General features: G+C 43.4%; 3 protein-coding genes and 1 long non-coding RNA gene across 4 annotated transcripts; 2 read left to right on the top strand and 2 right to left on the bottom strand.

The window, feature by feature from the left end:
- Positions 1-13,975: 13,975 nt before the first annotated feature.
- Positions 13,976-22,041, top strand: LOC115153778 (rhodopsin kinase). Its single transcript, XM_075074241.1, is given in 10 exon segments — positions 13,976-14,652; positions 14,654-14,666; positions 16,378-16,505; positions 17,362-17,519; positions 17,713-17,796; positions 17,902-18,017; positions 18,368-18,451; positions 18,454-18,577; positions 21,700-21,737; positions 21,739-22,041. Coding segments are annotated over 10 exon segments (1,725 nt in total).
- Positions 22,042-31,784: 9,743 nt separating this feature from the next.
- On the bottom strand, positions 31,785-107,272 carry LOC115154921 (transcription elongation factor SPT6). The gene is made up of 38 exons (XM_029701637.1): positions 107,138-107,272; positions 106,077-106,184; positions 105,715-105,885; positions 104,296-104,369; positions 103,810-104,011; positions 103,564-103,645; positions 101,366-101,624; positions 101,131-101,232; positions 98,371-98,484; positions 97,994-98,083; positions 97,655-97,797; positions 94,190-94,341; positions 93,841-93,948; positions 92,076-92,205; positions 91,807-91,957; positions 85,842-85,996; positions 85,439-85,634; positions 84,943-85,085; positions 84,676-84,793; positions 84,273-84,349; positions 83,991-84,126; positions 83,656-83,793; positions 83,229-83,396; positions 82,867-82,994; positions 82,123-82,330; positions 77,402-77,549; positions 75,697-75,839; positions 75,250-75,390; positions 74,842-75,037; positions 74,120-74,265; positions 73,888-73,980; positions 70,886-70,999; positions 70,492-70,616; positions 54,718-54,830; positions 42,594-42,674; positions 40,790-40,977; positions 40,259-40,512; positions 31,785-34,223 (listed from the first exon to the last, which is right to left on the bottom strand). Exons 2-38 carry the CDS (start codon positions 106,171-106,173, stop codon positions 34,034-34,036), a joined length of 5,274 nt encoding a protein of 1,757 aa, XP_029557497.1. The 5' UTR covers positions 106,174-106,184; positions 107,138-107,272; the 3' UTR covers positions 31,785-34,033.
- Positions 107,273-107,571: 299 nt separating this feature from the next.
- sdf2 (stromal cell-derived factor 2) lies at positions 107,572-116,517 on the top strand. Its single transcript, XM_029701636.1, has 3 exons — positions 107,572-107,798; positions 108,068-108,264; positions 112,809-116,517. Exons 1-3 carry the CDS (start codon positions 107,624-107,626, stop codon positions 113,109-113,111), a joined length of 675 nt encoding a protein of 224 aa, XP_029557496.1. The 5' UTR covers positions 107,572-107,623; the 3' UTR covers positions 113,112-116,517.
- LOC115154920 (uncharacterized) lies at positions 109,759-110,333 on the bottom strand. The gene is made up of 2 exons (XR_003867967.1): positions 110,096-110,333; positions 109,759-109,892 (listed from the first exon to the last, which is right to left on the bottom strand). It is a non-coding gene; the product is annotated as an uncharacterized LOC115154920 (long non-coding RNA).
- Positions 116,518-122,340: the final 5,823 nt, after the last annotated feature.

The raw sequence follows: 122,340 nt of genomic DNA, 5'->3' as shown, positions 1-122,340 counted from the left end.
ATAGACAGTACCACCTGCTGTGGTTAGCTTAGGCATGTGTGTTCAGGCAGGGAAGCTACAGACAATGAGGAGGAACCCCCCCAAACTTATATGGAGAGCTCAACAACCTCAATTTAAAGCTGCAATATGTAACTTTTCGGGTGACCTGATCAAATTCACATAGAAATGAGAGTTATAGATCTGTCATTCTCATTGAAGCAAGTCTAAGAAACGGTAAATCTGTTCTATGTACACTATTTCTATGCTTTCGGTTCTTAAATTTTGTTTTTGCGTCTTTAACTTTCGGTTTTGTACACCAGCTAAAAATACAATATTTTTGGTTATGGAAAATATATTTTACAGCGGTTTAGATGGTACAATAATTCTCGTTACACAATGACCTCTTATTTTCTCACCTAAACTGAAATTAGGCAAACTATTAGAATTTTAGCAACCAGGAAAAGGCGGAGGGGTTTCTGCATATTGCACCTTTTAAAAGGAGTATTAGTCATTACAACTTCCAAAAAAAAGAGGAGTTACTGTTTAAAACACCTTATTGCACGTACAGTGCATTCAGAAAGTATTCAGACCCCTTGAATTATTCCAAAAAGTTATTCTAAAATTGATTACATTGGTTATTTTTTTCTCATCAATCTACACACAATACCCCATAACGACAAAGCAAAAACAGGTAAAACATTTATAAAAAAGACAAAATTGAAATATCACATTTACATAAGTATTCAGGCACTTTACTCAGTACTTTGTTGAAGGACTTTTGGCAGCAATTATAGCCTCGAGTCTTCTTCGGTATGACGCTACAAGCTTGGAACACCTGTATAGTTTCTCCTATTCTTCTCTGCAGATCCTCTCAAGCTCTGTGAGATTGGATGGGGTGCGTCACTGCACAGCTATTTTCAGGTCTCTCCAGAGATGTTAGATTGGGTTCATGTCCGGGCTCTGGCTGGGCCACTCAAGGACATTCAGAGACTTGTCCCGAAGCCACTTCTGCGTTATCTTGGCTGTGTGCTTAGGGTCGTTGTCCTGTCGGAAGGTAAACCTTCGCCCCAATCTGAGGTCCTGAGTGCTCTGGAGCAGGTTTTCATCAAGGATCTCTCTGTACTTTGTTCCGTTCATCTTTACCTCGATCCGGACTAGTCTTCCAGTCCCTGCTGCTGAAAAACACCCCAACAGCATGATGCTGCCACCACCATGCTTCATAGGGATAGTACCAGGTTTCCTCCAGACGTGATGCTTGACATTCAGGCCAAAGAGTCCAGTCTTGGTTTCATCAGACCAGAGAATCTTGTTTCTCATGGTCTGAGATTCCTTTAGGTGTCTTTTGACAAACTCCAAGTGGGCTGTCATGTGCCTTTTACTGAGTAGTGGCTTCTGTCTGGCCACTCTACCATAAAGGCCTGATTGGTGGAGTGCTGCAGAGATGGTTGTCCTTCTGGAAGGTTCTCCCATCTCCACAGCAGAACTCTGGAGCTCTGTCAGAGTGACCATCGGGTTCTTGTTCACCTCCCTGATTGGCCGGGCTGCCAGCTCTAGGAATAGTCTTGATGATTCCAAATGTGTTCCATTTAAGAATGATGCAGGCCACTGTGTTCTTGGGGACCTAAGTGCTGCAGACATTTTTTGGTACCCTTCCCCAGATCTGTGCCTCGACACAATCCTGTCTCGGAGCCCTTCGGAGCTCTTTGGACAAGAGGAGTGGAAGCCTGACGAGCCGGCTAAGGCTTGGGAGCCCGACGAGCCGACTGAGGCGTGGAAGCCTGTCGAACTGGCTGAGGCACCCCCAGTTCCATTGACAGCGGCACCCGGACCAGATGTCACCAACCAAAACATAAAACAAAACTACCTGATGCTTCCAATATTGGTGTCAGCATTTTCTAAGGACAGATGCTGGGAGACAAGAAGCAAGTACAGGGAGTGAACATTTAATAAATAACGGACCAGCAACAAAACACGGACAGCGTCTGGACAGGGGAACCAAAATGGCATTAATGCTGACACGGGGATCAAACTGAGGATCAGACAGATTTAGAGGGGGCAATCGAGGGGGCAAAGTGAAGGAGTCCAGGTGAGTCCAATGAAGCGCTGATGCGGGGCAGCATCTTTGTTATTGTCCTGTTGGAATGTAAATCTTCGCCCCAGTCTAAGGTCGTTTGCACTCTGAAGCAAATTTCTCATCAAGGATTTTCCTGTATTTGGCTCCATTCCTTGTTCCCTCTATCCTTACCAGTTTCCCAGTCCCTGCCACTGAAAATCATCATCATAGCATGGTGCTGACACCACCACACTTCACGGTAGGGAGGGTGTTAGATGGGTGATGAGCTGTGCCTGGTTTTCTCCAGACATAGAGCTTTGCATTCAGGCCAAAGAGTTCAATATTTGTCTCATCAGACCACAGAATCTTTTGCCTTATGATCTCAGAGTCTTTTACGTGCCTTTTTGCAAACTCCAGTGGTGCTGTCATGTGCCTTTTTCTCAGGACTGCCTTCCGTCTGGCCACTCTCCCATAAATCCCAGATTGGTAAGTGCTGTAGAAACTTTTGTTCTTCTGGCAAGGTCTGCCATTTCAGCTAAGGAACTCTGTAGTTCTGTCAGAGTGGTCATTGGGTTCTTGGTCACCTCCCTGACCATGATCCTTCTTGCCAAGTTGCTCAACTTGGTCAGAATGCCAGCTCTAGGCAGAGTCTGGGTAGTTCTATATTTTTATAAATTTCCCAACGATGGAGACAACTGTGCTCTTGGAAACTTTCAACACTCTACAAATAGTTTTATACCCTTCCCCAGATACATGCCTCATCACAGTTTTATCTCGTAGATCTATGGACAGTAAATCTTTCTGCTCTGTTAACTGTGGGACTAGTGAATTTAAAATTGATGAAATAAAAATAAATAGATTACATTTAGATTTTTTGTCACTGGCCAACACACAATACCCCAAGTAGAATTCTGTTTTTCGAAATTTGTACAAATGAATTAAAAATAAAAAGCCGAAATGTCTTGAGTCAATAAGTATTCAACCCCTTTATTATGGCAAGCATAAATAAGTTCAGGAGTAAAAATTAGCATAATAAGTCACAAACATTGCATGGACTCACTCTGGGTTCAACAATAGTGTTTAACATGATTTTTGAATGACTACCTCATTTACGTACCCCACACTGTAAGGTCCCCCAGTCAAGCAGTGCATTTCAAACACAGATTCACCCACAAAGACCAGGGAAAAGCAGACATTGAATTTCCCTTTAAGCAAATCCCACTCAGGGATTTCACCGTGAGACCAATGGTGACTTTAAAACAGTTACATAGTTAAATGGCTGTAATAGGAGAGAACTGAGGATGGATCAACAACATTGTAGTTACTCCACAATACTAACCTAATTGACAGAGTGCAAATGTTGCACAATCCAGGTGTGGAAAGTGCTTCAAGACTCACAGCTGTAATCGCTGCCAAAGGTGCTTCTACAAAGTATTGACTCAGAAGTGTAAATGAGATATTTCTGCATTTCATTTTCAATAAATTAGCAAAAATGTCTAAAACAGGTTTTCACTTTTTCATTATGAGGTGTTGTGTGTAGATGGTTGAGATTAAAATATATATATAATGAATCAATTTAGAATTCCAGCTGTAACACAGCAAAATATGGAATAAATAAAGGATTATGAATAATTATGCATAGACAAGTGTGTTTCTTTCTAAATCATATCAACAAACAATTGAATTGGGCACAGGTGGACTCCGATCAAGTTGTAGTGACATTTCAAGGATGTTCAAAGGAAATTGGATGCCCCTTAACTCAATTTGGACTGTCATAGCAAAGGGGTGTGAATACTTATGTAAATGAGATATTTCTACATTTAATTTTCAATAAATTAGCAAAATCTTCTCAAAACATGTTTTCACTTTTTCATTATGGGGTATTGTGTGTAGATGGGGGAATTCAAGCTGTAACACAAGAAAATTTGGAATAAGTCAGTATGAATACTTTCTGAAGGCACTGTAGATCCACTCTATTAAATCTGTTTCATAGAAGTTTAGCATTACAATGTGATCGAAACGTAAATGTCACGGATCCCTCCGGAACTTTCATCACGCACACCTGTCTCCTATTCCCACTGATTAGGATTTATATATATGTGCCCTTTGGTTTCCATGGTCTTGTCGATTATTGTTACAATGTCCGTTGGTGCGTGTGAGTACCTGTGCTGTGTGTTTTGGCTTTCATGCCATTGTGGATTGCGCAGATGATTACGGGTCTCGTCCCGTGTGATAATCATTGTGCGCTTGTGTTATTTATTCGAGGTACTCCTCATTCTTTTGTTTGGGTTTCAACCCTGTGTTTTGCATAGTGTTTGTTCGGTCTTCGTCCCTGTGCCTTTACACGGCATGCCATAATTTGGGTATAATAAAAAAAATATGACGCATTCCTGCGCCTGTCTCCCGAATCATTCATACCAGCAGGAAAAGGCATAGTTTCCGCCTTAGCAGAAACTGCATTCACGGTAAACACTGCATATGTTGTCTCAAATGGAAATTACATTTACATTTCTCACACAATCTGTAACGCTTGTGTTATTTGAACTCACATTTCACAATCTGATATAATGGTAGGCAACTTTTTTGGGCTGTTTTCTTAAAAAATGTAGCACTACTAAACGAATAGCCCATTGGGAGCCAAATGAACGGTTCTTTAAGGTGAACAGAGGCAAAAGATCCAGCTCACCGGAAATTCCGAATGCCCATCACTACTGGTGTGGCTGGGCCTGGGTCACTGAGCTGGATGACAAGTTTAGTCAAATGTTTACCACCCCTCTTTTTCTCTCTCTGCCTTTCTCTGTGTCTCTCTTTCTCTCTAAGCTCTCTTTCTCTTCCTCCTTCTCCTCTCTTAGCTAAAGGTTCTCAATCCCTTGTCTCTGTTCCCTTAACAACATGATCTGAATTTTCTCTCTCTCTCTCTCTCTCTCTCTCTCTCTCTCTCTCAGAATTTCACATGACAAGAGAATGATGAATGAATCACGTGAAGATTGAAATCATAAAATTAGAATGTTCACCCCTACCCCCACCCCTACCTTCATCCCCCTTCTCTTTCCTTCCTTCCATCCCCTCTCTCTCCCCCCTTCTCCCCTCTGGCCTGGTTCTGTGGTTGTGTCACACCCAGCTAATCCACCTTGTTCTTTTGATCTGCTTCCTGCCTGACTCCTTAGCCCCTACCCTCACAACTGTCACTCTGAGCTTCTGGCATTGTCCACAGCCGTTCACATTTGCGCCAATCGATATCTACAGTGTTTACAATCTGTCCTACTTATGTCCACCTCAAGTCAATGCACTAAATTGTACAGAGGAGTTAACTCTTTATTCTATTAAAATATACGCACTACAGTTCTCTCTTGATATGATCAAGGGTAGATGAATCTAGGTTGAAGTAATGGGTATGTGTAAATCTCAATTTTAAAACAAAACAAAATTACTTCATAGACAACGGAAGCAAGAGACACGAGTGAGAAGATGAGAGGAGAGGAGAGGAGAGAGGGCTGAGGAAAGGAGTCAACAACGCAGCCACTGCTAGCTAGCCAACTCTACCAGCGAGCAGTACTGTATCATTTTAGTCAACAAGATTTTTGCAACGTAAGCTTAACTTTCTGAACATTCGAGATGTGTAGTCCACTTGTGTAGCTAGCAGGACTGACTTTGTGTTAGCTAGCCAACGTTTAATCACTTCTGCATTATGAAAGGTACCAGACACGGACACGAATGATCCATTGGTAGTTTGTTGTAACCAAGTTTTGGTGCTAACCGTGTGTTATTGGATGCTAGCATGCAAGTTAGCTACGGCGTCATAGGACACGGTGCACTGGAAGAAGCTGGAAGAATACTGTACCAAGTTATCTAGCTGAATAAACTAAGTTTGAGCCTATTCCTGGTAACATTGAACCACTGTAGTTTACATCAATTATAATTTCTAAAGTGGAAGTTGGAAAGTTATATTTGAGAGTCATTGAGTGTCATTGAGTGTTCATTCCAATCTCTTTTGCATTAGATAAGCCTCTCCTGTAGCCTGTCAACCATGTGTCTGCCTATCCCTGTTCTCTCCTCTCTGCACAGGCCACACAAACGCTTCACACCGCGTGGCCGCTGCCACTCTAACCTGGTGGTCCCAGCGCGCACGACCCACGTGGAGTTCCAGGTCTCCGGCAGCCTCTGGAACTGCCAGTCTGCGGCCAACAAGGCAGAGTTCATCTCAGCCTATGCTACCCTCCAGTCCCTCGACTTCTTGGCGCTGACGGAAACATGGATTACCACAGAAAACACTGCTACTCCTACAGCTCTCTCCTCGTCTGACCATGTGTTCTCGCATACCCCGAGAGCATCTGGTCAGCGGGGTGGTGGCACTGGAATCCTCATCTCTCCCAAGTGGACATTCTCTCTTTCTCCCCTGACCCATCTGTCTATCTCCTCATTTGAATTCCATGCTGTCACAGTCACTAGCCCATTCAAGCTTAACATCCTTATCATTTATTGCCCTCCAGGTTCCCTTGGAGAGTTCATCAATGAGCTTGACGCCTTGATAAGTTCCTTTACTGAGGATGGCTCACCCCTCACAGTTCTGGGTGACTTTAACCTCCCTACGTCTACCTTTGACTCATTTCTCTCTGCCTCCTTCTTTCCATTCCTCTCCTCTTTTGACCTCACCCTCTCACCGTCCCCCCCTACTCACAAGGCAGGCAATACGCTTGACCTCATCTTTACTAGATGCTGTTCTTCTACTAATCTCACTGCAACTCCCCTCCAAGTCTCCAACCACTACCTTGTATCCTTTTCCCTCTCGCTCTCCTCCAACACTACTCACTCTGCCCCTACTCAGATGGTATTGCGCTGTCGCAACCTTCGCTCTCTCTCTCCTGCTACTCTCTCCTCTTCCATCCTATCATCTCTTCCCTCTGCTCAATCCTTCTCCAACCAATCTCCTGATTCTGCTTCCTCAACCCTCCTCTCCTCCCTTTCTGCATCCTTTGACACTCTATGTCCCCTATCCTCCCGTCCGGCTCGGTCCTCCCCTCCTGCTCCGTTGCTTGACGACTCATTGCGAGCTCACAGAACAGGGCTCTGGGAAGCCGAGCGGAAATGGAGGAAAACTAGCCTCCCTGCGGACCTGGCATCTTTTCACTCCCTCCTCTCTACAGTTTCTTCCTCTGTTTCTGCTGCTAAAGCCACTTTCTACCACTCTAAATTCCAAGCATCTGCCTCTAACCCTAGGAAGCTCTTTGCCACCTTCTCCTCCCTCCTGAATCCCCCCCCCTCCCTCTCTGCGGATGACTTCGTCAACCATTTTGAAAAGAAGGTTGACGGCATTCGATCCTCGTTTGTTAACCTGTTAGGGCTAGGGGGCAGTATTTACACGGCCGGATAAAAATTGTACCCGATTTAATCTGGTTACTACTCCTACCCAGTAACTAGAATATGCATATAATTATTGTCTTTGAATAGAAAACACCCTAAAGTTTCTAAAACTGTTTGAATGGTGTCTGTGAGTATAACAGAACTCATATGGCAGGCAAAAACCTGAGAAGATTCCTTAAAGGAAGTGCCCTCTCTGACAAGATCTTGTTCTTCTTGTCTCTGTTTATTGAAGACTGAGGATCTTTGCTGTAACGTGACACTTCCTATGGCTCCCATAGGCTCTCAGAGCCCGGGTAAAAGCTGAATGATGTCATTCCAGCCCCAGGCTGAAACACATTTGCGCTTTTGGCAAGTGGCCGATAAAAGGATAATGGGCTTAGGCGCGTGCACCAGTCGATCCCGTGCTTTATTTTCTTTCGTCTATTTACCTAAACGCAGATTCCCGGTCGGAATATTATCGCTTTTTTACGAGAAAAATGGCATAAAAATTGATTTTAAACAGCGGTTGACATGCTTCGAAGTACGGTAATGGAATATTTAGAATTTTTTTGTCACGAAATGCGCCGTGCTCGTAACCCTTATTTACCATTCGGATAGTGTCTTGAACGCACGAACAAAACGCCGCTGTTTGAACATAACTATGGATTATTTGGGACCAAACCAACATTTGTTATTGAAGTAGCAGTCCTGGGAGTGCATTCTGACGAAGAACACCAAAGGTAATCAAACTTTTCTAATAGTAAATCGGAGTTTGGTGAAGGCTAAACTTGCTGGGTGTCTAAATAGCTAGCCCTGTGATGCCGGGCTATCTACTTAGAATATTGCAAAATGTGCTTTCACCAAAAAGCTATTTTAAAATCGGACATATCGAGTGCATAGAGGAGTTCTGTATCTATAATTCTTAAAATAATTGTTATGCTTTTTGTGAACGTTTATCGTGAGTAATTTAGTAAATTGTTAGTAAATTCGCCGGAAGTTTGCGGGGGGTATGCTAGTTCTGAACGTCACATGCTAATGTAAAAAGCTGGTTTTTGATATAAATATGAACTTGATTGAACAAAACATGCATGTATTGTATAACATAATGTCCTAGGTGTGTCATCTGATGAAGATCATCAAAGGTTAGTGCTGCATTTAGCTGTCTTCTGGGTTTTTGTGACATTATATGCTAGCTTGAAAAATGGGTGTCTGATTATTTCTGGCTGGGTACTCTGCTGACATAATCTAATGTTTTGCTTTCGTTGTAAAGCCTTTTTGAAATTGGACAGTGTGGTTAGATTAACGAGAGTCTTGTCTTTAAAATGCTGTAAAATAGTCATATGTTTGAGAAATTGAAGTAATAGCATTTCTAAGGTATTTGAATAACGCGCCACAGGATTCCACTGGCTGTTACGTAGGTGGGACCATTTGGTGCCACCTACCCTAGAGAGGTTAAGTCAAACGACACCGCTGGTCCTGCTCACGTTGCCCTACCCTATGCTTTGCCCTCTTTTTCCCCTCTCTCTCCAGATGAAATCTTGCGACTTGTGATGGCCGGCCGCCCAACAACCTGCCCGCTTGGCCCTATCCCCTCCTCTCTTCTCCAGACCATTTCCGGAGACCTTCTCCCCTACCTCACCTCGCTCATCAACTCATCCTTGACCGCTGGCTACGTCCCTTCCGTCTTCAAGAGAGCGAGAGTTGCACCCCTTCTGAAAAAATCTACACTCGATCCCTTCGATGTCAACAACTACAGACCAGTATCCCTTCTTTCTTTTCTCTCCAAAACTCTTGAGCGTGCCGTCCTTGGCCAGCTCTCTTGCTATCTCTCTCAGAATTACCTTCTTGATCCAAATCAGTCAGGTTTCAAGACTGGCCATTCAACTGAGACCGCTCTTCTCTGCGTCACGGAGGCTCTCCGCACTGCTAAAGCTAACTCTCTCTCCTCTGCTCTCATCCTTCTAGACCTATCTGCTGCCTTTGATACTGTGAACCATCAGATCCTCTTCTCCACCCTCTCCGAGTTGGGCATCTCCGGCGCGGCTCACTCTTGGATTGCGTCCTACCTGACAGGTCGCTCCTACCAGGTGGCGTGGCGAGAATCCGTCTCCGCACCACGTGCTCTCACCACTGGTGTCCCCCAGGGCTCAGTTCTAGGCCCTCTCCTATTCTCGCTATACACCAAGTCACTTGGCTCTGTCATATCCTCACATGGTCTCTCCTATCATTGCTACGCAGACGACACACAATTAATCTTCTCCATTCCCCCTTCTGATAACCAGGTGGCGAATCGCATCTCTGCATGTCTGGCAGACATATCAGTGTGGATGACGGATCACCACCTCAAGCTGAACCTCGGCAAGACGGAGCTGATTTTCCTCCCGGGGAAGGACTGCCCGTTCCATGATCTCGCCATCACGGTTGACAACTCCATTGTGTCCTCCTCCCAGAGTGCTAAGAGCCTTGGCGTGACCCTGGACAACACCCTGTCGTTCTCAGCTAACATCAAGGCGGTGACCCGATCCTGTAGGTGCATGCTCTACAACATTCGCAGAGTACGACCCTGCCTTACACAGGAAGCGGCGCAGGTCCTAATCCAGGCACTTGTCATCTCCCGTCTGGATTACTGCAACTCGCTGCTGGCGGGGCTCCCTGCCTGTGCCATTGAACCCTTACAACTCATCCAGAACGCCGCAGCCCGTCTGGTGTTCAACCTTCCCAAGTTCTCGCACGTCACCCCGCTCCTCTGCACACTCCACTGGCTTCCAGTTGAAGCTCGCATCTGCTACAAGACCATGGTGCTTGCCTACGGAGCTGTGAGGGGAACGGCACCTCCTTACCTTCAGGCTCTGATCAGTCCCTACACCCAAAGAAGGGCACTGCGTTCATCCACCTCTGGCCTGCTCGCCTCCTTACCTGTGCGGAAGCACAGTTCCCGCTCAGCCCAGTCAAAACTGTTCGCTGCTCTGGCACCCCAATGGTGGAACAAGCTCCCTCACGATGCCAGGACAGCGGAGTCAACACCTGAAACCCCACCTCTTTAAGGAATACCTGGGATAGGATAAAGTAATCCTTCTACCCCCCCCCCCCCCCGCAGACATTGAATATCCCTTTGAGCATGCATGGTGAATATATTAATTTCAATTTGGATGGTGTATCAATACACCCAAGCACTACAAAGATACAGGCGTCCTTATTAACTCAATTGCCGGAGAAGGAAATGCTCAGGGATTTCACCATGAGGCCAATTGCGACTTTAGAACAGTTGCAGAGTTTAATGGCTTTGATGGAGAAAATTGAGGATGGATCAACAGCGTTGTATTTACTCCACAATACGAACCTAATTGACAGAGTGAAAAGAAAGAAGCCTGGAGAATAAAAATATTGCAAAACATGCATCCTGTTTGCAACAAGGCACCAAAGTAATACTGCAAAAAATGTGGCAAAGCAATTCACTTTTTGTCCTAATACAAAGTTACAGTGTATTCGGAAAGTATTCAGACCCCTTGACTTTTTCCACATTTTGTTACATTACAGCCTTATTCTAAAATGCATTAAAAAAAAAATTCCACATCAATCTACACACGCAAAAACAGGTTTTTAGAATTTTTTGCAAATGTATATAAAAAAACCCTGAAATATCACATTTAGATAAGTATTCAGACCCTTTACTCAGTACTTTGTTGAAGCAGCGATATCAGCTTTGAGTCTTCTTGGGTATGACGCTACAAGCTTGGCACACCTTTATTTGGGGAGTTTCTCCCTTTTTCTCTGCAGATCCTCTCAAGCTCTGTCAGGTTGGCTGGGGAGCGTCGCTGCACAGCTATTTTCAGGTCTCTCCAGAGATGTTCAATCGGATTCAGGTCCGGAGTCTGGCTGGGCCACTCAAGGACATTCAGAGACTTGTCCCGAAGCCACTTCTGCGTTATCCTGACTGTGTGCTTAGGGTCGTTGTCCTATTGGAAGGTGAACCTTCACCCCAGTCTGAGGTCCTGAGCGCTCTGGAACAGGTTTTCATCAAGGATCTCTCTGTATTTTGCTCCGTTCATCTTTCCCTCAATCTTGACTAGTCTTCCAGTCCCTGCCGCTGAAAAACATCCCCACAGCACGATGCTGCATACACCATGCTTCACCGTAGGGATGGTGCCAGGTTTCCTCCAGACGTGACACTTCACATTTAGGCCAAAGAGTTCATTCTCTTGGTTTCATCAGACCAGAGAATCTTGTTTCTCATGGTCTGAGAGTCCTTTAGGTGCCTTTTGGCAAGCTCCAAGCGGCTGCCATGTGCCTTTTACTGAGGAGTGGCTTCCGTCTGGCCACTATCATAAAGGCCTGATTGGTGGTGTTGCAGAGATGGGATAACCTTCCAGAAGGACAACCATCTCCACAGAGGAACTCTGGAGCTCTGTCAGAGTGATCATCGGGTTCTTGGTCACCTCCCTGAATAAGGCCCTTCTCCCCCGATTGCTCAATTTGGCTGAGCGTCCAACTCTAGGAAGAGTCTTGGTGGTTCCAAACTTCTTCCATTTAACAATGATGGAGGCCACTGTGTTCCTGGGGACCTTCAATGCTGCAGAAATGTTTTGGTACCCTTCCCCAGATCTGTGCCTGAACACAATCTTGTCTCGGAGCTCTACGGACAATTCCTTTAACCTCATTGTTTGGTTTTTGCTCTGACATGCACTGTCAACTGTGGGACCTTAAATTGACAAGTGTGTGCCTTTCCAAATCATGTCCAATCAATTGAATTTACCACAGGTGGACTCCAATCAAATTGCAGAAACATCTCAAGAATGATCAATAGAAACAGGATGCACCTGAGCTCATTTTTGAGTCACATAGCAAAGGGTCTGAAAACGTATGTAAATAAGGTATTTCTGTTTCTTATTAATTTGCTAAAATTAATAAAAAGTTGCTTTCGCTTTGTCATTCTGAGTTATTTTGTGTAGATTGATGAGAAAAAAATAATTGAATCAATTTTAGAATAAGGCTGTAATGTAACAAAATGTGGAAAAAGTCAAGGGGTCTGAATACTTTCCGAAGGCACTGTATGTTTGGGGCAAATCCAATACACCACATTACCGAGTTCCACTCTCCATATTTTCAAGTGTTGTGGTGGCTGCATCATGTTTAGGGTATGCTTGTAATCGTTAAGGACTGGGGAGTTTCTCAGGATTATGAAAGATATGGAATGGAGCTAAGCACAGGCAAAATCCTGGAGGAAAACCTGGATCTCAGTCTGCTTTCCACCAGACACTGTGAGATGAATTCACCTTTCAGCAGGACAATAATCTAAAACACAAGGCCAAATCTACACTGGAGTTGCTTACCAAAAAGACAGTGAATGTTCTTGACTGGCCGAGTTACAGTTTTGAAAAGCTATGGTAAGACCTGAAAATGGTTGTCTAATTAACTATCAACAACCAATTTGACAGAGCTTGAAGAATTTTGAAAATAATAATGTGCAAATGTTGCACAATCCAGTTGTGGAAAGCTCTCAGAGACTCACAGCTGTAATCGCTGCCAAAGGTTCTTCTACAAAGTGTTGACTCAGAGATGTGAATACTTATGTAAATGAGATATTACTGTTTTTCATTGTCAATTAATTTGCAAACATTTCTAAAAACATGTTTTCACTTTGTCATTATGGAGTATTGTGTAGATGGTTGAGAAAAAAAACATTTAATACATTTTGAATTCTGGCTGTAACAAAACAAAATGTTGAATAAGTCAAGGGGTATGAATACTGAAGGCACTGTTTGTCTAATCAACTGTTAGACGATTTAACAAAAACCTGTTTATGATAACATAGCATTAAAATACTTCCTGACCAACACTGCATACATATTGAAGGTATCAAATAATTTGGTTAAATAAGATTAATTGCATAACAACTGTGTAACAGAATAGTGAATGATGTTGAAATAGAGTAGTTTGGGTAACACATATTCTTCTTGCTTAAAACCTATCCCACTCCACTGCACCTTTAAACATGATTGAGTTTGCCATCTAACCACATGTCAGTGGCAGCAGATCAAAACTGAGTTATTAACAGAGATAGTCTTAATTGGCTTTGGGAGATTCAGAAGCCAGGAGTTATCCAGTTAACTTGAACAGTATCACTTTCAATACTTGTATCCGGTCCAGGGCACAGGATTAAGGTAAATCTCAACTCAAGAGACCTCTGTTACAAAGACATAATTAAAGATCTACAATTCTCCACTGGCATGGTTCAAGACAAGGTAATAAATGGCAGAATGAAATTTGTCTTGTTCTGAGGGAAGCTACATTTAGGCAAGCAATGTGATTGGTTAAGTTTAGGGAAGTAATCCCAATTGGTTAAGGTTAGGGTCGGGTTACATTTAGGCAAGCAATGTGAGTGGTTATGGTCAGGGATTGGGTTAAATTTAGGCAGAAATCCCAATTGGTTAACTTGAGGGTTAAGAGTTGGGATAAGTTTAGAAAACAAATACCACATCGGAAATTGAACCAGCGACCTTGTGGATGGCACCAGTGTGTTCTTCATAACCTTTAGATCAATAAATAAATGCAAAATATTTAACTCCTTTCTTCCTCTACCATGTACTAGGTGGAGGTCCAGCCATGGATATGGGTGTTCTGCAAAACATTGTGGCCAACTCGGCCTATGTGTCAGCCCGTGGTAGTGTCGATGGCACGGCGGCGTCGACCATGCGTGACAAGAAGTTTCGTGCCAAGCTCAAGCTCCCGCACATCAAGAAGAGCGAGCACATGAAGACCACGGTGGACTCCGGCTTCGACAGCATGTGTGTCAAGCAGCCCATTGGCAAACGGCTCTTCCAGCAGTACCTGGAGAGTGATGCAACCCACAAGAACGCCTGCGAACTCTGGAAGGACATGGAGGATTACAACATCACCCAGGAGAAGTACCGGGTGCAGAAGGCCCAGAAGATAGTCAACAAGTTCTACGAATCCAAGATCTTCTGCAGCTTCCTGGAGGAGAAGGCTGTGACACGCATCAAGGAAGACCACAACAACATCCGCGGAGACCTGTTCAAAAAGAGTGAGCAGCAGCTTTTAAAGCACCTCGAGACCAAGGCTATGTCCGGCTTCAAGAACAGCATGTACTTCCTGCGTTACATCCAGTTCAAGTGGTTGGAAACCCAGCCCATTGATGAGGACTGGTTCATGGATTTCAGAGTGCTGGGGAAGGGAGGGTTTGGGGAGGTACACGCCTGCCAGATGAAGGCCACAGGCAAGATGTACGCCAACAAAAAGCTGGACAAAAAAAGGCTGAAGAAACAAAGGCTACGAGGTAAAAAAATATTCACTCCCTTGTAGTGGCAGTTACTTGAATGAAGTGAATGAAACTTAAACTTGAAACCTCCTCTCACCACTGTAGCCCTAAACTCTGTGTCCAACAAACAAACAATCAATCAAATCAGTCAAACACACAGCTTTTTCACACTTTTTCTTAAACATCAACACAGCAAAATCCACATGTTAAACACAGTCAGGTTGAAAAGCTGAAAGAGAGTTCTAGTTATTGAGTCAAGACGGCCCAAGCTATGTGACGTGAGGGTCCTTTTCTTAAACATCAACAGAACACCTACTTAATAAAGCACATGGACACAGCCAGCTACAGGTATAAAAGGGGCACAGGAGTAATTTTTCTATTTATTTACCCTTTATTTAACCAGAGGTCACATTGACCTCATTGACACTCTTTTACAAGTGAGGCCTGGTCAAGAAAGCAGCGTACAGTACATTGTAAACACAACATAAATCAACAATGAATGGAAGTTAAAATGGTGCACAGTGCATAAGAAAGCTTAAAAGAGCAGGTGTATAAAACATGTGCAATTCGTGGTCAGTAGCCATCCAAACTGTGATTTATAAGCATCTATTGGAATAAAATGATCTAGTTTCAGGTCCTTATGCAAAGTGTTCCAAGATGTACTAGCTAGTGAGACAAGATTACACCAGGCAGCTATGTGAGCGCAGCAGAGAGAGATTTAGTTCACCCTAATCAAGGGCAAGAGGCTTGTGTCTCTGTGAGAGACCCCAGGTGTAAAGCAGCTCAGAGCAGCCAGACATAGAGAGCTAGTGTCTACGCATTAGTGGGTAGTATTAACCTTTTGCTCAAACCAGGCTGACTCGGGCCTGAAAAGTGGAAACCGTATACCTCACACAGTACAGTAGGATATAGCAGGTGTGTGTGTGTGTGTGTGTGCATGCGTGTGTGGGTACAGGATATAAATGAGTCTGTTGTTGAGGCTACTGCCTGAGGACTCTGGTGTTCTTCTACTAGATTCCGAGCTTTGGGTTGTGGGTGTGTTTGTGTGGCCTGGAAACAGTGTACAGTACTGAACAGCACAGCACAGCAGGTTGGGCCAGAAGCCAGAACCAACACTTGTTGTAAACCTTTCTCTCTCTGCCAAGTAGTAGCCATGACATCCTCTGTTCTCAATGAAGGATTACAGTCATGATACAGTATAGTCAGTTTGCTGATAACCAAATGGACCCAGCATAAAGTAGCCTCAAGCATCATATCAAAAGTTATTAGCACGCACATGGCAACTGAACAGCAAAATCTCCTATTGCAAAATGATTCCAGCTAACCAACAAGGTGTGGTGTAACAGCAAAATATAATTTGCTATGTCTGCTACTGTATGGCTTAGTTAGTACGACAGCTTATTTTTAATGCTTGTGTTAGTATGGCAGTATGACTGTGTGATGGAGGTTTCAAGGATCCTATCAAGCTATCATCACATCCGTGTTTTTTTCTTAAACACTCCATGGTACTTTGCCTCTGTCTAGGTTTATGTGTTTCTACTGAGCTTTGGCTGCAATAACCATTCATAATCTACCTTTATTTCTTAGTTTGTAGAACATGGCTATGTTCATATAGGGCTGTGAAAGGTTCAAGGTATCTTTATTATCCCATAGGGGATTTGTTTTTAGCAAGATTAGGCCTTTTACATTTACAGTTGGCTGATTTGTTTCCATGAAGGATTTGTATTAGGGAGCGATCGTGGAGAAACGGACTCTGGCGAAGGTGCACAGTCGCTTTATCGTATCGTTGGCGTATGCCTTCCAGACCAAGACTAACCTCTGTCTAGTTATGACCATCATGAACGGAGGAGATCTCAGGTACTGTTACACACACGCAGGCCTGATACACACACACACACACACACACACAAGATAATAGTTTACTTTCATTGCCAATGCCACTGGCCTGACAGTGTGGGCACAGTGCTCCCTGTAATCCCTGTTAAGCAGCCTAAACCAATCAACCTCAGGGCTAATATACAGGCTGGTCTTGAGGTGCGTAGGCCACTACATCAGAGGATGTACTCAGCTCCGGAGAGGGAGACCACTTTAAGCACAGCTTCTCTCCTGCATGGGATTGCCCTCAGTCTTAGGCCTTGTATTATTACGACAAGTGTTCACATTATAAACAAAGCACAAATTGTTAAGACTTTACAGGGCATTCGTAAAGTCTTCATAAGCACTACATAAATGTGTTGTACGTAAAGGGTGATATAGAAGGTCATTACATCTGATGCATTCCCAAATGTGGCATAGCTATTATGTCACTATGATATCATGACTTTTGCTTATGACGCATCTACATTAGATAGGCCTTATAAAACATTTATGAATGCTCTATGAAGCCTTTATAAAGCCTCTATTAAATTGTAGTCCGTTTAAAGTGGGACCCTCATTGGTCTACGATCACATATGTATTTTTTATTTTATTTGTGGGAATATTTAGGAACAGATTTCCCGAATTAGCTGCATTCTGGGCAAATTTACAGTATTTTCTTTACCAAGAATGATGTGTTAAGTTTTTTACTAAAAACTTGGGGGGGGCGGGGGGGGCGGGGGGGGCCCACGGGCCGCCTGTTGCCGAACCCTTGCACTACAGTATCATATCAGTATCATGTCTCTTGCTACTCTGTTCAACTCTCCCCCTGTCCCTGATGACACCCTGTCACCACAGGTTTCACATATACAACGTGGATGAGAAGAACCCTGGTTTCGATGAGACGAGAGCTTGTTTTTACTCAGCCCAGATCATCATGGGTATCGAGCATCTTCACCAGCACAGGATCATCTACAGGGATCTGAAACCAGAGAATGTGCTGCTGGATGATGCAGGTGGGCACACGCTGTGCCCCCATAAGCATTATAAGTGTGCCCATGGAACCATAGTGGGTGCCACTTTTCACCACATTTCTCCCTGGGCCTAGGGATCAATAAAGTTAGATTCTATTATTCTACTCTATTCTCGTTGGAGAAGACATTTTTGCAGTCTATAACTCTTTTCATCCTCACTTGCTCTTCTGCTCAGGACATGTGCGTCTGTCTGATTTGGGTCTTGCTGTTGAGCTTCCACCAGGAAAAGACAAAACGAAAGGATATGTAGGCACACCAGGTACCTGGCAAACACAGGCCCTGGTCAAAAGGAGTGTCCTATATAAGGAATAGGGTTCAATTTCAGACGCAGCCTATATTCACACTACTGTGTGGTTCTCCTCAGGCTTCGTGGCTCCGGAGCCGATTGAGCATAAAGAGTATGACTACACTGTGGACTACTTTACCCTGGGGGTCACCCTGTATGAGATGATCCAGGCCAAGGGCCCCTTCAGAACCAGAAGGAGAAGGTAATAATGGAACTGTTGGGATGTGAGCCCCAGTCTTCTGCTTGGGAACATAATGGCTTAACCAATAGACCACCAGAGGAGCTGTCAGTCAGTCAGGCCCCATTCAGAAAACAAATGTCCAACACCAATATCTAAAGGATGTGCATTGGTGCTCAAAACCTAAAAGTAGCTTAGATATACTATATGAAGAAATTAGGTTATAATTTCATTATTACATTATCAAGCATTGCATTATCAAGCATTACATTGTCAAGCATTACATTACATTATCAAGCATTACATTATCAAACGTGTTATCAAATACTTTTTAGCTGATGGAAATGGTTTGTTCATTCCTCTGACTCCACCCAGGTTGAAAACACTGAGGTGCAGCGGTGAATCTTAAATGATGCAGTGGTGTTCACAGACAAGTTCCGCAAAAAGACGGCAAGGCTATCTGTGAAGGCCTGATGGAAAAAGATCCAGTAAAGCGTCTCGGCTTTAAGAACAATGAGTGTGCAGCGCTCAAGGCCCAGCCCTTCTTCAAATAACTCAACTGGGGACATTTGGAAGCAGGTAAGAAATATACACTGCTCAAAAAAATAAAGGAAACACTTAAACAACACAATGTAACTCGAAGTCAATCACACTTCTGTGAAATCAAACTGTCCACTTAGGAAGCAACACTGATTGACAATAAATTTCACATGCTGTTGTGCAAATGGAATAGACAACAGGTGGAAATTATAGGCAATTAGCAAGACACCCCCAATAAAGGAGTGGTTCTGCAGGTGGGGACCACAGACCACTTCTCAGTTCCTATGCTTCCTGGCTGATGTTTTGGTCACTTTTGAATGCTGGCGGTGCCTTCACTCTAGTGGTAGCATGAGACGGAGTCTACAACCCACACAAGTTGCTCAGGTAGTGCAGCTCATCCAGGATGGCACATCAATGCGAGCTGTGGAAAGAAGGTTTGCTGTCTGTCAGCGTAGTGTCCAGAGCATGGAGGCGCTACCAGGAGACAGGCCAGTACATCAGGAGACGTAGAGGAGGCCGTAGGAGGGCAACAACCCAGCAGCAGGACCGCTACCTCCGTCTTTGTGCAAGGAGGAGCAGGAGAAGCACTGCCAGAGCCCTGCAAAATGACCTCCAGCAGGCCACAAATGTGCATGTGTCTGCTCAAACGGTCAGAAACAGACTCCATGAGGGTGGTATGAGGGCCCGACGTCCACAGGTGGGGGTTGTGCTTACAGCCCAACACCGTGCAGGACGTTTGGCATTTGCTAGAGAACACCAAGATTGGCAAATTCACCACTGGCGCCCTGTGCTCTTCACAGATGAAAGCAGGTTCACACTGAGCACGTGACAGACGTGACAGAGTCTGGAGACGCCGTGGAGAACGTTCTGCTGCTTGCAACATCCTCCAGCATGACCGGTTTGGCGGTGGGTCAGTCATGGTGTGGGGTGGCATTTCTTTGGGGGGCCACACAGCCCTCCATGTGCTCGCCAGAGGTAGCCTGACTGCCATTAGGTACCGAGATGAGATCCTCAGACCCCTTGTGAGACCATATGCTGGTGCGGTTGGCCCTGGGTTCCTCCTAATGCAAGGCAATGCTAGACCTCATGTGGCTGGAGTGTGTCAGCAGTTCCTGCAAGAGGAAGGCATTGATGCTATGGACTGGCCCGCCCGTTCCCCAGACCTGAATCCAATTGAGCACATCTGGGACATCATGTCTCGCTCCATCCACCAACGCCACGTTGCACCACAGACTGTCCAGGAGTTGGTGGATGCTTTAGTCCAGGTCTGGGAGGAGATCCCTCAGGAGACCATCCGCCACCTCATCAGGAGCATGCCCAGGCGTTGTAGGGAGGTCATACAGGCACGTGGAGGCCACACACACTACTGAGCCTCATTTTGACTTGTTTTAAGGACATTACATCAAAGTTGCATCAGCCTGTAGTGTGGTTTTCCACTTTAATTTTGAGTGTGACTCCAAATCCAGACCTCCATGGGTTGATAAATTGGATTTCCATTGATTATTTTTGTGTGATTTTGTTGTCAGCACATTCAACTATGTAAAGAAAAAAGTTTTTAATAAGATTATTTCTTTCATTCAGATCTAGGATGTGTTGTTTAAGTGTTCCCTTTATTTTTTTGAGCAGTATATAATCCCATTTACACTGAGTAAACCAAACATTAGGAAAACCTTCCTAAAGTTGAACATTCTAAATTTGTCGAGGCATGGAATCTACAAGGTGTCGAAAGCGTTCAGGGATGCTGGCCCATGTTGACTCCAATGCCTCCCACATTTATGTCAAGTTGGCTGGATGTCTTTTGGGTGATGGACCATTTTTGATACACACAGGAAACTGTTGAGTGTGAAAAACCCAGCAGCGTTGCAGTTCTTGACACAAACCGGTGTGCCTGGCACCTACTACCATACCCTGTTAAAAGCACTTCAATCTTTTGTCTTGCCCATTCACCCTCGGAATGGCACACATACACAAGCAATGTCTCAATGGTCTCAAGGCTTAAAAATCCTTCTTTAACCTGTATCCTCCCTTTCATCTACACTGATTGAAGCGGATTTAACAAGTGACATCAGTAAGGGATCATATCTTTCACCTGGATTCACTTGGTCAGTCTATGTCATGGAAAGAGCAGGTTTCCTTAATGTTTTGTACACTCAGTGTACAGTATATAGGTATAAGGAATACAAATGGCACCAAACTCGGAACCACTGGCCAGCTACTCCATTTATGTTAACAAGAGACTACAGTACTACAGTACAAACATACCAAAATCCACAAAGATATGCATTGAATATTGAGTAAACGACTACATATTTGGTCAATTCAATCCAACTGTGTTTGTTTTGTTTTTATACAGTTTAAGGTGGGGATTCAATTCAACCGCACTTCGTTGGCAATGCACCTTTTAAAAGCAATGTTTCTGTAATGAACATGAGGGAGACAGAGAGTTGGTTTTAAACGCAGGACACAGCAGGTGTTTAATGTAAAGGACCACAGGAGGAGGCAGGTAGCTTGGTCCAGGGGCAGGCAGAAGGTCATACACAGGGGGTCCAAAAGGCAACAGTACAGGCAGGGAAAAGGCTAGTAACATCGTCCGGGAGATCAGGCAATAGGTAAATAACAGGAAATCCGATTGGCTAAAGTACAGGCAGGGAATAGGCGTCATAAGTGAGGCAGGCCAAAACTATCATACACGGGAGGATTAAATTACAGGGAAAAACAGAGCTCTGAAGAGAATTGTGTCAAAAACAAACAATACCTCACAATGACAGGGTGCAAAGAACTGAACTAAATAGTGTGTGATAATGACATACAGGTGTATGAACAGGTGATCAGAATTCGGGTGATTGGGATCTGGAGAGTGAGCTGCGTTCAGGGGATCTATGTGTGTGAGAGTGTGAGGTGAAAAGTGGGCTGGAAAGTGAGCTGCATTCAGGGGATCTACGTGTATGAGAGTGTGAGTTGGAAGCTGACGTTACAGTTTCCATGTTCGTGGAGACCGCATTCACGGTTAACGCTGCATATGTCAGCTCAATTTCAAGCACGCTATATTGCGGATCTACCGCTGATCAGAATGAATCCAGGCCCAAACCTGATAACTGTAACATGATGAACTACAATATCCATAATGCATCTACTCTCTCCTCCTCCTCCCCTCTCCTCTGGCATGCTGCCCGCACCGTTCGTCCCGAACCCCAAGGCTTAAAAATGCCAAAGACATCCACGAAGTGGGAGCCTTTAGCTTCATCAAGGGGGTGGTCATCGACGCCAAGGACAATGAGTTCTATGACGACTTCTCTTCTGGCAACGTGCCCATCCCCTGGCAGGAGGAGATGATGGAGACAGGGGTGTTCGGAGAGCTCAAACTCTGGACGCCAGGGGGCAATCTGCCTGACGACCTTGACCCCAACAAAATCCCTATAGAGTCCAAGGGAGGGGCCTGTGCTGCTCTGAGCTCTGAGCCAGTCAAAGTAGGCAGGTATTTATCAAGTGTCTCAGAGTAGGAGTGCTGATCTAGGATCAGGTTCCCCCTCTCTTATTCATTATGATCTAAAATGCTAAACTGATCCTAGATGAGCACTTATACTCAGAGTTATGACTATGGTTCCCAGATCTCTCTCACTTAAGATATTTTTGATGACGACGTGCAGTCTTGAGATGACTATTGTATGTTTCATGAAATTACGTAGAACTAGACCTAATCTGTTTGAAATGTTACGTTAAAGCGCAATTCAGAGTCCACAGACGTAGAGACGCGATAGTCCGTCGTCCCATTGTGACATAGCTACGCAGCTCTGAGAACACTGTCCACGGGGGCGCACCTCCCCAAAATTCCCAAACAACGCGACTGCGCGTACCCGTCCTCTATTCCCGTCTCAGCGTCTGTGGACTATGATTTACAATTTAGCCTCAAAGAATAAAACCCCGCAATGCACTAATGTACTGCCCAGGTATTTGCTCTACATCAGTTAGTAGCCTTGTAACAGCCCATAGAACAGCTCATAGGGCAGTAGCCTATCCCCTGATTTTGTAGTGTGATGCAACTTGATGTACAAGAACATCCCCTGGAGAGGATGTGATAGGATGCGGTCACAGGATACTAGTCGCAGGACCATCAGGTAAAGGATTGGGGTATACTGTAACACTTCTCTGGAAAAATGCACAAAACTTTTTCCTTGCAATATCCCTGTAGCTCAGTTGGGAGAGCATGGTGTTTGCAACGCATGGTGTTTGCAACGCCAGGGTTGTGGGCTCGATTCCCACGGGGGGGCAGTACGAAGAAAAAAAAAAGAAAAAAAATATGAAATGAAAATGAAATGAAATGTATGCATTCACTACTGTAAGTCGCTCTGGATAAGAGCGTCTGCTAAATGACTAAAATGTAAATGTAAAATAATGTAACAAACTAATTTAGCCACATCTTTGAACAACTTCATAAACATACTGGACCTAAAGCACAAGTTAAGGACTTCTCCTATGACTTAGATAGTACAGGGTAAATCCACAGACAAAATGGGAGAGAGAGTGAATATTTTTAATAAGGAAACAAGAACAAAGAGAGAATACGGCAGACAGAGTGGGAGGGTCACAGTGCACTAGAGAGGTTCCAACCAACTCAATACACCAAGTATACACGTCGATCAGGAGCTCTACCTGGGGCAGTCATGTTAGTTCTCTTATATACAGACAAGTTATATTTGCATTATTTTGCTTATTCATCATGCGTAATTCATTCATCATTAACGTTTGCTTCATTCATGTGACTGACCAATACTGGCTCATGCAGGTGACAGATAAATACCTCACGAGGCTTCTTCTCTCTAAGCTGAGACCTTGAAACTGAGATATCCCTTTCTCAAAACAAGGTTCTGGGCTTACTGCAAAATTGCAGATACTGATAGTGAGGATTCGTTCAATCAGTCACTTGCATGAACACAGAAATAGATTATTAGAAAAGTACATGAATAGAACACAGAAATTGGTTATTAGAAAAGCACAAACATTACATGTTCCATCACATTACTGATCCAGCTTCTACCCTCTTTCCAGTGGAACCTAAGCCTGGTGGTTATTCAGCCTGGAATGAGGGTATCACTAAGGCAGTCATTCAGCGTCCCCAGCTGCAATGGTCTGCCCAAAGCGGCTAACTTGATTGTCTCAAAGTCAGACATGGCTCAGTGTTCTGAAAACACGTTAGAGCAGGGGTTACTGAACAGCTGGGAAGAATAAATTGTATTGACCTCAATGTACTCTGGGAGGCAATTTCTTCATCGATCATTCAGGTATGTAGCACAATATTATTAGAAATATCTGCCTTGCATGCAGAATGGCTGCCTCCCAGCTTACATTCAGGGGGGGAAGCATTCAGGAAATTCATGCAGATGGGCAGAAACTAATGCTACATAAACTACATCTACAACCACTAAGCTAAGTAAATATTGCGTCTTTGATCACAAAAACGTTTTAGCTAGCTGTAATCACTTTTAGTAATAGTGTGGTCTACGAATTTCAAGAGGTAAATGTCCCAAAAATATGTTTTTGTGCTTTTAAAGCAGGCTGTTCAATTTCTTCCACCTTTTCCATTATAACCAGCCGAGGCTAGCCAGAGCTGCTGTCAGTCTCTAAATAACCTTGTTATGCATTTCAAATGTACTGTCCAGATCCATATACAATAGGCTACTTAAGTGGAAAATGCAGTCCAAGTATTACAATCCTGAAATTACCCTTGGTGGTCTCTAGAAAATGTGAGATCATCAACCAGTAATGAACAAGTCATTTGATTATATTTTTGTACAGCATGACAAGTCTTTATTTTACACTATGTCCCACAAAGTTGATTATATAATGCTTAATTTTAAATAAGTAACACATAATAAACCATAATAAGCCTTTAGGGAAGGGAGTAAAGTGGTCACATTACTATAGGGCACACAAAGTGACTTAATACAGGAACTAATACTTAACCATTTGAATCACGTTACTGGATCCATATATCAGTAACTGGTTGCTAATTTATGTAACCAAGTATGAATCATAAGCATCATAGTGTTTAACTTTCTTTATCAATAGTCTAGTAAACATATATATATAGTGCCTTGCAAAAGTGTTCAGACCCTTTGATTTCTTCACATTTTATTGTCTTACAAAGTGGGATAAAAATGTATTTAATTGTCATTTTTTTGTCAACAATCTACACAAAATTCTCTCGTGTCAAAGTGGAAGATTTTTGAATTTTTTTTTTCAAGCTTAATAAAAATGGAATAACTAAAATATAGTAATTGTATACGTATTCAGCTCCCTGAGTCAATACATGTTAGAAACACCTTTGGCATCGATTACAGCTGTGAGTCTTCTTGGGTAAGTCTATAAGAGCTTTGCACACCTGGATTGTTCAAGCTCAGTCAAGTCTTGACATACATTTTCAAGCAGATTTAAGTCAAAACTGTAACTTGAGCACAGGAACATTGACTGTCTTCTTGGTAAGCAAGTCCTGTGTAGATTTGGACTAGATTTGTCTAGTAGGTTATTGTAGAATATTGTAGGATTCCTCTCCCAGTGTCTGGTGTAAAGCAGACTGAAGCAGGTTTTACTCTACAATTTTGCTAGTGCTTAGCTTCATCCTGTTTCCTTTTATCCTGAAAAAGTCCCCAGTATTTGCCGGAATCAAGCATACCCATGATGCAGCCACGACCATGCTTGAAAATAAGGAGGCAGTTACTCAGTGATGTGTTGGATTTCCCCCAAACATAAGGCTTTGCATTTAGGCCAAAAAGTGTATTCCTTTTAGGGTTGAATGGCGGGAACCCGGTTACCAAAATTTACTGAGATTTATCGCCCAAAACCATTTCCCTTTCCCAGGATAAATGAGAGAAACCGGTCAATTCTAAATAAATAATTTATATGAACAGTATGACGTTAAACTGCACTTTTAAATTATATGCAATGTCTAAATCTGGCTTCTCTACGGCCTTATTTCTGCTCTCTGCATGATCAATCATAAACGCTCAGGGTGGGGACAGACAGCCCATCTCAGTAGGAGCACAGTTCACAATGCATGCAGACCTATCATTTCATCATGGTAACTTTTTTTCTTGTGACAGGTAAGCCTACATTTGCAGCAGTACAGCCTATGCTACAGTAATAAAAGGACTAATGTGCGTTTAATTTACACATCTCCATCTGGCCTTATTTTTTTATTGTATGATCTTGATTATTCGAAAATATGATCTTTTTTTTAAATGCAGCTGCAGAGTTTTAAAACAGCCTTTCACTCCAATATCGTTGCTTTAAATCAGTGCACGCGCGAGCACTCAGTCTTTCTATCAATTCCATTCAAATTGCATCCAAAATAGATAATCCTGTTCAAGATTGATACACAGAGGTCCTAGCCTACCTCTTTCATATAATAAATTCAGTGCAGTATTAGCCTTATACTTTGCTAATGAATACTTGAATACTATACTGTAACTTTGTAGGCCGCATGTGCTGCACCAGAATTATCATGGTTTGAACGAGGTGCGTAATTCCAGTTCATATGCAGTGCATTCGGAAAGTATTCAGACCCCTTCCCTTTACCCACATTTTGTTATTTTACAGCCTTATTAAATGATTAAATGAATGTTTTTCCTCATCAATCTACATACAATAATCCATAATGACAAAGCAAAAACAGGATTTTAGAAATGTTAGCAAATGTATTAAAAATAAAAAAACAGAAATACCTTATTTACATTCGTATTCAAACCCTTTGCTATGAGATTCGAAATTGAGCTCAGGTGCATCCTGTTTCCATTGATCATCCTTGAGGTTTGTTTCTACAACTTGATTAGAGTCCACCTGTGGTAAATGAAATTGATTTGACATGATTTGGAAAGGCACACACCTGTCTATTTAAGGTCCCACAGTTGACAGTGCATGTCACAGAAAAAAACCAAGCCATGAAATCCGAGACAGGATTGTGTCGAGGCACAGATCTGGGGAAGGATACCATTTTTTTTTTCAGCATTAAAGGTCCTCAAGAACACAGTGGCCTCCATCATTCTTATATGTAAGAAGTTTGGAACCACCAAGACTCTTCCTAGAGCTGGCCGCCCGGCCAAACTAAGCAATCGGGGGAGAAGGGCCTTGGTCAGGGAGGGGACCAAGAACCCGATGGTCACTCTGACAGAGCTCCAGAATTCCTCTGTGGAGATGGGAGAACCTTCCAGAAGGACAACCATCTCTGCAGCACCACCAAGAATGAACTATTTGCCCTGAATGCCAAGCGTCACGTCTGGAGGAAACCTGGCACCATACCTACAGTGAATCATGGTGGTAGCGAGGGACAGATGAACGGAGCAAAGTACAGAGAGATCCTTGATGAAAACCTGCTCCAGGTTGCTCAGGACCTCAGACTGGGGTGAAGGTTCACACTCCAACAGGACAACGACCCTAAGCACACAGCCAAGACAACACAGGAGTGGCTTCAGGACAAATCTCTGAATGTCCTTGAGTGGCCCAGCCAGAGCCCAGACTTGAACCCGATCGAACATCTCTGGAAATACTTGAAAATAGCTGTGCAGAGACGCTCCCCATTCAACCTGACAAAGCCTGAGAGGATCTGCAGAGAATGGGAAAAACTCCCCAAATACAGGTGTGCCGAGCTTGTAGCGTCATACCCAAGAAGACTCGAGGCTGTAATCGCTGACAAAGGTGCTTCAACAAAGTACTGAGAAAAGGGTCTGAATACTTATGTAAATATGTTTATACATTTGCCAAAAAAATCTAAAAACCTGTTTTTGCTTGGTCATCATGGGGTATTGTGTGTACTGGAGATTGATTAGGGAAAAAACAATTTAATCAATTTTAGAATAAGGCTGGAATAGAAAGTGTGGAAAATGTCAAGGGGTCTGAATACTTTCCGAATGTACTGTATGCTAACCTTACCAGCTGTCAGTGATTGCTTTCATGAACAAATTATGCATCAGCCTATCAAAGATCTTAGACTTTATATACACCAACAAATAGCACTTCTTGAAATAATGTAGACCAACTTGGCCACCAAGGGATAATTTGAAACTTTTTGTTCTGCTTGTCTTGGTCTGTAACAAGTGTAGGGTGCCAATATTGCATGATGACAAGTTTACTAGCTACATAACGCTAGACAAACTTCAAAAGGCAGTCACCCCCAGAGTCAAGCATCTTTGTTTTGGAAAAAAATATAAATTGGTCTTCGATGCTCGATTCAAATAATGCATACAGTACCAGTCAAAAGTTGACACACCTACTCATTCCAGGGTTTTTCTTATTTTTACTATTTTCTACATTGTAGAATAATAGCGAAGACATCAAAACTATGAAATAACACCCTCTGGAGTGGCTTGCGATCGGAGGCCAAGCAGTTGCCATACAAGGCAGTGACGCAACCAGTCAGGATGCTCTAGATGGTGCAGCTGTAGAAACTTTTGAGGATCTGAGGACCCATGCCAAAACTTTTCAGTCTCCTGAGAGAGGGAATAGGCTTTGTCGTGCCCTCTTCATGACTGTCTTAGTGTGTTTGGACCATGATAGTTTGTTAGTGATGTGGACACCAACAAACCTGAAGCTCTCAACCTATTCCACTACAACCCCGTCGATGAGAATGGGGGAGTGCTCGGTCCTCCTTTTCCTGTCGTCCACAATCATCTCCTGTGTCTTGATCAGGTTGAGGGATAGGTTGTTGCCCTGGCACCACACAATCAGGTCTCTGACCTCATTCCTATAGGCTGTCTCATCGTTTGTCGGTGAGTCGGTGATCAGGCTTACCACTGTTGTGTCATCGGCAAACTTGATGGTGTTGGAGTCATGCCTGGCCATTCAGTCATGAGTGAACAAGGAGTACAGGAGGGGATTGAGCACGCACCCGAGGGGCCCCCATGTTGAGGATCAGCGTGGCTGATGTGTTGTTCCCTACCCCTTACCACCTGGGGGCGGCCCGTCAGGAAGTCCAGGATCCAGTTGGGGCGGCCCGTGAGGAAGTCCGGGATCCAGTTGCAGAGGGAGGCGTTTAGTCCCAGGTTCCTTAGCTTAGTGATTAGCTTGGAGGGCACTATGGTGTTGAACGCTGAGCTGTAGTCAATGAATAGCATTCTCACATAGGTGTTCCTTTTGTCTAGGTGGGAAAGGGCAGTGTGGAGTGCAATAGAGATTGCATCGTCTGTGAATCTGTAGGGGCGGTATGCAAATTGGAGTGGGTCTAGGGTTCCTGGGATAATGGTGTTGTGAGCCATGACCAGCCTTTCAAGCACTTCATGGCTACAGACTTGAGTGCTACGGGTCAGTAGCCATTTAGGCAGGTTACCTTAGTGTTCTTTTGCACAGGGACTATGGTGGTCTCCTTGAAACATGTTGGTATTACAGACTCAGTCAGGGAGAGGTTGAAAATGTCAGTGAAGACACTTGCCAGTTGGTCAGCGCATGCTTGGAGTACACGTCCTGGTAATCCGTCTGGCCCTGCGGCCTTGTGAATGTTGACCTGTCTAAAGGTCTCACATCGGCTACGCAGAGCGGGATCACACAGTCATCCGGAACAGCTGGTGCTCTCATGCATGATTCAGTGTTACTTGCCTCGAAGCAAGCATATAAGTAATTTAGCTTGTCTGATAGGTTCGTGTCACTGGGCAGCTCGTGCCTGTGCTTCCCTTTGTAGTCTGTAATAGTTTGCAAGCCCTGCCACATCCAACGAGCGTCGGAGCTGGTGTAATACGATTCAATCTTAGTCCTGTATTGACACTTTGCCTGTTTGATGGTTCGTCGGAGGGCATAGCAGGATTTCTTATAGGCTTCAGGGTTAGAGTCAAACTGATGATCAGATGCAGGCCATCAGTCCAGTAAAAAAGCTCATTATTATGCTCACTAAGCTGTGCCTCACAAGTAACAAAACAAATAATCTACTACCAGTATGATCATATACCTAACATTGTGACATATAATTTCATAATGGTCTGCAAAGAACATTGGTAGGGCAATTCAAGCATATGCAGTGATCATGTATTGGGTGTATAGCCTACTGCACAAACGTCATTGCTACAGAGCTGTTTTAACTTTTTAATTTTGCATAGGCTTACATTTTTTAAGTCACGTTTCCAAAAAGAAAATCTGAGCGGAAGATCTCGGCTTACATTTTGACTCAGAAAGTGATCTTAATATAAAATCAATAAAGGTGACTATGTAAGAGTATGTAAAAGTTGGTGGGGCAAACCACATTTTTGGGGGGGATGCATGCCAGCAAAGCCACTACACAACACTAAACAATACATTAATTGCACTATAATGGTGACAAACTGTTAGGGCCTACATAAAGCTGTCCCAACAGCACCTCTTTTGAGCCCCACATTTTTAGCTATGTACAGTGACAGAATTCAGAACATTGTCTATTATTACAGTGTAAATTGAACCTTTATTTAACTAGGCAAGTCAGTTAAGAACAAATTCTTATTTACAATGACAGCCTATCAGGGAACAGTGGGTTAACGACAGATTTTACCTTGCCAGCTCGGGGATTCGATCCAGCAACCTTTTGGTTACTGGCCCAACGCTCTAACCACCTGATGCTCTGTACACCAAGTCAGAACAGTAGGATAAATGAAGGGGTCATATAAGCAGACAATGAAAGCTCTTACAATATTCAGTGAATGTATTTCCCTAAACAGGTTATAGGCTACATGTGCACAGTCAGAACAGTAGGCGAAATTAAGAAGGGAAAATATACCAAATTATTTGTGTGAGGCACATGTGCTACTAACATCTTACTACACAACATACACTTAGTATTACTTTCTTAGCTACAGTATACATATCTCCCTGGCATATTACTTAATTTATGCAGCAGCATACAATACATTTTTGGACTCACCTTGTTGTGCTGTGCTCACTTGAACAGGAAGGTGGTGCGGCGGTCCCTCGTGGGCAAATTTTGTCATCAAAGTCTGGCATTTTCTGGATTTATGGTGTTTTCAAGACAACTAGGAACTTTTTTTCCCCCCCAAGGTCGAATCAAGATGACGTCAGTGATCTTCAGGTTGTAGTTCTAGAAAGAGGCCAGAGCTCCCGACTTCAAAACGTATTTTCCCAGTCAGAGGTCATTTTTTCCTCGGTTCCCAGTTGTCTTGAACTCACTGAAGTCAGATTTCCCAGTTCTGAGCGCGACAGAAATCATGCTGGATTGACAGCATGGCCAATGTTTAATGTTTTTCATTTTTAAGCTTGGAAAAGAGACCCTTAAACCCAGATTTGGGACCACACAGCCACTCCACTGAATAGCAGGCTAGTGATTGCTATGCAATGCTTGCAGTTAGCCACCGATTCATTCGAAACCACTCATTGTTGAATTTGCAATTTTCAACTTGTGTAATGTTTATGTCCAACGGCTGATGAGCACCGATACGTTTTATCTATAATTTCTCTTCATTATTTCTCTTCATATGGCAAGAATTAAAAAGGATTTGCCAGTAGATTGTCAACTTGATTCATGATGACTGCTAGCTAAGATTTTGAAAGTATGATGTTGACATGATCAGTCCAATGAAAGCTACTGTAGACATAACGTGATTTGACATCCTATCCACAAAACAAATGATCTACTACCAGTGTGATCATATACCTAACATTGTAAAATATAATTTCATAATGGTCTGAGAAGAACATTGGCAGGGCAATTCAAGCATAGCCAATATGCAGTGATCCAATGACCTTCAGCTTTCTTGGATGGGCACTTCTGTAACTCTATGGCAGCACCCAAGGTGCTTGAATTTTCGAGCTCTACCCTTAGATTTGGCGGTGACGTAGTGTCCCCATGAGTGACAGAACACTGAGCCAATCATGGTGCAACTAGAGAACATTACCAACCCCTACGCTCCGTATTTTCCACTGGCTGCCCCAATACCACCACAGAAAGCACTGAGCTAGGCTGAAACACCTGCATTTTGGAGCTGCCTTACTCAAGAAAGCAAAAAAAGAGACCATATTTGTATGCAGCTTTAACTCATTTAAAAGATATATATATATTTTTCTTTACATTGTTTGCAAACTGATGTGTGACATTTTAATGCCAAAATAACAGACAAAACAGGCAACCCCCCCAAAATGTTTTGGTAAAAATGTGGGGCTCCCCTACCTGCCCTGAATGACAGGTCGCCACTGTACACACAGAAGCAAATAAATGTGTGTGTGTGTTGAACAACACTGTGTGTACATAACACACACACTGGGGGGAGGGACTCCCAGTTTAATTACAAATACTTTATTAAAGGGTTTGAAAAGGTTATCAGCTGTGTAATTAATACCAGAGACAAAATCCCTCTTTTCTCCCCTCCCACTGTCAACAACCACAGGCTTACTGATGGTACAGCAACTAATATTGCAAATAGAAACGTGGGACCAGTTTCCCAGCCCTATAGATAAAACCTATACTCCTGGACTAAGCCATTGTTTACCCGTCAGTTTGATTGAGAACTAGTCCTCATTTGCAATTATTAGCCTGAGCATTTATAAATGAGGATTCTCCGTGGAATATGCTTTGATCCTAGGAGTAATCCTTGTATAACATCGCACATCCACAACTGAAGCCCACAACTGTACAGTATATCAGCAACTCAATCAACTGTATACAGACAGAGCAAATAGTCAACAAAAAAACATCCCAGAAATGCAATAGATGTGTTTTTGTGTGACACTAGGTAGTGTCACTTATGCAAGGCATACACGAAACAATTGCGCCTCGTTTTTGTCGTCCCAGATGAATGAAGGAGACCCAGTTGATGGCTATTCCGTTCTCCAGACCCGTGCATCTTGTAGTATGAGCAGTGCTATGACGCGATTGGATAATGACTACAGCCAATAGTCCAATGACCAAAACAATGACGGCGAAGATGAAAGCAACAACACGTAGGTTGTCACTAGTTACCACAGCTACAGTCAACATTGGCTATGTCTTAAAAACCAATATTTGGGGTCTTAATTTAAGGTTAGGCTTGGTAATAAGGTTAGCAGTGTGGTTAAGGTTAGGTTTAAGTTCTGATTTTAAGAAGATAAATTGTAGACATGCTTCAAAGAGTGGATTTTAAGGGTGCAGGGCTAGGGACTATATGAAAACGGGATAGATGTAAACGCCCGAATACCCAAAAGAGGCTTAAATGCTCATATGATGATTTAAAGACAACGATAAGGTATTCGAAGCAATCCGCAGTCTAAAAAAGTTCACAGCAAAACGAAAAGTTCAATTGTAAAACCTAGTCCCTACTCAAGTCTACTGTCTTGTCAGCTCCTGTCAATCATTCCTTCCTTTCGTTTGTGGCGTCGTCATGGTATCAGTTACCATGGTTACCATTAGTACTATTTTCATGGTTAGAATACGAAACAAGAACAAAGCCTAGTAGCTCTCTCTCTGGTCTCCCAAAGAGACGGATCAAAAGAGAGACATACTAGTAAACCATGTTACATCCACATATCCCTGTGTCCGCCTGTCTGTGTTAAAACAAACCATTCAAGTCTGGGTTGGTACAATGAATGCAACAATGACTAACCAGTAGGGTTTGGATGGAAGAGGACAAGGGTAAATCTAATGTTTCAATCATTCCCATCATCACATTTCCCCATGGTTTCATTCACCACATCTTAGTTGAAATAAGGACAGAGCTCTTAATATTCAATAGCAATTTTTTGGGGGATCAATACCGGACTCATATGCATAAGTATAGGTTTGACAGACAATGTGAACAGTCCAGAGTTAGGGTTCATACTGAAAACAGCATCTTTATTAGTTCCGATGCATCAAGAAAAAAACGCAGACAAGCTTCCTGACTGGCTCTGCGAAATGCTAGTTCGGCTGCCTCTCGCCACAACCCACTGATCACCAGGGTGGCAAGGGGCGGGTCTACACAGCCAAAGGAACGTTACATAACAACCCGCCAACCAATCGGACCCTTTCGTCAGCATCTCCTAATCTTTCTAAAATATTTTTCTTTAAAAATCAAAGTGAAAAAATTAAGTACAGCATACCCTATCGCATTTTATTCAAAGGAAAAGAAAAGGAGAAAGGTTGTCTGACAAACAATTTCTCCATTAGGTCCATGTCCTATAAATCCGTCTGTCAGCGGTTTGTTTCAAGTGTTTGGTGTCTGCCTGCCTGACAGTGTTAATATCCTTACTAAATAAAATACTGGATGATGTGGCTGGCAACAAAAAAAAAAGACTGGGGAAAGAGTGAGTGATAGACTGAAGAAGAGATGTGCCGGGAGAAAATCATGGCTAGATACACAGTAGCTAGAAACAGATTCCAATGGGACACGAAGTGGGTAAGGAGGGTTAGCTAGTGGGCTAGGAGGAGAGGAAGCTAAGGAGGAGAGGGATCTGAAAGGCATGGGTCCATTTTGAGAGGGCAGGCGTGCGGATGGATGGATGGAAGGATGAGTTGATGAGAGCGAGTGGTATCTTCGGAAGAAGTGGGATAAGGGGGATACAGTGCCCCCCCAACCCGTTCTATCGGTCCATCTCGTCCAGAAGGGGTGTTGCGTCTCCAGCGATGGACATTGGGGTGCTCTCGATCATGGGGCTGTGGGAAGGCCGTGGGGTCATCCTGGGGGTCTTCTGCTTCTTCCTCTCCGCCTCCTTGTCCTGGAGCCACTGCTCCGCCATCTTGGCCCAGTCCACCGCCGTGCTGCCGCTCGACCTGCAGGGGGAGACAGAGTAGAAGGTGGGGTTAAGTACAGGGCAGCTTGGATGGTTGTAGTGTTTTAGAGGGCTGGGTTAGTTATAAAGCAGCTTGGATGATGTAGTGTTCTATAAGGCTGGGTTAGGTACAGGGCAGATGGTTTACGACGTCAATGGGCAAGTAGTTTTAGAACAGTTTACGACATCGCGTACGAATGTAAAAGGTGGTCCCGGCGATGCGATATAGGAAGATACAAATATAGTGCCAGTAATATGAGTTAGATCTTGGTGAGCTAGAAACAAGCCGGTTTCGCTGTAGTAATGGTGCAACCATGACGCTAATGAATCTGCACTGGCTTGTTTCTCTAGGGCACTTGGAAACAATGGTACAGTGAAGCCTTATCATTAGTACAACTATTATATGCAATATATTTTTCATAGTCGCACAGCACTCCCCAAAATAAAACTCCTGGTCACACAGCTAAATATTTTTGTCGCACTTTAGAACCCTGGTTACATTTCAGCATGCAAAGTTTGGACCTTCTTGATATCTGGGTGCATGACATGAGTCGGGATATTTTGGTTCTCAGAGAACTAAAATGTCTCGATCCCGCATAAGGATATTGACAGTGCTAATTACAACCTCTTCAGGTGTGACAAACCAAACAGGGGGAGGGGTGGCTATATATTTGAGATCAACTCGTGGCATCATGTTCTCTAAATATACCTATCCCCAAGTGTTTTTTTTGCTTTTGGTTATAGATGTCATCATAAGCGAAAATGGGCATTTTTCTGTGGTGGGGCTGATTTGCTTGATCCTTTCTTGCTGCTCCTCTAATTGTGGAATCATTGACACATTTTTAAGCTGACAATTATCTCGGGTGCCATCTGTAGGGTCTGGAAGCATGTGCCCCCTCTCCACAAAGGTGGTGACCGCTCTGACATGAATATTTACTGCCCGATCTCACTCAGATTAGATATTTTCTAGCTTCAAATGTGTCCATCCTTTCTAGCTTCAAATGTGTCCATCGGTCTGGTTTCAGGCCAAGTCACTATATCTGCTGCTTCTTGGTGATAAATGACATAGTAAATTGCATGGACAAAAGGCAGCATTGTGCTGCCCTTTTCATAGACCTGTTGATGGCTTTCGACACTGTTGACCATTCCTTATTAATTCGTAGACTGTCTGAAATTGGCCTGGGTCAGGCTACCTGCAATTGGTTTGAAAACTACCTGACATACAAGACAATGTGTTTATTCTGATGGTGTTGTCAGATGTCCCCCAAGGGCAGAATTTGGGCCCTGTACCGTTTACTATCTATATAAACAACATTGGTTCATCTGTAAGAAATTGTAGCCTACAATTGTATGCGGACGATACGGTTGTGTATTCTGTTTCCCCTTTCGTTGACAAGGCTCTTTCAGAACTACAATCTGCCCTTTTTGCCTTGCAGAAAGACTTTGTTGAACCGAAATTGGTACTTAATACATGTAAAACTAAGCATATATTATTTTCCAAAAACACTTAAAAATGTATCTGACGATTTATGAATAAGTACATTTGGATGGTGCCCACAATCATTGTGTCCCCGCTTCTAAATATCTGGGTGTCTGGATTGACAAAAAGCCATCTTTCAAAAAGTAAATTGATGAGTTAGTTAACCTGTTAAACTCGAGTGGTTGTTAAATCAAGTACCGGGTCCAGCGACTTTGGGGACACCCCCCACACAATTCTTTGGTCCAAAAAAGAGAAAAGGGACATATCATTTGAAAGCTACCTTCCATGTATTTTTGGAAATCGAACTCAAATCTTACTGCTGGCAATGTCATAAAAAGGCCATAAATCATGTCCTGTGGTCATATTCATAGAGTATGGCAAAAAAGACATGGAAATGGTACACCCTAATGGTCAATGTAAAGCAATGCATTTCTTTCTCCATCTACAGTGAGGGAAAAAAATATTTGATCCCCTGCTGATTTTGTACATTTGCCCACTGACAAAGAAATGATCAGTCTATAATTTTAATGGTAGGTTTATTTGAACAGTGAGAGACAGAATAACAACAAAAATCCAGAAAAAAGTATGTCAAAAATGTTCTAAATTTATTTGCATTTCAATGAGGGAAATAAGTATTTGACCCCCTCTCAATCAGAAAGATTTCTGGCTGCTTGGCGATGGTCTTGTAGCCCATTCTAGCCTTGTGTAGGTCTACTATCTTGTCCCTGACATCCTTGGAGAGCTCTTTGGTCTTGGCCATGGTGGAGAGTATGGAATCTCATTGATTGATTGCTTCTGTGGACAGGTGTCTTTTATACAGGTAACGAGCTGAGATTAGGAACACACTATTAAAGGGAGTGCTCCTAATCAAAGAGCTCTCAAGGATGTCAGGGACAAGATTGTAGACCTACACAAGGCTGGAATGGGCTACAAGACCATCGCCAAGCAGCTTGGTGAGAAGGTGACAACAGTTGCTGCGATTATTCGCAAATGGAAGAAACACAAAAGAACTGTCAATCTCCCTCGGCCTGCAAGATCTCACCTCATGGAGTTGCAATGATTATGAGAACGGTGAGGAATCAGCCCAGAACTACACAGGAGGATCTTGTCAATGTTCTCAAGCCAGCTGGGACCATAGTCACCAAGAAAACAATTGGTAACACACTACGCCGAGAAGGACTGAAATCCTGCAGCGCCCGCAAGGTCCCCCTGCTCAAGAAAGCACATATACATGCCCGTCTGAAGTTTGTAAAACATCTGAATGACTCAGAGGACAACTGGGTGAAAGTGTTGTGGTCAGATGAGACCAAAATGGAGCTCTTTGGCATCAACTCAACTCGCCGTGTTTGGAGGAGGAATGCTGCCTATGACCCCAAGAACACCATCCCCACCGTCAAACATGGAGGTGGAAACATTATGCTTTGGGGGTGTTTTGCTGCTAAAGGGACAGGACAACTTCACCACATCAAAGGGACGATGGACGGGGCCATGTACCGTCAAATCTTGGGTGAGAACCTCCTCCCTCAGCCAGGGCATTGAAAATGAGTCGTGGATGGGTATTCCAGCATGACAATGACCCAAAACACACAGCCAAGGCAACAAAGGAGTGGCTCAAGAAGAAACACATTAAGGTCCTGGAGTGGCCTAGCCAGTCTCCAGACCTTAATCCCATAGAAAATCTGTGGAGGGAGCTGAAGGTTTGAGTTACCAAACGTCAGCCTCGAAACCTTAATGACTTGAAGATCTGCAAAGAGGAGTGGGACAAAATCCCTCCTGAGATGTGTGCAAACCTGGTGGCCAACTACAAGAAACGTCTGACCTCTGTGATTACCAACAAGGGTTTTGCCACCAAGTACTAAGTCATGTTTTGCAGAGGGGTCAAATATTTATTTCCCTCATTAAAATGCAAATCATTTTATAACATTTTTGACATGCGTTTTTCTGGATTTTTTTGTTGTTATTCTGTCTCTCACTGTTGAAATAAACCTACCATTAAAATTATAGACTGGTCATTTCTTTGTCAGTGGGCAAATGTACAAAATCAGCAGGGGATCAAATACTTTTTTCCCCTCACTGTACATTACCTTGTATGCATCCTCCACATGCACTGTTGATCTAGCTCAGTGTTTCTCAACCCTGGTCCTCGAGTACCCCCAACCAATGTTCCCTCAACAACAAAAAATCCGGCACTGAGCACATTTCAGGTCTGCTAAGCGCAAACTTGAACATTGAGAAAATTCTGTGCAACTTCAGGCGCGCGTTTACTGTGAACACAGACTGTACACGCTTTAAGTTACAGTTCTAACAGTGGCCAAGTAGGCTACTTGATAATAATGTAGGCCTACCAGAGTGGCCTACCATCAAAAACAATGGAGACAAATCCCATAACATTTTAACATGTTAATAGCGGTTCTATCATTCAGGCAGCAAATGTGTGGTGTTCAAATGAGAATTTTGAAAATAAACATGTAGGGCTTGACATTAAGCTGTTTATCCACTTGTCCTTCAGACAGGGTGACTGAAAATGTATTCAGACCCTTTGCTATGAGATTCAAAATGTTTTCCTTCGACCTACATAAAAGGTCCCACAGTTGACAGTGTATGTCAGAGCAAAAACCCGGCCACGAGGTCGAAGGAATAGAGATCCGAAGCAGGATTGCGTCGAGGCACAGATCTAGGGAAGGGTACCAAAACATTTCTGTAGCATTGAAGGTCTCCATGAACACAGTGGCCTCCATCATTCTTAAATGGAAGAAGTTTTGAACCACCAAGACTCTTTCCTAGTGCATTCCACCCATACAAACTGAGAAATCGGGGGAGAAGGGCCATGGTCAGTGAGGTTACCAAGAACCTGATGGTCACTCTGACAGAGCTCCAGAGTTCCTCCTTGGAGATGGGAAAACCTTCCAGAAAGACAACCATCTCTGCAGCACTCCACCAATCAGGCCTTAATGTTAGAGTGGCCATAAGGAAGCCACTCCTCAGTAAAAGGCACATGACAACCCGCTTGGAGTTTGCCAAAAAGGCACATAAAGGACTGGTCTGATGAAAACCAAGATTGAACTCTTGTCATGTCTGGAGGAAACCTGGCACCATCCCTACGGTGAAGCATGGTGGTGGCAGCATCATGCTGTGGGGATGTTTTTCAGCAGCAGGGACTGGGAGACTAGTCGGGATTGAGGGAAAGATAAAGAGCAAAGTACAGAGAGATCCTTGATGAAAACCTGCTCCAAAGGTTCACCTTCCAACAGGACAACGACCCTAAGTCCACAGCCAAGACAACGCGGGAGTGTCAGTGAAGAGAAGTTGAGAGGATCAGCAAAGAAGAATCGTAGAGAAACTCCCCAAAAGCAGGCGTGCCAAGCTTGTAGAGTCATACCAAAGACGACTCGAGGCTGTAATCGCTGCCAAAGGTGTTTCAACAAAGTACTGAGTAAAGGGTCTGAATACTTATGTAAATGTCATCAGTTTTTTATTATTTATAAATTTGCCAAAATATCAAAAACAGTTTTTGCTTTGTCATTATGGGGTATTATGTGTAGATTGATGAGGGGAAAAACAATTTAATCCATTTTAGAATAAGGCTGTAAAGTAACAAAATATGGAAAAAGTCAAGGGGTCTGAAGATCACATGCCGTTTCCACTGTATGTACATTAATGGATAGGTAGAGACCTCAGATCTCTCATATGTATATAATTTATCTAAGACAGAAAATGAAGGCATGGCACGTTGCACAAGACCTGCGCTTTTGAAATTCCTATGGGAATTGTTTAGAACGCCACCATATTTTATGTCACCAAATCTCTTATTCCCCAACATGGGGACAATTGTGGGGACCCTCTTGCACAAACTTCTGCCATACCTTACTTCATTGTTAACCCAGAGAAGTCCGAGCTACCAGACCCAGTCTCAGACAAACAAGCGTCTGCTAAATGAATAAAATATAAAAATAATGGCTAACTCTAGAGATCCTTTTGGTTTCCACTGAGTTGGGTAGATCTGCGTTTAGTTTTTTTTTTTACACCTTACTTGTGGAATGATCTCCAGAACTCTCTAAAGTTGGATGTTTTGGTGCTGCTAGGGCAGATCATAATGGCCTTTTTACTGAGGAATGTTTGTTTTTCATGATTGTGTTTTGTAAGTTATTTTCTTAATTGCATGTTTTTAGTCCATTAGAAACGTAAAATTGCATGATTGTGTACATGCAGGGCTCCCTTTGGCCTTGGTCTCAATGAGAAACGTTTAAATAAAGATAAACAAGAGGGGTAAAAAGTATTATAGAGGGCTGGGTTAAGTACAGGGCAGTCTGGATGTTGTAGGCTTTCCAGTTTTGATGTTGTAGTCTTTTAGAGGGCTAGGTTAGGTACAGGGCAGCTTCGACGGTGCAGTGCTATCCGTGTTATCTAGCTCTCTATCAAGAGAATGGGGTGCAAAACTCCAAACCTTGAGGCTGGGGGCACATCATTTGGAATTTGGCTTAGAACACAATTTAAACTCCATCTTATACACACATGACCACACATCCAACTAAACCACACTCCCCATCTCTACTTACTTAGGCTGCTGCGGCGTGCGTCCTCTGGAAGAGGTGGAGGAGAAAGGTGTGTTGGACGAGTGTCCATGGTGACTGTTGCTGCTGTTGTGGCCCTGGTGGGCGTGCCCTTGGCTGCTCTGTGTGTGTCCGTGGGAGGACAAGGGGGTGGAGGAGGGGTACTGGGGCGTACCCATGGTCTGCTGGCTGGGGGTGGTGTACGAGTAGCTGGGGGTCATCATGGGCGTCGCCATCGGCTGCTGGGGTGTTGCAAATACCTGCAAATGAATCAATCGGTAAATCAATCAGTCAGTCCATCAATCAACTGATATGTGGCAAACATCACTATTTCGGTTTTCATCTCTCCAATGTGATTACGGTCCATGTTTGATGATCTTTCTGCGACAACAAGCTTCCTTAGTGTCACTCAGGTGGCTGCTACACACTGGCAGTGGATGAGGCGAGTTACTTTAATTATACCCTAATATAATACAAAGCTATTGGATCATTGGGAAAATGTTTAGTGCTATAAACCCAAAACAAAAAAGAACTCACGTGATAGGCTGAGGAGTTGCCTCCCCCATCCCCGCTGCTGCCCCCGGTGTAACCATATTGGCTGGAGCCCCACTGGGCGGGCGTGGTGTTGGCATTCTGGCCCTGGCCCTGCCCTGTCACCGCGGCAATGGCACTGAACATCTGAGAGGTCATGTTCCGCGGGAGAGCGTTGACAGCTCGCGTCAGGTCTGAAAGACCGAGAGAGACCGAGAGAGACCGAGAGAGAGAACAGTCAGAAATACTGTAACTCTATAGTAGAGGTCGACCGATCATTGGAGGACCAAAAAAAACGGATACCGATTTTTATATATATATATATATATATATATATATATATATATATATATATATATATATATATATATATATATATATATATATTTGTAATAATGACAATATTACAACAATACTGAATGAACAATGAACACTTATTTTAACTTAAGATAATACATCAATAAAATCTATTTAGTCTCAAATAAATAATGAAATATGTTCAATTTGGTTTAAATAATGCAAAAACAAAGTGTTGGAGAAGAAAGTAAAAGTGCAATATGTGCCATGTAAAAAAGCTAACGTTTAAGTTCCTTGCTCAGAACATGAGAACATGAAAGCTGGTGGTTCCTTTTAGCATGAGTCTTTAATATTCCCAGGTAAGACGTTTTAGGTTGTAGTTATTATAGTACTAATTCTCTCTATACCATTTGTATTTCATATAACTTTGACTATTGGATGTTCTAATAGGTACTTTAGTATTGCCAGCTTAATCTCGGGAGTTGATAGGCTTGAAGTCATAAACAGCGGAATGCTTGAAGCATTGAGAAAAACTGCTGGTAAAGTGCTGTTTGAATGAATGCTTACGAGCCTGCTGCTGCCTACCACCGCTCAGTCAGACTGCTCTATCTAATCATAGACTTAATTATAATAACACATAGAAATACGAGCCTTAGGTCATTAATAATGGTCAAATCTGTAAACTACCATTTCGAAAACAAAACGTTTATTCTTTCAGTGAAATACGGAACCGTTCCATATTTATCTAACGGGTGGCATCCATAAGTCTAAATATTGCTGTTAGATTGCACAACCTTCAATGTTATGTCATAATTACGTAAAATTCTGGCAAATTAGTTTGTAACGAGCCAGGCGGCCCAAACGGCTGCATATACCCTGAATCTGTTGCATAGAATGCAAGAGAAGTGACACAATTTCCCTGGTTAAAAGAAATTCATGTTAGCAGGCAATATTAACTAAATAGGCATGTTTAAAAATATATACTTGTGTATTGATTTTAAGAAAGGCGTTGATGTTTATGGTTAGGTACACATTGGTGCAACGACAGTGCTTTTTTCGCGAATGCGCTTGTTAAATCACCCGTTTGGCGAAGTAGCCCATGATTCAATGATAAATTAACAGGTACCGCATCGATTATATGCAACGCAGGACAAGCTAGATAAACTAGTAATATCATCAACCATGTGTAGTTAACTAGTGATTATGTTAAGATTGATTGTTTTTATAAGATACGTTTAATGCTAGCTAGCACCTTACCGTGGCTCCTTGCTGCACTCGCATAACAGGTAGTCAGCCTGCCACGCAGTCTCCTCGTGGAGTGCAATGTAATCGGCCATGATCGGTGTCCAAAAATGCCGATTGTTATGAAAACGTGAAAAATCGGCCCTAATTAAATCGGCCATTCCGATTAATCGGTCGACCTCTACTCTATAGGTTATCTTTGTTTGGATAGAACACCAAAAAAATTAAAGATTTTCAAATTCAACATTTCTGGTGTGTGTGTGTGACTGACCTGCGATGTTGATGTTAGCTGGTGTAGCGTTGACAGAGGCAGGTGTCCGTGTTCGACTACTACTGCTGCTGGGGGTGATGCCTGAAGACAAAAATACAACCAATAAAATCAAAAATAGCACAATAAAGTAGAGATGGGCGGTTGAAATAATGACACTATTCGAATAGTATCATGAAATTATTCGAAATACGTGTGTTTTTAACCTGTGCCTAGCCTGTGCGAGGTAGAGACGCTGCAGCGGGAGAGGGGCGGTGTATGTGAGAGCACCCTGCATCGGGTCGGATACCCACTATTCCCCACGGTTGACCCTCAAATGAAAATATTCTTTCAACCTGCGGGTCGGCTCACAATTCAGAAAAATTATATTGCGGGTCAGAAAAGTTTTAAAATCGAATTTTTTTTACAAACCCAGGAGCTTGTTTTGATGCGAATTCCAGACATACAAGCTACCAGCCACGCAAGCAGTGGATCAAGGAACTGTCCATTTTGTATGTAGCGCTGAAACTTGTTTCACCCCCCCTCCAAGTGTACTTTTCCTGGCTAGCATAGCTCACGCGAAAATGTCTAACATAGGCCTAACTGTAGAAATAAAAAGAAAAGGTTATGAAATACATCCTCGTGGAAACAGGTGAAATCCCTGTTTGGTTTGGAAGGATTTCAGAGTCATTGTGGACAAGGACAACAACCCAGTAGATTGATACACAGTCAGCTTAAAGTGCAAACAGGTATTTGTTTATGATAGGCTAATTCGGTTTACTATCAGTTAATAATCACATTAATTCAGAATTTCGTTCATTTAGACCATACACAGGCCATGTCAAGTTTGAGTAGCCTACTAAATTAATAAATTTTTGCCGCCTATATTCGATTCTGGGAATTATTTAAGTTTCAATTCAACTATTTGATCATCTAAACAATATTGAATGTAAAGGTATTGTTTTATGTCATGTCGGCTATAGGCTTTCATTAGGTAAGAAGACTAATCAGAAGGCCCTTTTTTCTGAGCGACTTGAGTTGTCAATGTGCAGCATCTCATTGTAAAAATTGAGTTGTAAAGTGTGTTGTAGCAGGAAGCAATTATTATTTTTTTAAATTTAACCTTTATTTAACTAGGAAAGTCAGTTAAGAACAAATTATTATTACAATGACGGCCAACTGGGGAACAGTGGGTTAACTGCCTTGTTCAGGGGCAGAACGACATATTTTTACCATGTCAACTCAGGGATTCGATCCTGCAACCTTTTGGTTACTGGCCCAACGCTCTAACCACTAGGCTACCTGCCGCCCCATTTGTGGATACTATCATATCCACAAATGTTTGGTTTATTTCTACAGGATCCATTGATAATTGTCCTTGTAAATCATGAACTGCATTAATGGCTATGTCTGCATTTAACTTAATGTGCCAGGCCAGCAATTTACCAGGTTTTTCACCTTGATCATAGACTGTTTCAGCCTCGTTAAGCTGTTTGCAGCCTTTGAGCTGGAAAGTTCTTCATACTGAGCTTTTAATAATTCCTTGTTTACTTCTGAGTTATCCAAAAAAGCTTCCCTTTCCAATTCTCTGATTTTGCTGTCCAACTCTCTCATTTCCAGATTTAATTGATTTGAAACTGGTAAAATGTATCATTTGCCTCTTAATACAGCTCCGGAAAAAAATAAAAAACCACTGCAAAATTATCAGTTTCTCTTGTTTTACTATTTTTGGTATGTGTTTGGGTAAAATGAACATTTTTGTTTTATTCTATAAATTCCAAATAAAAATATTGTAATTTAGACCATTTATTTGCAGAAAATGACAACTGGTCAAGATAACAAAAAAGATGCAGTGTTGTCAGACCTCGAATAATGCAACGAAAATAAGTTCATATTCATTTTTAAACACAATACTAATGTTTTAACTTAGGAAGAGTTCAGAAATCGATATTTGGTGGAATAACCCTGATTTTCAAATCACAGCTTTCATGTGTCTTGGCATGCTCTCCACCAGTCTTTCACATTGATGTTGGGTGACTTTATGCCACTCCTGGCGCAAAAATTCAAGCCGCTTTGTTGACGGCTTGTGACTATCCATCTTCCTCTTGATCACATTCCAGAGGTTTTCAATGGGGTTCAGGTCTAGACATTTTAGTTTTATTCTATAAACTATGCTTTGAAAGCCTCCCATATGGTACTCGCTGACGTTTGGTCAGTGTTCAATGGAAAATAAACATCTATACGCACTCAAACGTAATGTAAAAAGTCTGGGTCCTGTAACCATCTGGGATGCAAACGCCATCTAGAGGATCCTTTTACTAGTTCTGTATCCCTATAGAATAATGACACAGGGGAATGGTCACTCAGAACAATACTATCATATCAACTTCCTGCTACATTGGGAAGCAATAAGCAAGAAACTAAAAAGTAGTCTATACGAGAATATGATTTAAATGTCAACAAGTAACATGAAAACTCCCTTTCACTCGAGTTCTGAGTCCTCCAAGGTTCACATAGATTTAAGTCCTTAGTGAAATGCTGTAATTTCTTTCCACTCTGCAAGTGGGAAGCGTTTAAACCAGAGGAGTGATTGAGATGAGGATCAAGAGCACAATTAAAATCCCCTGCCATTAGGACTTTACCAGGAAATACATTCTCAAAGAATTTGGGATTATCATCATTAGGACCATAAACATTAACCAGATTAATACACTAATTCAAAAGAGTTCCCTGTATCAAAACGCATCTACCAGATGTATCAGTTACAATATTATCCACGTGAAATGGAACAGTTTTGTGAATTAAAACCAAAACACCACGAGAATGAGAGAAATGGGATGCTATTACTTGCCCTTTCCATCTCCTGCGTACTTCTTGTAGGAACACAATATATTAATGAAGTTGTTTAAGCCTAGTAATAACCTGTTTAAGCTTGGATAGTTTACAAACTCCAGTTTTACATTTAAAGTCATTTACCAAAAGACGTGAACACGGAATAAGCAATATTATAAAGGCATATCTAAAATGTGTTTAGTAACCACAAGGACCGCATGACTATTTTGCGGTGAGGAAAATACAGTTGAAGTCAGAAGTTTACATACACTTAGGTTAGAGTCATTAAAACTTGTTTTTCAACCACTCCACAAATTTCTTGTTAACAAACTATAGTGTTGGCAAGTTGGTTAGGACATCTACTTTGTGCATGACAAGTAATTTTTCCAACAATTGTTTACAGACAGATTATTTCACTTATAATTCACTGTATCACAATTCCAGTTGGTCAGAAGCTTACATAAACTAAGTTGACTGTGCCTTTAAACAGCTTGGAAAATTCCAGAAAATGAATGGACATACAAAATATTCCAATTTGGTGAAGTGAAATGAAAAAAAATACTTGTTTCAATAAATAAATAAATATTTAAAAAACTGAAAAGTGGTGCGTGCATATGGCCTTCCCTGTAGCTCAGTTGGTAGAGCATGGTGTTTGCAACGCCAGGGTTGTGGGTTCGATTCCCATGGGGGGCCAGCACAGGAAAAAAAAAATGTATGAAATGTATGCATTCACTACTATAAGTCGCTCTGGATAAGAGCGTCTGCTAAATGCCTAAAATGTAAATGTAAAAAAAATATGTATTCACCCCTTTGCTATGAAGCCCCTAAATAAGATCTGGTGCAACCAATTACCTTCAGAAGTCACATAATTAGTTAAATAAAGTCCACCTGTTTATCTGTCCATAGGACCACTTTAAGCCATACACTCCACAGAACTGGGCTGTATGGAAGAGTGGCCAGAAAAAAGCCATTGCTTAAAGAGAAAAAATAAGCAAACACGTTTGGTGTTTGCCAAAAGGCATGTGGGAGACTCCACAAACATATGGAAGAAGGTACTCTGGTCAGATGAGACTAAAATTGAGCTTTTTGGCCATCAAGGAAAACGCTATGTTTGGCGCAAACCCAACAGTCGATGAAAAGCATCCCCACAGCATTATGCTGCCACCACCATGCTTCGCTGTGGGTGTGGCGTTCTCGGGATGATGCGAAGCATGGTGGTGGCAGCATCATGCTGTGGGGATGCTTTTCATCGACTGGGAAACCGGTCAGAATTGAAGGAATGATGGATGGTGCAAAATACAGGGAAATTCTTGAGGGAAACCTGTTTCCGTCTTCCAGAAATTTGAGACTGGGACGGAGGTTCACCTTCCAGCATGCCATTGACCCTAAGCATACTGCTAAAGCAACACTTGAGTGGTTTAAGGGGAAACATTTAAATGTCTTGGAATAGCCTAGTCAAAGACCAGACTTCAATTCAATTGAGAATCTGTAGTATGACTTAAAGATTGCTGTACACCTTCAGAACCCATTCAACTTGAAGGAGCTGGAGCAGTTTTGCCTTGAAGAATGGGAAAAAATCCTAGTGGCTAGATGTGCCAAGCTTATAGAGAAAAACCCCAAGAGACTTACAGCTGTAATTGCTGCAAAAGGTGTCTCTACAAAGTATTGACTTTGGGGGGGGGGGTGAATAGTTAAGCACGATCAAGTTCTGTTAATTTTTTTAAATCTTATTTCTTCTTTGTTTCACAATAAAAACCTATTTTGGATCTTCAAAGTGGTAGGCAAAAATCTATTTTAATTCCAGGTCGTAATGCAACAAAATAGGAAAAATGCCAAGGCGGTGTGAATACTTTCGCAAGCCACTGTACCAAGTAACAAAATGGCCCATACATATAGCATTAACATAGTATACCATGTTAAGTATTATAAACCACAAAAAGTATCAAAGATCAGAAATGAGAAAGAGATATACCATTGGGTAACATAGCACTTATTCAAAGGCCCTTGCACATGATGTTGATATCAGGCTTGCACGTGAGTGTCAATCATTTTAGTCCAAGGATATAATGGAAACTTAAGTCTTCATAGAATGTAGTCCTGAGTCTTCTCAGTGGTGCAGGACGAATGAATAAAGATCCCAATGTGTCCGTTGACATGGAGCAAAACATCTTCGACGGCATTTTACAGTGTTTTATGTAATCCAATGGAAGATAATTATTTAACGTAACAAAAATAAACTTAAACATGACATCCAACGGACAGCTATCTCACCTGTCATATAGAAGAAACTGAGCTAACTGATGAGCACATACAGGTCACAAATAATGAGGAAACTTTGAGTGGGCTAGCTTGCAATATTATTAACTTAACTGTTATGCTAGCTACAATTCTAAAGTAGCAGCTAATAAATTAGCTTATGTTAGTTAGCTTGCCAACAGTCACGTAATCCAAGGTGGTTTAATTCTCCGTAGTCCAGAGCGGTTGTAAACTTCACAGCGGCAACATGCCTAGGAAAAAGATTCACGTATGCCACGGATAAACACCTCTGCTTGAGAGAGAGATTCAAACTTGTGTGACCGTCTATTGTAAGTCAGACGTAGTTCAGCTGGGAAGGCAATTCCATAGGCAATGTTGAGGGACCTGAGCTGGTGCTTGACCCCGTCGCCGCCTTTTCTTTTTCGGTGCAGGTCCGCGGATAGGTCAGGGAAGAACATCATCTCTTGGTCCCCGTACATCACCTTGCCCATCTTGAAAGTTGAGAAACTTCATGTTAAGGACTAGAGGAGAGGGGTGGTTTCTCAGGCCTGTAGGAGCCAGAATGCTGATGGAAAGCCATCTCCCAAGAAATGCACCTGCGTCACAATTTTCCACTTTTTCGGGTAGATTAACCAGTCTCAAATTAAGCCTCCTGTGGTGGTTCTCGAAGCGAGCTTAGTTTTGAAGTATGGTCCGCCACCTGTTTTTCCAACTTTTCGGTCGTTGTTTCGACAGTGACAACAATATCTTCCTGTTATGTATGGTACGACGTGCTGTACGTCATACTATACGTTGTTATGGTTTACGACAGTGTGCTGCTTTACGGATGAATGGGTTGTCAGGATGAGTGGCACATGTCATTAAACGTCAGAGTGATGTACAATGTGAAACCGTGCAGACGTGTGTTCTTCTACAACTAGGCTAGATATAACATTGGCGACGAAGATGGCTGAATTCAATTTACCACCGCCGGCACCATTCCTCGCCGTGCCTGGCGAACCTCCAGTCCCGTGGAATAACTGGCTTGATAGCTTTAACACTTATATCGAAGCTATGGACCTTTCTACAATCTCCGACAAGCGGAGGACAGCACTGCTCCGTCACTGCCTTGGTACAGAGGGACAAAGGATTTTCAGAGCGCTTGGATCGGCTCCTACATTCACTGCCGCAGTCAGCCTCCTACGGAACCACTTCGCCGGGAAAGAGCGAGTGCTCCTCCGACGCTACCGGCTACGGAAGAGACACCAACGGCCGGGTGAGTCCATTCAAAGCTACGTGGCTAATCTGAGGGATTTGGCTAGCTCTTGTAACTATGGGACACTTCAGGACGAGATCATCAGGGATCAGTTGATAGAGGGGACGTTATGTGAAAAGACAAGGGAGAAACTGCTTTTGGAATCGGATAATTTACAACTAGATGGAGCTATTAAAATAGCACTCCAGGTTGAAGCGGCGTTGGAATGCTCTACTATGCTAACAGACAGATCTGCAGCATACACTCGGCCCCCAGCCATTCTCACACAGCAGCTTCAGCCCGAGCAGGCGCACTACAACGATCACGCGCTGTGCATGGCCTCCCACGTTGATAGCTGCATGGACACAGACACCGGCATGCCCGTGCAGCAGGCACACAGACAAACGAACAGAAGTAGCTGTGGCAACTGTGGGGCTAGCTCTCACAATTCAAGGGCTTCAAACTGCCCAGCCCGTGGGAAAATATGCAAGAACTGTTCAAAATACAATCACTTTGCAAAAGTGTGTCGTTCTGCCCCAGCTACTAGCTCCACCCAGCACAGGCCCTTAGTTTCATCTCACTCTCAACATGAACGCACGGAAATTCGAACTGTCTCCACCAACCATGTGTCATTCAGGACATGCACTGTGCAGCTGGGTGAGGTGGGTTTGCCTTTACTGCTGGATACTGGCGCTGCGGTGTCATTGCTCAACCTTGCAACTTACTACAAGTTTTTCAGTCACCTACCACTCCAACAGCCCTCCACTGCCCTGTGTGGGTACGGTAGATCCAAGATAGACATTGTAGGCACCCTCCAGGTCCCAGTACACTACGGCACCAAGCATCTGCCATCATTCACATTTCATGTTGCAAAGCGGGGTGCCAACCTCTTGGGCCTCGACCTCTTCACAGGCTTGGGATTCACGCTGAGAGATGACAGTGGGTCAGCTATCCACCAGGTTACCTGCACATGGCAACAGAACTGGCCAACTCTGTTTGATGGACTGGGCTGCCTCACAGCCTTTACTCACAGGCCCCTAGTGAATCCGGAAGTGACCCCAGTCATGCAGCCCCTGCGGCGCATTCCCTTTGCACTGCGTGATGACGTCACAAAAGATCTCCAGGCACAGTTGGATGCAGGCATCATTGAGCCAGTCAACGCTGCCCCCTGGATTTCAAACTTAGTCATTGCAACCAAAAAGTCAGGTGGAATCCGGACCTGCGTGGATCTTCGTGCTGTGAACAAGGCCGTTGTCCCGGATAAGTACCCCTTGCCTACAGCTGAGGAGCTGACCGCACAATTCCATGGCTCCACGATCTTCACGAAGCTTGACCTTCGTCAGGGTTATCTTCAGGTACCCCTCCACGCAGCTAGCAGAGATCTCACTACCTTTGTCACACATGCTGGCGTGTTCAGATATACACGCATGCCTTTTGGACTTAACTCCGCCCCCAGCTGCTTCCAGAAGGTGATGAGCACCATCCTCGCTGGAATACCTGGGGTGGCGGTTTATCTGGATGACATCGTGGTCCACGGTCCTGACCTCCACATCCATGATTGTCGACTCCACCGAGTATTCAGCGCTCTACTGCAGAACAACCTGACCCTTAACGGTGGAAAGTGCACCTTTGCAGCTCCAGCCGTCGAGTTTGTGGGGTTCCGCCTGTCGGCCAAAGGCATTGCCCCACTCATGTCGAACATTGAAGCCGTCCACAGGATCCCGGAACCGACCTCAGCCTCTCAGGTGGCGTCATTCTTGGGCATGACAGCCTACTACCTCCGGTTTCTGCCCCACTACTCCCAGACCACAGCGCCCCTTCGCCAGCTCCTCAAGAAGGATGAGCCATGGGCCTGGACGGCAGCCTGCTCAGACGCGGTCCGCTCACTGAAGAGCCAGCTCTCCACAGCCCCAGTCTTGGCTCACTTTGACCCCGTCTGCCCCACCATTGTCACATGTGACGCCTCAGCTGGAGCACTAGGAGCTGTCCTCTCACAGCTGCAGAATGGCATTGAGAGGCCCGTCGCCTTCGCCTCAAGGGCCCTGAGCCCCACAGAACAACGGTACTCTGTGGGCGAACGAGAAGCACTGGCCTGTGTCTGGGCGTGCGAAAGGTGGCACCTCTACCTCTATGGCCGTCTGTTCACGCTCCGAACCGACCACCAGTCCCTCACAACGCTACTGTCGGCATCAGGAACTGGCCACAAGCCACTTCGGCTGCACAGATGGGCCGACCGCCTCAGACAGTACGACTATCAACTGAAGTTCACTCCAGGGAGGGATAACGTGGTGGCAGACCTCCTCTCACGCTCCTTTGACGCTCCTACTCCGACCGTCTTGCCAGACGACAATGAAACAGACCTCGTACAAATGCTTTACGCTCCTCTTCAGTCAGTCGTCTCACTGGAAGAGCTGAAGCAAGCATCGGAACAGGATCCCACACTGTCTACCCTGCGCACCTACATACGCACTGGATGGCCAGCACACGTGCTGGAAGAGCTTGCGACTTTCGCCAGGGTGAAGCACGAACTGTCTTGCTGGGAAGAAGTCTGTGTCTCTCGAGGGTTTTGCACTGTGGTCCCAAGTGGTCTGCGTGCGCGTGTTCTATCCATGGCGCACGAGGGGCACTTGGGCATAGTGAAGGTCAAACAGAGATGTCGAGACCTTGTGTGGTGGCCAGGCATCGACCACGACATTGAAGCCCTGGTCAGGGATTGTGCTGCATGCCTCCTCAGTGGGAAAACAGGACAGTCCGCCCCACCCCCCCTGCAGCCTCTCGCATGGCCGTCCCGCCCCTGGGAGCACATCCAACTGGACATCTGTGGCGAGATCCATGGTCACGCAGTCCCTCACCATCAGCGCTTCCTGGTGGTGGTGTATGACCTCCACTCTAAGTGGCCAGAAGTGGTTCCTGTCGGAACTGTCACAGCACAGGCCATCGTGGACATCCTAGACAGCCTGTTCACAAGGTGGGGCCTGCCCCTCACCCTTACCACGGACAATGGGCCCCAGCTAATCTCTGCCGAGTTCTCCTCATATCTCAGCAACAAGGGAATCAAACACATCCGCACGGCCTACTACAACCCACAAGCTAACGGAGGGGTGGAACGCTTCAACCAAACGCTGAAGAATGGCATCAGAGCGCACCTGGTCCAGGGGTGCACGTTCCAAACTGCTTTGAATCAAACGCTAATGCACTACAGAGCAAGCAAACACACAACAACACAGGCCTCCCCGGCATCTCTCATGCTAGGTCGTGAGATGGAACTGCCACTGGACAGACTCAGAACACAGAGAGTTGCAGAACCGGCGACTAGGTGCACCCAAGAAAAACAGGCAGTGACTAGGCACCAAAGAGAAATGAAACAGCGTTTCGACAAGGCACACAGGGTGAAGAAGTCGATCATCCAAGTGTCTGACTGGGTCCGAGCCCGACGGCCTCAGCGGTGCAACAAAATGGCCTCATTCTGGTCGGACCCCCTGCAGGTCAGTTGACAACTGGGGCCCGCCACATTCATGTTGAGCAATGGATCACGCTGGCACGCCAGCCGCCTCAGGAAAGTCCCTGCTCCTCAAGGAATACGAATGCACACAGAACAGACATGCAGGCCAGAGACGCCACCGGATGGACCTCCCCCACCACTACCACCCGAGCCCCAGCCTCTGTGGGCTCCCCAAGGGCCAGAGCCACAAGCGGTGGCGGTTGAAGAAAGGCCTATGCGGGCACGAACTCGCCCTGCTCATCTGGGGGACTACTTAACCTCTTTTCATTCTTAGGCTCCGATAGGGGTCTTAGTCAACCTCCAGGTTAATGGACTGAACTGGTTAGTTTGGAGGGTCCTTCCGTTTTAAAGGTTAATGTTTTATTTCTTACAGTTATCACTCTAGGTTCTTGCCCTATGGACATTTTATATATGGTACCAGTCCCTGGTTTTGGAAAGGGGGGGGAAATGTTATGTATGGTACGACGTGCTGTACGTCATACTATACGTTGTTATGGTTTACGACAGTGTGCTGCTTTACGGATGAATGGGTTGTCAGGATGAGTGGCACATGTCATTAAACGTCAGAGTGATGTACAATGTGAAACCGTGCAGACGTGTGTTCTTCTACAACTAGGCTAGATATAACACTTCCACCATGCGTTTCTCTGCTTCGTCCAAGTGCGTGGAGTAGGCTTGAAGGTCACGTTTAAAATCACTAATCCCCGTTAGGACACCTTCGAGTTTGGTGGAAAAGACCCCTTGGTTCTGGTTTAGGTCGTATACATCGTTTGTCATGTCGGACTCGTGGTGAGAGGAGCTTCCAGGGCTATCTGGGTTAGTGGAGCTGGCTGAATTAGCAGGGCTAACTGGCCTAGCCTGGACCACGTTGTCGATGTTCTTCTTGTTTAAGGAGGACTACGTTAAAGTCAATTCATAATGGATGTAGATACGCCTGAAATTGTCAAAGAAAATTGCTGTCCATGTTACGAGGATTTAAAATAAGAGATTAAAAGAAGTTTAGATGAAATTGGCAGGAGAGCACTAAAAACACGTCAGCTCAGGGGGTCGAGGTCAGGTCACGTTAAAGGAGTTCATTGCCCGTATCACTTAGTTTGTTTCCTGCCTAGCAATACAGATGCAATGTTTAGCAAGGAGGAGACTCCACCCAAATTGGAGTATGTATACCACGACTGGTGGAACCATGATTTTGTCGGTTCAGCTGTTCGATCCTTTGGGATCGATCCTGTGGCTCAGTTGGTAGAGCATGGTGTTTGCAACGCATGGTGTTTGCAACGCCAGGGTTGTGAAGTTCGATTCCCACGGGGGCCAGTACGAAAAAATGAAATGTATGAAATGTATGTCGCTAAATGTAATAAACTTTGTTTAAACTTTCATAGTGTCCGTCGAGTTCTTACTCTGATATTTAGAACCTAACAGTAGGTACTTAAGTTAATACCTGCAGTCAACTTGTGCTATAAGTTAGGAGATAAAGCAGACTGCGTTCTTCATTTCACCGGTCACATTATTTTACATTATGAGGCTAACCGTAGTTCCCCAGAACAGTTGAGCCAGTCATGCGTTTGTTTATAAATAGAACAATGGGAAAAAGCAGGAGCTGGTGAGTCCAGCTGTGTATTTGGTTTAACTTCCTAGTTGGCTAAGTGGCTGAATTAATGAGATGGAGCATCATATCGTTTTAGCTTTCTGCGTGTTTGAGAAGTCAAAGCGCTTTGAATGAGTCATCTGTACAGCTGCCACTGCTATTTTAGATGTCTCCCCTTTCCATTCTCAGGCCCTCAGTCTGCTCCTCCCTCCTCTTCTCCAAGCAGAGCTGGCAGGCCCGTTGCCCTAGCGACTCAACACAGATAGTGTGTACACATGCTGCTCCAGAGCCAGTGCTCTTCTTCCATGCATCAAAACTTTGTCATTTGCACATTGTCTCTCATTCGCATGTAAATGTCCAAATTCACCAAAAATGACATTCGGTAGCTACTACCTATACTTCTATAACTTTATTAGCCAGATTGCCGTCTTTGCAATTAGTTTATTTTGTTTGCACTTGTTAGCATATTTAGCTAGCAGCCTCCATGGAAATGCGCTATTACTTGTGCTAATTCTGTTAGCATTCTGGTAATATTTAATTTTTTTGCGGTTTACCGCCCCTGGTGTACTAAAACGCTATGGCAATATGAAAATCTGGATACGGCCCAACCCTAGCACTTTCTATAGTATTTTATTTAATTTAAAACATGACAGAATGTTAACATTAGGTGAAATTAAGTGTTTTTTTAATCAAGTTACACTACCCAAAATGTACTCTACTCGTAGAACAACCCTCTTACCTGGTACCGGTTCCTGGAAATGGTCTTTGAACCAGCGGAACAGTCCGTTAACTGTGGGGAACATCTGGGAGCGGTAGCGGAACCCGTCAGGACTGATGGTCACAAACTCAACACTGTAGAGACAGAGCAAAGAACAAGACAGATTCAGATGCAACACATCACCTCACTCAGAACAGTCAGCTGCTCCAAACTGTAATGGTTAAAAGGTTTAGAGTTTAGTTGAGGGTGTCTAATCAAAACGCATATTTTGACCAATGAGTAAAATAATGTTAATAATGTTAATTGTGTGGATAATCCCCTAAGAAAACCAATGGTCCAAACTTCATGTCTCTATCATAATCCGTTCAAAAGTTTGAGTTTTTACCCTTGCACAACGGCCAAAATGAGGGGCCAGAGAAAGAAAAGTGGACAAACAAGAAAAATTGCACACAGCATCAAGCCTACCTGACAGGCTGAATGAAGGCTACCTGACAGGCTGAATGAAGGCTACCTGACAGGCTGAATGAAGGCTACCTGACAGGCTGAATGAAGGCTACCTGACAGGCTGAATGAAGGCTACCTGACAGGCTGAATAAAGGCTACGTGACAGGCCCACTTTCCGAGTTGAACTTGTCATCTTTGTCAAATCCACAGGACATAAAACAATATAGTTAAGATAGATGTTAAGACAAGTAGTATTTTTATATTTTAGTATATGCTTTTCATATTAATGCAAAATTCCTGCTATTTCTTCAAGATTTCTCACAAAACACACATCTCTGAAACGCCAACGGAGCACTGAGCGTACCACAAGCTTTTTTTATTTTCAAAGTCTTTTACATTTAATTCAGTTTGTGTCATGTTAATTCAGCTTTTTGTGACCCACAGAAACAACTTTGCAGATGACCACATCATCAAAAGTCATTGTGAAAAAGCACACCGCTCTGTCAACAGAGCTCAGTGCTTATTATCGGATGTATTGGTTACAAAATCGGACTTAATGATATGTTAGAGAAAGACCACACTGAACAATTCAGAACATGAACAATCATATTTGTCGTGGTATAAAATTATAAGGAAGTGAAATTATCACCACCAAAGTGCGTTTTCACCCACTCTGGGCAGACCGGGTGGACACCCTACAATTTGGGCAGAGTGGGTGGACACCCTATTTAGTTCCCAATTTAAAAAGATAAAATCTATTGAAAGCTCCAATTTCTATTGACATTAATTTAACATATTGTCCTAAGGGACAGTTTCAAATTTACTGGGTGGTGGACGTCGTCCCAAAATAAGAGAGGCATTGGGACATCTAAAGCTAATTTCCTGCATTTCTACTAGGGCTGTCCCCAACTAAAAACAAATATTGGTCGACCAAGAACAGTCTTTCCCAATCGATTGGTCGTAATTTTAAAATGCGTATTTTTACATATATAGACACACCCTATGTGTATTAATCAAATCAACTAGGCTATATGTACTGAACTTTTGATGAAATAATTAAGACACACAAATGAGCCAGAGATCGAGAGAGACTAACCAGAAGAAGAATAACCTGTTCCCGACCATCCTCTTGCTGCTGCTGGCCTTCACAGATTCTGCCATTATGCTTCTGAATTTGCCAGTAATAGGCTACACCAGCAGCAACCTTTTCAATTTGGAGTGCCAATTTATCTTACCATTTCTCCCCATCTGAGTGACAGTTAGGATTTTCATATGCACGTTTTCGTGGAACAGTTTAATTTCATTTATAATAGTCTTTGGTTAATCTACATTCAATCTAAATCAAAATGTAACATAATGCCATTGCCAACTATGTAAAAATAGCCTACATAAAGCCAAAACATTAAAGCATTGCAACCTGCAGGTAGAAAATATCCTATAAATCACATTTGCAGGCAGGCCATGCGTAGCCAAACTTGATATATTGCATCAACTATCAACTGGGTTGCCGAAACTCGCGCTAACAAACTTGAAACATTGTGTAAAATATTCTGGGCTCTCAGAGTTCGCCTGGCCAGTGAACTCAGGACAGACACAGCTATTTGTACATGGGATAAGAAGTAATCAGGTATTTTATGACGTTTCCTCTAGATCAGAGCATCACATTTTTCCCTTTCGTATGAAGTGGTTATAGAAAGGGAAAGAGCTGGAAATATTGTTAAAATAATTTGAGGAACTATTATTCTCAATTGATTCTGAAAACAGACTTACTTTACTTGCTGTTTGAGGTTTAGAAAAATCACTTTGGGAAGCTCCACTGCTCATTAGTGGTGGCGAGTTAAGACAATCAGAAATAGTATCAGACATCCCCAAATGGGAACATGCAGTTGAAGTCGTTAGTTTACATACACTTATGTTGGAGTCATTGTTCAACCACTCCACAAATATCTTGTGGCAAGTCGGTTAGGACATCTACTTTGTGCACGACAGAAGTAATTTTTCCAACAATTGTTTACAGACAGATTATTTCACTTATAATTCACTATCACAAATCCAGTGGGTCAGAAGTTTACATACACTAAGTTGACTGTGCCTTTAAACAGTTTGGAAAATTCCAGAAAATGATGTCATGGCTTTAGAAGCTTCTGATAGGCTAATTGACATCATTTGAGTCAATAGGAGGTGTACCTGTGGATGTATTTCAAAGCCTACCTTCAAACTCAGTGCCTCTTTGCTTGACATCATGGGAAAATCAAAAGAAATCAGCCAAGACCTCAGGAAAAAAAATTGTAGGCCTCCACAAGTCTGGTTCATCCTTGGGAGCAATTTCCAAAACGCCTGAAGGTACCATGTTCATCTGTACAAACAATAGTACGCAAGTATAAACACCATGGGACGACGCAGCCGTCATACTGCTCAGGAAGGAGACGCGTTCTGTCTCCTAGAGATGAAAGTACTTTGGTGTGAAAGGTGCACATCAATCCCAGAACAACAGCAAAGGACCTTGTGAAGATGCTGGAGGAAACAGGTACAAAAGTATCTATATCCACAGTAAAACGAGTCCTATATCGACTGTGGAAGGACCACCAGAGGGCAGGCTGGGCTCACGGATAGTAGCCCAACAAGGCATGTGAGACCAGGTAACCAGAGTCAATTAAGCACAGCTGACGGTACTAATGAGATATTCTCTTTCCCCTACAAGAGAGAGGATGGAACTAGCAAGAGGGGAGGAAGATAAACTATCGTTGGGGAATGGCTACGGAGAGAGAGGTGCTATCCATGAAGAGCCATTAAGACGGTGATGAATATGTGATTGTTGTTATAGTTTGAAGATAATCGTAATGTGATCCTGTGTCATCTAAAGAAGATGTATGTTGTTCCTTTGGAGATTCTCATTGACTGTGTTGGAGTGTTTGTATTGTCAGAAATCCCTCAATAGAGAACTGTGTTGAATCAAGAAAACCTACTCTGGACTCGTTTATTCCACCTTTCCACTTTAGAGTGACACCAAATGACTTGGTCCGCTCACATTGGTGGAGAATGTGGGCATAGGTGGACGAGTGACACCAGGATAAGTGAGTAAATCAAGATTCTTCCAGTAGACAGAGGAACCATTCAAGAACGATGGACAACGCCCTACTACAACAGTTGATCACGGCACAGCAGACAACCATAGAACTCCTGCAACGACAGCTGAGTGGGCGAGAAGAACCTAGAGTGAAGCCTAGAGCGGCTGCTCATGCCATCTTACCTCGTCTCTCCAAGGAGGATGATATCGAGGCCTTCCTCATGACCTTCGAAAGGACGGCCACCTTGGAAGAGTGGCCGCCCACAGAATGGGCGAGCGCATTAGCCCCTCTTTTGACCGGGGTGGCCCAGGAAGCCTATTTTGACCTGGATTCCCACGAAGCTGCGGACTATGGGCGACTAAAAACCGAGATCCTGTCCCGGTACCAGCTGACTGCCAGAGATAGAGCTGTGAAGTTCCATCAGTGGACCTATATGGCTGACCAACCCGTCCGTGCCCAGATCTTCGCTCTAATACGACTGATGAAACAGTGGCTGGAACCCGGAAAGGGAGTAGGACATGTAATAGAGACCCTCGTTGTGGACAAGATATTGAGGGAATTACCCAGTGACTTAAAAAGGGTTGTGGGTCAAACCAACCCGTTGTCAGCCGACGACATAGCCCAGGCGGTGGAAACATACCGATCTACAGGGGAGTTGTTAAAAGGGGACAAGAAGGAACGGAAGGATTCTGCAAATCCCGTACCACGACTCGCCCCGGCACGTCCGCCACCGAAACCTCCAAACCCCCTCCGGAGGTGGGAGAAGTCATCCCCCACACAGCAGGGTCGGTGTTTTAAATGTCAGTCTCCAGACCATTATGCCTCACAATGTCCTAGCAAGGACGAGTCCATGGTCACGGAGTCATCGCTGCCCATCCCCACGCATCCCGGTTCGAGAGGGCATGATCAACACTGTTGGTTAACAGAAATAGCCCCAGCCCCAGAGATTCCGGTTCGAGTAGAAGGACAAGATGTGGTTGCCATTCTCGACTCGGGAAGTATGGTTACGTTAGTAGAGGAGCGGATGGTGACCTCAGCAACACTGCTACCAGACAAAGTAGCCGTGTCCTGCATCCATGGAGACACCCACTATTACCCCACCGTGAATCTGTCTATTCTCACTCCGAAAGGAAGGTGTACAGTCAGGGCAGGGAAAGTACCCCAGCTGAAGGTGCCATTATTGATAGGGAGAGACTGTCCTCTATATAAAGAGCTGCGGCAGATGACGTTATGCATGGGAAGAAGGGGGACAGGAAAGAAGAAAAAAAAACAAATCCAAGCCCGAGGTAGTAGTCCTACAAGGCGACGTAGCCTCGTCCTTGTCCTCTGGAGCAGAGGAAGAAATAGAGACCCAACGTTTACGACAGATATTCCAGGAAACCACCGATGAAGACACCTGCGAAGGGTTATACACGACGCAGGAAGGAAGGAGCAACCAGGCACTAAGAGATATATTTGAAGCCCCATCCGAGGAGGGAACCTGGAAGGGATTCTCCTCGGTCACCCCTGGAGGGGATGGGGAACAACCTCCACACCCCTCTACCGAGGTTGACCTGCCCCAGGAATTAAAGGGACAGTTCGGCACCTCGCAGCATAGAGACCCAGACCTAAGGGAGGCCATGAGGAAGGTGAAGGTGATCGACGGGAGGAACGTCGACGGATCAGGTGAGCCCCCTCTTCCTTACTATGCAATCAGGCGGGGTCTCTTATATTGGGTCGTGCAACGAAGGGGGGAAATCCAGGAATTACTAATGGTGCCTAGACCATACAGGGATACAGTCCTACAGTTAGCCCATTCCCACGTCCTAGGAGGACACCTGGCACGGGACAAGACTATTGACAGAATCATGCAGAGATTCTATTGGCCCCGTGTCACCCGGGATGTGGCCAGGTATTGTAGGACGTGTGATCAATGTCAGCGTACAGCTCCACGGCCACACCTACGTAACCCTTTGATTCCTCTCCCCATCATAGAGACTCCCTTTGAACGCATAGCTATGGACCTCGTGGGACCCCTCCCAAAATCTGCCAGAGGACACGAGTACATCCTAGTGGTCGTAGATTACGCTACCAAGTTCCCAGAGGCCATACCCCTGCGTAACATGTCGTCCAAGGGAATTGCCAAGGAATTGTTCATGATGTTCTCTCGGGTAGGCCTTCCCAAGACGATCCTAACCGATCAGGGAACCCCGTTCATGTCCCGGTTGATGAAGGACTTGTGTCGGTTATATCAGGTTCAACAGATACGTACAAGCATATTCCACCCTCAAACAGACGGGTTGTGCGAACGCTTGAACAAAACGATTAAAAGCATGTTGAGAAGAGTGGTGTCCAGAGACGGGAAAAACTGGGACATGCTTCTCCCACACTTAATGTTTGCCCTGCGAGAAGTACCCCAGGCGTCCACTGGATTCTCCCCGTTTGAATTGCTCTACGGCAGACCCTGTCGAGGGATCCTCGACTTAGCCAAGGAGACCTGGGAGACCCAACCATGTCCCTTTCGATCCACAATAGAACATGTTACCCTGATGAGAGACCGCCTGTCGGCAGTATGGCCCATAGTAAAAGAGCATATGGAGAAGGCGCAAAGGATCCAAGGCTGGGCCTACGATAAGTCCGCGACATCCCGTGAGTTCTCCGTGGGAGAGAAAGTGATGGTGCTCGTGCCCACAGCTGAACACCGCTTGCTGGCGCAGTGGAGGGGGCCCTACGAGGTAATGAAAAGGGTCTCACCGGTCAATTACCTCATCAAACAACCCGACAGGAGGAAGAAGGTCCAACTCTATCACATAAACCTGTTGAAGAAGTACCATGGAAGAGAGGAGGAGGTGGCTTTGATGGCCATGGAGGGCCAAGGAAAAGAGGAGGTTCTACCACAGGTGCGCCATGGCCAAACTCTCTTGCCGGAACAGTCGAGACAGCTAGACAAGCTGATTATTCACTTCGGCCGGGTATTCTCTCCATTCCCAGGACAAACAGATGTCTTGTTCCACCATATCCACACTGAACCCGGCAAGAAGGTGCATATCCGTCCGTACAGGATTCCTGAGGCCCGCCGAGTCATCGCCAAGAACGAGGTAAGGGAGATGCTGAGGATGGGTGTGATCGAGCCATCGACGAGTGAGTGGTCCAGTCCTATAGTCCTGGTCCCCAAACTCGATGGTAGTATGAGACTCTGCAACGACTTTAGGAGCGTGAATGCAATCTCTACATTCGACGCGTATCCCATGCCCCGCGTGGATGAACTTTTGGAGCGCTTAGGAAAGGCCAAGTTCATCACCACCCTGGATTTGACGAAGGGATATTGGCAAGTGCCGGTGGCTCCAGAGGACCGCCCAAAGACCGCCTTCGCCACACCGGAGGGGCTTTTTCAGTATGTGAGGATGCCCTTCGGACTGCATGGTGCTGCTGCAACTTTCCAACGCCTCATGGATGCCATTCTACGGCCCCATCAAGAGTACGCAGCGGCGTACATAGACGATGTGGTCATCCACAGCGAGGACTGGGATAGTCACCTCCTACAACTACGGGCGGTGCTCATGAGTCTGGAAGCCACAGGGTTGACGGCCAATCCAAAAAAATGCTGCCTGGGTCTGTCCGAAGTGGAATACCTGGGGTACACCGTGGGGATTGGGAAAATACGCCCACAGGCAGAGAAGACCAGGGCAATTCGGGACTGGCCTCGACCCCAGACCAAGCGGGACGTTCGGGCCTTCTTAGGGATAACGGGATATTATCGCCGTTTTATCCCTGGATATGCAACCATTGCCAACCCCCTCACAAACCTCATCAACAAAAACTTGCCAAACCGGGTAGAGTGGAAAGATGAGGCGGAGGAGGCCTTTCAATTGCTAAAAGAGGGCCTGTGTTCTGATCCCGTCCTACAGGCTCCGGACTTCTCACAAGAGTTCATTGTACAGGTAGACGCCTCGGATACGGGGCTCGGGGCCGTACTAGCTCAGGGTGAAGGCGAAGCAGAGAGGCCGATTCTCTTTATAAGTAGAAAGCTCAGCGATCGGGAACAGAGATATGCTACCGTAGAGAAAGAGGCCCTAGCCATTAAGTGGGCCCTCGATTATCTCCGGTACTACCTACTGGGTCGGAGGTTTGCATTAGTTACGGACCATGCGCCCCTCACGTGGATGGCTGGTAAGAGAAACAATAACAACCGAATAGCCAGATGGTTTCTTGCTTTACAACCGTTCTCTTTCCATGTCATCCACAGGGCCAGATCGAGGAACGGGAATGCAGACGCGCTGTCCCGACGCGACCAAGACGGTGCGTCTGGCGCCCGACCCTTCGGTCCGGTCCTGAGGGGGGAGGTATGTGGAAGGACCACCAGAGGGCAGGCTGGGCTCACGGATAGTAGCCCAACAAGGCATGTGAGACCAGGTAACCAGAGTCAATTAAGCACAGCTGACGGTACTAATGAGATATTCTCTTTCCCCTACAAGAGAGAGGATGGAACTAGCAAGTGGGGAGGAAGATAAACTATCGTTGGGGAATGGCTACGGAGAGAGAGGTGCTATCCATGAAGAGCCATTAAGACGATGATGAATATGTGATTGTTGTTATAGTTTGAAGATAATCGTAATGTGATCCTGTGTCATCTAAAGAAGATGTATGTTGTTCCTTTGGAGATTCTCATTGACTGTGTTGGAGTGTTTGTATTGTCAGAAATCCCTCAATAGAGAACTGTGTTGAATCAAGAAAACCTACTCTGGACTCGTTTATTCCACCTTTCCACTTTAGAGTGACACCAAATGACTTGGTCCGCTCACACGACATAACCTGAAAGGCCAATTGGCAAGGAAGAAGCCACTGCTCCAAAACCGGCATAAAAAAGCCAGACTACCGTTTGCAACTGCGTATGAGGACAAAGATCGTACTTTTTTGAGAAATTTCCTCTGGTCTGATGAAACAAAAATAGAACTGTTTGGCCATAATGACCATTGTTATGTTTGGAGGAAAAAGGGGGAGGCTTGCAAGCCAAAGATCACCATCTCAACCATGAAGTACAGGGGTGGCAGCGTCAAGAAAAAATATTTGGTTGTCAACAATCTAATCTATTCTGGGGGAAATGGCCCTAGCCCTCACCCTCCGATCCAACAGGTCCCAGACGTACTCAATGGGATTGAGATCCGGGTTCTTCGCTGGCCATGACAGACAGACATTCCTGTCTTGCAGGAAATCACACACAGATCGAGCAGTATAGCTGGAGGGTCATGTCAGGATGAGCCTGCAGGAAGGGTACCACATGAGGGAGGAGGATGTCTTCCCTGTAACGCACAGCTTTGAGATTGCCTGCAATGACGAGCTCAGTCCGATGATGCTGTGACACACCGCCCCAGACCATGACAGACCCTCCACCTCCAAATCGATCCCGCTCCAGAGTACAGGCCTTGGTGTAACGCTCATTCCTTCGACGATAAACGCGAATCCGACCATCACCCCTGGTGTGACAAAACCACGACACGTCAGTAAAGCGCACTTTTGCTAGTCCTGTCTGGTCCAGTGACGGTGAGTTTGTGCCCATAGATGACGTTGTTGCCGGTGATGTCTGGTGAGGACCTGCCTTACAACAGGCCTACAAGCCCTCAGTCCAGCCTCTCTCAGCCTATTGCGGACAGTCTGAGCACTGATGGAGGGATTGTGTGTTCCTGATGTAACTCGGGCAGTTGTTGTTGCCATCCTGTACCTGTCCCGCAGGTGTGATGTTCGGATGTACCGATCCTGTGCAGGTGTTGTTACACGTGGTCTGCCACTGTGAGGACGATCAGCTGTCCGTCCTGTCTCCCTGTAGCGCTGTCTTAGGCATCTCACAGTACGGACATTGCAATTTATTGCCCTGGCCACATCTGCAGTCGTCATGCCTCCTTGCAGCATGCCTAAGGCACGTTCACGCAGATGAGCAGGGATCCTGGGCATCTTTCTATTTGTGTTTTTCCAGAGTCAGTAGAAAGGCCTCTTTAGTGTCCTAAGTTTTCATAACTGTGACCTTAATTGCCTACCGTCTGTAAGCTGTTAGTGTCTTAACAACCGTTCCACAGGTGCATGTTCATTAATTGTTTATGGGTCATTGAACAAGCATGGGAAACAGTATTTAAACCCTTTACAGTGAAGATCTGTGAAGTTATTTGGATTTTTACAAATTATCTTTGAAAGACAGGGTCCTGAAAAAGGGACGTTTCTTTTTTGATTTGTTTAACCTCTTATGACTAGGGGGCAGTATTTTCACGGCTGGATAAAAAACGTACCCGATTTAATCTGATTATTAGTCCTGCCCAGAAACTAGAATATGCATATAATTATTAGCTTTGGATAGAAAACACTCCAACGTTTCTAAAACTGTTTGAATGGTGTCTGTGAGTATAACAGAACTCCTATGGCAGGCAAAAACCTGAGAAGGTTCTGTTCAGGAAGTACCCTGTCTGAACATTTCTTGCCCTTGTTGATTCTCTCTATCTATTACAAGGGATCTCTGCTGTTACGTGACACTTCCCACATCTCCAATGGGCTCTCAGAGCCCGGGAAAAACAGGAATGACGTAATTCAAAGCCCTGGCTTAAACACACGAGAGCAAAAGCTAAGTGCTCTATCAGTGGAGAAATGCTTACGCTCGTGACCTGCCCCGCCCCCGTCTTTCGGTTTTTCCCTCAGTTTACAGACATGCAGATTCCCGGTCGGAATATTATCGCTTTTCTACGAGATAAATTGCATAAAAATTGGTTTTAAACAGCGGTTGACATGCTTCGAAGTACGGTAATGGAATATTTAGACATTTTTTGTCACGTTCTGTGCCATGCGCACGACCGTGATTTACCATTGGGATAGTGTCTAGAACGCACGAACAAAACGTCGTTGATGGAACATAACAATGGATTATTTGGGACCAAACCAACATTTGTTATTGAAGTAGAAGTCCTGGGAGTGCATTCTGACGAAGAACAGGAAAGGTAAGACCATTTTTCTTATAGGAAATGTGATTTTGGTGAAGGCTAAACTGGTTGGGTGTCTAAATAGCTAGCCCTGTGATGCCAGGCTATGTACTTAGAATATTGCAAAATGTGCTTAATCCGAAAAGCTATTTTAAAATCGGACATATCGAGTGCATAGAGGAGTTCTGTATCTATAATTATTAAAATAATTGTTATGCTTTTTGTGTACATTTATTGTGAGTAATTTAGTTAATTCACCCGGAAGTGTTCGGTGGGAATGCTAGTTCTGAACGTCACATGCTAATGTAAAAAGCTGGTTTTTGATATAAATATGAACTTGATTGAACAGACATGCATGTATTGTATAACATAATGTCCTAGGTGTGTCATCTGATGAAGATAATCAAAGGTTAGTGCTGCATTTAGCTGTGGTTTTGTTTTTTGTGACATTATATGCTAGCTTGAAAAATGGGTGTCTGATTATTTCTGGCTGGGTACTCTGCTGACATAATCTAATGTTTTGCTTTCGCTGTAAAGCCTTTTTGAAATCGGACAGTGTGGTTAGATTAACGAGAGTCTTGTCTTTAAATAGCTGTAAAATAGTCATATGTTTGAAAAATTTAAGTTTTCGGATTTTAAAGAAGTTTGTATTTCGCGCCACGCCCATCATTGGATATTGGAGCAGACTAGATGTAAGAGGTTAACAGTTTTTTGGTTACTACATGATTCCATATGTGATATTTCATAGTGTTGATGGTTGTCCTTTCCATCTCTGCAGCACTCCACCAATCAGGCCTTTACGGTAGAGTGGCGAGACGGAAGCCACTCCTCTGTAAAAGGCTGGGAGACTAGTCAGGATCGAGGCAAAGATGAAGAGAGCAAAGTACAGAGAGATCCTTGATGAAAACCTTCTCCAGAGCGCTCAGGACCTGACTGGGGCGAAGGTTCACCTTCCAAGAGAACAACGACCCTAAGCAGACAGCCAAGACAACGTAGGAGTGATTACGTAATAATTTTTTGGGGTGTGTTATTTCTCACATTAGCCCAGATTTTTTTTGTGTTATTACATACAGCCAGGAACTACTTTTGGATATCAGAGCGGCGGTAACTCACCAGCATTACCATCAGGAATATCACTTTCCCGAATTGGATCCTTTGTTCGTACCCCCCAGGGCAATTGAACTGATTCCAGAGACTGATCCAAAACCCAACCGGCGGAGAAGAGGTATTCGGAGTGGACTTCTAGTCCGACTCAGGAGGCGTGCACACCACCCACCGCTTCCGAGTATATTACTCGCTATTGTTCAGTCTCTGGATAATAAAGTGGAAAATCTCAGGGCAAGGATTTCCTTCCAGGGAGACATCAGGGATTCTAATATACTCTGTTTCACGGAGTCCGTACAGCCAGTTGGGTTCTTAGTTCATCGCACAGACAGGAATAAATATCTCTCCGGGAAGAAGAAGGGCGGGGGTGTATGTTTCATGATTAACTACTCATGGTGTGATTGTGATAACATACAGGAACTTAAGTCCTTTTGTTAACCCGACCTAGAATACCTCAATCAAATGCCGACCGTATTACCTCCCAAGACAATTTTTCGGTTACTCACAGCCGTGTATATTCCCCCTCAAGCCGATACCACAACAGCACTCAAAGAACTTCACTGGAATTTATGCAAACTGGAAACCACATATCCCGAGGCAGCATTTATTGTAGCTGGGGATTTTAACAAAGCAAATTAGAGGAAAACGCTACCGAAGACAAGCTAAACACCTTCGCCCTCAGGGTGCCACCGACGCGTTCCGCTACCAAGGACTGTGGGCTCTCCTTCTCCATGGCCGACGTGAGTAAGACATTTAAGCGTGTTAACCCTTGCAAGGCTGCCGGCACAGACGGCATCCCTAGCCATCAATTTGTAAGTCGCTCTGGATAAGAGCGTCTGCTAAATGACTTAAATGTAATGTAAATGTAATGTCATCAGAGCATGCGCAGACCAGCGGACATATTCAATCTCTCCCTGCTGTCCCCACATGCTTCAAGATGGCCACGATTGTTCCTGTAACCAAGAAAGCAAAGGTAACTGAACTAAATTACTATTGCCCCATAGCACTCACTTCGGTCATCATGAAGTGCTTTGAGGCTACTTCAGGACCATATCATCTCTACCTTACCTGACACCCTAGACCCACTTCAATTTGCTTACCGCCCCAATAGCTCCACGGACAATGAAATCGCCATCGCATTGCCCCATCTGGACAAGAGGAATACCTATGTAAGAATTAGGTATGCACAATATATCGGTGAAGATATCGGAATCGGACAATATTAGCTAAAAATGCCAACATCGACACTGGCCCGATGTCTAGTTTAACGCCGATGTGCAAAACCGATGTCAAAGCTGACGTGCATACCTACATAAACGTAGGTACATGACGTAATGACGACACATAAAATGTTGCGCTACATGTGCAACACAGCATTCCTAACCTAGCACACAATGTCTGCTGTGTGGATCGAGCAGTCAACAAGTCGAGCAGTCATTTGAAAGAGTAAGAAAAAATTTGCGAGAAAACTCAAAGGTCGAAATCCATTAACACCAAAATAATGGAATTCATTGCCCTTGACAATCACCCATTCTCTGTCATGGGTGGTGTTGGCTTTCACCCACTGGTTGAGCACCGGTACACAGTAAGCTACCAAGTGCGCTATTTTTCAGATGTTGCCCTACCGGAGTTACACAGTAATAGCGTCACTGCTATTAGCTTCATGACTGACATTTGGACCAGCGATATCAGCCCCATGAGCATGCGGAGTCTGACAGCACAGTGGGTGGTCGAGGATTTCGTACTGAGGAAAGTCGTATTTCATGCTCATGAATGTGCTGGTTGTCATACCGCTGCTGCCATTTCAATGGCATTTGCGAACATGTTTGAAACATGAGCTCGCTCCATTCTAACAACTGACTCAAGAAATAAGCTCATCAACTGTGCCTGCAGCAGACGTGATACCCTGTCATCGCATTGAAACGCCAGCTCAACAAAACTGGCGACACAGGCTGTGAACAAGCGATTCGGTGGCACTCTCTCTTTACTGCGTCGCCACCATGCTCGATGCTAGGTACAAGGACCGCTACTTCGATGCAGACAAGAAACAGGGTTTACGTGAAATGTTACATACACAGCTGGACAAGATGGAAACAGACAGTGACAGTGCGCACCGAGGAAGAGAGGCCACTGACAGACAGAGTTGAAACCTCACTGTTTGACATGTATTAAGAAATCCTGGTTGAGAACGAAACGACTGAACAAATTAACAATGAAGCAGAACAGAAAGTTAAAGAAATAGGTTTTGATTATGTTTTACTGGTAATGAGGACATACATAAATGCCAACAAAATAACTTTTTGGTCAGTGTGGTGTGTAACCTTTATTTAACTAGGCAAGTCAGTTAAGAACAAATTCTTATTTACAATGACGGCCTACGCTGGACCAATTGTACGCCACCCTATGGGACTCCCAATCATGGCCGGATGTGATACAGCCTGGATTCGAACCAGGGACTGTAGTGATGCCTCTTGCACTGAGATGCAGTGCCTTAGACCGCTGCGTCCATGTGTGTGTTAACTATTTAACTGTACTAGAACGCTTAAAAGGCAGCTATAATTTTAAATATTGGTTATCGGTAACAGTTTTTTTTGGCAAGGAAATATCAGATATAGGTATCGTCCAAAAATGTCATATCGGTGCATCACTAGTAAGAACGCTGTTCATTGACTATAGCTCAGCATTCAACGCCATAGTACCCTCCAAGCTCATCATTAAGCTCGAGGCCCTGGGTCTGAACCCCAGAGTTGTAAAGAAAAAGCCATACCTCAGACTGGCCAATAAAAATAAACGATTAAGATGGGAAAAAGAACACAGACACTGGACAGAGGAACTCTGCCTAGAAGGCCAGCATCCCAGAGTCGCCTCTTCACTGTTGATGTTGAGACTGGTGTTCTGCGGGTATAATTTAATGAAGCTGCCAGTTGAGGACTTGTGAGGTGTCTGTTTCTCAAACTAGACACTAATGTACTTGTTCTCTTGCTCAGTTGTGCACTGGGGCCTCCCACTCTTCTTTCTATTCTGTTTATAACCAGTTTGCGCTGTTTTGTGAAGGGAGTAGTACACAGCGTTGTATGAGATCTTCAATTTCTCGCATGGAATAGCCTTCATTTCTCAGAACAAGAATAGACTGACGAGTTTCAGAAGAAAGTTCGTTTCTGGCCATTTTGATCCTGTAATCGAATCCACAAATGCTGATGCTTCAGATACTCAACTAGTCTGAAGGCGGACAGTTTAATTGCTTCTTTAATCAGCACAACAGTTTTCAGCTGTACTAACATAATTGCAAAAGGGTTTTCTAATGATCAATTAGCCTTTTAAAATGATACACTTTGATTAGCTAACACAACATGCCATTGGAACACAGGAGTGATGGTTGCTGATAAGGGGCCTCTGTACGCCTATGTAGATATTCCATTATTAAAAAAATTTACAAAATATTTTTTTACAAAATCAGCTGTTTCCAGCTACAATAGTCATTTACAACATTAACAAGGTCTACACAGTATTTCTGATCAATTTAATGTTATTTTAGTGGACAAAAAAATTGTTTATCTTTCAAAAACAAGGACATTTCTAAGTGACCCCAAACTTTTGAACGACAGTGTATATATTCTTAATTCCATTCCTTTATTTTAGGTGTGTATTGTTGTGAAATTGTTAGATATTACTGCATTGGAGCTAGAAACGCAAGCAATTCGCTTCACCCGCAATAATATCTGCTAAACATGTGTATGTGACCAATACAATTTGATGTCTCTAAATGTCCTTGAGTGGCCCAGCCAGAGCCTAGACTTGAAACTGATCTAACATCTCTGGAGAGACCTGAAAATAGCTGTGCAGCAACACTCCCCATCCAACCTGACAGAGGTTGAGAGGATCTGCAGAGAAGAATGAGAGAAACTCCCCTAATACAGGTGTGCCAAGCTTGTAGCGTCATACCCAAGAAGACTCAAAGCCGTGTGCAATTTTTTTTCAGTAGTTAGGTGAACTCATCATGGTTTGGGTAAAGGGTTCAGGGTAATGGCTGAATAAGGGGACAGGGTTTAGGGTTAGTTAGCTGTAGTCATGGTAACTCACTGTGGTTTGGGTTAGGGTTAGTTAGCTGTAGTCATGCTTACTCAGTGGTTTGGGTTAGGTTAGCTGTAGTCATGGTTACTCACCGTGGTTTGGGTTAGTTAAGTGTAGTCATGGTAACCCAGCATGGTTAGGGTTAGTTAGCTGTAGTCATGGTAACTCACCGTGGTTTTCCACGAGGTTGGTACCCCAGTATGAACTTCCCTGGCAGGTCTTTACAGGCTGAGACAAAATAGGGGATGAACGCAGGCTTTTCCTTTTTACACCTAATCAACAACTCCTCCATTTTCTACACAGACCGAGGGAGGGAGAGAAAGAAAGAGGGTCAGAAAAGATGAGTGGATGAATAAAAAGATATGTAGCTCTATAAAGAGAGAATAATAGAACCAAACAATTGTCACTGGAGAGATTAAACATGTTTTATAGACAGAAAGGAGGTTAGTTTCTTTGTAAGTCTTTGTAAAACAAATACTCTGTGAGATACTTGAGGTTGATCAAAATAAACACAAATACTCTGTGCCACTTCCTGTGGTTATGACAATATTCACACTACCATACCTTCTTGTCCCCTCCGTTACAGTCCTGGAAGTACTTATGTCCCAGGAGGTCGCGAGCAAACGCTGCCATTGGCTGAATATAACGAGCTGTGATCTCATCAAGATCCTCAAACTCCTACAGAAAGGGAGAAAAATAAATATTTGTTTGAGATTCAAAACAATTAAACGGACAGTTGACCCAAATGGCCCTGTGACTGTCATTCCAACACCATTATATCTAAAGTCTAAGATCACTAGGTGTTGTACTGAGGTTGTTTAGTAGTTTACAAAATGTCTAAATTGCTTAGACTTTTTTCATACATACATTTTTTTTGCTCGCTTGCCTTGCATAAAAAAAATATCATCCGTTGAACAGTAAATCAACTTTGTATGGCCTAAAGTTGACTGTGAAGCTCAGCAAAGTCACTTATAGATGATTTGAACATGATGCGCTAAAAATGCTAATCTCGGTCCCATGACTTGAATGTGATTTGTGCCACAAATGCTAAAACGTTAGCATGTGGAAGCATTTATGGATTGCTGTCATACCTTGTCCATAGACTGCTTACAGGGTAAGGAAACCAATATGTAATTTGGCATTTTGGGTGAACTATCCCTTTAAAGGCGAAATATATAGAAAACACTCTGCCATAGAGTGGTGAGGAGGAGCTCCACGGACCCCTAGTGTCTAGAATTAATTTAGCCATTGCGATCTGTAGAGTTGCTATTTTTGCTTGTTTTCTCTGGTCATAACATTCCTGGATTAGACATTATATTAATAAAGTCCGATTTTATCAACAAATTTGAGAGAGCAAGGCAGTTAACCCCCAACAGCAACTGCTCCCCTTGCGTTGATGACGTGGATATTGATTAAGGCAGCCTCCCGCACCTCTCTGATTCATTTCGGTTGAGCATTTCTTCAGTTTGAATGCATTCATTTAAAAAACAATTTTTTTTACCCCCTTTTTAAATCTTCTCATTGCTGGAACTCCCCAATGGGCTCGGGAGGCGAAAATCGAGTCATGTGTCCTCCGAAACATGACCTGCCAAACTGTGCTTCTTAACACCCGCCCGCTTAACCCCGCACCCAGCCGCACCAATGTGTCAGAGGAAACACAATTCAAATGACGACCGAAGTCAGCATGCGGGTGCCCGGCCCGCCACGAGAGTGCGATGAGACAAGTTAAGCCCCCCCCCCCCCCCCCGGACGACGCTGGGCCAATTGCGCGAAGCCCTATGGGACTCCCGATCATGGCCGGTTGTGACACAGCCTGGGATCGAACCCGGGTCTGTAGTGATGCAGTGCGCTAGACCGCCGCGCCACTCGGGAGGCCTCTGAATGCATTAATTTTGGTTGAATGCATTAATTTTGGTTGAATGGATTCAGTTGTGCAATTGATAGAAGAAAACTGAGGATGGATCAACAACATTGTAGTTACTCTACAATACTAACCTAATTGACAGAGTGAAAAGGAAGAAGCCTGTACAGAATAAAAGTAGTCCAAAACATGCATCCTGTTTGCGACAAGGCACTAAAGAAATACTGAAAAAATGTGGCAACGCAATTCACATTTTGTACTGACTACAAAGTGTTATGTTTGGGGAAAATCCACAGAGTACCACTCCATATTTTCAAGCATAGCGGTGGCTGCATCATGTTATGGATATGCTTGTAATCATTAAGTACTGGGGAGTTTCTCAGGATAAAAAATAAACGGAAAGGAGTTAAGCACAGGCAAGATCCGAGAGGAAAACCTGGTTCAGGTTTTTCATCCGGGAGATGAATTCACCTTTCAGCAGGACAATAACCTAAAACACAAGGCCAAATCTATACTGGTTACCAAGAAGACTGAATGTTCCTGAGTGGCCGATTACAGTTTTGAAAATCTATGGCAAAACCTGCAAATGGCTGTTTAGCAATGATCAACAACCAATTTGACAGAGCTGGAAAATGTTTGAAAATAATAAATGGGCAAATGTTGCACAATCCAGGTGTGGAAAGCTTTTAGAGACTTACCCAGACAGACTCGATGCCAAAAGTGCTTCTACAAAGTATTGACTTAGGGGTGTGGGTCTTCCAAATTTCAATAAATTTGCAACAACTTAAAAAAAAAAACGTGTTTTACTTTGTCATTATGGAGTATTGTGTGTAGATCAGTGAGATTTTGTTTTATTTAATCCGTTTGGAATTCAGGCTGTAACACAACAACATGTGGAATAAGTCAAAGGGTATGAATACTTTCTGAAGGTACTGTATCTCATCGTGCCAAGCGGGGAGAGGCTGCCCATTGTCACAGTTCCAAGACTAGTTTCTTTCCGGCTAATTTCTAAGTTACATGATTGTATAACTAACAAAGGAGTTTTAAAGTGCAGTATATATGAAGTTTGGCACCAGCTGGGGGCACATGCGCACTAGGCTAATTCAGGAGACAGATTGTAGTTTTTATGCCCTGATATCAGAAGCTGGCAGCGAAAAGTTTTATTAAACAATTCAGAAACTGAAATGAATAAATCAGATGACTTATATTTGAGGGGAACAAACTGATATACAATCCCGAAATCAGCTGTAACTGTCAATAGTAAAACAAAGTTTAAAACGATATCTGTGTAAACCCTGAATACAGAAAATGCATGGTGAATTCACTTCCTTACCCCTATATTGCCTGGTTGCTAAACTTTTTAAATGTTTGCCTAATTACTATTTACATGACAAAAAGCAATGTATAGTGTAGTAGAGAATCATCTTACTATAATCCAATGTGAAATATATTTTAAATAACTAGAAATATCGTATTTTCAGCAGTTTTGAAGCTGATGTACAAAACCTAAAGTAAAAAGACGCCCAAAAAAAAAGTATGGACAGGAAGCATAGAAATACCGCACATAGAAAGGATCTTCCGCTTATCTAACTTGCTTTCAATGACAGACCTATAACTCACTTTTCTATGTGAATTTGGTCAGATCTCTTTAAGCGTGTGAATAATGCACGCACGTACACACTTTGCGCGTGTGCCACTGAGGTACCTCTGTGTAGATCCAGAGTGTGTGTCCCAGGCTGAAGGCGTTCTCCTTGCCCTCCTCTCTCACATCCACATGCTGGTAGATACCATCAGCCACCTACAACAAGAATTAGCATCCCAAAACAATCAATCAACCAACCAACCTGTTGGTCCATGAATGAACATTACATATATTACAAGCCTCTGTCAATACACTCATTGAAAGCACTCCTCCCTTTCCCCCTCTCCCTCCATACCTTCCATGTGACAGTGAGGTGGTTTTCTCCCTTGCTGCTGGGCCTGATTACAACATCTCCCTGGTCCATGGACTCCATCATCTTCTCAGCCTGCTTGAAGTTGATGTTGTGAAACGATGGATGGGCGATGACACGCTTTATATAGGCTAGGGAGAGAAGGGAGCAGGAAAGAGGGTGGATAGAGGGAGGAAAGACAGACAGAGGAAGGAGAGGAAAGTGAGAAAGGGAAGAGTAAGGTTAAGTTCAAATAAATGTTAAAAAAAAAGCATTTTCAGTTCTAAGCCGGCCCCGGTACAATAACTGGCTCTAAGGCTGTGACGGTTATGGAAACTTCAATGAAATAGCCCAAAAATAATAATATTTAGTTTTAGTTTTTTTAATGAACACTTTCTCCTCTTCTCCATTCCTGCATGTGCTGCAAGGAGGGGGTCATTGCCTAGGCAACCAAAGACTTGTTTGCTGCAAAACCTTGCTTGTTTCAGCAAGGCGCAAAAACGTTTAATGTCCATGTTACTGTAGAGTCCATGTTACACCAGAAACGGATGCCCGGCCGTCCCATCTTCAGTCAGCTGTTCTTTCCACAAAAAGTGTTTTATGTCATTTTCATGACAGTCTTCATCCATAACCGTCGATTACACTGTTATACGGTAATTGTGCCAGCCCTAACTGGCTCTGACAGTTTATTATCTGTATACTATTGTTTACTCGTCGCGTATACCTACTGGTTCTCTGTTGTTTCTTCTTGAGTTCCTCCTCTGCCTTAGTGTCTTCTGTCTCTGCGTCAAAGTCGTAGTAGGTGTCCTTAGGAAGCTTCCACTCGTTGTTCTTATCCATCAGGTCAGACGTACGACACGTCAGGTCCACGTTGAACTTCTCAATGTCAATCTTCATGATGCGACAGTGTACTGTCATACCCACCTGGGAGAGGGAGGAGGGGAGACGGGTGAACACTTGTACAGGAACTCAACTAACTCCTGGAAACAACTGTAGAAGATTTCCCTAACCCAAGTCCTAGAGAGCTACAAGACCTGTATGATTACTTGATTCAGATGTGTTAGTGCTGGACGGTGTGTGTGTGTGTGTGAGTGAGAAAGAGAGAGATAGCGTGTGAATGTGCAGCTGTGTCTCACCTTGACCCTCTCCTCAGGATGCTTGACCACCTTGTCACTGAGGAACTTGGTGGGGATGAAGCCCTGGACACCGTTGTCCATTCGAGACCTCACACCGATGGCCTGGCCCGGACACGATCCACTGTCAAAATGGTTCCACACCTAGCAGAGAGAGGGGAAGAGGAGACGGGAAGGGAGAGAGAAGGAGGAAGGGAGCGAGCGAGAGAAAAACAGATAGAGGAGAAAGAAAAGAAAAAGAGACAGAAAGCAATAGGAAGATGTGGGGAAGGGGCAGGGAGAGAGAGGAAGAAGAATAAGAACAGGAACAAACCAAAACATAGAACAGAAGTTTCCTCTAAAGTGTCCATATGTTTTATTTCCAAAACCACCATTTAAAGTCATCAATGGGTAATGAGGGAAATGAGCGAGAGGCTTAAGGTCAGAAGCCATGGGGTGAGGGTATCTCACCTCGCTGAGTTCAGGGAAGTTGTCCTGTTGACAGAAGGGGCACTGCCACAGCCCGGTAGAGTCGTTCCTGATGGCCTGGTCATAACTCTCCCCTTGTGGGCGCCGGTGAGCAATGCCTGTCACTACACTTGTGATCAGCTTACCTGGAGACGAACAGGGAGGGAAAGGAGAGACAAGGTCGTGAGTATGTGAGCAGTATTTGTGTTAGCTACATAGAATGTAAAGGCGTGTGTATGTAAACTCGGCAAAAAAAGAAACGTCCTCTCACTGTCAACTGCATTTATTTTCAGTGAACTTAACATGTGTAAATATTTGTATGAACATAAGATTCAACAACAGACATAAACTGAACAAGTTCCACAGACATGTGACTAACAGAAATGGAATAATGTGTCCCTAAACAAAGGGGGTTCAAAATCAAAAGTAACAGTCAGTATCTGGTGTGGCCACCAGCTGCATTAAGTACTGCAGTGCATCTCCTCCTCATGGACTGCACCAGATTTGCCAGTTCTTGCTGTGAGATGTTACCCCGCTCTTCCACCAAGGCACCTGCAAGTTCCCGGACATATCTCGTGGGGAATAGCCCTAGCCCTCACCCTCCGATCCAATAGGTCCCAGATGTGCTCAATGGGATTGAGATCTGGGCTCTTCGCTGGCCATGACAGAACACTGACATTCCTGTCTTGCAGGAAATCACACACAGATTGAGCAGTATAGCTGGAGGGTCATGTCAGGACGAGCCTGCAGGAAGGGTACCACATGAGGGAGGAGGATGTCTTGCCTGTAATGCACAGCGTTGAGATTGCCTGCAATGACAACAAGCTCAGTCTGATGATGCTGTGACACACTACCCCAGACCATGACGGACCCTCCACCTCCAAATCAATCCGGCTCCAGAGTACAGGCCTTGGTGTAACGCTCATTCTTTCAACAATAAACGCGAATCCGACCATCACCCCTGGTGAGACAAAACCGCGACTCGTCAGTAAAGAGCACTTTTGCCGGTCCTGTCTGGTCCAGCGACGGTGGGTTTGTGCCCATAGGCGACACTGTTGCCGGTGATGTCTGGTGAGGACCTGCTTTACAACAGGCCTTACAAGCCCTCAGTCCAGCCTCTCTCAGCCTATTGCGGACAGTCTGAGCACTGATGGAGAGATTGTACGTTCCTGATGTAACTCGGGCAGTTGTTGCCATCCTGTACCTGTCCCGCAGGTGCGATGTTCAGATGTACTGATCCTGTGCAGGTGTTGTTACACGTGGTCTGCCACTGCGAGGACGATCAGCTGTCCGTCCTGTCTCCCTGTAGCGCTGTTTTAGGCATCTCACAGTACAGACATTGCAATTTATTGCCCTGGCCACATCTGCAGTCCTCATGCCTCCTTGCAGCATGCCTAAGGCACGTTCACGCAGATGAGCAGGGACCCTGGGCATCTTTCTTTTGGTGTTTTTCAGAGTCAGTAGCAAGGCCTCTTTAGTGTCCTAAGATTTCGTAACTGTGACCTTAATTCCCTACCGTCTGTAAGCTGTTAGTATCTTAACGACCGATCCACTAGTGCATGTTCATAAATTGTTTATGGTTCAATGAACAAACATGGGAAACAGTGTTAAAACCCTTTACAATGAAGATCTGTGAAGTTACTTGGATTTTTACGAATTATCTGTGAAAGACAGGGTCCTTTTTTTGCTGAGTTTATGTGTGTGTTACCTATGTAGAAGGTCTCAGGTGTCTCCTTGGTGAGCAGGTTAAACACCTCCTCGGTGTTAGGAGCTCTGTAGGGAACTCTCAGGTCCTTATACCTGCAGCTCAACTCAGCACGGATATCATACAGCGTTATGCCCTTGTTACCGTAACCCTACAGGGAAAGGAAGAATAAAGGTTTATATAATTCGAACAGCGATATAGAGCTTGTTACCACAGAGGAGAATAACATATATCATTAGTGATGAGTGGAAAAATAAATACAGTTTACATATCAGGATATAATTGTTGTTGATATATCGCAATATTATTTTGGACAATATCACAATATTATTTTTGTGCTAGTCGGCTGTACCTGCACCAAACTCAATTTGTTTTCAGTACTTTTATTTCCATGACTGATCAAAACTTTTGTCATGGCTCTCTTGTCCCTCTGCAGCAGAAATATGGTGAGCAATATGTTTGGAACATCGAATCACAAAATCGCAGTATCGAATCGCAATACATAGGGTGTCCAATCAAAAACAAATATTTTGACCAATTGGTTAATTGTGTAGATAATCATCTAAGAAAACATCATGTCTCTATCATAATCTGCTTGAAAGAGTTAAGAGTTTTTACCCTTGTAGGATGTCCAGAATTAGGGTGACTAAATCAATGGAGGCCAGAGAAAAAAAGTGGTAGAAAAACATTCAAATTACATCGCGTCAGCTAGGCTGGATTCTGTGCAAAAATTAAGGCTTCTGGCTACCTGACAGGCTCACTTTCCCGTTGAACTCGTCATCTTTCTTCTCAAATCTGCAGGACATAAAAAAATATATAGAGGTAAGATGAATATCGATTGAGACATGACGTAGTATTTTCATATTTTAGGATACGCTTTTCATATTAATTCGAAATTACTGTTCTTTTTCAAAGACTTTACACAAAAACAAGTGTATCTCTATGAAATGTCAACAGTGCACTGAGTGTACCGCAAGCTTTTACATTTAATTCAGCTCGTGTCATGCTAATTTAGCTTTTTTGCGACACGCGGAAACAACTTTGAAGACAGCACAAAATGTAAAAGAAGCCGTTACAAGAAACCTGCATCGCTATGTCAACAGAGCTCTGTGCTTATTATCGGATTTATTAGGTTACGAAATCCGACTTTTTGGATATAATACTAATGATATGTTAGAGAGACCCCACTGAACAATTCAGAACATGAATAGTCATTTGTCTTGGTAAAATGTATTTTATAACATAAGGAAGTGAAATTATCACCACCAAAGCGTGTTTTCACCCCCTCTGGGCAGAGTGAATGGACACCCTACAATAAATATCGGCCATTAAATTACGTGATAATATTGTATCGTGAGGTCCCTGTCAATTCCCAGCCCATATATGCATCTCATACAGTGATATAGAGCTTATTACCATAACCCTACATAAGAGAATAACATACACTACCCTATTTATTTTGACAGTTATAGGTTCCCAAAAGACAACCTCAAAATGTCGTCGCTCACAGAAAAGGGAACTAACAAAGATACTCAGACAAAAAAAACAAACAAAGGCTTTCAAACGGGGTTCTGAAAGATACCCATATACACTTAAAGTTAGAAAAGCAACAGGGAGGGGGGTTTTAGAACCGACTAGATTGGACTCAGAAAAGACACTAAAGGAAATAAACACAGACTTAGGATAGGGTGTAAAACGGAGCAAAACAATATGGAGAAAAATAAACGAGACACAAAACTCAGGCTTCTTTTGGTTAACTAAAGTGGTGGAGCTGTAAATCGTACCTCGGCTAAGGTGAGGTGTAGCTTTTCCAACGTCTCCTTTCCAACTGATGCACTGGGCCAGCAGGTCTTAAAAACCAGCTTGGTCAGCACAGGTGAAACACATCCTGACTAATGAGGTGACTCCAATCAGTGTGCCACAACTAATCAACCTCGAAATGGATAGAGAAACCAAAACCCGTAACAACTCTCCCTTTAAGACAACAAATATACAGGGGGTTATGAAATTGACACCCTTGATAGATTAAAATACAGAGCTAAATTGTATGCTCCAAAAAATTGGGAAATTATATTTTATACTAATGCAATTGCTCAGAGAAAGTGATTTTGTTTAAGTATATTTGTTTTCTCAGAAAGGTTGGGGTCAACAATATTGACACCCCTAAAGATTCTTATTAATAAAGTAGTCCAAAGTTTTAGTATTTGGTCCCATATTCCTAGCACGCAAATGACTACATCAAAGTTGGTAAATAAGAATGGTAAATAATGTAGTGTGTCAGTTTGGTCTCACATTTATTATAAATACGAATATGGTTCTAAACACTTCTAAGGCAAGTCAGTTAAGAACAAATTCTTATTTACAATGACGACCTACCCCGGCCAAACTTGGACGACGCTGGACCAATTGTATGCCAACCTATGGGACTCCCAATCATGGCCGGATGTGATACAGCCTGGATTCGAACCGGGGACTGTAGTGATGCCTCTTGCACTGAGATGCAGTGCCTTAGACCACTGCGCCAGTCGGGAGCCCATTAATGTGGATGCTACCATGATTACGCATAATCCTGAATGAATCGTGAATAATGATGAGGGTCAAAGACCATACCCACAAGACATGCTAACCTTAATGCTAATTGATGTATTAGTATAAACCAATATCATTTCCAAATTTTGAGCATACAATATTGCTCAGGATTTGAATGATCTATTTTATGCAGTTATTATTGCGCATCTTTATCAAGGGTGTCAATTTCAGACCCCACAGTATACCCACGTACATGTTGGACAAAGTTTGCTCACAACCAAAATACATTTAAATGAGTCGCTCAGTTCGACAGCCCGTTTCTCTTTGATTTAACCAGTGTTTACTGTCTGTCAACACACCAATTTTTTTTTATAAAGTGCCTTCAGAAAGTATTCATACCGCTTGACGTATACCTACATTTTGTTGCGTTACAACCTGAATTCAAGATGGATTCTATACATATTTTTCCTCATCCATCTACACACAACATCCCATAATGACAAAGTGAAAACATGTTTTCAGAATTTCTTTACATTTGTTATTGAAAATGAAATACAGAAATATCTCATTTTTATAAGTATTCACACCTCTGAGTCAATACATGTTAGTCTTTCTGGATTTTCTAAGATCTAAGACCTTAGAATCTCTGGAAGTTTCTAAGATCTTTGCACTCCTGGATTGTGCAATATTTGCACATTATTCTTGAAAAAATTATTCAAACTATGTCATGTTTGTTTGATAGACAGCCATTTTCAAGACGATTTAAGTCAAAACTGTAACTAGGCCATTCAGAATGTCGTCTTGGTAAGTAACTTGAGTGTATATTTGGCCTTATGACTTATTGTCCTGCTGAAAGGTGAATTTGTTCATTTCTTTGCCACATTTGTAGCAGTATTACTTTAGTGACTTATCGCAAACAGGATGCATGTTTTGGAATATTTCTATTCTATACAGGCTTCCTTCATTTCACTATGTCATTTAGGTTAGTATTGTGGAGTAACTACAATGTTGTTCATCCATCCTCAGTTTTCTCCTACCTAGCCTTTGGCACATTATTTACCATTCATTTCTATTGGGCACAACCAAAACAAACTGCAAATGCATCCAACAAGTTTGTAGAGTCACAAGCTTGATGTAGTCACTTCGGGCTAGTAATATGGGACCAAATACTAAACTTGACAACTTATGTTTTTATTATTATTATTTTTTGTACTTTTTACCCCCTTTTCGCCCCAATTTCGTGACATCCAATTGTTAGTTACAGTCTTGTCCCATTGCTGCAACTCCCATACGGACTCGGGTGAGGCGAAGGTCGAGAGCCATGCGTCCTCCAAATACGCGACCCTGCCAAGTTGCACTGCTTCTTGACAAACTGCCCGCTTAACCTGGAAGCCAGCCGCACCAATGTGTCGGAGGAAACACCGTACAACTGGCGACCGAGTCAGCGTGCATGCGCCCGGCCTGCCACAGCAGTCACTAGAGCGCGATGGGACAAGGACATCTCGGCCGGCCAAACCTTCCCCTAACCCGAACGACCCTGGGCCAATTGTGTGTCGCCTCATGGGTTTCCCGGTCGCAGCCAGCTGCGACACAGCCCGGGATCGAACCCGGATCTGTAGTGACGCCTCAAGCACTGCGATGCAGTGCCTTAGACTGCACTTCCGACTACTTTAACATACGTGAATTAAAAAAATACTTATGACACCTTCAAAATGCGGGGGACTAGATAGATCAATCGCATTCATTTCTAAATGGTAGAACAGACATGCATGTATGCCCTCAAATAAAAAGTGACATTCTGTACTGTCGCCTCAAATAAAACATTTGATCACAAATCCAAAATGCCGGAGTATAGAGCCAAATTAAACGTTTCAACTTCACTGTCCAAGTAAATATGTAGGGGAGTGTATATCATACAGTGTGATGCCCTTGTTACCATAACCCTACAGGAGAGAACAGAGGTAAGATGGATAACAAGGTGAATATATCGTACATATAATGTTTGTAACCCTACAGGGGCAGGGGAGAGGACATGGCATGATGTTCTTATAAACGTAACCCAGCAAGGATTGGACAGGTGAAAGGTCATTGAAAAGGTTTATGTGGAGAGAATAAGGTTCTCAGGGGATTTAAGAACAACATATAAGACAGGAACACACACACACAACCCCCCCAACACACCCTCCTGTCCGTACCTGTCTCTCCAGCTCCTCAGCAAAGGCATCTAAATCCAGGTCTTTGAGTCGCTCCGGGTTTTCCAGGATTTCCTCTAGCGCACCGGCCGGGTTGGCATCCTCCGCGGACTCATCGTATTCCAGAGCGTCCACCGCCATCTTCCTGGCCCACTCATACGTCTCCGGGTGCACCCTGGACCCGTCCAGAACCTCGATGTATGAGTCCGTACTGCAGAAGGGGAAAGGGATTGAGTTAGAACCAACATTATACCAAGAGAATACAAAACAACTCAATTATTGGACATAAAAATTTAAAATACATATTTTTTGTAGGAATACGCAGTGGGGGAAGAACATTCTAGGCTGAAAAAAAACTCTCCAAATATAACTTTTTGCCCTTCACAGACAGACAGACAGAGACACAGAGAGAGAGAGAGAGAGAGAGAGAGACAGAAAGAGAGACACAGAGAGAGAGACAGAGAGAGACAGAGACACAGAGACAGAGAGAGACACAGAGACAGAGAGAGACACAGAGACAGAGAGAGACACAGAGACAGAGAGAGACACAGAGACAGAGAGAGACACAGAGACAGAGAGAGACACAGAGACAGAGAGAGACACAGAGACAGAGCGACAGAGAGAGAGCGACAGAGAGAGCGACAGAGAGAGCGACAGAGAGAGAGCGACAGAGAGAGAGCGACAGAGAGAGACAGAGAGAGACACAGAGAGACACAGAGAGAGAGACAGAGAGAGAGAGAGACGTACCTGTCTCCAAGCGAGGCGGTGTCTATCTTGATGAAGCCGGCACAGTTGATGAAGACCTTGGGGCCCATGTGACACATGGTGACCAGCTGAGTCCTGTTCTCCAAACGAGTGTTGTTCTGTTTTAGGATCTGGGGAGAGACATCGCTGTTATACTAATACTGTAAAAATGTCTAATGTTGATAATTTACATAGGACAAAGGACTACATACACATTAGCATGACACAGGACTCACTTCGGAGAGGGCGAGACACAATACAGACCGTGTACAGACATGGAGCAAGTAGATATACCGAACACGGCTGACTCAAAACCTGCAGGCAGGCAGACACAGAGAGCGACAGACAAAGAGACAAAGACAGACCTTGAGCAGGTGCGATCCCTTCCTTTGCCCGAGGCCACAGACGAACTGGACCAGGCTCTGTGTGTAGGGGTGAGATATGGCCCTGTTGACATCCACCCCCACCTCGTTGACCCGGTTAATAAACTCACAGTACAGAGCATTCAGCAGGTCCTCCTTTACTACATGCTCCTGAGAGGGTAGAGAGGGGAGACGGTGGGGAGAGAGGAGAAAGAAAGGGTACCATAAAATCAACATAAAGCGAAGGCCACTCAGTACTGATGACCTTTGACAATTTTCAAGCAGATCTAGGATTAGGTCCCCCGTGCCCATATAATCTTATTCATTATGATCTAAATTAAACAACATAGAAGGTTGCTATATCAGCACTTCCACTCCGAGGCTTTATGAATATGGGTCCTGAGGACAAATCACACACTCAGTGTCTCACCTGAAGAGGGTGTAGTTTGAGGCAGAGGATGTCTTCGTCTGTGCTGCAGACCTGCGCGTACTCCACCATGGGATCCTGGATCTTCCTGGCTACGGACACGGCCTGGCGCAGCAGCGGAGGGTAGTCCCTGAAGTCAGTCTGGAGCGAGAGAGAATAGGGAGGGAGGGAGGGAGGGAGGGAGGAGTCATGAGTATGGTTAGATATGGGTCATCAGATGTGTGCGTATACGTAGCTATGCATTCATGCTGTGTCAAAGCAGACTTGTTGATTTCTTGCAGTTCATGTGGACTGTGTGTGTGTGTGTGTGCGCGCGCGCATATACGAAGTGTGTGTACCTGAGACTTCGTGCTGTTCATGTAAAGCACGGCCAGTTCGTTGTCCACCAGCTCCACTCCCACAGCAGGTAGAGAAGACTCCTGCTCCAACTCACTCACTGTCCTCTTAATGTCCTCCATTATCATGTGGGCATCTCTACACACACACACGCACCAAACACGCACGCCAAAAAAAGCCTTTCACCGTAAGTATCCAAAAATAAACCAACTCTTAAGCGCTCTCTGCACATACAGAGAAATGTTTTACTTCTCAAATGTGGTCAGTAGCTGGAGAAGGCTCACCTATTCTCCCCGGCAACAGCCACCACGTGAGGTTTCTTACTGATCAGGAACTTCTTTAGGTTCACAATGTCCTGGAGCTGAGGAGACAAAACACTAGAATAATACGCTCCGTGACAATAATCATATGAATGAAAGTATGAAATAAAAGACTGAATAGAACAAAATAAAACGAGACAAAATCTAAGGGTTAACAGGTTGGTGACAACAGCTGAATAAACAAACCCAAAGTGTGGACTGCAATATCTCCTGGAATACATGATGCTTCCAAAGTGAGAAAACTGTGTATTTCGTTACTTTTGGTGAACTATCTTTTGATACAGCTACACTGACGAAGTGATGTTTCCTATGAATGCATGGCTAAATGATAAGATGGCATGAGAGGTGGACAGAGGAGAGGAGGTACCTTTTTGTCCCTCTCGTCCTCCCTCCATGCATTCCTCCTCTTCAGGAAGTAAGGCAGACGGAGGAAGTCCACCACCTCTCCCTCTCCGTTGATCAGAGAACAGAACACTGGCGTGTCTCTACGGTAACAGAATTACAACTTTCAGTTATTATTAATACATATGGTATACAATAAGTTGGAGGACACCACAAACAAACAAAACATGCCCACACACACCGCCTTCCCTTTTAAGCAAACACACACACACACACACACACACACACACACCTGCTGTCTGCAAAGGCCACTCCCAGGACTCTGATGCCCTTTCCTTGACTCTCATCCATCAGATCATTATCCTCCTCCTCCGCCTGCTGGTCTGGTCTGTAGGGAGCCACCTTCAGCCAGTTATACAGCCTCCTGCAACACGACTGGTCGGACACACAATATCACAGTGTATACAAACCTACACTACACCGCTACACCTTCAGCCAGTTATACAGCCTCCTGCAACACGACTAGGGTCAAAGGTGAACTGGAAGAGGAATAATACACCACTGTGATCAAAATGTACACTAAAGCTTGAAATGGATGTTTATTCACAACATGTGCTGGAACATCGGCTCTTCTAAATTGAAATTCACAATATCATGAAAACTCAACAACAAAAAAAATCTCCAATGATCAAGTTAAACCAACTCTTGAGGTATTCAACAGTATATGGAATACATGATACTGAGTCCTGGATGTAGCTAGGTGTGCTGTAACACTATCAAGTATATACCTTGATGATGTTGTCCTTGGCCTCTGCGATGAGTTTGTTCTTGAGTTCCTTGGCCATCTGAGGGTAGAGGAACTGTGTGAGGGAGCGTTCGATGGCCAGGGTCCTCTGTCTGTTCCACTCCTGCACCTGGTGGCTGAACTCATCTCTGTAATAGAATTGCTTGATCTCATCAAAGTACGTCTGGTCACCTGCAAACCTGGGGGGGAGACAGGAAGGGAGGGAGAGAAAAAAAAAAGATTATGAAATAACAGAGCAGAAGCCTTTAGCTTTGTTATGAACAAACCAGCGGAACAGACAAAATAAATATTTTGCACAATTGACCATTCCAGGAGACAAGGGTTAACTCAAAGGTCGTCTTCCCCATACCCTTTAACCCCTATGAGGTCGATGTCCTTCGCCTTACCCTTTGACTCCTAGGAGGTCGATGCAGATGTCAATGGTGAGAAGGCCCTCCTCCTCAGCCTGGCACATCTTTAAAAACTGTTCTCCGTTCAGCTCCTTCACTGGCTTGTTTTTCAGGTACTTGAAGGAGTAGCCAAAATGGGCCTCATCCATATCCTAATAACAAACCAGAGGTCAATTAACATGGCATGGTACAAAATAGATAATGGCTTAACCCTTTATACTGATGGGAATTAACCTAGATGGATAGGGCTACATTTAAATGTTTCTTAAAGAAGAAATATGAAAAGCATATGTATAACCATTAGGGATGTAACGATTCACCAATACGCATCGGTCCGGAAATTAGGCTTCTCCAAGCTCTGATGCTGCTGCTGTTCATTAGTAGCCTACCAAACTTGCTAACTGCCTGGTACTCAGCACTCTATTGTCCCTCTAATCACTCTGACATCAATGCGAATGTATTCAAAAATCTAATCTAACACTTCATGAGAGCCCATGAGCTCATGTTGCGCAACATTTCTAAAGGCTATGCAATTGTGGGAGAAAACAGAGTGATGGCCTCTACTAAATAGAGGAGGATATCATCAGCTTTCTATAGGCTAGGTGTACTATATTTATTTCTCAACTTTCCTAATATTAAGCATATTTACAACAGGAGTATAGCCTAGCTGGCTGCCATTAAAATAAACCACGGGGAAAAGCGTCCTCAATTTGCTATTTAACATGTATTTTTCCCCGCTGCCCCTACTTCGATACAGGTGCGTGATAATGGTCCATTTTAAATCAAAACAAAATGTCACATATTATTTAGTATATGTAAAGACAAGATTCAATCAAGAATAATCTGATGGGTGACAATATTAGTCTATCACTTGTGAATTATATATTAAGACTTGTGAATGATGCCCAGCATAAGAAACAATTATGTGAAGCCGTCTACGCATACAGTTTGATGTATACGTTCGATAAATCCAACGTATGCACCACACAGAACGCACTACAACTGCAACGCTGCAAGGCAAACGCAGCGTTCCTTTGGAAATGAATGTACTTCTGGTGTACCAAAATGCTATGACACTGTCGGTGTGATCTAGGCTTTACCCACCTGGACAAAAGGAATGTATGTGTGAGGATGCTGTTCATCAATACCATAGTGCCCTATACGCTCATTGCAAAGCTCACAACTCCTCCCTATGGAACTGGGTCCTGGACTTCCTGACGGGCCGCTCCCAGGTGGTCAAGGTAGGCAACATTACCTCCTCGACACTGATTCTCAACACGGGGGCCCACAAGGTTGCGTCCTCAGCCCCCTCCTGTATTCCCTGTATACCCACGACTGCATGGCCTTACACAGTTCCAACTATCATCAAGTTGGTTGATGACATGACAGTAGTAAGCCTGATTACCAAAAACAATGAGACAGCCTACAGGGAGGAGGTAGGCCCTCTGGTGGTGTGGTGCCAGGTAAACTCTCCCTCAACGTGAGCAAAACAAAGGAGCCGATTGTGGACTTCAGGAGGAACCAGGCTGGACACACCTCATCCTCATCAATGGGGGCCGCCGTGGAAACGATCATTTACTTCCAAATCGTACACATCTCAGTGAAGCTGAAATGGTCTAACTACACAAACACCGTAGTGAAGAAGGCACAACAGCGAATCTACAAATTTCTTCAGCATCCTGAGGTTGGCCTGTCCCGAGGGCCCTCACAGTGTTCTACAGGAGCACCATCGAGAGCATACTTTCGGCCTGCATCACAGCCTGGTACGGCAACTCCACCGCCGCAGACCGCAAGGCTCTTCAGAGCGTGATACGTGCAGCCGAACGCACCATGCCCTACAGGACCCCTACCCTACAACACCAGGTGTCGCAGGAAGGCCAAGAAGATCATCAGCCAGCCAAGCCATGCCCTGTCCTCCCTGCTTCAATGACAGAGACAGTACAAGGGCATCATGACAAAAACTGATAGACTGGCCAATGGTTTCTACCCTCAGACCATCAGGCTGCTGAATATCCACCACTAGTCAGCTACCTGCTCCCCCTGCTACTGTCCCTATGGACATTCCTCCCCCTCTGCTACTCCCACTATGGACATTTAGTTATTATGTTTATGGTTCCATTTTTTTTATTACAATTGTAATTATTTTACTTCACTTAGTCCTGCAAGCCACTGCACCCTGCAATCACACCTGAAACCCTGTACATGTGACTATTAAACACTGTATCTGAAGGCCAAATATACACTGGAGTTGCCAGTAAATGTTCCCGAGTGGCCGAGTTACAGTTTTGACTTAAATCTACGGCAAGACCTAAAATGTTTGTCAAGCAATGATCAATAACCAATTTGACAGAGCTTGAACAATTTTGAAAATAATAAAAATGGGCAAATGTTGCACAATCCAGGTATGGAAAGCTTTTAGAGATTTACCCGGAATGTCCATCTACAAAGTATTGAGTGAGGGGTGTGAATACTTATGTTAATGAGATATTTCTGCATTTAATTTTCGAGAAATGTGAAAACATTTACAAAAACATTTCCACTGTCATTATGGGGTATTGTGCGTAGATGGGTGAGAAAAAAAATCTTTAATCTATTTTGAATTCAGGCTGTAACAATAAAATGTGGAATAAGTCAAGGGGTGTGAATACTTTCTGAAGGCGCTGTACAGTATTTTACATTTACTGTGCTTTTCGCCGCATTTGTTGATAGCGAAATCTGAAAACACTCTGGATACATTGATTAGAATATTAATAGAAAAGTTGGGGTAGGTGCAACGAAAGAGAAAATTGCAAGGGTTTGAGTGAGAGGTCTAACTGGTGTCTCCACGTGGCCACACACCCCTCAGTTCAAGTTATTCCAATGCACTTTTATGACTTCAATTAAGGTGCTTTTTTGAGCTCTCCTAGCTGTGTCGTTGAACAACGAGAGAAAGCACACTTGTAGTTGTTACGAACACAGCCCTGCATCCCCACCATCACACAATTACTGTTTTTGTTTACGCAATCCAAAAAACAATCAATTTTAAATCACAACCTGGGTCAGGTGGGCATCATTTGAAAGCTTGTTCTATTGCCAACATGACTAGCCAAGTTACAAAAAAAATACCATCTTCAAGTGTTAGGCTTTTACCAGGAAATTCAGAGAAGCAGATCGTAAATTGGGTGCGCATAGAATGGAGTCATGAGTGCATTGAGATACATGTTCTGTGGCAAATTATATTCACAATACGACAAACATAGGCTCATTCTGTTCCGAACAACTCAGGGTATAACGCAATGTAGCTGTACGTCAAACATAGTGATTATAAACGTTGACAGTGTCCGAATGCCCACACTTGGGTTCTAAACAGTAGGCCGCTTGAGTATGCGGAAAAAAAATCAGTTTAAATAAAGTATGCGACATTTTGTAAATCAAGTATACTTTAAATGACCGGATGTCACTTTCATTTCAGCTTTGACAATAACTGAACAATTAGATATGGGGATGCGCTTCCGAAAAAGAAAAAAAAAAACAGGAAACAATGCAATCACGCAATCTCAGTACGCAAAAATATAATGTTTAATAGCGTGTGAAATAGTGTAACAGTGTAGGTTCCGTCCCTCTCTTCGCCCCAACCCGGGCTCGAACCAGGGACCCTTGCACACATCAACAACTGACACCCCACGAAGCATCGTTACCCATCGCGCCACAAAAGCCGCGGCCCTTGCAACGCAAGGGGAAACCCTACTTCAAGTCTCAGAGCAAGTGACGTCACTGATTGAAACGCTATTAGCGCGCACCACCGCTAACTAACTAGCCATTTCACATCGGTTACAATAGCATTCTAAATCGAGTATGGTTTAAATGCCAGGATGTTACTCATTTCAGCTCTTCGCCTAGTAGAATTTGATGCACACTTTTCCACAATGCATTGGAAGATGTGGGCTGCGAGTGATAGGCCCTAGTTCTCTTCAAGTAGACAAACAAAACTAGGCTACTTAATTGGGAAGATGTCTGAAGCTTCTGCGCTGGTGTTCAAATGTAGGCAAGTAGTTTTTGTTCCCCATAAAATGACCACGAGTACTGCATTGTCAGCTACATCATTGAAAACAGAAGTATTTTTATATTTTTGTTTTCTGACTTAAGTGTTTCTTATTCTCTTGGCCTTCGTCAGAGCTTTTATACTGAACAAAAATAAACGCAACATTTAAAGTGTTGGTCGCATGTTTCATGAGCTGAAATAAAAGATCAAAGTTTCCATATGCACGAAAACCTTATTTCTCTCAAATTGTGTGCAAATTTGTTTACATCCCTGTTAGTGAGCATTTCTCCTTTGACAAGATAATCCATCCACCTGACAGGTGTGGGATATCAAGAAGCTGATTAACATCATGACACAGGTGCACCTTGTGTTGGGGACAATAAAAGGTCACTTTAAAAATGTGCAGTTTTGTCACAGAACACAAAGGAGCATGAAATTGGCATGCTGACTGCAGGAATGTCCACCAGAGCTGCTACCAGAGCATTGAATGTTTTTATCTACCATAAGCTGCCTCCCAACGTCGTTTTAGAGAATTTAGCTGTACTTCCAATCGGCCTCACAATCGCAGACCATGTTTAACCACACCGGCCCAGGACCTCCACATCCGGCTTCTTCACCTGTGGGATCGTCTGAGACCAGCCACCCAGACAGCTGATTAAATATTTCTGTCTGTATTAAAGTCCATTTGTGGGGAAAAACTCAGTCTGATTGGCTGGGCCTGGTTCCCAAGTGGGTGGGCCTATGCCCTCCCAGGCCGACCCATGGCTTTGCCCCTGCCCAGTCATGTGAAACTGTAATATGAACTGTAACTCAGTAAAATAGTTGAAATTTTAATCATGTCGTGTTTAGATTTTTGTTCAGTACAAATACTAAATCATCTTTTGAGTTCTGAATGTGTCACCACCGGGGACATGGGATGTGGCTACAATATTGATGTCATTTTAGATCAGGCCTTTTGATTTGAACATCTGGATTGTTTTAGTTTTGTAGGCTAGACTACCTACTTAATTTATGGATGAAGCCTAAGCAGTCTCATTCCCAATGATCAGTGCTTTAGCGTATTATGTTGCTGTCCAGCGGTTTTGAATTTGCGATTCACTTCTATAAACTTTGATTAGCTAACACAACGTGCCATTGGAACACAGGAGAGATGGTTGCTGATGAGCCTCTGTACACCCATGTAGATATTCCATTAAAAATCGTCCGTTTCCAGCTACAATAGTCATTTACAACATTAACAATGTCTACACTGTATTTCTGATCAATTTGATGTTATTTTAATGGACAAAAAATGCGCTTTCCTTTCAAAAACAAGTGACCCCAAACTTTTGAAATGGCAGTGTATATATATTTGTTACTGCTCGATTAAAACGATCTCGGCCAACCAACAGCCTAGCGACCAAACAATCGACCAGTTTACTATTTTATTTTTTATTTATTTAACTAGGCAAGTCAGTTAAGGACAAATTCTTATTTTCAATGACGGCCTAGGAACAGTGGGTTAACTGCCTTGTTCAGGGGCAGAACGACAGATGTGTACCATGTCAGCTTAGGGATTCGATCTTGCAACCTTTCGGTTACGTGTCCAACGCTCTAACCACTAGGCTACCCTGCTCTAACCACTAGGCTACCCTGCTCTAACCACTAGGCTACCCTGCTCTAACCACTAGGCTACCCTGCTCTAACCACTAGGCTACCCTGCCACCCACTAATTGGGGTCAGCCCTAGTTTTATTGTCTGCACGTTTGCTGTCGTCTAGAGACAGGTCTCACTCATACTTTGGTATATTTTGGCACAGCATTGTAGCACGTTTGTATCTTGTCAGTTTGTTAAACTATAGTAAAGCAGAGTGGTGATACATAGGGAAGATATCATGGCATTTAGTCCAAATATCCTAAAGAACTCTACATTAGTGTTAGTGCATTGTCTTGGTTCCCGTACCTTCTTTCCTTTCTTGGTGGGATTGATGTTGATCTTGGCTCTCTCCTGGAAGGTCTGTCTGAGGACGTGTCTGACCAGAGGCTCCCTGGAAATCTGCATGGCCACCATGTAACGAGTCCCCTCCAACACCGCCTCAGGACTGTTAAACTGGCTACAGAGAGAGAGCAAAAAGAGGTAGAGGGGGTCAGTGTGTGCGTTATCTGCAGACAGTCTTTGGCAAGCTCTACAGAGTTACTTGTTATTACCTGCTGTGTGTGTGGTGTAGTTACCTGCAGACGTAGTCTTTGGCCAGCTCTAAAGGCTCGGCAGGGAACTGCTCTGTCTCGTGGCGCTGGTAGCTGTCTCTCAGATTCTCCCCAAACTGCTCTGGAGTCAGACCAAACTTCTTAGCCAGGCCGTCTGAGACAGAGAGAAGGGAAGGAAGACAGGATCTTCAATCTTTATACATGTCTCAGTGCACTCATATTTTAACTAGGGCTGTCAAATGATTAAAATAGTCACGATTAATCGCATTAAATTCTGTGGTTAATCTCAAAAGTTTATTTGCTCAAATTTGGTGCTAAATATAAAAAAATCCACCTGAAAAAAAAAGCTGTGTATTGAGTTATAGGCATGTAGGGACTGAAACACAACAAATACTCTGTATCAGAATGTTTTTAATGGCATATTCACCATAAACAAGCAATACAAAAGTCCTGTAACTTCCTAATAATGCTCCCAGTAGGCCTACTCCCTCATAAATGTTCATGAAGTTCCCACACACACACTTAAAGCGTCAGCCATTCCAAATGATTGTTCTCCCAGTTACCGATTGGAGGGTTGGCTATAAGAAAAAAAAATCACTGGCTCTATGGATACAAAGAACAAATAGCATAAACCTGTCCAACAATGTCATGAATTCCACTGAACATAAACTTGTGACCATACACTTCAGTCGTCCTCCCATTTCTTTTCACTGACTAAGTTGCTAAGAGAAACAAGCCCATTGACATTTTCAGATGAAAAAGCTGCTCTCTTCTTCTGTACGATACGGCCAAAGAGTGAAAACAACCTCTCACAAGGTACTGATGTGGCAGGCGTTGCCAGGAGCCTTCGTGCAACGCAGGCCAGCCTGGTGTGTGCCCACACTCCACACATTTCTCAAAGGACTCCTCCTCTTCATCAGACACAGACTCAGAAGGACTGAACAAGAGGGCAGCTTTCTTCTTTGGTGGCTCTGACTCTGTTGCTTTATCAGGTTGATGTGCAGGCCTCTCTTCCTTCAGCAAGTTGCTGACCAAAGCACACACCTCACTCACTAGACCCTCTCAGGTCTAGGAAGGCACTTCAGGTGCTTAAACCTTGGGTCGGGTGCTGTGGCGATCTTCAACCACGCGAGGTTGTGCTTTCCTTGCGTTTCTCCAGGTCTGTGAACGTCATCAGAGCTCTCGATCACCCAAAGGAGATGACACAAAGCATGCAACACCATTGAGCAGGAAATGTACAGAAAATGGTCTCTCTCACACTCACTAACAGAGTGATAAAGAAGATTACTTGCATGGCCCCAGTACTGCCCCCAGATTCTACAGTTTCTCCAGGTCAGCTGTGGTTGGCATGGTGATGTTCGTTTTCTGTAGGGACAGAGCATCTCTCAGTGGTTGTTGTTTCGGTGGGCTGTTATTGAAACGGCCATTTGGCTAGGGCATTGTCGAACCCGCTGTTGTTTAAGGACACTGTGAAGGACCTTTGAAGACTGCGCGGTGCAGGGCATGTGTTCAAAAGGCATTCAAAATGTAACGCATTAACTTTGACAGACCTAATTTTAAAACATCAGTCTCTGCTGAATACAAAAAGGACAGATTGCCAGAAGTAATGTCTTGAGGCAGAGCAGGGTACTGCATGTGCGCATACCTGGTTTACATACCTGGTTTACATACCTGGTTTACATTTCACATGTCAAGGCCCTTGCATCCACCACACGCACAACGAAGTCAAGCATATGTCCATTAAGTAGGGATAAAGACACCATATTAGAGATCAGCAGAGGTGACTTACCGAGCCCTGCGCTCCGACAGATGCTGTACATGTCTCTACGAGATGCCAGCTTCAGGTCTGGCCCCTTCTGCTCTTCCTCCTCCTCCACCTCCACCTCTTCCTCCTCCCCTGAATGGACAGGGAAGAAACATGATGTCACACAGTGTGGAGGGTGATAAACATTTAAAAAAAGACAAAGCATGGTTGTTCAAAAGGTGCCGTTATTTTACTTTACATGCAACAATGCCACCCTCATTGCAGCTGTTTCGATCTCCTTATCAAATCATTTCTGGGTAACAATGTAGTTATTTACTATAACAGCTTTCAGTAAAAAATGTAATAATAAGCACAAGAAATTACGTTTTCCTACCGTCCTCGTTAACCTCCTTGATCTTCCTCAGCTTCTTCTTCTTATTGGCGGCCTTGGCTGTGTTTTGCATCTTGGGGATGTCTCTGCCGTAGTACAGCAGGAAGTGGCTGTACACATCACTCAGCTCATCTATGGACTGGACGTCTTTCAGTCTACAGGAGGGGAGAAGAGGTGAGGAAAGGAGAAATGAGGAGGGGAGAGGGAAACAGTTACACTAGCTGGACTTTACTAAATTGGTCCTTTCTTTTATGAAGACATGGGGATATGAGACTTCTGAACCTTGACAATCATGTAATGGGAAATCTTGGTCCAGCTTCCTGGACACAAACTAGGTGTATGGGAAACTGCCCTAGTGGTGGAGGTTTCAGTTAGGAGGCAGACAAATGGACCCAGTGCAGTGCCCAGGGGTGGCTTTTATTAGTGGAGAAGAGGTACCAAAACTGTTGTATACTATGTACAGCAATGTACAAACAAAATAAACATGACGATGGCCAGAACAGGAAACAAACTTGGGGTAAACTGAAAATAAATCAAATAAAGGTTAAACTCAATACACAACAGGCCTTAATAATAACTGCCCGCAACCCGGCCAAGAAAGGAATGACATGGATTAAATTAAATTCTATCAGGGCTCACCTCGGACTGTATCAACAATTAACAGGTTGAAATACAGGCATTAAATGCACCATAAGATATAACTCAACTAACTAGCTTTAGGTAACAATTAGCCCATGAAAAAAAGCCTATAATAGATTGGGGTAACATAAAAGCTTCATACTGCAGACCTGGCTTGCCAAAACTCCCGACGCAGCAGAGGTAACATTTTATCTCATCAATAACGGGGATTAATAGGGAGGTTTGTAACATATACTCCTGTAGAAATAGTGATCTCAAAACCATTACAATGTGCACTTTGTAAGGTAAATTAAACGCACAAAAATACATGCATGGAAAGCGTAAATAACAGGATTTGCCCGCGTGCTAACATACACCTTCCTCGCTTTACAGGCTACATCGCAGCACCGAAGGACATGGGATTATACACACAACATATTCAATACATTATTCTGTATTTTCATAAACTGTTTCAATATCTGGTTATTAATATGTCAAGTCAGAATACCAGGCACAGAATTTTGGGGGGGATTCTCTAGGCTTTGTGTGTCTGGGAAACTGGCCCCTAGTGCATTACAACACTGGAGCACACAATCTTGTTTTTAAAAAAAAGCACTGATTCCTGAACTTCTATTTCTACAATATGCCTTATCGGTCCTTTTACACCTGTCGCTTCAAGTTTACACAATGTGCAGGACAGAGCTTGTCAATCATCAACTATATCAGTGTGACCTGTTGACACAGGTCACACTGACCCCCCCTCATACCACAGTGTTCTCCTATGGCCCTGTGTTAAGACGAATTCTGGTCAAAGGTAGTACTCTATACAAGGCAGGGGTAGGCAACTAGATCCAGCCGCGGGTCGGCGTGAATGGTCGGGGGTCCGGAAAAACATTATCATAATTTGTACATTGCAAAGTGACCACATCTAAGCTCAAAAATAGATTTTATTTGAAAATAACAATAATATCATACCTTGATTACATTGAGAATAGAGCCCGACTGATTTATCGGTTGGCTGATATTATCGGACGATATTGGCCTTTTCGGATGTATTTGTATCAGCGTTTAATCCACCCAAAAAACAGGGGGGAAAAAAGCTGTTCTTCATGGGGGGGCATTTCATTATTTGTGCTGAAGATGGCGCTCTTTCCATTAGCCTATCTTGCCTTGGCATGCTACAGCAAGATTGGACACAATCACCCAAAGCAACTACACCAGTTAGAGAGGAGAGTGAAATACTGTGAACTGTTACTGCCTCTACGGTGAGTGCCAGCTCAATAAAGTGCCAAAAATGCGCACTGGACCTATACTGTTACGTGGTAGGGTTGTCGTGACAAACAATGGATGCTATGCTCAAATGTGAAGCAAGTGCCACGCTAAGAACGATCAACTCTGTGGTAACGTTAACGTTACAGCCCTTTAGAGAAGCCTGCGAAATCTGGTGTTAAATTTGCTCTTTGCAAAGGGAATTCCTCAAGCGGTCATTCCAATGTTTTCAGAGACACAAAAAATAACATAGCAGGTTCCAAAGCAGATTTTGATGTATGGGTTGTTACTTGTCAGGGACTGGTCCAAATTCACATTTCGCCACCCTCATTTCCAGTACGAGTACTCAACTAACTGTGTGAGAGTACTTGAGGGTTAGTGCTATATGGGACCCTTGGGATATCCCTAAACCCTAACCACTACCCATAACCCTTACCTAACCCGAAACTTAACATAACCATTTAACATTTCAACTTCAATGGAGGGTAGGGAGGTCCCGAGGATCCTGGATAGCAAGGATCGTTCACTGAGGCTACACTTGAAGCGAGAGGCAGAGCGGCAAAGCGTAGCCTCAGTGAGGCAGCTCAAGCCTAGGCTATTGTTTTGGCTGGAATCCATGCAGTTTATCCTCCTTTCACAAAAGTAACAGTTTTTCCATAAAAAAATATTGTCTTTCTGGTGCTACCATAGATTTTATGTGATGCTCCTAACCTTTTAGGACACAAATTCAAAGCTTGCTTAACAATTTATAATTATTCTGCAATCTGCATTTTGTTGTTTTGCCTACTGCTATTATTGAATTATCCACTTCCATAAATCATATGTTTTCATTCATAATGTGCAGATATATTATTTGTCTACATTCTGCAGCGATGCGCCATCCCATCTGGTTAACGCTTAGTGGGACAATTATTTGGTTTCAACAGGTCAATGACCCAAAACACATCTCCAGGCTGTGTAAGGGCTATTTGACCAAGGAGAGTGATGGAGTGCTGCATCAGATGACCTGGCCTCCACAATCACCTGACCTCAACCCAATTGAGATGGTTTGGGGTGAGTTGGACCGCAGAGTGACGGAAAAGCAGCCAACAAGTACTCAGCATATGTGGGAACTCCTTCAAGATTGTTGGAAAAGCATTCCTCATGAAGCTAGTTGAGAGAACGCCAAGAGTGTGCAAAGCTGTCATTAATGCAAAGGGTGGCTACTTCGAAGAATCTCAAATATGAAATATATTTTGATTTGTTTAAACCTTTTGGTTACTACATGATTCCATATGTGTTATTTCATATTATACAATGTAGAAAATAGTAAAAATAAAGAAAAACTCTTGAATGAGTAGGTGTCCAAACATTTGACTGGTGTGTCCAAGGTGTGTCCAAACATTTGACTGGTACTGTATATCAGTTATCGGCCAATATTTTCACTCTAAAATAGGAAACTGATCAAAAATCCCATATTATTCGGGCTCTAATTGAGACCTGGCCTGCAGGCCACCTGTTGCCAACCCCTAAGATAGGGAATAGGATGCCCATTCAGACGCAGTCCATACCTCCTCTGACCCTATGGTTGGCTGTACGTACCTCTCTATATCAGCCGTGTCCAGGGGTCTGATACCATCAGCTAGGGGTTTGTCAGGGTCGGCAGAGATCTGTTCATACTGGTGCGACTGCATCCTCCGGAACAGTCGTGTCAGGTTCTGTTTCCTGCTCTTCAGCTGGCACCACTGGGGTCCCAGAGGTCAGGGGTCAAGAGACAGGAAGTGGGTCAATAAGAAACAACATTCTTTCTATTGGATTACAGTTGTAACATAATCTAAGCTAAGGTGACCAACTGCTGGTATACGCAAAAGTGTGTGGGGCTGGGGTGTGAACCTCAAAGTCATGTTAGATGCCAAAGGTTGTGATGAGGTCATCCTTTACCTTCTCGTCCCATTGCCAGACCTTCCACAGGTCGTTGATGTTGAGCTCCGGTTCCACGTACTCCTTCCTGTAGAACGCGATGAACGGAACCTGGAGGAAACAAAGAATGTAAAGTGGGTGAGAACATGAGACAGACACCACTGTAAAGCTTGATTTACAGATTAATTCGGACTATTGGCTATGTTGTTGCTACGGCGCCTCAAGAGGGACAAACAGTAATATTGCTTGTTTTTCAAGCAACGGTCTTAAGGGAATCCGCGAGCAGACGTTTGCGTCGCCTAGCCAAGATCTGCTAGGAGCAAACCGAAACTTTGTATGCGGACGCCTTTAGGGCCTCAGCCACTACACACTCACGCACATGTAATCGGGTGGTGTACCTCAAAGTGCTGGTTCCTCATGAAGTTGAGGGCCTCCTTGATCTTAGCGATGGTGCTGGGGCCTTTCCTGCTGAAGTTTGTGGTGGTCCCTCTGTCCAGGTAGTCTGTACTCTCCTGAACACCCAGAAAACAGTCGATTGTTTTTTTTAACAAAGAAAGAAGAGTATGGAGTCGGCCGAGACTGTAAGGAATGGGCTGGGCTGTTCATGTGTATGGGTGTTGGGTGTCTGAGTTGTCTGTAAGGTATGTGGTGGTTGTAGGATGATTGATATGGATATATCCAGAGTTTCAGACCGACTATTTAGTCGCATTTTGTGACATTTGACTTAGCTGTGTGAGTTACCTTTTTAATTAGTCACATCGGTGCGAGCTGCACATTCTACATGGTCTCCTCACTAAAAATGTCCTATTTTTTAGGAGGCTTAACCCATGATTTGGTCAAACAGTAAAGTACATTATCCTCACGATTTCTGTGATGAAAGTGTCTGCCTACCCATGTACCTGTTTCGCTGGGGTCTGTTGCGGTGTCCCCCCCAAAAAAATGCTCCGGGAGAAAACATGCTTCCTGATTGTATAATATTTTCAAATCCAATTGCGGGGAGAACACAACTATCCTGTTCTCACAGTTGAATAGAGGATGTTCTCAGCTTTCTTTAGGTATAATTTCTCAACTTTGAGCTCAATAGCAACTATTATAGCCTACAACTGAGATTTGATATGGCTTTGAGATGAGGAGCGGGGTACGCTTTCTTTTGGACATTACATTTACTGTTAAATTAATACATGGCTACTAGCAGTTGGGTATTATATTTCGAGTATATTTTTATATTTAGATCTTGCTAATGTGTTTTGAGTTACTCAGATGGTCCCAAATAAATGTGCCTATGATATTAGTGCACATAAAGATGCAGGCCAATTCACCTTAATTGAAAAAATATATATATTTTTTAAAAGCATTGTGAAATACTTTATAAGATTAAACATTTTTTTAATTGCGTGACACCGCAGAAAGAAATTGGTGTGACCTAGGGCTGTTGCGGTGACCGTACTACTGCCACACCGGCAGTCCCAAGTCATGAAGGTATTAAAATTCCACGTAACCGTTTAGTCACGGTAATTAGGCTTCTCCAAGCTCTGATGCTGCTGATTGTCATTAGTAGCCTACCAAACTTGATAACTGCCTGGTACTCAGCACTCTATTTTCCCTCTAATAAACATCAATACAAATGTGTTCAAAAATCTAAATCAAACACTTCATGAGAGCTCATGAGCTCATGTTATGCAACATTTCAACAGGCAATGCAATTGAGCAAGAAATTAGAGTGATGGTCTCGACTAAAAAGAGGACGATCAGCTTTCCACAGGCTAGGCCTACTATATTTATTTCTCAACTTAATATGAAGCACATTGATTATATTTACAACAGGAGTAAAGCCTACCTGGCTGGCATGAAAATAAACCAAAGGGAAAAGCATCCTCCTTTCGCTATTTAAGTGCATAGATGACATGTATTTTTTCCCGCTGCCTCTGTTTCGATACAGGTGCATGATAAAGGTCCATTCTAAATAAAATGTCACATATTATTTAGTATATGTAAAGACAAGATGAAATCAAGAATAGTCTGATGGGTGACAATATGCAACCGTGAAATTTGAGGCATTATCAAGTCAAATTGTGAATGAGTGACTGATGTAGTGTGTACAGCCTGCGCAATAAACAAAGCAGAGCTCATGCATTTAAAGCAACTGTTTCGCATCATGCAGCCTTACAATGTATTAAAAATCAAAACATATGGCCCAACTTTTGTAGAACAACTAAAGTTACATTAATAACTCTAAATTAAGCATATAGGAATACCTATTTCTTTGTAAAACGCTGTTAAACAAAGAATAGCCATGTGCGCACTCCTTGAAATCGTTTCAGAAAATATCCTTTTGATTTTATTCAGCTTTGTTCAATTGTATTGTTCATTACTAAAAGCTCTGACGAAGGCCGTGAGGCCGATACGTAAGCTTATTAAATATCAGTGATACTATCAAGAACAGTGTGCGGTTTCCTTTTTTCCTTCATCCTGTTTCAACTGTTGCCATGCACCTGCAACAAGATTGCTCAGATGTGCGAGTGCCTTTTTGAAATTGTTCATTACTATAAAATAATGCCACGGAATTCTAAGCTAATCTTGTCTGCTAAATGAACTCGTGTAACCCACAGTCATTTGGCATAGCCTGATCAGGACAACTCAAGAGTATGCCATTCTGTTCTTCTGAAATAGACTACATTTTCTTCATATCATGCTTCTTTAGACCTGTCTAAAATAAATAGTGGATTTATTGTGAAGGTGTAGGCTATATTACATGGATTTATTACACTTTTTAATATATAGATGTTCCAAAGGTCAGCATGCATGGAAGACAGGAGATGCTAAATGTGTTTATGTTAATTAACGGTCAACTACCGTGAGACCGACAGTTATTTGCTTGACAATCACCGGCTGACGAAATTGTGTGACCGCCATAGCTCTAGTGTGACCAAATCATGGCCTGGGGCCACCAACTGAAAAATGTAGTTGCACCAGCGCCACCAGGACAACATTTTATTCTGGAGCCCTGGATATATCATATGGTAAGTTAGGGCTTTATAGTAAGTTCAGAGGTTCCTACCGGTATGGAGATGGTGGGGGTGGGCTAAGATAGTGTGTGAGTATGTAGTCAGTATGTGGTATGTATGAAGTGAATGTGCAGTATGGTCAGAGGTTCCTACCTGCATGGAGATGGTGGGGGTTGAAAAGGCATTTCTGTAGATCCACTCTGCCTCTTCCTCCAACTCATTATCCTCAGCAGGCTTCACTGGGATGGAGCGCAGCTACAGAACAGAACACAGAGAGCGGGTGAGACACACACACAGAGCTTGATTGAGATGACACAACTATATTCAAGGACACAAGGAGGGTGAAACAGACAAAGAAACACACACACACAAACCCCCCCCCCCTTACCTGGAACCTCTCTGGCATGTCTGTGGAGCGGATCTCGTTGTCCTGGTCTGTCATGTGACTACTCTCCAGCTCGCTGGGCTCATAGATCTCGAAGATGCTCTTCCTCCCCACTCTCCTCTTCGTCTGCTTCTTGGGCCGGTCCCAGCCCTCTTCATCCTGGTCCTCCTCCTCTTCCTCACCCTGGTCATATGCTCCGTCAGCATCAAACTCTGCAAAGTCAAAGTCACCGCCGAAGATCTCCTGGGCCTCCTGGAGGGCTCTTTAGACGGGGAGAAGAGGAAAGAGGAATGAGGAAGAGAGACGGATGGGGTGTGGAGGAGTGAGGGAGGGGGTGAGATTCCATTTTGTATTATTTGATCACTTCATACATAGGTGCATATCTTGGTAGGCATATTGAAGAGCTGCTTCATAAACCAATGTACGTAATTAAAATAGATAAATGGATCATAGTTGCTTTGAACAGGTACGTTTTAAATACTCTACTCTCAATGTTTGTTCTGCACTTTCTATGTACAACGCCTTCGGAAAGACCCCGTGACGCCTTTTCCACATTTTGCTACGTTACAGCCTTATTCTAAAATGGATTAAATTGTTTTTTCCCCCCCTCGCTCAATCTACACACAAAGCCCCATGACAAAGCAAAAACAGGTTTTTATAAATTCTTGCAAATTTACAAAAAATACAAAACTGAAATATCACATTTAAATAAGTATTCAGTTCCTTCAGTCAGTACTTTGTTGAAGCACCTTTGGCAGCGATTCCAGCATGGAGTCTTCTTGGGTATGACACTACAAGCTTGGCACACCTGTATTTAGGGAGTTTCTCCCACTCTTCTCTGCAGATCCTCTCAAGCTTTGTCAGGTTGGATGGGGAGTGTTGCTGCATATCTATTTCCAGGTGCCCAGAGATGTTCGATCGGGTTCAAGTCCGGGCTCTGGCTGGGCCACTCAAGGACATTCAGAAACTTGTCCTGAAGCCACTCCTGCACCGTCTTGGCTGTGTGCTTAGGGTCGTTGTCCTGTTGGAAGGTAAACCTTAGCCACAGTCTGAGGTCTTGAGCACTCTGGAGCAGGTTTTCATCAATGATCTCTCTGTACTTTGCTTTGTTCATCTTTCCCTCGATCCTGACTAGTCTCCCAGTCCCTGCCGCTGAAAAACATCCCCACAGCATGATGCTGCTACCACCATGCTTCACCATAGGGATGGTGCCAGGTTTCCTCCAGACATGACGCTTGGCATTCAGGCCAAGAGTTCAATCTTGGTTTCACCAGACCAGAGAATCTTGTTTCTCATGGTCTGAGAGTCCTTCAGGTGCCTTTTGGCAAACTCCAAGCAGGCTGTCAAGTGCCTTTCGCCGAGGAGTGGCTTCCGTCTGCCCACTACCACAAAGGCCTGATTTGTAGAATGCTGCAGCGATGGCTGTCCTTCTGGAAGGTTATCCCATCTCCACAGAGGAACTCTAGAGCTGTCAGAGTGACCATCGGGTTCTTGGTCACCTCCCTGTCCAAGGCCCTTCTTCCCCGATTGGTCACTTTGGCCGGGTGAACAGTTCTACAAAGAGTCTTGGTGGTTCCAAACTTCTTCCATTTAAGAATGGAGGCAACTTGGTTCTTGGGGACCTTCAATGCTGCAGAAATGTTTTTGTACCCTTCCCCAGATCTGTGCCTTGACACAATCCTGTCTCGGAGCTCTATAGACAATTCCTTTGACTTCATGGCTTGGTCTTTGCTCTGACATGCACTGTCAACTGTGGGACCTTACATAGACAGGTGTGTGCCTTTCCAAATAATGTTCAAATCAACTGAATTGACCACAGGTGGATTCCAATCAAGTTGTTGAAACAACTCAAGGATGTTTAATGGAAACGGGATGCACCAGAGCTCAATATCAAGTCTCACAGCAAAGGGTCTGAATACCTATGTAAATAAGGATTTTCTGTATTATTTATTTTTAAGAACTTTGGACAAATTTCAAAAAACCTTATTTCGCTTTGTCATTATGGGGTACTGTGTTTAGATTGCTGAGGATTTGTATTTATTTAATCCATTTTAGAATAAAGCTGTAACGTAACAAAATTTGAAAAAATCAAGGGGTCTGAATACTTTCCGAAGGCACTGTATGCGGGAAGGAAAGAACTAGGTCAAATGGCATCATACCGTTCTGTCTAGTTGACTGAGGAGGTGTGTGTGAACACTCACGCGTCCGTGTATCCTGAGAACTTCTTGCCTCTCTTCTTTGTGATGGGCTGGCCATCGTCGTCCACAATAAAGTCGTCAATATCTGAGGAAATTATTGAAATCAGTGCGAGTTACAGAACCAGGAAGTATTCAGCCAAAAGTATGTATAATTCCCTTTCCTGTAATATGTTTACACTTGCCTATATAGAGCTTTTAGTTTCTCAAAAACACTTAAATCTGTAACATTATTAGCATTATCACGAGTACCCGACTCCTCCTCTCCTTCCTCTTCCTCCTCTTCTTCATCGTGGCGTTCACCATGGCGACGGAGGGGCGGGTCGACGGTCTCTCCCTCCTCCAGCTCCCCCTCTCCGTCGTCGTCTCCTCCGTGGAAGATCTCGTCTGCTATCTGGTCCTTTTCGTCATCTTCATCATCATCCATCAGCTTCACGCGGTCATACTTCTTCTTCTGTCAGGGCCACAGAGGGAGAGAGCTTTTAACCGGGGTCCATGCGTTCATATAATAATTGAATGTGTGCCATTACTAATGTGTAATCGTGAGTCATTTTAATAACAAAGCATCTCTGAGTAGGAGATCTGCTATAGGATCAGTTTTTCCTTCTAGATAATAATTAATATGATCTAATGATATGACTATATAGACAGGGTGGATATGATCCTAGATCAGCGACTTTATTAACATAGGCTTAGATTCCCGATTGAAAGCACACCAGAGAGGATGTGTCTGCTTACCCTCCTCTTGACTTTGACCCCCAAGTTCTCCTCAATGAGGTCCAGGTCCTCATCATCCAGGTAGTCATCATAGTCTGGAGGGAGGGAAGGAGAAAGAGGGAGGAGAGGGGCAGAAAAAGGTTGGGAGGGAGAGAGAGGGAAGGGAAAAAAGGAGAGAGAGGTGGGGGGGCAAGAGAGAGCAGAAATTAGCTTCCATAAATTGTTTTCATTTATCTACTAGACAAGACTATCAGATCCACAAAGTGGAAGAGAGTGAACAACCTTTTGGAATGAAACTCTTAAACAGCCCAGTGGCCTCAATTATAAACCGTGCATATGTACAAAATATGTGCTTGCGCCAGTTTTTACACAAACGTTGCCATTTATAAAAAATTACGCGAGAATGTGCTTACCACCCAGTAAACTTTAGACCATGTACGCACATCTGCTAGTGGTTGAAATACTGAATTGCAAACTGGCAAGTAAGTATGTTGTGCAAATGAGGGATATGATGAAAAGATTATTCATTAAAAAAAAACACAGGAAAACCTTAACAAGAATGCAGCCATTTGCGAGGGAAAAAAATGTATGCGTTTTATTTTTAGAACGTCAAATAATTAGACATAGGGAAAAGATAACTATTTATCTTATTTTCACAACCATTGCAGAATAAATTCCTCACCTTTTCTGACTATGATGCTTAAGTACTCGCGAAGTAGCCTATAGGCCCTACAACATCCCATCTCTCATTTAATTGGACCCACTTTACAGTAGTAAATAGATAAACTCTTTCAAGTATTTTGCTCTTTGCAATCTGGCCCTGAGCGCAGTTTAACGGTTCACCTTTTCCATTTATGTAGGCTACTGTACGTCTGAATAGCCTACTGTAATTTCAAATGTATCAAGTAAACAATATTCCATTTATAATACATATTTTCATAACCATTGTAGAATAAATTCCTCACCACCATTTCTGGCCACGATTGGTTCATATTGCAAAAGAAGCTTTAGCTTACAACAAATTACCATGCGCATTTAATTGGGCATATTAGATAGGCTAATATTTCAAATATTTTGATCTATGCATCCGAAAGGGAGCACGGTTTATAATATACAGTGTTCAGGCTACCACTGTGTGTAGGCATACTGTAGTTGAAAGAAAATTCAAGTATACAAAGTATAGCAAATAAGGCTGTTATTGTCACCATAAAAGGTGAATGATGGGCGTTTTACAGGCAGAGATTTAATGCTTGTTCATGCGTGCAGTTTCAGGACGGGTCTGACTTATAACCTGGAAACATGCGTTTGTATGGCTTGGGCCAAGTTTATGAATCTCAATCTTTTTGTACGTGCGCAGTCTTTTCAGAAATGGCGCATGCAGACATTTAGAGTGCAATGTACGCAACGTTTATAAATGAGGCCCCCGAAGCCCAAACTCACTGCGTTTCTTGCGCCTGTGTCTGACTTCATCCTCTGAGTCGCTGCCGCTACCCGCTCCTCCGCTCTTCTTTTCTTCCGCTTCTTCATCTTCATCCACATCATCATCGATGAGCCCCCTCAGGTTCCCGTGCTCATCCTGGTCCTCTGTGTTTAACTCTTCCTCCTCTTCCTCTGTTCGGGGAGGAGGAGGAAGTGTTAAACACACGCAAACACATTTTCTCATAAAAACACACACAAGAACTGACGGATGAAGACATGACAGAAGAATTGCCCGGGCTGACAGACATTAACTTGTCATACTTACACATCTTCTGATGATTACATAAGAAATCAGTAAATTGTAATCATCTGCTCAAGCTCACCATCATCCATAAACACCTGGGTCTTTTTGGGCTTCAGGTCTTTCTCCTCAAATTCCTCCTCTGACTCCTCAGCCTCGCTGTCGATGAAGTCAGACATGTCTGCAAGGCCTGGACAGACACACACACTACAGGTTAACACAAGACACACACTACAGGTTAACACAAGAGAGTGGTAGAGCAGTGGCTCGCAACTTTTTTTGGTTGCTTTACCACCAACTGAATTTTGCTCTGCCTGGAGTACACCCTAGTGTGCATTTTACCAGTAGGCCTATGGTCTCATGATTCATCTCAAGTACCTCCCTGTGGATAGGCCAAGTGGGTGGGAACCACTGCGCTAGAGAGAATTTGTATCATCAGAGAATATTGGTCTCAGAGTTGCACCAAACCAGGAAAACTCGAGAATACATGGTCACTAGCATGGCACTGAATCGCACGGAACAATGTCTAGAAGAGAGACTCGTGGATGGATTGCTTAACATAACGAGTTGCGTGAATCTGGAACATAATGTTCCGCTAGACTACAGATGATTGACGTGTGGCGCACAAAAGACAACAAAACAGCTATGAACAGAAAATGCAAACAGCACACTTCGCTAACGTTACCTAACTAACGTTAGATAGGGAACCACTATTGCTCTGTGATGCTTGGGTTTCTAGCCAACTTCCCCTACAGTTGTATATAATGCTATCGCTGGAAAGACATAGCCATCTATGCCTTTTCTTAGTTTTGAACTTCCTAAATGGCTAGCTAGCACACAACCTGCATTTGTTACGTCACTAGCCATGTGGCGATTTTCACAATACACGTTGATAATGAACCATGAATTGTGAATCATGTACCCTTGACTTCAGCTAGAAATCTGTTTTGTTGATAAATCACGGTACTGGGAGACAACAAGGCCCCTAGGCTAGCTGCACTTCGCAGTAAGCTAGCTAACAATAGCAATATGTTAGCTAACTAGCCAGGGGGACAATCAGTCGAGTCACGACTAGATTGTTCCAATGTTTTTGGCGCGGGATTATTGCACTGCTCACCAAACTCCTTTGTTAAAATAACTTACTTCTCCCTGCGACGAGATTTTATTTAAATCCTTGAAACGTAGAAGGATGTGTTGGTATGCTATCTTTTCATGCAGCTTCTAAATAATACAAATGGCTGATGAGTTCCGGTGTTGAGGAAACTTCCGACGTCCCGCTGCTGTGTCACAGAAGCGGTTTTTTAGCTCGTGGAGCTCACCTCCTCCCTCTGGTGGACAATGGTGGAACGTCAAAGTCCTGCGACTACGTTCTGCTGCGATTGAAGTAAAAGAACGAACTAAAAGTACTGTTTCCAAACGATAAGAAACGAAAAAGACGCAGAAATACTCAACTCTAACAAAACCTTCAAAAGTCCCATCGCTTCTCAGTAATGTCGCGAATCTGCAATAACTACTCCGCGCCAGCAGCAGGCGCAAAGGCAGATTCTCTCTTCTTTCCCACTGTACCATTTCGATGACGTAGGATAAACTAATATCAGTCGCTGATTTTAGTGGCAGCGGAGAGCTGTGATGGATAAACCCACTGGCCCCACGCACTTTTTATTGAGCTTTTTTCTATTATCGTGTTTATTTGGGCTATCGCTCGCAACGGAACTTAGCTTTGTGACTTGCGGCTCGGTTGTGAAGCTGTTAAATGTGAAGCACAATGTCAGACTGCACTCTCACGACGTGCGCTACGGCTCTGGTGAGTCAATACATTCCAGCTAGCTGCTAGCTGGCTTGGCCAGAGAAAATGGAAACATCAGGATGGCTTGATTAGATTATCTCTCTCCGTCCCTCCTTGCTTTTTGAGTGTGTTCACTTAAGGTTACTGACTGGTGATCTTAAATGTACTTTTTTATGTGTCTGTTTGCCTGACTTTGTGTATTGATTTCTGTCTGTCTGTCTGTGTAGTGATAAATGATGGTCTGTGTATTGATTTCTGTCTGTATTCACTTCTCTGTCCCCTGCCAGGTAGCGGGCAGCAGTCAGTGACAGGGGTGACCACAGTGGAGGACAGCAACAGTTACTGGAGTGTACGGGGCACCAGCGGAACCCTATGTCACCGGGGGACTCCTGTTAAGTGTGGTCAGACCATCCGCCTCACCCACCTCAACACCGGACGCAACCTGCACAGCCACTACTTCACTTCTCCGCTGTCCTCCAACCAGGTCAGGGGAAACATCATGACTGCGTCCTAAATAGTTCTCAATTTAGGGCACCATTTTGACCAGGGCCCAGGGAATAGGCTGTCATTTGGGACAAAGCCTATGTCAATACTTGTTTATTTTGTTCTGAAAGCCTTACTCCCTGTATGGAGATAAGCGTATTACGGCTTCAGCCAAGAGGTCTGGGGCCTCTTATCAACCGTGCACACATTTCTCACTAAATGTTGGCGTATGTGGAGATTCTAGGCTTTGTGTACGCAACAAATGATTGGGATTTATCTAACTGTCACATGCAACATATAAACATGTTTTCATGAACGAGCATTACAACCCCGCCTGGAGATATTGGAGCTGGGCTATGACTGTTTCTAAAAGAAATGGCAAAATTGATCACCAGTGCTTCCCCTGGAGTGGGGTTACATTGCTACTAGTGTTAATCCATAGATTAGGGCCTAATGAATTTATTTCAATTTATTGATTTCCTTGTATGAACTGTAAATCAGTAAAATCATTGCACTTGTTGCATTTTAGACTGGCTTGGGCCAAGAAACACGAGCAATGGACATTAGACCAGTGGAAATCTGTCCTTTAGTCTGAGTCCAAATTCCAGATATTTTGTTCCAACCGCCGTGTCTTTGTGAGATGCAGATTAGGTGAACGGATCTCCACATATGGGGTTCCCACCGTGAAGCATGGAGGAGAAGATGTGATGATGTTTGGCTGGTGACACTGTCTGTGATTTATTTAGAATTCAAGGTACACATAACCAGCTTGGCTACCACAGCATTCTGCAGCGATACGCCATCCCATCTGGTTTGGGCTTAGTGGGACTATCATTTGTTTTTTAGCAGGACAATGACTTAACACACCTCCAGGCTATGTAAGGGCTATTTGACAAAGAAGTAGAGTGATGGAGTGCTGCATCAGATTACCTGGCCTGGTTACTACAAGATTCCATATGTTATTTCATAGTTGAGAGATACATTGACTTCCATCAATCTATCTGCAATATTAAAGCTTATCTACCTCCTAACTTATGTATGTTTTGTTACACAATATTGGGGCATTGAGATGGGCTGCTAGCAAAGATGTGAAAAGTTTGAGGGAGGCTTGACTTGCAAACAGTCTTGTATTGTTGTGTATGAGCACTTACAGTTGTGCTCTTGAGTAGACAAGCACTGCCAATAGAGTGAATAGGCTAGAAGAGTACACTAACAGCCCCTCTACCCCATGCGAAAGAACTGACTGCAAGGGTATGAAAAGTTTGAGGAGCACTTGTCTTGTAGACAGTTTAGTGTATTGGGGATTTTTCAAAAGATCATGCATACTAACCTAAACACAATACGCAACCCGAACAGTCACCCACACCATCCCCTCCTTACTGATACCTCCCTTCGCCAATGTAGACGTCAAGACTTGCATGAACAGTCAACTAAGCCTCTGTAATACAGAGAGAACTAGACTAGAAGTTGGAGCCAACTATGACAAGACACGGACCATGATTATGCCTAGCTCCAGTATATTTATTTGCTCATCATGGAACGATTTTAAAATGATTTTAGAAGGCGAGTTACACTAGTTCCTGCTGCTGAGCTTGATGATGCCTCTGAAGATGTTGATGGGATAGGAATCTAAAGAGAACACATTGTCACGTTAGCCTCTGCGGTAGTAAGCTAGCTAGCTAACGTAACCAAACGAAGCTAATGTTAGCTTGCATGTATATGCTTTGGAATGTCTAGCCAGTGTATTTGGAATGTCTAGCCAGTGTATTAAGAAAGCTAGCTAGATTTTGGTTTAGATAAACAAATGTAGTTAGCTAGGTAACGTTAGTTACCATGTCCTCTCTTCTGCTTCCTCTTTGAAGTGAAGGGGGAAATCCATGGAATAAAGTACATTTTCAACGTTCAACAACATGGCAACCCCATCAGTTGATTCTTCAGTTCCGTTTTGAAATCCTCTGGCCGAAATTGCTGGCTACAAACAGACATTTTGATATTTCTCACATCAATTGCGTAGACATCTACGGGCGACCATGAAATCGCTATGAATTCTGGATATTGTGGTTTGCTTACAACCAGGAAGTGTAGCTGGCCCGTTTCTACAGCTGAGATGCAGAAACGCTCCTATGTGTGTAGTGAAGAAATTCTCAATTTTCATGGAACATGAAATGTTCATGGAAGAGATGCAGACCTGCACACTGTCAAAATAATGTAACAGTCTGAGGCTTGAATGCAAAATAAAGATGTTTATTGAAACGTCATGTTCCCCATGATTTATTCAATTCTCTGACAGTGTGCAGGTCTCATCTCTTCCAGTATTCTAATTTTAAAACAGACACTTCAGTTAAGGACTTTAAGATTGCAGACAGTGTCTTATCGTACATGATATGTTCATAACATATTAACGGACATACTGTATATAGTGAAATAGAGCAGCTGTGAAATTCCCCTTTAATGGCACAGGAGGTGGTGTGGTATAGAGGCCGACCGATTATGATTTTTCAACGCCGATACCGATTATTGGAGGACCAAAAACCCGATACCGATTAATCGGCCAATTATTTTTTATTTTTTTATAATGACAATTACAACAATACTGAATGAACACTTATTTTAACTTAATATAATAGATCAATAAAATCAATTTGGCCTCAAATAAATAATGAAACATGTTCAATTTGGTTTAAATAATGCAAAAACAAAGTGTTGGAGAAGAAAGTAAAAGTGCAATCTGTGCCATGTAAGAAAGCTAATGTTTAAGTGCCTTGCTCAGAACATGGGAACATATGAAAGCTAGTGGTTCCTTTTTAACATGAGTCTTCAATATTCCCAGGTAAGAAGTTTTAGGTTGTAGTTATTATATTATTATAGGAATTCTAGGACTATTTCTCTCTATACGATTTGTATTTCATATACCTTTGACTATTGGATGTTCTTATAAGCACTTTAGTATTGCCAGTGTAACAGTATAGCTTCCGTCCCTCTCCTCGCTCCTACCTGGGCTCAAACCAGGAACACATCGACAACAGCCACCCTCGAAGCAGCGTTACCCATGTAGAGGAAGGGAAAAAACTACTCCAAGTCTCAGAGCGAGTGACGTTTGAAACGCATTTAGCGTGCACCCGGCTAACTAGCTAGCCATTTCACATCAGTTACACCAGCCTCATCTTGGGAGTTGATAGGCTTGAAGGGGTGGAACGTTCCAACAGGAATCTGTTCCAAAAAACGTAAAGTAAAAGGTTGCCAACCAACAACGCATACAAAGTAGCAACGCATACAAACCTAGCTAACTAGCTGCCGAATAGGCATCAACTCACCACGTAGCTTATTCTTAATGTTTGTCCATAGGCAAACAGACATGTGAGGACAGACATTTTTAGGAATAAACGTGATGAGTGAAAAACGCAATGAAATAGACCACTCCCTACCCGGTATCTTATTCTGCCGCTATACAACTTTGTATGCGTTGTTTTTTGGAAACCTTGTTATTTACGAAGTTTTTGGAATCGATTCCTGTTGGAACGTTCCACAAATTATACCCACCCAGGTTGAAGTCATAAACAGCGCAATGCTTGAAGCACAGCGAAGTGCTGTTTGAATGAATGCTTACGAGCCTGCTGCTGCCTACCACCGCTCAGTCAGACTGCTCTATCAAATCATAGACTTAATTATAATATAATAAACACACAGAAATACGAGCCTTAGGTCATTAATATGGTCGAATCTGGAAACTATCATCTCGAAAACAAAAGTTTTTTTCTTTCAGTGACATACGGAACCGTTCCGTATTTTATCTAACGGGTGACTAAGTCTAAATATTCCTGTTAGGCGTTGATGTTTATGGTTAGGTACATTGGTGCAACGACAGTACTTTTTTCGCAAATGCTTTTGTTAAATCAACACCCATTTGTCGAAGTAGGCTGTGATTCAATGAAAATTAACAGGCACCGCATCGATCATATGCAACGCAGGACACGTTAGATAAACTAGTAATATCATCAACCATGTGTAGTTAACTAGTGATTATGCTAAGATTGATAGTTTTTTATAAGTCTAATGCTAGCTAGCACCTTACCTTTGCTTCTTGCTGCCCTTGCATAACAGGTAGTCAGCCTGTTAATCCTTGTGGAGTGCAATGTAAGGCAGGTGGTTAGAGCGTTGGACTAGTAACCGAAGGTTGCAAAAACAAATCCCCCCTGAACAAGGCAGTTAACCCCCGTTTCTAGGCCGTCATTGTAAATAAGAATGTGTTCTTAATCTGACTTGCCTAGTTAAATAAAGGTGTAAAAAAAAAAAAAATCGGCAAATCGGTGGCCAAAAATACAGATTATCGATTGTTATGAAAACTTGAAATCGGCCCTAATTAATCGGCCATTCCGATTAATCGGTCGACCTCTAGTGTGGTATACTGTCTTCAACCTGTAACTGGTTTGAGCCCCTGCTCTGTCTTCCCCCCTCAATCACCAACTACAATACCAAGAAGATAACATTGTATGATTGTTGTTGATAATGCTTTCTCTGACACGCTCTCTCTCTCTCCCGTCTCAGGAGGTGAGTGCGTTTGGTGAGGAGGGAGAGGGGGACCACCTGGATGAGTGGATGGTGCAGTGCGGAGGGTTGGTATGGGAGCGTGAGGAGGCCGTCCGCTTCCAGCATGCCTCCACTGATACGTTGCTATCTGTTACGGGGGAGCAGTACGGCCGGCCCATCCACGGGCAGAGGGAGGTGCACGCTATGACGGGCCCCAGCCAGCACAGCCTGTGGAGGGCCATGGAGGGGGTGTTTATGAAGCCCAGTGAAAGCCCACTAGGGAACATGGACTACAGCCATCCTCTACACACAGAGTTCTAATTCTCAATCAACCTGTTACCTGACCCAGCTATCGCTTAGCTAACGAACTAGTCAGTGTTTCTTAATCCTGTTCCTTGGGACCCAAAAGCTGTATGTTTTTGCCTTAGCACTACACACCTGATTTTTTAAATCATCAAAGCTTGATGATGACTTGATAATTTGAGTCAGCTGTGTAGTCGGGGCTCAAAACGCAACACTCGCATTTGCAACCCTTTGACTTGGTAGTGTGACACCAATTTTAATTGATCGTTAGGGTGCCAGTGATTTTATATTTTTTTTGGTCTGGTCACGTAAATTTTTGGTTCACAATTAGCTTTTTTTTAAAATTATTATCAAGAATTATTCAAACAGCAATGTGTATGCAACAATGGGTATGCAGACCAGGTATTCAAAAAGTTTAGTCCGAAGTCTTGATTGAATCTTTGCGATGCGCAATTCAGTCATCATGCGCAGTTTGAATGAACATTTCTAAAGGCTTTCACAAAAAAACTTCCCAATGAAATTACTGCAAATGAAGCCTACCTGGCAGAATGATATCATGATGATTTGATTCAATCATGGGGCATTTGTTTTGCAAATGGACTGCCATCACATGTAGCCTACACTGTACAGTACAAAAACACAAGGGTCTCTTGCTAGGTGTGCAGTTTAATTAAAGGGCAACTACACCCAGACCTCAAAAGGGGTTTAAGCATTGTTGTGGACTTGTAACATCCCAACATATATAATAAAATAAAAAAGGTGTGATTTTTGAGTGTGAACCTGAGGGGGGAAAAAAAAATTAAAAAAAATAGGAGAACTCGAAAACCTGGAAAATAAAATTGGGAAAACAGAATTTACCAAAAGATAAAACAGATTTTATAGGCCTTACAACTGTAGTGTGACTGTTTAACATAGCGAACAATAACACCCTTTTTGAGATTGCGCAAAGGTAGATTTTCTTTCTCTCTAAACAATCAATGTAAATTGATATTGTCAAGTTAAAATGTATTTATTTGTGTATGGAGGGTAAGTCATTATAGGCTACTTGCTCAGCCCGCAAATTAAAGAACATTCCAGTGATGTGTGCATCATCCGCTCTCTCGGGCCAGTATTCTTTTCCATTCAGGTTAGTAGCTTTCAGTTGGCACTGGCCTGGTGTGCCACTGGCAAATTTACCTGAATGTCAAGCCCTGCAATGGCATGCTAATTTAAAAGATGACCAGTCAATATTAGCCTGGTTCTGTATGGAATGCAGGTACATTATGGGACACAGGTCAGGTTGCTACCAATTCTTTTTTTGAAAAATTGGTTTGACCAAATCATGTGCTGGTGCCATCAATTGAAAAAGCTAGTCAAGAGTGCTGGTAGCGCTAGGGCAAAACAAAAATGTTCACCCCTTAGGGTCCATAGGACCAGGATTAAGAAACACTGCTCTATAGCATTTACTTCCTTTTCTCTCTCTCCTCTCTCTCTCCTCCCCTCTCTTGCCCGCTCTCTCTCCCACCCAGAGTTCTGATCTACACTACTTTGGCCTCTCCAGACTCGCTTGAGGTTTTCACTACCTGCCTTCTTTTCCCCCTTTCTATTTTCCCGCTCTGGGGTGAAGTTGCCCCTAGGTATGGATCTATGATCAGCTTGCCCTCCTTAAATTTTGACCTTCACCATTAGTTGAGGAAATGCTAAACTAACCCAGGACCAGTGTCTACTTCACACAGGATCTATTTTACCCACCTCTATACTTGTCTGCCTACCTGTTTCTCCTCCCTCTGTTTTGAGGACACAGTCCGGCATAAGTGCCACAGTGGATGTTATCTGATCTAGGGGTCGCCAGGACAACATCAAAACTGTTCCTGACCAATCAAAACAAATCTGTCACATGACTTCTCCTGCTCTTTGATCTGTCGGTCACAGATCAACAGCTGGGAACAGACTATTCTGATACACTAAACCAGGGGTGCCAAACTCAATCTATGGAAGGCCTAGTGTCAGCGGGTTCTTGGTTTTTCCTTTCAATTAAGACCTCGACAACCAGGTGAGGGGAGTTCTTTACTAATTAGGGAGCTTAATTCATCAATCAAGTACAAGGGAGGAGCAAAAACCCAGACAATCAGCCCTCCGTGGAATGAGTTTGACACGTGCACTAAACCAACCAAAAGGCTGCAACCGGATGTAGTGAAGGCCCTCTTCCCATACCTCCCAACATGTCACTTCAACATAGACAGCAAAATGAATGTCAGACCCCAGAAATACTGCCCAAAGCCACCAGAACAAAAACGAGTCCTTTTATTGTTGAGATTATAGACATACTCCATATTTTAGAGCACACTATAAGGAGTATGACACCAAGATGTCCGTACAGTTCACGATCATAGGGTCTTACAGGAGGGATCTTTTTAAAAGGGAATAAAATGGCCCTTCCATCATTATTTTCTCAAAATGATTTGTGATACATGTCAAAATGATTTTAAACATGTATTTCCTTCCTGAATTTTCTGTGAGAATTGCCAGAACAATCTGAGATGCAAAAAATATTTTCCGCTCCCACACGTGGAACCACCCTACTGTCTCAAAGACTGTGTGCTGCCCATGATGTGTTAAAAAGTAGAAAGGAATAGAGTATAAATTACTTTATTGCTCCTCTGACAAATTTAATGTCATATAAAATTTGCAGGTTTGTGTTGATTACGAGCCCAAACTATTTGTGTATAAATGGAACAGTTCTAACTAAAGCCCATGTTTATTTGAAGAACAAGCCTTGTTTTTAGTCTGATTGTAGATGGAAAAACAGGAAAAACAGGCTTGTTACGGTGCCTTTATAACATGATATAGTTTCTCGTACTACTCATATAAGAGTATCATTAAAGAGGAAGGAGCACTTTTCTGTTTTAAATTAAAAAAATAATAGCAGACCGCCTCTCCCCACGGTTACAACACCCCTTCTCTTCTTTACGACAAACAAGCAATTTTTTTGTTGTTGGGACTTTCGATTCCAGTTTAATTCAGTACAGTATTACATCTCTCTTCCATTGACTAAGCTGAAACATAAAGTGTATCAGCTTTCTGTGTCCACTATAGTATTATCTCAGTCAGCCATAAGGGACAATTGCATTCTGTCAGTTCAGTATGTGAACTGGAATTCTGAATTAAAGTTCCTTTGAAAACGAAAGGCACTTTTTCCTATTCTAGAATGGAATTTCTCAATTCAACTTCTAGAACTTAAAGAATTGTATTGGAATTGACCCCAGCCCTGCTGTCCGTGTCCAAGGAGTTGACAGCAACATCCTATCTTGTCTGACATAGAGAACTTTGTAGGAACCGTCAGCTGTCTGAGTGTTCATCCCAACAGCTTTGTTTTCAGGAGATTTGTACATGATGAAACACAATAGATACCTCAATTAAATGGATGTTTTGTGCAAACCAGTGTTATGTCCTCTGTGTGTGTGTCCTCTGTCTTGCCTCTGGTTGATGATGTGACTCGTTTGTAAAGAAAAGTCAGGAAAGGTCTTAAAGGTTTCTCTTCAGATTTCTACCCACTTTATCAATGGCTCTGCATAGAGACATGTAAAATAAACACTACTATTCCATTGAGATTGTGAGAGCTGTAACTGTGTAGCTACAGATAATTACACAACTGTTTAACAACAATGTATTGGAGCAACTTGGCATAAAGAGTGACTGACTATTCTGCCCTACCAAGCAAAAAGGCAGTAACTGCTCATAGCCTGGAACTGAGAAAAATGGTTTCACAGTAACTTTATGCAGTTACTGCTAACATGACCCCTATTCTCTCCATAACACAATACAATAGAGACAGGTTACTTGTCCACATGATTAAGCATGTATTTAATTTAGCAAAAATGACTAACTCATTTTCGACCAAATGAGCAGTTACTGCCTTTTTGCTCGGTAGGGCAGTATTGAATATGCATACAGTTTTGAGTGAAAGACTAGAACTTATTGTCCCGGACTGACAGTGCTAGTAGTCCTCACCGTTCCAGTGGAATATTCTCTTCACACAGGCTGGCTAACGGGTAGAGGTGCTTCTTAGCCCACTGATACTGCACAGGGGGCACAGAACTCAAACTTGACATGCACTATATTTACCAAAGTATGTGGACACCCCTTCAAATGAGTGGATTTGGCTATTTCAGCCACACCCATTGCTGACAGGTGTATACAATTGAGTACACAGCCATGTAATCTCCATAGACAAACATTGGCAGGAGAATGACAACATGGCACCGTCATAGGATGCCGCCTTACCAATGAGTCAATTTGTCATATTTCTGCCATGCTAGAGCTGCCCCGGTCAACTGTAGGTGCTGTTATTGTGAAGTGGAAACATCTAGGAGCAACAACAGCTCAGCCACGAAGTGGTAGGCCACACAAGCTCACAGAATGGGATCACCGAGTGCTCACCCCCTTTCCACCACTGCAATTGCCAATTCTCTGCCAGTGATATTGACAACCCTCCCTGTGCCTCCCTCCCCCATTATGTCCACATACTTTTGAATATATAATAATCATCTGCCTCTGGGAGCAACGTCGGCACAATAACTGTTCGTCGGGAGCTTCATGAATGGGTTTCCATGGCCAAGCAGCCGGACACAAGCGTCACGATAATTTTTATCCCAATGTTCTAACTGAACTATTTTATAGCTTTGACCAATTCCCAGAGGTTGTAAGGCTCTGGTTAATGAAGAATTAGACAAAGTCCCAGTCTGCAATAGATCAACACTTTATTCAGAGAGCGCTCTGTCTTCAAAATGAGAACACAATCTTTTTATAGCACACACACACACACAAATGAACTCACATCAGTAGAAACTCCACCTCTCTTTAGGTGGGCTGTATTTTTCCAAAGTTCACATACATTGTTTATCACCCTTCTGCAACATGTTTCATCATCTTCTCCAAGCCAAGCCATTTCTAACAGTTTTTCTCCTCCCTAGAGTGGGGAGGCCTCTTTCCAGTTATTAGTTTCACCGTTATCACAAGTCGACAGTTCAGTTGTCCTTGAATGTCTCAACTATACCCAGCTCATATTGCGAAATAATAACACAATGGCCTAGTCACACACATTATTGGATTATGACTCTAACACATTTCATACAATTATATGGTTTCAGGGTGGAATACTTTAGTCATTATCTTAAACAGAATAATATGTATATCAACAAGCCTAAGATCAGCATGTGGAATACCGAGCGCCATTGGACTCTGGAGCAGTAGAAACGCGTTCTCTGGAGTGATGAATCACACTTCACCATCTGGCAGTTCGACGGACGAATCTGAGTTTGGCGGATGCCAGTTGAACGCTACCTGCCCGAATGCATAGTGCCAACTGTAAAGTTTGGTGAAGGAGGAATAATGGTCTGGGGCTGTTTTTCATGTTTTGGGCTAGGCCCCTTAGTTCCAGTGAATGGAAATCTTAACGCTACAGCATACAATGACATAGACGATTTGGGGAAGGCCCTTTCCTGTTTCAGCATGACAATGCCCCCATGCACAAAGCAAGGTCCGTAAAGAAATGGTTTGTCGAGATTGGTGTGGAAGAACTTGACTGGCCTGCACAGAGCCCTGACCTCAACCACATTGAACACCTTTGGGATGAATTGGAATGCTGGGACCAACTCCATATTAATGCCAATGATTTTGGTATGAGATGTTTGACGAGGAGGGGTCCACATACTTTTGATAATGTACTGTAGAACTCAGTAACATAAAGAAGTACTCAAGAGAAGATCTGCAAAGAGGAGTGGCACACAATCCCTCCTGAGATGTGTGCAAACCTGGTGACCAACTACAAGAAACGTCTGACCTCTGTGATTGCCAACAAGGGTTTTGCCACCAAGTACTAAGTCATGTTTTGCAGAGGGGTCAAATACTTATTTCCCTCATTAAAATGCAAATCAATTTATAACATTTTTGACATGCGTTTTTCAGGATTTTTTTGTTGTTATTCTGTCTCTCACTGTTCAAATAAACCTACCATTAAAATTATAGACTGATCATTTCTTTGTCAGTGGGCAAACATACAAAATCAGCAGGGGATCAAATACTTTTTCCCCTCACTGTACATGTTTTTTAATCCTTAAGAGTAACATAATAAAAAAATCCCCATCAAAATATGTCAGTTTAGGCCTCCCGAGTGGCGCAGCAGTCTAAGTCACTGCATCTCAGTGCTTGAGGCGTCACTACAGACCTGGGTTGATCCCAGGCTGTGTCACAGCCGGCCGTGACCGGGAGACCCTTGAGGCGGCGCACAATTGCCCACCAATTAATGTGTCAGTTTAAGCTAGAGATATGGTTTTTTTTGCATGGGCATCTGCCTATGTTGGCCTTCCGCAACTGCGGTGGAAGGTGGCCGAGCTACAGCGGTGTTTGTCAGACTATGAGACATCCTGAAAATCGCCCTTCTAACGAAAACGTCTAAACGGCCTACAAACTAATATCACCACCCTATGGAAAGATGAGACTCTCATGAACACAATGTTGTTCTCCGTTTTGCTCTACGACCACCACAAGAGTCACGGGACTCATACAAATGAATGAAAGTAAGGAGGTAGTTTTGTGCCAACAAAAATAAGGGGTTCAATATGTATAAAAAAACTAAAGTATTTCCTGAGCTTTATTATACCGACAAAGATATAGGACAAGCACTGCAAAACCTAATTCCTCATGATTTATTTTCTACTGTCTTTTTTGCCATTTATGAATGTGTTATTCAACGCAGGTTTTTTTATACCTAAAGTTGTCACTTTTAGAGGTTAACCACGAGGTGTTTCTAAATTAGACAGACATTCAAACTCCATTCAAGAATGACATGGGCCGACTTTAATATTTTGAACAGTTATATTTGTATTGCATTGTTCAATACGTCTCTCTTGTAACTAAGGTATTGTGTTTTGTCATGCATATGACAGTCTTAAAGGGAAATGACAACATTTTTCTACTTCATATTCATAATCTCCAGCCACACCCTAACATATGTGAAAATGGTTTCTATGTTTTATAGTATAAAAAAAAAATAGAGGAAGATAAGTGTTTCCAATGACATCATCGGTGTGTATCGTGTGATTTTAACCAAATTGGTTGATGCTGTCAATGGAAACACTTTTCTCCATCTTTCTTTTTTTGTAGATGTTGGGGTGGTGCTGGAGATAGAAATGTCTCTAAGTAGTCTTTATAACAAGTTTTGTCATGTGCACAAGTACAGTGAAATGCCTTACTTGCAAGCTCTTTCCCAACAATGCAGTAATCAATATCAGTAGTATTATAAAATATAGTAAAGTAGGACAAAAACACACAAGAAATAGAAATAAGAAGAACACAAGAAAGTAAGTAAGCTACTGTATATACAGAGTCAGTTCCAGGGTCAGTGTCAGTACCATATTTACAATGTGCAGGGATACTTGAGTGGTAGGCATAGATACAGTGCATTCGGAAAGTATTCAGACCCCTTGACCTTTTCCACATTTTGTTACGTTACAGCCTTATTCTAAAACTGATTAAAATACAAACAATACCCCATAATGACAGAGCAAAACCGTAAAAAAAACCATTTTTGTAAATGTATTAAAAATAGAACTGAAATATCACATTTACATAAGTATTCAGACCCTTTACTCAGTACTTTGTTGAAGCACCTTGGCCGCGATTACAACCTCGAGTATGTCCCCAGCTTCTATCCCCAAGCGATAAGACTGCTAAATAGCTAACAAAATGGCAACACTGACTATTGCATTTACCCTTATATGTATTTTTTTGCACTGACACTATGCACACTCACTCAAACTCACACACACACACACACACACACACACACACACACACACACACACACACACACACACACACACACACACACACAATCATCATATACGCTGCTGCTACTCTGTTTATCATATATCCTGATGCCTAGACACCTGCATTGCTTGTTGTTTGGGATTTTAGGCTGGGTTTCTGTATAGCACTTTGTGACATTTGCTGATGTAAAAAGGGTTTTATAAATACATTTGATTGACATACAGTTGACATACAGGTTTCACCTTCCAATAGGACAACAACCCTAAGCACACAGCCAAGACAACGCAGGAGTGGCTTTGGGACAGGTCTCTGAATGTCCTTGAGTGGCCCAGCCAGACCTCGGACTTGAACCCGATAGAACATCTCTGGAGAGTCCAGAAAATAGCTGTGCAGCAATGCTCCCCATCCAACCTGGCAGAGCTTGAGAGGGGACAAACTCCTCAAATGCAGGTGTGCCAAGGTTGTAGCGTCATAAACAAGAAGACTCGAGGCTGTAATCGCTGCCAAAGGTGCTTCAACAAAGTACTGAGTAAAGGGTCTGAATACTTATGTAAATGTAATATTTCAGCGTTTTTTTTTTTAAACCTGTTTTTGCTTTGTCATTATGGGGTATTGTGTGTAGATTGATGAGGAAAAATAACAATTTAATACATAATAGAATAAGGCTGTAACCTCACAAACTATGACTAATCTAGATACACATTACGATTAGATGCTGGTGTCAGGGACCATAATGGCTTTATAATAAACTGATGGACCAATCGCATTATAAATATATTAAAATATCTGAGACAGCGAGGGGATTTTTGTGTGTGATGAGCTACATTACATGACCAAGAATATAAATACATTATAGTAGCCTGCACATGTGATTTTGATAGTGAAAACATTAACGATGAACGACCTCTGTAAACTACTCTGTCTCTTGAACACGTTACAGTGTGTACAGTATGTGGATTTTAGAGGCTGTATGTATCAAGCGTAGCAGAATATGAGTACTGATCTAGGATTAGCTCCATCCTGTCCATGTAATCTTTCTATTCATTGTGATGTAAAAGACAAAACTGATTCTTGATCAGCACTACTCTGAGCTGCTTGATACATATGCCCCCAGGGCCCGTATCCACAAAGCATCTCAGAAAAAGGTCAAAGGAATCTTGTTAAAACCTGTTTTAAGACAACAACAAAAACTCCCAGCTCAGATGAGGGTTTACGATAATGTTAAAGGTCGATTTTGGGCACGAGTTACAGTCCAGCGCCGCCCCTTTCAGAAATGGGGTGTGCCTTTGGCGGTTCATCGATGTGTCATTCTGGTCATGCGACTGACGAAGTTACTTCGTTAGCTAAGCTTGCCACTATCGCTAGTCAGTAACTCCTCCAGTATGTGATGACATCATTTCAAAGGATTTGTTTTTGGACGGAAGCTTGTAGAGATCGA

The sequence above is a fragment of the Salmo trutta genome, chromosome 19, assembly GCF_901001165.1.
Source record: "Salmo trutta chromosome 19, fSalTru1.1, whole genome shotgun sequence".
In the NCBI taxonomy this organism is placed as follows: Eukaryota; Metazoa; Chordata; class Actinopteri; order Salmoniformes; family Salmonidae; genus Salmo; species Salmo trutta.
The sequence above is the reverse complement of the archived record's forward strand: the minus strand, read 5'-3'. Positions and strand labels throughout refer to the sequence as shown.

Coding starts and splice junctions, on each gene's coding strand:
- LOC115154921 (XM_029701637.1), bottom strand. CDS start 106,173: ATGTCTGACTTCATCGACAGCGAGGCTGAGGAGTCAGAGGAGGAATTT. Junction 82,995..83,228: donor AGGGATCGCACCTGCTCAAG/GTCTGTCTTTGT, acceptor GTCTCTCCCCAG/ATCCTAAAACAGAACAACAC. Junction 54,831..70,491: donor CAACCTCGTGGAAAACCACG/GTGAGTTACCAT, acceptor CTGTCTCTACAG/TGTTGAGTTTGTGACCATCA.
- sdf2 (XM_029701636.1), top strand. CDS start 107,624: ATGGATAAACCCACTGGCCCCACGCACTTTTTATTGAGCTTTTTTCTA. Junction 107,799..108,067: donor CGACGTGCGCTACGGCTCTG/GTGAGTCAATAC, acceptor GTCCCCTGCCAG/GTAGCGGGCAGCAGTCAGTG. Junction 108,265..112,808: donor CTCCGCTGTCCTCCAACCAG/GTCAGGGGAAAC, acceptor CTCCCGTCTCAG/GAGGTGAGTGCGTTTGGTGA.